This window comes from Haemorhous mexicanus, chromosome 3 (assembly GCF_027477595.1).
Source record: "Haemorhous mexicanus isolate bHaeMex1 chromosome 3, bHaeMex1.pri, whole genome shotgun sequence".
NCBI classification, from domain to species: domain Eukaryota; kingdom Metazoa; phylum Chordata; class Aves; order Passeriformes; family Fringillidae; genus Haemorhous; species Haemorhous mexicanus.
In genome coordinates this window covers 69,644,182-69,782,311 of record NC_082343.1, presented here as the reverse complement: position 1 = coordinate 69,782,311, position 138,130 = coordinate 69,644,182, and the positions used below count along the sequence as shown (strand labels likewise).

The following is a 138,130-nucleotide window of genomic DNA, read 5'->3' as shown; positions in this document are numbered from 1 at the left end:
TGGTCATTTATGCAAACATCTCATCAGTGTTAGTTTTTGTGTATCTGGTGTACCATGTGTAGTGTTATTAAATAAAGATATGTCTGCAAAAGGAAAATGCATCAATTTATTTTAAATCCAATTTTAAATCTAATTTATACTGTCATGAGGCTCTGTATAAGCACTATTTCAATTTGACAGTGGTGGTTATTTTCAGTATAAACTGACTCTAATCTTTGGAGACTAATTGATATAAAACAGCATCCACACAGTTATTTGTATCAATTAGAAAACAATTAAAAGTAAACGGGAAAATTTCTCTTAGAATTGGCATCAGTTTGAATTTCCTGTTTGACTGAGTCTTGGCAATAAAAAATTTGCCAATGCATAAAATCTGAAAAAATTAATGGAGATATGGAGTCTACAGACAGTTCATTGCTCAGAGGACAAGACCACTCACCACTACTTCAGCCACAACAATAAAAGTTTTGATAACAGAAAGAGTGATCTGAGGATGGATGCATCTGAGGAGATGTGCAGTTATCAGCATGGAGATGAGGTCCTTGGCAATTCTATTTGACTTTATTTCCTCTGTTCAGAAATTGCCAGCAGGTTGTGGATCAGCAATCTCATTATTGCAAAGTCATGAATGTTCCTGCTCTCCTCATCCATTGTTAGGGTGGATACGTCCCAGGTGCAATGTACCACAACATTTCTTTGCAGCACAACAAACCTGCATGTCAATAAACAGAAAAGAAGATGAACAAAGGTTTCTTGTTAGTTGTCTTAAATCTAGTCAAAAAAGGTCATAATTTAGAACTTTTTATGCATAGGTGATTTTTTCCCAGAAATACCACTCCAAAAGAAATAAAAAAAATAGTAATTGTCTCTCTCAAATACCAAAATATCCATTTTACAGCACTGCTTCAATATTACATTCTAGAAACCACATAAATTTACCATTTTAGGGCCTGTGCTTTATTGGTAGTTTGTAAGAATTTGTCATATTTTATCCAGGTGAAAATACTGCATTATATATACTGTGCATATTTTGTTCTTTTACATGCGACACTGCCTTCAGTAAAGGAAGCAAATCCTTCTGTACACCTTTCTGCCATCTTTTTTCTGGAGCCATCAATGTTGATGTGCTGGCTGAACACTCACATCTCTGTTAATATTCCTGTTTCCTTGCCTCATGCAGTAAGTAAGTAGATTTCTCCAGGAATATCGTATTCATGCAGATGGTGTCTGGTAGAGCAAAGCATTTGAAGGGCAAGTTGAAACATGTTTCTTGTCACTGGAGTGATTAAGGAGCAAGCTACAAAAAATAAAGGAGAAAGTTGCTGTTACATATTTATTCCCCATTAAATTGCCCGTGGCATTTTATATGCTTTTTAATCAGTTTTAGCCCATGATATATTCAATATCAGGGTTAAATAACAGACATCTTGGAAGACTGTCTGACAGCTGGCATGACCACAATCTATCTTACTTGACCTTACAACCCTTTTCTATTTTCATTGTTGACTATATGTCCTAAAAGCAGGCCACCTGTATCAAGAAAAAGGTCTACTTAAGGCACCACCCTCATCTCTTCAGTTCATTTCTGGGTTTCTGTACAGGTCCATGTGTTCCTAGACACATCCATCAGAGGGCCATTGTGGACTAAGATAAAAAGGCAGGTGTGTGTGGGAAGTGCCTCAGTGCTTCACCAGCGAGAAGACTCTTGGGACCCATGCTCTCCAAAGAGGAGCCACGAAGTGAGTCAGATCTGCTGAGTACTCTTAGGATATTACAGTAATGTCAATTAGGCTACAGCTAAGAAAAAGAGAGAGAGTAAATGTAATGGCATAAGCTAATAGAAGTGTTGCCCTCTAAAATGATCAGGAGTGACAAGGAATCGGTGTGCTTTAGCAGGATCATAGCTGAGAGGTTGTGACTAGCTGTGCTTTACATGTAGCCAGATTCTAAATCTCACCTGATTCTTTCATATCTCCAACCCCAAGTGTGGTGTCTCACTCTTTCCAGCGTCACAAATTCCAAAGTCTCCTGGTTGGCAGCCATATCTGTATTTTATGTTTTCCATGATACTTCCTGCCTGAGGAGAGAAGGCAAGTCAAAAAATGCATTGAGCTGATGAGAGAGGCAGAGGGAGAAAGCTGGTTCAGGGCCTAAGTATGACTGCTTTAATTCTAAGCTTTAGATTGCTTCCATCAAGGATCTTTTTTCTTCTTTTCTTCAAATGGTGGTTAGCTTAAGCCTAACTGTCTACACAAACAGCTGGTTTAGCACCTCAGCTAATGATACCAGCTAAAGAGCTGGACAAGCTTCATTCCAAATGATTCCCAAACAACTTAGTTTCATTGCAGTTTAATTAAATAGTCAAACCTATTTTGAGAGCATTGAGTAGTTATTTCTGCTACCATATTTATGTCAAAAGTTTTAACAGTTCCAAATATATATTGAGTTTCCCAAGAGACCTAGACTTCAATAGCAAAATATAGTAGAAACCAAAGACTTTAGTTCCAACATGAAGAGCAAATAACAGAACTAAATCTCATATCTTTTTTCAACTCAAGCATTTAATACTCTGTCATGGAGAAAATGAAAACTTGAGGTTACTCTGTCATACATAACCTGATAGCCTAGCTCTCCACTACTTTATTCTACATGGAGTCCTGAAGTAAAACAGAATTTAAGACGGTTTTTGAATGTTCCTTGATTCAGATTTTTAGGTGGCAATGATTAAACATATTAAGATGTTTGTGCATCATTCACAATCTTGTGAATTGCATTTTTGAACCATAAGATGGACACATGAAGCTGCATCTGCCTCCCTTCTGTTCCAGGTGTGAGAAAGAAGCTACAGGTGTCTTTAATAAAAAGCTAAGGAGACAAATATTTCCAGATTTGATGTTGAAAAGAAGGAATAATAAATTTGCCAGTTAGGAGAATCCACCCAATGAATTTGCTGCATTTTGGAAAACTGGCAGATTCTCTGCACTGAGAAATTCTCAGTAAGTAGAAAATACCCCCAAAATTAAAAAAAAAACCCAACGATGAACCAAACAAACAAAACAAAAAAACCTCCAACTTTGGTATTTTTTCTTCCATCCATAACAATAGTTGCAAAATATTTGCTTCCACAGATCTGCTTGAGAGAATTTATTGTTATGTGAGAAGTAACTATGTTAGTAATTAAAAGCATTTGCTATTTATAAAATAAATAACTCCTTTCATAAAAAAAAAAAAATTGTCCAGACCCAGTGCTGTCATATGATCACGTGAATGATAACATATGCATGATCCCATGAATATGTGCCCCACCATCCAAATTTTCATTGAGGTTCCTGAACTCAGACCTCCTTCTGACCTTCATGTGTCCTTGGCTCAGCCTCAGCTTGCTAAGGCAGAGTATCATTGGCAAAAAGCTTTTTCCAGCCTGGGGTTTGGAGAAATTTGATGGTATATTGTAGTCATTCCTCTTCTGTCTCTGATAAGCAGTGATAGAAGGATGTTGACATTTAAAACATTATCAATGGGTAGCTAAGTTGATGCTCACTGAGAAGGATGAGGAAAATTGTTCCTCAGAACATTTTTAGTTAAGGTTCCAAAAGTGCAAGCAGATGCCACTACATCTGTTACATCCTGTTCCCATGTTTGAGAGCATGTCTCCCACCACATTAGCTGGAAATTTCATTCTGAGGCAAATAGCAACAAACATAGCTATTTCCCCTCACCTCCCAAGTCCTAATGTTCTGGATAACAAAGAAATAACATTTAAAAGATAGCAATATAATTTATAGCTTACTTACCAAATGTAAACTCTGCATGCCTTTACTATTAATATTCATGCATATGATGCAGAAGAAACTTATTTTTATAAATTTTGGGTAACTAGCTAAAAATGTGTGTGCTAAAAACAATGTGAGACTAAAATCTAATGAAATATGTTTCTCCAATGTGAGAAACATATCCAGTGTGAGAAGCATATAGGACAAAAGGCATTATGTGGTCTATATGCCCATTTTCACAATGAGAATTGCCAAGGAAACAAGCTGTAAGTGACTAAGTAGGAACCAGCATATTTTCATGATATTGCTTGCAATTATGGAGTACCTTTAGGTCATTCATAATAAAGAAATGTCATGTTTTTTGTTAGTCCTTTTGTAAAAGTAATTCAATCATTTGCATGTATGTATTTTTTAGCTAGTTGAATTAGTTTTCCTGGCTATGAAATATTTCTATATGTCTATAAATAGCATTGTTCTAGACATCACATGCTAAGAACATTTAGAATTAGGATCTAAGGGCTGTGAATCATAATTTAAAATAATATTCAAGTCCTGTTGCTGATTTTGTTTTACCAAGGCAATAATTTTCAATGGCTGCACAAGTTACCTTTTTTTGACTTTTGAAGCATTTATACTGCAATAAATCCCTATGGAATTAACTGTTGAAGCCAAAGGAATAAAATGAGCACAGTGTTTATAGACAGTTATTTAAGAGTCAAATATCAGGGAATCTGTTATAAAAGTTGCCAACAAGCTCTGTTAGAAGTCAGTAGGACAGCCCCATGTTAAGGGAGAGCCAGAGGAAAGGAACACTTAGTTCATAGTTGCACACTGAAAAATTTACCTGTTAATCTACCATACAGATGGAGAAAGGCAGCTCCAGACGTGCCATAAAGGAAAGGTTCAGCAGAAATTACAGTCAACACCAGCTTTCAGGATCAGGCTGCAGGTTCCAACCAGACAGAGCACCTATCTTGGAGATCCTCCTGAGCTTTTTAATCAGCTGGCTGTAGGTGGCTTTCCATTAAACTGGGTTTCTGCAGATAGCCCCCACTTATCCTGCAACCTGATACATACCAAAAGTCACTGAAGAGGGTATCTGTCTCAAATCCTTATACATAAAAGTTTTCCTTAGCAAGACAGTTATAGAAGTTCCAAAAATGCAAACACATCCATGACTCAGATTTGAGTATGATTATGGATCTTTTCCAATAGGCAAATTGGATGTGGCCATCCAGTTTGGAAGGCTAAGGTAATTTTGTTATGAACATGAACTGTACTTTTCCAGGTGACTTTAATGCCACAGAGCTGTCCTGAGCTTGATTAAATTACTAATTTAAGACATAGAAAAAGAATATATTGTATTTAGGGCTTACTGTGTAAATGCACAATGTTTAGTATTAGTTCTTATTTTAGACAGAATCAAGCCTTAATAAAGATCTCTAGTGCATAAAGTCTCTCTTTGCAGGTTTCGCTTCAGAAAAGTCATACTAAGAGTTTATCATGTTGCTTTCCCCATCTATTATAAAGGACATTTTTAATTGACTTGGCAACACAATTAAGAAAAAAAAGTCATGCCAGTGGGGCACACAGAGATGTGCTTTGTTTGGCTGGGGTATTTTTTAAAGCAATTCAAAGCAGAAAGTACTAAAATTCTTCCTTTTTTATTAGGAAGAAGGAACATTTTAAAAAAATATTCTCTTTGTTTTCATTAGTGACAATTCTGACCTTGAAGTCAATGTCTTCCATAAGATTCTGCTAGTGATTTCTTTTCCCTAGACCATGCAATCACTTCGTTAGACTGTACTTCTTTTTAATTGACTTGCTAAGCCTTTCTCCAAAAGATTTTTTTCCCTTTTCTTCTCCATTTCTTTTGAAATTTAGAGAAGGCAATTTCAACTTACTTCAGTCTGTTATAGATTTTGGAAATATTCCAGAGGCAAATATAGGACTAAAGCAAATAGGCAAAATCAGTTATTTTAAAGTTTTAGTTTTTAGTTTAGACAATTTTGACAATATTGCTGAAAGGATGCTGCAAAATGTCACAGTCTGGTCAGGAAACTGCAGTATAATGTGTGGTGAATACATAACACATGAAGTGACGCTGATAAAAGAGTTCTGGGGAAAATAACACCCTCAAAATGTTTTCAAATTGTTATACCTCAATTTCTGATCCCACTTATATCAAACTAAGTCTGCAGCAATTTCACTGACAGCATCAAGACTGGATTCTTTATTCCCATAAAAAATTTTTTCATGAAAGGTGAGCCTCATTGGAGTTATTTCAGCAAGAAATAGAGATAGCCCAAGTTTTAAGTGAAGGAAAGAAGCACAGGGATCATTATGTCTGCATTTCACCTAAACAGTGGGTGCATGGCACAGATTATTGGCTCATTTTCCTTTGCAGCAACTGGCAGCATTCCCTGGTCTGGGGGTCTGGGCTTCTTCCCTGTGAGAACCATACGAAGAGGAATGAGGCTGAGGAAGTGGGCTGAGACATTTTGATGTCCTCTGATACTACTACATACATTTACTAGTGCTTTAGAATATGTAATTCATCAGCTCAGACTAAACACTTTTCGTACATCATGCATGAAAATAAATGGACTGATGGATGAGAAGCTCAACACAACCCTGCAAAATGCTCTTGCAGCCCAGAAAGTCAACTGTGTCTTGGGCTTCATCAGAAGAAATGTGGCCAGCAGGGCAAGGGAAGTGATTCTCCCCTTCTACTCTGCTCTCCTGGAGTAATGCATCCAGCCCTGGGGTCTGCAGCATAAGGATACAGAACTGCTGGAGAAGGTGCAAAAGGCCACAAAGACGATCAGAGGGCCGGAGCGCCTCTTCTATGAAGGCAGGCTGGGAGGGCTGGGGTTGTTCAGCCTGGAGAAAACTCCAGGGAGACCTTATAACATCATTCCAGTACCTAAAGGAAGCTGACAAGGGAGCTGGAGAGGGACTTTTTACCAGGGCATGTAGTGATAAGAGAAGAGTGAAAGACTTCAAGCTGAAAGGCATTATGTTTAGATTAGACATTGCAAAGAAATTCTTTACTACAAGAGTGGTGAGGCACTGTAACAGGTTGCCCAGAGAAGTGGTGGATGCCCCATCCCTGGAAGTGTTCAGAGCCAGGTTGGATGATGGGGCTTTGAGCAGCCTGGTCTAGTGGAAGATGTTACTGCCCATGCAGGGAGCTTGAAAATAGATGATCTTTAATATCCCTTCCAACCCAAAATGTTCTGTGATTCTATGACTGTGATTCATGTACAGTCCTTAATTCTGAGGATGTAGCACTGATCACTACGTTTTCTGCAACCTACATCATTGCAGTTTTCTGACAGATTAGTACTTTCCAGCTTCATGAGCTGATGTTTTGCAGCTGTAAAGCAGGTGCAATATTCTCCATCATCCAGCTGTTCACTGACGCAACAGGTGTGTACAGACAGTCCCATGTCTGTCCTTCCAGAAGGGAGACCGACTACCCTTCAAAGATAATATTCAAAGTCTGTCTTATGGAGTAGTATTTGAGATAATTACATAAAATGATATTTTAACAGACTTTCTGTGAAGGAAGTTAGGGTAGCATTCCAGTTTACCTGCATGTTTCCCAAAAGATATTTTTCTCCTTACCTGTGACTTTTCTGTGAATTTCTTCAAGCACCACCTTCAAATGAAACAAAGCCCTAGGCCTCTTAAGAATTCTCTGTTCCTTAAGGCATGAATGTGCTCAAATATATACCTGGACATTTGTAAAGACACGAAAATAGAAATAAACTGATTTGCACCAATCCCAGGTGGACTGTTGCTTGTCATGAGAACAGAGTTTTGTCAAAGGTAAACCTTGAACCCATCAAGATAAATTACTGAATATCCTTAACCAGTCAATTCCGTACCAGAACTATGTTGTTACTTTGTAATAAACTAATGTGATCATTCTTTAATCCCTTTCTTAAGGTGCACAGAAAATACTCAGTCTGAACTGGTAAGTTGCTTACTTGTGTTTTATAATAATAATAAATGCAGCTTCTTTTTTTTGTGTTTGTCTCCTAAAAGGTTCCCTATCACTACACACTTTCCTTTATTTTCAGAAGACGAAGCAAGTGTTTGACTTACCCTAGCTGAGGAAGAAATCCTAAGCCTAACACTTTTCAACATATAGGATAAACCTGCCTTTATATTACTAAGAAACAAAAAGCTCCAAGAGCACCAAGTGCAGATGGTAAGAAATGGTAGAGGAGAAAATTTCTGTCTTTGAGGAAGGCAGCAAATGCTGTTTTCTTGCCTTGTCTCATCATTGTTCACAATCTCTGAGTTTGTTGTCTGTTGTCTTTCACAGGGCATGAGCTTGGCAGAGTCCAAATGCCACACATCACTATTTTTGCCAGCAGAACTCTTGTGTCTCTGGGTGGATCTCTAGAAAAATTGCCTTTTATTATATTTTGATTCAGCTGGCTCTGTGATGGAGTTCTGCTGCAATTGTTTGAGCAGTTTTCAATGAAGATGGCATAAGGAATAAATGTTCACTGATTCCCTTGGGAATGAAAAGAATGCATCTGCCTGTTAAATGTCTTTGAGTTTAATTCAAAAGAGTCAAAGGATCTGCCCAAGAGTATGCATTTTATTCTCAGAATTTAAAATATATTGTCCGTTAGATTGCTCAGGTTATGTATTTGCTTTTGCTTGTTGTTCACTATTGACTCTCCACCATCCAAATGAACTCCTGAAGCTGGTGCAATATAAAAGCTCATTTTCTCTTTCTGGTGAGTGGTTTGAACAGCCTATGCATGGATTAGCCTTCGAACGCCATTGGGATTCAGCTTGAAATGACTGAACTCAGCTACATAGGGTTAAGGGATCCTGTTTATTATTATTTTGGGTGACCTCAGCTTTCACATGGGCAGCACCAATACTTTCCTATTTGATTTGTGGCTTGGCATTTTAATAGAACAATGAGGCAAATCCTTGACTCATCCTTAACTGGCACAGCCCCTTTGATTTTAGTAAAATAATTGTAGAGTGAAACGTTTTCCAACACTTGAAACTTTTCCTACCTTGAAACAGCCTGTGTAGCTCCAAATTGCATTTTCTCAGTCTAACAGTGTTCCAGTCTAATGGATTTGATAAAAGTAAGGACTATTCTAGTGCTAAGCATGGAACTAATTTTTCTAGCTGTTGTTCTGGTTTTTTGTTTCTTGGGGGTTTTTTTTGTGTGTGTGTGGGGGGGTTTGGTTTTTTTTTTAATGAATATCTATTTGTTTCTTAAGTGATACGACTACCTCTTCAACTTCTTGCTGGAATGGGCACAATTAAGAGGCTCGCCAGACATTTAGACCTAGAAAAAAATACCATTCTGTACTCAAAGTAAAACACTGTAACCAGTGGCAACCTCATTGCCTGTTTTAGCAGACAGACCAAGTGCTGAAGGAGCATTGGGACAAATCCACTCTCCTCAACATGGGAGAGGACTCTTCTTTGTCAGGACAATGTAGGAAGGATGCTTAAGCTATACTTGCTTTGTGTAAAATTTCAGAGCCACAGTTTCTAACATGGGTTATTCTGTAGTAAATTACTTTTAGAGCAAACCAGAAATAACCAGAACATAGCAGGATAATAGCTGCTGTCATCTGCTTTCATGTCTCCAATGGGAACTAAATTCACTAAAATGAACTGTAAGAAATAGCGGGGGTGGCTCTGTTCCTTTTCACCTGAGCCTGAATATCTGGCTTCATGCTTCAGCTGGGTTCAGGCCAATTAGCTCATTGAGGGCAACAGCCATCTTGTCGTCAGACTACTGAGGAAAAAAAATTAAATCTTTTTGTTTAGTGAAAACTGCAGAGGCTGTTCCCTACCAAAACAATTCTGTGGGGACTAAAGGACTGAGAAATAGCTAAGAATTACTAAGAGGTAGGCATTGTCCAGTAGAGATCTTTTTATCCCCAAAATGACTCTGACCTCTGACATCAACTCAGAAGAAGGAAATGCAGGATATCCTGAGTACAGCCCTTTGGGTTCACCCAGGTGTGAGCACAGGGGACAAAACACACTGGATGGAGATGCCTGTATTCATCCCATGTACGTTAGTGCAAGCAATGGAAATGTGGAAAACAGCCGGACTGTGAGCTGAGAGCCAGACTGAGACATCCCAAGGGATGGGACAGCAACACTAGGCTGGGGGTCCACAGTGCCAGCAGTACCCTCTGAACTGGCCAGTAGCCAAACACTTGAGCAGGAGGCTTTAGGTGTCAGGTGCTGAGCATCGCTTCAAGCCAAGGAGAAGCCAGGCACTGCAGCTACAGCAGGGATCATAGGGACAGGAGCTGGAACAGTGAGCAGAGGAGTCAGAGCAGTGAGTCCTGGGGAGTCAGAGAGTCACCATGGTCATCACACATCTGCCCAGCCTGTCATGGGCTTCGACTTTGCTGCCAGCACAGACTGCCATGGGAAATTGTGCTTGGGCTCAAGAGACCAACGGCTCCTGGAGACCTGAAACTGCTGGAGCTGCTTCTCCCTCAACACTCACTGCAGACACAGTAATCCTGAGTAGCCCGTGGTGTCCACAGGACTTCAGCACCTGTTTGTGCTACATGCATCCAGGCAGAATTGCGTGATGATTACTACCATTATGTCCTTCCATCTTGGTTTGACATGTGGGCCAAAATCTAGGCACACTTCTTGCAACACATCATTGCATATATATTTATTTTTCCTTTGTTCTTTGCCACTGGAAAGAATAGCAAGTTTATCTTCAACAGAATTTTGCATTATTGCACTCTCCTTACAATTGTCTGTATTTATTGTTTGTGTTTAATCTTTCCTCTGCTGAGTCTTAGAAACACATGCTTGAGAGGTCATCATTTACTCGAGACAGTGACAAAATATTTTATTATGTTTTATTTTAGAATTATAGTGAGGAAATGATACCTCAGTCCACAGGGTTTAGAAGCTCATAAACCAAGGATTATTTAGAGCATTAGTTGACATGGAAAATTATTTATCTCTGAAGGCTCCAGAATGGATAAGGGATTGCTTTTATCAGTTTAGAGTAGGATGGCATCAATCAATGGGAAAAACTCACTTCATTGATGAGCAATTACTTAGCAGCTCTTTTACTAAAAGACAAAAAGTTACAGGGTGAGTGAGAAAAAAAAAATAGATAATTTCTTCTCAGGAGAAGCTTATTTGCATTGTAAACATTTCAAGCAAAATAAAGCATAGATGAGATGCTGATGTAGACTCACCTGTCATGGGAATAGCTACCATTGTCAGAGACAGCTGACCATCAATTACTGAACCATAAAATAACCAAAGTCTTTTTGAAGTATTCTGTACTTTCTCCAAGCACAGGCTGTTCAGGATTGTATAAAAGAAGGACATTCACACAAAGGGTTTGCTAGTATTGTATATTCCTCTGCTTGCAGACATTGCTCAATCTGCAAACTTGATTTTGAATAAATTATTCTGAAGTAATCAGTTGCATGCAATCAAGAATAAATCACTGGTTGCATATTTAATTTTCCTGTCATAGTTTGTCTTGGATTATAGATAATCCAAAGATTGAGATACAGTCACATTTCCGCCTCAGCAGAAGTAAAGAGTACTTCACTTCATAACACAAGAGAGAAAAATCCTCTTGCTTTTGTGGAAATTTCATTAATAGTGTAAAAAGACTCACAACACTTCTCACCCTGTGCCTCTACTACAGGGGAAAAATTTTGAATCTAGGAGAAGATTATTTTAAAACAAATAAAAGAAGTAGTTTTTATGCAGCGGTTAGACAAAAAAAAAAAAAAAAAAGAGAAAGACTAACAAAATTAAATGAGGAAATAGAAGCAAGAGAAATTCTAATTTGTAAAATATTTTTCACAAAGAGCATGGTTAAATACAGGAACATATTGCCCAGAGATGTTGTAGAATCTCCATTCTTGGAGATTTCCAAAGATGAGGTGGACAAGGGCCCAAGAAACCTGGTCTAACACTGAAGTAAACCATAAAATGCACAGGAAGTTGGACTAGGTGACCTCTAGAAATCCAACCAACCGGCAATAATTGATGACACTACTGGATGTTGTTGCTGAAAGGGGCTGAGGAATACTGGCCATATCAGGAAATTCAAACAGGGATTAGACAAATCCATTGACAATGTGCCTATAAACAAATAGCAAAAAAAGAGGATGTGCTCTCCAACATCCCCAGTGATTATAGATGATAGGGACGAGCAAAAAAAGAAGTGGATAACAGTATGCTCATGATGTCTTTCTAAGCAGCATCTCCTGTTGACATAGCCAAGAGGAAAATACTTGACAAATGAACATTTGGTCTGACCCACAGGACATATCATTTTTTCATTAATTCTTCTTACTTATTGGTCAGATACAGCACTACTGCTTTTGTGTCTGTTACATTTCCTGGATCAAGGATTTGAATTACTAATTGTGTTCAGTGCAGAAGATGTGAGCATGGAGATACAGACTTTGGCATTCTGGAATTTACTGGGGGACAACTGAGCTCTGTATTTTGGGATTAAGCTAGTTTCTAATTTGCTAAGAGAATAGTTTTTGATCACACTTCAGAAAACATCTGGGCTATACCTCAGAAAACAAGATCAAACCTAGTGTATGTTTTAAACTTTTAAAAATATTTTTTGCTCTTTGATGGGTTGAGAAAAAATCAAATTAAAGTCTTAGGTAGCAAAGAAATGCCTAAAAGCATATCTCAGCATATATTTACTAAGAGAAGCCTGTAATCAAATGCTTGTATTTCAACTGGTAGTAATAGTCAAACTGACTGAACTATTCAGGAGGCCTGAAATGCCCTGAGAAATATTCTTGCTTGAGCTGGGACCTAAGATCTTCACTTTGTAAAACAGTTTGGTCATACCCAGGTTCCTCCCACCCTGCTGGAGACATTGTGGTTTTCCAAGCTATGAATGTCTCTGGAACTTCTGCTAGGCTAGCATGCAATCTCAGTCTCTCTGGAGTAGTCCCATCTGTCTATAGCATAATGACTCACACATTTCTCCTTAGTAAAGGGTAGAGAAAGTCAGCACTAGGAATCTGCAATCCCCTTTGGTCATCCACTACGCCAGAGCCTTGACAACAGCTTTCATTATTGTGCTCTAGCTTTAATGGATTATCCTTTTTATTGCTGGCTGCTGTAGCAGTTCACAGAAATAAACAAAAATTATTCATTATCTTAAAAAATTCCCTAATATTCATCAATGTTGATCTCTTTAGTATTATTTTTTGAATGATATAATTACCATTAGCAGATGGCAATTAAAGTATATAAAATGCAAATGGCTACAATATCAAGCAAGCATATTTTACCGAAAAAATTTAATATAAGTGCATATCATGATTGGTCTTTTTTTTGTGCAGAGAATGGAAGATAATGGAGATGCCTCTCTTAGATTAATTAATCCATTTATTCAACAAAACAAGCTGATGCCACTAGTTAAGTTAACAATATGGAAAGATAAATGATATTGGAGCATACGGGCCCCTGTTAAAATGAACTTTGTTGCTCTATTAATAGAACTTTTTCCTTGTGATTCTAAATTTTAATGGTACAACACCCAAAGCACAAGATATATTATAGAATAAGGTTGTAATTGTTTCCCAGTCTTATTCAGAAGCCTCAATACTATTTTACAAGTAAGATTCAGAGCACTGAGATACAGATTCTAAATACCTGAATAATATAGAAAATGGGTTTTTTTCTGGTCACCAGGGTCCTCCACATTCCCCTTGCCATTTGTTTGAACTTGTACACCGAATTCCCATTGATTTCAGTGGACTTAGACAAGTATCAAATATTCAGAGCTGTAGCCTTTGCAGACTATAATATAAAGTTATTGGGAATCATACAGAGTATCCCCATTGTCTCATTTCCTGATTCAGCAGGATTAGTTCTTCCTTAATGCATCTAATTCAGCAGAAGCCATCTGAAAAGTCCTGAAAACATCAGGGTAACTGCACAGTGGGGATCCCCCCAAGCACACATTCTTTCTTAATGTACCTGTGAGTGGAAAGGCTCCCTCATTACAGAGACAAATGAAAAGAGCCTTCTTTGGTGGGAGTAGCAGTAGCAAAACCAATTGCATTTGCTGCATTCTTTGTTTCCTTTCTAATCAGCCCACGATACTACAGCCTTTGCAAAACACAAAGCCAGCTGACATAGGGCACAGAATTATTCCTACTTGCATGAATAGAAATTTCTGATGCAGCCTGGATGTTACAAGCTTGAATTTGCTTAGTTGCACATTGTTTGTGACAAATGAGAGACCAATAATAATGAGATGGGGTATAAATGTTATGATAGAGTTACTGGACTCTTTGCTACATCTGCATATTTCATATCCATGGAAATGAAGGTGTAGGTGAGGAAGGAAAGGGTTAGGGAGCTAACAGGAAAGAAGAATCGAAACAAATGTTTTCTAGAAAAAAAAATAGAGTTTTGCTGTGTATGGGGAATTTCTACAGTTTTAATGTCAGAGAGGTTTAAGATCAGACATGGATCCCTCTACTTGTTGGATTTAATTTACATTTAAAAATTTAAAATCCTACTGCGATTGAACTGCTTTCAAAGTATAAACTATGGCTTCATGTGGCTGTGAGTAGACATGCCTGGCTGCTGACCATTTCCCTCCAGCTCTCAGCCAGTGTGGATTGAAACTTTTGAGTTCCAGGTCATAGCCTAGAGGCCACAGAATATAGAAAAGGCAGGCAACATTGATTTTTTTCTCAGTAAATGTATATGGGCAGAAAAGGACCATCAACTGTGGGAGCTGTATAATTTCTGCTTTCTCCTCAAAGTCATAAATTTGTGACTTGAGCTGCTGGAGGACCAGGGAAGGGTTTTTTGTGCTAGATAATTATAGAAAGGAGAGCTGAAAACTAGACTGAGGCTTGGTTCTTATGGAGAGTTATATTAACAATAAGGTAATTCTTGAGAGAGCAAGAAATGATAAGTATTTACTTACAGTTCTACAGATTTTGTTTTATAGCATAGAAGAGTAGCTTTGTTTGCACCAGTTAAACAATAATTAATTAAATTTGACATAAGTAAGTCAATTAAATCCTTTCTGTCCATTTAGCTGCAGCTTCTTTCACCTTAACCAGTTGCTGCTCATGTTATTTTTTTTTCAATTGAGCAAAAAATACTCTTCTCTCTCAGCAGATTTTACAGCTGTACCATATCTACAGGTAGGTAGGTACAGTAGGTTCCAGGAAACTCTCCGGTTTCACTGGTTTCACTGGCTGTGTCTGCCCTTCAGTTTCTGTTGAATAAATATGCATAATTTACAAAGATTTGCTATTAGATCCCTGGCAACCAGGCTCCTGAATGACTGAGCATTCAGTCTAGCTGCTTGGGAGGAATAAAGGGTGGTACCCAACTCCAAAGTTTCAGGATTGAGCAACAAGTGAGGGGCAAGGCTGTATGTGCACAGTCTACTGCAAAACTCTGGGGGCCTACAAAATACAAAATCTAAGTACTGTGCCAAGAAAAACAGCATGAAAATGTAGCTTTTAAGGGCTTTGGTGGCGTGACGTTACTGGGGCCAATTGTGTCATTTTGCTCTCTACCTACTGTACAACATTAAAAAGAAAACCAAGTGGTAGACACTGTGTCAGGTAAAGCTTTGTGAGATCATTCACTTCCTGAAAGAAGTGAAATTAAAACCAGTTTCTAACAGCTAATCATCATTCTGAACTGTACCATGGAGTCGTAAGAGTGGGACCAGGTCCCCAAAGAACTTCAAAAATGGTATTTCTGAAGTTGCTGTCAAAGATCTAGGGCATTATAACAATGCACAAGTCAGACATAAGCTTTATTAGCTATGATTATAGTGAGCAAACATTCAGCCAGTATCTCCCTCTCTGCCCCTTCTCTGCAAACTGATTGCAGAGACTCAGCCTATGTATTGTTTAAGAAAATATATTAAAAAAAATTACAAAAAAAAAGAAAAAGGAAAGGAAAGACAATAATTTCAATATTAACAAAACCAGGTACCCATCCTGGGGAGGGTTGGACTTGTTAAGTATCTTAGTAACAAATAGAAGAAGAAATCAAAGAGTAAATAATGTTAAAATATGGAGAGCGAAACCTGTAGGAGTGGTACAGCCACTATTGTCTTTATTCAATATGAGGAGGTGGAAATTGTCACAAACTGTTTAGTATTTAGTCAGCAGGAATTTTCTTTTAGGAAAAACTTCTTAGCCAAATCAAATTTATTATTATTATTATTATTATTATTATTATTATTATTATTATTATTATTATTATTAATAATAATAATAATAATAATAATAATAATAAAATAATAATAATTATTTTTATACCATCTCAGTGTGACTGAATGTGGACAGGCAGAGAAAGCTTTAATGCCACTGAAAGTATTGCAGAGGGCATCTTTGTCAAATCCTGAGAGTCACAGACATCTTTTCCTGTTTAGGATAATTTTATAGCTGTGTGACTTGTTCTATGACAAGTCAAGGTGAAGGGATACTGGGGATACTAGAGGCACAGAGAAGGGAACAAAGTCAAATCCAGTTCCTGATGACGATGTTCTCACTCATGCTCGCCTACCTAGTGACAACTCTTTGGTACTGGGTATTCACTCCTTTCCCTCACCCCTCGTTGTCTGGGTATTTTCACACTACTAATAATGCTCCAAAATTAATTCAAGCAGGTGACTGACTTTTGTCATATACTACTAATTTTTCTCCGCCCCAAAATAGTGACGTGCTGTGTTTTGTGTGATATACACTGCTATTTTGATTGGATTCAGGTTTCTTTATTTATTCTGAAAAATGCCTATATTGGAGAAGTAAGGCTGAAGAAATGCAAAATTTAAGGCTAAGGGTTGTCATGTGTTGGAAGAGTTCCTTCCACAGTTTTTGGACACCATGGCCTAGACCTCCATGACAGAGTGTGGGAGATTGTCCTTCTGTGTCCCCTTGTTTAGACACTGTGTATTTTCTAGCCCCTCATCTCTTCTGAATGTGGTGCTTGGCTGACAGTGGGCAGTGGGGATGCTGCAGAGGTGCTCTGCTAAGAGCTCCCTGAAATGACCCATCTAGCAGGTCTCATTTAAGATGTGATGAAGGGTGAGGGACAGGGCTGAGCCAAAACACAGGCTTTTTGTACTACTGCAGAGTGTGGGTATCAGATATTTTATGGTACAAGATTTGGAGATTGAATGAAATCATACTTAAATCCCCAAAGTCACTCAAATCAATTTTCTAGTCTTCTCTGGCCTATGTTTCTTTATTTAAGGATAGCCTCACTTCTACATGAAATTCGTTTGCAAACTATATATCAGCAGTAAGTGAGGGAATATTCTGAATAAAATCTCTAAGATTTTGAAGGCTAGGATATAACAATTCTTCTAGTCAAAATGAGAAATCTGTATTTTGTATTGCAAAACTGGTTTCCCATTATATTCCTTGAGGGGGAGCTCCAGTTAATGAAAATGATGCAAGATGAAATCCACTGAAAAAAAAACCCCAACTCTACAAAGTAAAGGAATATTTTCTAAAGATGCAAATAAATCAATCGAAGGAATTAATCTCTCACTCCTTTGTAACAGGTTTAATTTTCTAGCTGATACACTGCTTTTCCAGCTGTCCCCCTTCAATTAGTACACAGTAAAAATTTGTAACCAAGATTTCTGTGCCATCTTCAGGGGAACACAACATTCTCCTGTACTTGCAAGCTCATGCTCCTTGTGTGCACAGAATTTCTCAGCCTCTCCCAGCCCAGAGTGCATGTATTACTTTTCAGTGAGTTCTCAGGCACTTTCTGGGGAATAATAGTTTTCACTAGGTTAAATATATAAAAAAAATTGACTGATGACACAAAGAGAAACTAATAAAATCTTTTATACTTCAGGACGAGTTCTTCATTCCAACCTCTGAGAAAAAGGTAAAAAAGTGCTGCAAATTCTGTATGGAATACTAACCCCAGTCATTTTGAATGTAGAATGAACTGCATTTAAAACTTCAGGTTCAAAGGTTCTCATAGTAAGGTAGAATCTTCCAGCTGTAATTTTTTCTTCCTGGAACATGTTTTTCTTTTATTGAATCAGATTGTCTCCTTCCCGCTCTGGGCCACTTCCACCATACCCCCCCCCCACACTTCCCCCCCGTTAGGTTTGTTTTGTTTTTCTATTTAGAGATTCATTTTAACATGGAATTATAATTGCACTCTATGAGTGAACAGCTACATGATTAAAACCTTACTGCTTTTGAAATGCAAATAGATTGCCCTTGCAAGTGTGCCTGGGCATCAATTTTGCCTATTATGCTTAGGAACAGGCTAAGTCGCTAAACACTGAGACCTCAAGGATCCCTATTCTTGTTATCCTGTATTTCAAAATACCAAAAAATCATAGTATTTGGATAAAAAAGCCATGAACCAACATACCATTGTTTTGCCTCTATATCCTCTGCAATACAACAAAACAAGCAACTACTTAAATCATTTTATGGCCTTTGTTAGTCATGTAATTTCTGTAATGTTGTTTTAGTCAGGCCTTAGGCATCAATGACCTTCAGTACAGCTGGAAAGAAAGGAATCTTTACTTCTGTAAGATATAACTATTTCTACATGAATAAAAGCAAGAAGATTGACTTACTTTCTTAGAATCTCAATATGCTGTATTTTATCCGTTTTCGTTTGCTTTCCATATACAAACAGAAGGGAGTTGTGCAGTGATAAGGCAGCCATTAGTGTAAAGATGAACTTTGGCACCATTCTTCCATTGTGCAGCAGGTAGACAACACAGGCCCAGTTCCCTGTGATTGAGGGAAGCTTTCTCTCCAAGGGCAAAGAGAGGTTGTAAGGCTGGAACGAGCTAGGCTTTCAGGATGACTTGGCATTGTAAATCTCTCCTCTTAGGCAAGCGTGCACAAAATGAGGAGCAAAACAAAAGGAAGATGTACATTGGCTCGTTCACTGATCAAAAGTTTCTCACCACAGGTAGCTGGGCTGGTAGTTTCTAGCTCCTACTGGATTAGTGGAATTCATGGCTGACCAAGCTACTCCCTACTACAACAAGAATTTCATCTCTGGGCACTGCTGCAGTTCACTCCAAGGCACCACTTCCTGCCAACCACTGCTCGGCTGGAACAAGCTGAAGCTACTGCCTGAGGAAGTGCTTTTCATCTGCTACTGCAGAGGTGGCAGTGGTCAATGTTGAGGTTCTCAAGTGCTTTGAAAACAGACATTTCCTTTCAGAAAGTGACTCCTGATGACAGTCAATGCATTCAGCTGTACCTCTGTAGCTAAGGCATACGCTCTTAGTGTGGTGGATATTGGCAGGGTTAACAAGAAGAGGGGAAGCATGACATTAATTAAAATTAAGACCTTGGAGGCAGATTTCCGTAGATTTTATAGGTCCATCCTGTTCTGTAACTGTCTCAGCTTGGTGTTTTGTGTTGAGTATAAACAGAAGAATAGTTCTACGCCTTCTTTGTGACTCAGTAAAGCATTGATGCTCACGATCTAGTACAAATCTGGTACATATTCTGGTATGTACCAGAATATGCCTTGTGCTGAATGGAGGTAGCCTTATTGCTGTTTATGCCAGTTTTTAAGCACAGGATGGCTCCCCCAAGGGATTCTTGGTTTTTCATCTCCAAAGCATCTCCTTTCAATAGCTCTGCCATCTGTTTTATATTAAGCTAGTCTTAATTATGATGATGCCTCTGGTGCTACCTGTGATCATGGTCAAAAGACACTCTCATTCGTGGAATGTGGGAGAAGACTGATACCTCCCTGCTTCATCTCTTAGGGAACATAAAGGGGCCAAATTACAGCTAACAATAGTGAAGGAGGAATATATTTGGCTTAGACCTGAAAAAAAGGCTGAGTGTTTTTATTTGTTTATGTGACATACATTTTATCTTAAGCATATTGTAGCCATTCTGTATGATTTGTACCCTGGTATTATACATATTATACACATTATACATATACCAATATATGCCAATAGAGAAGGTATCTGGAGACTGTTGCCACAAATCACTTGCTTGCCATGAGGAGTTCTAGCAGCATGGACCATGGTGAGGCAGTGCTCTAGACTAAGACCTACCCCTCATTAGATTATTGATAGAGAAATATAATTTCATAGGTAGAGTAGCCATGGCACTAAACAGGTTTCTTTCCTTGTAACAAATTCTTGATACACTTATTATCATACCAATACCCTTATTTAAATAAAATATTCTAGAACCCCAGTCTTGCTCTTTGGACTTCTAGAATTGAAATAAAATTCAGTATAAATATATAATGTTTTATTATTTCTTTAAACTGCATTTAAAAGGTGCTTAGTCTGTGTTGGCTGCTTTTCACCTTTTTCTGATATGCCTTTTTGTGTTTTCTGCCCTCTATGTCCCACAAGGATGGGATGCTGCTTGTGAAAAGTATATTCTGCTAAAGCTGCTGCTCTTCTACATTCATCAATACTTCCTGGCATCCGTTGTTTCCCTGACAAACAACTCAGAAATGATGAATTACGTGGCCAGCTTCCTCTGTAACTAATGTCTTAAGAAGATGAGTGATGCATCTCTTGAAGACTTCATTATCAGTAACCTAAACTTTTTTGTGTTCCTCATCCATGAACAAATAAGACTCTTCATTTAATTACTGGGCTGTAAAAAACACCAAGTTAGTCTCCTCCAGCCTCAAAATTCTGAATGTGTTCTGTGCAGATTATTGGAAAATTAACCTGAGCTCCATTGGAAGTATTCAGTTTTGATGAAAGATCTTGACAACCATGCCCTTGGGAGAAGTTATACTGGGCCTGCTTAGGACATTTCTTTCCAACTATATCATAAGGAAAAAGTTTCCTGACAATGTTCCCTAAGTAAAAACATGAAATGATTCTGTGATGACAGCTTCACATACAGTTCTTGCAACACAAAGCTGGATCTAGTCTGGTGCTGGTGGTCCTCAGTGAAGGCTAGAGGATAGAATAGCATGTTAATGCTAAGTGCTCACACTGGTAGGGCTGGCTGCAGCATTCAGAAATCTGTGAGTTTTTGTCCTACAGTAAATATGCAGCATGGACAAGATTCTGACTTCATTTCCTTGGTTCTGTATAATTATACATTTATAACTCCACCACCAGTGAGACCTTTGAGCACCTTCAGTACCAAAGTGCTAAATGTACCTAGAATCTGGCCCTGCATCCTTGTATTTCACTGACTTTGATGCAAAATGTCCATGTGAACAATTCTCACTTTGCAGTTAGTAAAAATCTCTGGACCATGAATTCCTGTATTTATGTATAATGCAGTAATAATAAAAATTGATAAACAATAAACCTAGAAACTGGGAATCTAGAATAATTTGCAAACAAACATAAATTAAACAGAAACAAAAGGAAGTAAACACAGCTGAGTTTTTCTTTAACTCTGTAGATGTGTGGTTCATTAGGCATACTGTCCAAATAAATTTTAAATGTGTGAATATGAAAAATGTAAATATATCTTTTTACTTTAAATATAAATGTATATTGTTTCTGTGGATTAGTAGCTTCTTCATGAAAGTAGGCACTGGTCACATTGCAAAAGACTTCTACAAAATGTTTGGCTGTTTTTCTTTTTCTTATGAGTACTGCCAATCTTCAGATTTAGCTATTAGCACGATGCTCAAAGATAAGACAAACACCTAATAACTTCAATTGCAAAATACCACTGTGATAATCGAGTCAAATTTATGACTGAACACTACTATGTCAATTAGACCATGGCACCAAGTGCCACATCCAGTCTTTCCTTAAACACCTCCAGTGAATCCATCACCTCCCTGGCAGCCCATTCCAATGTCTACTCACTTTTTCTATGAAGAAAGTCTTCCTAATGTCCAGCTTAAACCTTTCCTGATGCAGGTCGGGGCAATGTCCTCTTGTCCTGTCCCTTGCCACCCGGGAGAAGACACCCACTTCCAACTGGCTACAACCTCCTTTCAGTTTTAGGAAGTAATAAGGTCACCCCTGAGCCTCCTTTTCTCCAGGCTAAACAACCCCAGCTCCCTCAGCTGCTCCTCACAGGACTTGTGCTCCAGACCCTTCACCAGCTTCACTGCCTGGATCTGGACTTGCTCCAGCCCCTCAATGTCCTTCTTGTAGTGAGGGACCCAGAACTGAACATAGGATTCAAGGTGTGGCCTCCCCAGTGATGAGTAGTGGCGTAAAATTTCTTCTCTAGTCCTGCTGGTGACATTATTCTTAACACAGGTCTGGATGCTATTGGCTTTCTTGGCCATCAGGGCACACTGATGGCTCACATTCAGCCAGCTGTTGACCAGCATTGCCAGGTCCTTTTCCACAGGGCAGCTTTCCAGCCACTCTTCCCTCAGCCTGTAGAACTGACTGGGGTTGTGTAAGACCCAGAACTTTGTCTTGTTGTGCCTCATGCTGTCGGCCTTGACCCATCAATCCAGCCTGTCCATTCCTCTCTGCACAGCCTTCCTACCATCCAACATCCCAACCCAAGTTGGTGTTCTCTGTGAATTTGCTAGTGGTAGACTCAATCTCCTCATGCAGATCATCAATAAAGATATTGAAGAGGATTGGGCTGATCTCTGGGAGACACCACTGGGATGAATGTGACTGGATGCCAAGTGGATGCGGCACCATTCATCATCCACATCAGAGATGGATCATTATCTCTTTCCTAGCCCTTTTGTTAAGTATAAATTCTCCTGTGTATTTCTTTTGTGGTGACATTTTCTGACCTAATGTGACATGCTGGCATTCCAACCATATGTCTGTTTGACCTTATGAACATTTCAGTTTATATTTCACCAGCTGGCTCCAATTAATTTACACAAACAAGCTTTCTGTTACTGCTTTATCAACCACTTTCTTGAAGAAAAAGAAAATTATCTATAGATTCACACAGGAATGAATGCACACAGTCTTGTGGACACGCACACACACACACACACACACACACCACACACACACATACAGTTTAATTGAGGAGGCAAAGCATACTTCACTTTGAATTCATTCAACACACTCTCACTGCTTCTATGAGTAGCTCAAGATTTTGATAGAGGCAACAGTTTGAATTTCAGGGCCTGCACATCTAAGTTGTTTTGCACGTAATTACCTAATGCAGTAAGGGTGCAAAATACGTGCCTTCTCTTATTTGGCATCTGCTACCTTATCAGACTGAAGTTCAGCTACTAAAGCTGGAAGACATTTTGGATTTTGGTAAAAGTCCAGCAACTCTAAATGTCAAGGGAAAAAAATATAAAACGCATTTATGAAATTGTTTTTCTGTAACAATAACACAGATTTTTGTAGCCACCAACTTCTCTGATTATGTGTCTAATTTATTAGCTCCTCACTGCTGTTCATTGTCAGGCTCAGATGTTAATGAATTTACCTGGTATAACCTCTACACAGCATAGAAACTTGATTCCCACTTTGTTGAGAAGAAACTGAGACATAAGTGACCTGCCAAAGGTCATACAGGGAGAGTGAGGCTCAGCCAGAAATTCAACCCATAGTGCCTGACTTTTCAGAGAGAGCTTTAATAGTAGAGATGAGCTTTTCCTTTTTTCCGATCATGTATCTTTTTTAAAAGTCAGTAATTTCTAGCTGGAATATCTAAAGTTTGAAACATAAATCTGTATTTGTGAGTTCTTTCATAAATATTTGCTTTCCAGCTACTTCTTCATCTGCTGACTTGATGCTTCTTTTGAGACTTTTGTTGATGTCTTCTTTGCATTGTAAAATACATTCCTGAAAGTGGCAATACCACTTGTAAAAATAATCTTATGTTTTACTTTGCAATTTATAAACTGGCATGAATATCAGTTTCTTGGAACAGTTAGTTTTTTAACCTTAAATAGGCAAACACATATGGATATTCATAAAAGTATTGTTGTTGTAAAAATCTTATAGTATATAAATACCAGAAAAATTTCTTCCACTTCCAACTCATTACTCTTTACAACCATTGTGAAACTCTGTTATGCAGTCACTGAAATTTTATTATGCTATCTATGTCCTTTTGATCTACTGAAGATTAATGGAAGTCAACTCTCTTATTACCTTTCTAAGTGATACATGATTATGCTTCATTCAGGAAGGTTGACTACTTTTAAATCAAGACATTTGCCTTTTTTTAAAGGGTTCCCATCTGATCTCTAAAAAATGGTACTAATGCTTTACTTAAAAATAAGTTAGGCTATTTGTTCTATAATGTCTGTAATACTCATGGGATTTTGTCTAAATTATGACATTAAACTAGTCCATTCTCAGTCATCAGAAGTCTCTGTTGAACATTGGTTCAGTGATCTCTTTTAAAAAACTACCACTAAAACTTTCATCAGATAGTTACTACAGCTGCCTCTAGAAACCTTGTCTGTGACAGAACATGACCTTATTCCTGGCTCATTTTGCTGCAATGGAATGTTTCAGGTTTTAAAGTGTTATTCTCAATGAACAGGAGAGCCTGTCACATGAATCAGCTGAAAAGCAAAGGATTTGAAAGGGATATTAAGACTAGATCAGCCTCTCTCCTCTTGTCCTGCTTTGTCCTGCAGTTATTGTAACTTAATGTAGAGAAATTCCCTCTACTCTTGGCCATTTGGTGCTATTCACAGCAGTCAACAGAGCTGTCAAAAAAAGCACTTTGTTGTGCTCTGTGTGATATGTTCTGAGGCTTCTTCATGAAATAGAAGCATGTGCGCTTATTTTTTTTCTCTAGAAATTTCAATCAAGTACAAAAAATTTTGACTCATCCATGATATAAGGATCTTGGCTGTTGGGTTGGGGGTTCCTGATATTCAGCATCTCAAGTGAAGCTGTTGAGCCCAAGCCGGCTGAGCTGCCAGAAGTTTGGAAATCCTAGCCTTGCCAGCCTAACTGCTGTGCGTAACGGAATAGCTCATATGCTGAAGACATTTGCAAAAGAACAGAAATATAGTAACCCCCAGACAGCTATGAAAACTACCCTGCATCCTTATAACTCATCCTGCAGATGATACAGAAGGGACTTGCTCAGTATCATATAACAAAGTTGGAAGGAGGGATGCTGAAACTGAAGGAGACATAATCTAAATAGTCTTGACACTGATGGAGAAATTCTGCATAGAAGCTGATCCTGATCTTTTTTTTTTGTGTGTCAAGTTCAATAAACCAGTGATGTATTTTTGGTCAAAATGACAATAAAATAAAATCATTGGGTAGCAGTAGCTGACTTTCTGATTATGAATTCTCTCACCAATTTTTCTGCTATCTGGAAATCGCTGGGGAAAGACTTTTATGATCATCAGTGTTGATAAAATATTAAATATCTTTGAGCCATTGCACCTTCTGTGTTTAAAAATGAAATTAATTATTAAATAATTATGTATTTAAGATATCATATTAAAAAGATGCACCACAGGAGTTATGTTCAATTTGATGAGCTTTACAGCAGAAATGCCCTTGGACAAAATTATGAGCTGCAGTGCTACTCATAATATATACGTATAGATTGTCATTTTAGTTATGACTCTGGCCTTTGAATAGAAAACTGACACCTCTGCTTCTGAGTGATGAGCAGAGAGGTCTCCCACCATCTCTGTTGGATAATCCAGCTCTGACATTCTCATTTTAACCACTATTATTGTTTTTGTTGCTTTTATTATTAGAATTATAGTTGTATTAGTTCTTCAGAATGAGGACTACATGCCTTTGTAAGAACTTAGAGTGACCTAGCTCTGAACCCATCTTAGAAGCACTTTCAAAGCAGAGAAGCAAGAGGCAAAGGCTATTCCAGAGAGACCCGTGTTCAGCTTGGCCACAATTACCTTTTCTGTGAAACCCTGATCATGAGGTCTGCAGGTGGAGACCTGGAGTCTAGATTCCATAAGCTGAGGAAATTCAAACCTAAGTATCCGGCTGCTGTAGAAGGTGCTTTTTTGGTCTCTTTGTAAGAGGTAGGCTGAGGGCAGGACTGCTTGGAAATTGCTGGGAACAGGGTAGAAAGCCCAGCTCTCATATGTGGAGCAGATTCTTTGAAATTATCCTCTATGACTTATAGAGGGAAAATTGAAAAAAAAAAGTATCCAGTATTAAACTGAAAAAGTCCACTTCAGGTAAGTAATTCTTATTTACTTATTATTTTTTCCGCTTTTTCATTTCTGTCATATACCTGTAAATTCTTTTAGATTCCTCCTAAATATTTTGTCTGTCATTTATTAGTTTTGCTTATTTCCAGTTCATACATTGTACTCTCAAACATGGAAATTGATTTATTTTATTTTCCCTTCCTATAGTAAATATATTCTTTTCATTTTTGCAGCCATAGGATTTTATTCTTATTTCTTGCCAAGTTGCATCTGTGCTTGCTTCTATCTATTTTTTCTTCTCACAAATCTAGTGCCTTTTTTCTATTACTTTTATTTTTCTCCATTTTCTCCAAGTTTCCTCTTTTTTTTTTTTTTTTAAATATATTTTAAAGTGGCCTTATTCTGAGAGACAGAAGCAGTTTTTCCTTCCAAGACACAAGCTACAGGATTATAGCAAAGATTCATTTGGACAATTCAAGTTTGTTAGCTCCACACATAAAATTTCTCACCCATAACTTTTGCAGCCTCCCTAGCCTCCTGCAGTCTGACAAGTTCCCTATGTTGGAGAAATAACATAATCCTTGCCTGAAAGGCATGCATTAACTGTACCTGAGTAAAATTCATGTAGGTCAGGAATCACAGCTTGACCACTCCTGCTTTAAAATAGCTAAAATGCGTGGGGACATCTTCCTTCATTTGAAACCTTTAGCTGACAACTGGAACAAGTTCCTTTTTACGTGGTTAATTTCTCCTATGCTTTGATTAGGAGAATAATAAACTGTCAGTCATGCTCATAGTACCCTTGGCTTGACATACAGAGCTGCCTTTTCTGACCCTCCGGAAATTTGGTAACTCATCCAGTGAGAAATCGAGCAAAAAGGCAAGATTTCTCTCACGTGAGAAGTCTTAGCAAGTCCATAACTACTGCTTTACCCAGCATACAAAAGTCACAGAGTCCCTTCTGTACTGCAAACCCACAACAAAATATGTGAACAAACAATCTCTTATCAAAGCAAGAGATTTTTAAAACTGCCTTAAGGTGAGACAGCAAAAGACCCACACCAGTGTCTGTCTCCCAGGTGTATGTGAAAGACTTAGAATCAGGCTTGCTCTGCATGTACAGGTACAGAAAGGTTATGTAGCAAGGGAGAGACTTGCCTTATATCCTAAAAAGAAGACGAGAGCAGTCCCCCCAGGAATCACAGTTCTTTACTGAGCAATGGGACAAACGGCATCAGCAAACAAGCCTGCTTTGCCCTTGGTCTCCCACCATTGCAGATTTTGGTTCCTGCAGGAAAATCAAGCCTCTCTGCTAGCTGGAAAGTGCAGCCAGACTGCACCCACAGAGCTGCACTGAGGCTGCTTCTTAGCTCAGGATCTTGCCTGCCTTCATCTGCTTGGTACAAGTCAGTACCATCTACAATCACCCACACTGACACTGGATTTACCATTGTTCTGGATTTCTGCTTCCTTTCCATAGAGATTTTGGGGAACTTAATGGTGTGGGACCTAGAGTGGAAAGGTGATGGGATAGATTAGGCAGAGGAGGAAGAGAATGGCTCCACATATGTTCCTACAGGTGCTATATTGGTCCCCCAGGAAAGTTTCTGTCAAAACTCAGGCCATGGCAGTTCAACACGAAATTACTTTTCCCCATCTGGGTGCAAGCAGAAAATTTGCTGGTATACACTGGATATGCTAGGACCCAAATCAGTACAGAAAAAATATTTACTACACAGCCTTGGCCTGCCTTTCAGGACATGTTATTTTGAACAATGGCTCCAGCTGCTGTCATAGTCCCTTTTCCACACCTGGAACTTTCCTCAGGAAACAATCACAAAGTTTACTTTAACTACTTCCCAAATGACTTGGCTATACAGGCGGCAGATGTGGTCTCTTAAATTAGAGGCAGTGGAGTTTTATTTTTGTGAGGTCTGATTCTGTCCTGGGTTTGACTTTCATTTACGTGGGAGAAAATTAGCTCCTTCTAGGTTCTCAGAATGCACTTACAAAAGCTGCAGTAGAAAAACTGGAATTTATTGAATACCAAGTGCTACTAAACCTTCAGCTTGATTACACACAGAGCTGTACAAGTTAAAAGGACATCAGAGCTGTTGGATTGTAACTATTAACGTAACATAAGGGAAATGAAATGAGATCACCGGTGTTACTCAAATGAAATCTAATGCTGTTTTCATGATGCATTATCAGGTTGATCAATTGCTTGGTGGCTAATAGAGCAATTCCAGCACCCAAGCTCTTGACCAAACTAGTTAGAGTGCTTAGGTTTCCCTATGCCGTGTGAACACCTACAAAGTAATTGCACCCTGTAATTCTCTACTCAGAGATGAAACATTTCAGAGGACCTGGTCTCATCTCTGTGCAGGAAACAGTGGCAGCATTGGTTTCCCTGTGCAGGCTTAGAGGGTTTTAAGTTGGCTACTAACTTGGAGACCTAGAGCATGGTTTCACATGAGAGATTTGCAAGTTCAAGGGTGTCACTCCAAGACATTTAGGGTAAGTGGGGATCATTTGTGCAATGTCTAAACTTTTTAACAACCTCACAGATTTTGTAACACAGGAGTAGCTGCTAGGTTGTTTCTACATGAATAAGTATAATACCTTCTAAGGATTCAGCAACCAATCAATCATGCCAGATATATAAGTATATCCTCTTACCTCTCCAAGACTTTGTGGCATCCATCCATTAGGCTTCTGGAGGAGGCTGTACAAGATCAGCTAAGCAAGCCTCTTTGCTAAGAATCATAGCACACAACCTTGATTGTCACTGTTTTGTCTTTAAGTGCCTACCTTACTTTTGAATTTCCTCAACTTAGGGAAATTTGAGTGCTTGTCTCCTGTGCTCAAAGAATACCCTAAATATGGTGCAAGTAGCAACAGCCTTTAGGTGTAACTCAGTCCAGTTTTGGGGCTGAATAACTAAGCTGTTAAGAAGAGTCTTGTAGGCTTACACTTGGGAACAGAAAAAGAGAAAATCCAGGAAAAGAAGGTACCTATCATTTTAATCTACTCTTGTGATTATTTTTACTATTTCATGCAACATAAAAATGCATTGCCACTACTTTTCCTTATCAAGTTACTTAATATTTTGCAATTGTTATTTAAATCCACTAAAATGGACTAAAAATAGAAATCTGAATTGTTTAGGTAGCTCCAAGTCTTGAGAAGATGTCTGCATAGTTATATTCTGTATTTCTTTTAATATCTAGGTGTCAAAAGTCAAAATGAACATGACAGCTGTGAAATACTCAACTTCAATTGACAGCATTTTAAAATAAAGCCTCTGTGGCTTTGCAAAGGAAATTTTGCTGGATCTTGAATATAAATGAACTTGTATAACTAGCTCTGCTTGTTCCTCTTTTGTTATCAGTGGACAAAATGGCAGGCCACTGTGACAGGGAAGACTGCTTGCATAAAGGTGGAAGCTTTAGAGCCCAGGAAAGAAATATAGTCAGACTTTTTATCTCATCAGCACTGAGTGGAAGTTTCTTCTCCAGTTAATTCTCGGGGCACTTCAGAGCAAATTGATTGAAATGAGCCTGAAGGTGTAATAGGCTGTCCATTATATGGGATATGCATTGCTAATTACTACTGATGGAAATGATAATTACTTGTGGCTACCTCTTGGAAGAGTAGAGTTACCATTCACTTAAAAAAAAAAAAAAAGAAAAAAGGCACTGTTATTTCCTTCATCTCCTTGGAGCAGACTGGTTGTTTCAATGCATACCCAATGTGGAATTTTTAAGACAAATGATGATTTCACTTCACTAACCTTATAGGTTTGGGCTGCATCTTTCAAGACACGGTGCTGCTACACAGCCATCCAAAGTAAAAAGGCTTTTTCTCTGTTCCTATAAAGCTGTATAACTAGTGGAGCTTTACTGAGGAGCTTACAACAACTGGAGCAATTTTCTGAAGATGAAGTTAGTAACAGTGCTGCTTCTAGTTCTTATGAAATGCCTATAATTTTTTCCCATATAGTAGGGAATTGTAAATTAATTCTTATGTCTCCATGGGTTTGAAATGAAAACGAAGCCTTCACAGTTCAATGAAGTGGAAAGTCTTTCATCAGAAGAAAATCAGCCAAGGAATTGGATCACAAAGACCTCATACATTGCAAAACAGTTATTTGCAATTAAGGCCAGGGGTAAGATGTGCATGATTCTGTCAGGTTTCCTTTTGTCTATTTAATCAGCCTGAGGCATAACATCAGATGGCTTGAAGTAGCATTGTTTCCTTGTCATATGCTATGTTTTTCTGTATATTATGTGTACTGTATATGTACTGTATGAAAGGACTACAATCTGTTCAAAATACAGATGTTTCATATCCTGATCAATAATCAGGACACTTTCACAAAAGCATTAGCATTCTAAAGTAGTGAGCACTGCTGCTGAGGGGAAATTATTTTGGAGGTTGTTAGGGACTCATGTAGGAATCACAAGGATGTCAGCAGAGCTAAATTCCTTGTACCACAGCCCTTCTCTGTGGTCACAGTGGCAAAGGCAATGACAGCCTGTGCTCATATTTCTCTTTCTGTCTCACAAGATATACATTTCAGGTAGAGCTGTAGATCACTGTTCACCATGAGAAAAAAATTTGAAATGAATAAGAGGTTGAATGGAGTCAAAGCTGAACTGAAAGTAAGCTCAACATAAACCAAAAAGAGTCCAGTATTTTGGTCACCATCAGCTCCTAAAGTCATGGCACGCTGCTGCCAGTTTTACTAAAAATCTCAGAACAGCAGGTAATCTTATTTACCATATGCTAAGCACGGTGCAGCAGATGGACCGTGGCATTCTAGTCTTTTCTGTGCTTTCCTTGCACTTGTCAATTCAAGCCCAGGGAAAAAAGGCTGGTATCCAGATTGATAACACATGGATGTTCTCTAAGGGCTTGACTCTTTCATCAGTGCATTATTGCAGAAAGGACTGAAAATCCTTTCTCTATAAATATAAATGAAGTTAGGGATAGTTGGTGGTTTTGAAGATGGTTTATTATGTCTGTCTCAAAGTTGTCAGAAGTAAGTCAGTCTTTAAAGAACAGATTAGCCAGAGCTGATCAGCTGGTAGAAGAGTGCTATGGAATATCACATGTAAAGTATCTCCTCAAAGAAACTCATAAACAAAGGAAATATCAACTTAGAGGCACTGATGATGGTTAGTCTGGGCACATGCCTGCTTCACTAGCATGCATGAGCCTTCAGTAACAAAATTAAGTCTTTATAACGCAATCTGAGACTCACTGGATCTATATTATTGAGTTTTAAATTGTTTTTTTCTTTGTGAAGTAAATTTTTTGTGACAGACTCTAAATTAAATACAAAACTAATAGCAATGTAGCTAAGAACACAGTTGGTGTCCTCAGAATTGAGGAGTACAATAACAAAAATTGTCTGAGATTACTATTAAAATCACTTTAAAAAATTTGCCTGAAGTCCTTGTCTCTGTAAACAAGCTCTTTCAAAAGTGAAATTTATCATTATTTATTCTGCATCTAGTCTTTTACAAATTTGAGGACCAAGCCTGCTCAAGGACCTTCAATAAGTATAAAGTCATGAGGCCAGTATTTTTCCAAGAAACTAATTAGACAATCCATAGCATTTTCGAGGTGAGTTAGGAAGGAAGATAAAACTTCTGCTGCATTATCTTTATGCTTACTATCAGATTTTTAAGGTACTATTTAGAAATTTCTCTGATTCACTTTGCACATCTATTCTAGCAAAATGATAGCAAAAGAGAGCTTAGAGGCAGGCTGGGGAACACCTCATCAGTGGGTTCAAGGTGATTTTGGCTAAGTACAAAGAAGAGGAAGGCACTCAGTGCTGTTACCTCTGAAGTCTATCCTCTCCCACTGGAGACATCCAACAACTGCCAAGCACTCAAGCATGGAAATGTCTTTGTGTTTTCTTTGTTTCAATGTCCTGCACAAAGCATTAATTACTGTGGCCACTATTAGTGACAGATCCTGATTTGAAAGGATGTTTGCTCTAATAGAGAAGAGATTTAGTGACATTACTCATCTTTTTAAACAGATTAGTCTTCTGCCTGCCTAGTGAACTGAAGTAGCTCCACATGGAAGGGGCAGGTAATCATGAGAGTCAGTGCAAAGGAGTGGGAAGGAGCACATTGCATGAGGACAGAGACTGGGACCTTGGCAGGCATGAGCTGGGTTGACTTAAACTACCATGGGATTGTAGACTCCTTCTACACACCTAGTCTCTAAAGAAAGGTACCACTCCCTGTAACATTCAACTCCTGACTTCCCCTTCATGAAAAGGGTCCTTTGTGAACTCCCTGGTCTCTCAGTCTGTACTGAAACTAGCAGCTGTGATCTGTAGCACTGCCATTAATGAAAGATCTCTCCTATCACAGGGTTCCAGTAAGTTGAACAGGCTTCCAGCATGAGTTACATCAGCTATCCAGGGAGTAAATATGTGTTCTGTAGTGCTTCCATACCCTGGGTTTGAGCAGTGGCCGGACTGGCTTGTGACACTGTGGTCTCTACAACACTGAACCAATGGGCAGTACTTAATAGGAACTAAATAGTATAGAGAGATTTTTCACAGCATCACAGCATAGTTGAGGTTGGAAGGGAAATGGAACCTCCACTACTCAAGCAGAGACACCCAAAACCCGTTGCCCAGGACAGTGTGCAAATGGCTTTTGAATATCTCCAATGATGGAAAATCTCTGACTTCTCTGGGCAACCCATGCCAGCGCTTTACCTGCAGAGAATAAGTGTTTCCAGATGTTCAGATGGTGGTCCGGTGTTTTTAGCTTGTGGCCATTGCCTTTTAAAAATCTTGGATTATTATAATGAAACATGTTGTTTAAAATAGTGCATCTTTTTTATTCTTGGAGATTGTGGCAAAAAAAAAAAAAAAAGAAAAAAAATCCATTTACATAGGGTATATGAATTTCCCTCATATCTATTCCACTTTCCTGAAGAAAATGCTGTATAGTTGGTTAATGGTAAATGAATCTCTGATCTCCAATTATCAGCCCTTTATTTATCTCTGTACTAATTTCTGAAAATACAATTTCAAATTAATCTCTGATAATCCGTTATACTGCAAATTGTTGTCCTATGTATTTTAAATAGCCGCTGGGACAATCTGATAAAAATACACAGAAATATTAGCTGTTTTAATCCAAACATTCACCAGAGCTGTGAACCTGTAATTTTAGAGTACAGAAAATAGGAAAGATGCAATGTCTTAGAGAACTTAAATGCCACAAGTTAACAGCTGCAACTTCATGTAGCTGTGCCTCACTCTGAAATCATAATCTCAAGCTAAGAATGCTCTTCCCAGACTGAACACTCATGATCAATTTGAATAGAAATTATTCACTCAGAATTTGGGAAGCAAAGCAAAGAGGTTGAAGTGAATTATTCAGAAATTGCTCCTGAACAGGAAAGTACGATAAGGTCAGGACTTCACAAACTGGTTATGAGCCCTGAGGCAAAATCCCCATTAACCTAGGAGAATGCTTTGGGTGATGTGTTGTATCTATATATTATGAAACAGTTTTGAAATTTTCTCTTCACTGGGTTCTGTCAAATAGACTTGACAACATTACATTGAAGGCTATGTGAAAGTGAATCAGTCTCCTGCTCTTTTCGTCTTCTTAATATACATTATAATGCCTTTGAACCCTCTTTCCTCCCCTGCCATTCCTGACTATTCTTCTGTGCATTTTTGAACCAGATTTGTCTATGATACAGCCTAAATTTATCCACGTCTCTCCAAAATTGCAAATGACAAGCTGGAGTTAAGCCAGTTGACTTTAACAGGAATGTGCGTAGTCGTGCCTGGTAGATCAGAGTCTCTGTGGCTCTTCTGATCAATGCAGAGAGATATTAATTTCAAATGCATATTCTGTGCTTGGAGGTAGCTTTGACCTAATTAATTTGTCCCTTTCATTGAAAATACCTCTCAGCCTTCAGTCAGTTTGTAGCCAGGACCATATGAAGTATCATCCAAGGTATCACCCAAAGCCTCCTGGAATCTGTCTGCTCACCTGAAGACCATGAAAATGTTAAACTGGATAAAAACTCCCTGTTCGATACTATTAGAGAAGTTAAATATCTGTCTCTTTTGTCTGGAAGCAGGCAAGATAAATGGCTCTTACACAGGGAAACAGTGAGTTGTATTGTAGCTACTGCAGAGAATTTCACATATGCTCTGCCGTGTTGTGCTGGCATGGCTCCGATGCAGCATGAAGAAAGGGCACATTGCTCACAGTGTTCGCACATATGATTAAAGATACAGCAAGACAAGAAGCAGTCTCTCAGAACAGTTTTAAAAACCACTTATTTAGAAAAACCAATGCTTCCAAATGGCTGAACAAAATAAACAGCCCATGGGGAACACTTGATCTTCTTACAATCTGAACTACCAGCCACTCTGCTGCCATAGCCCAGAATATTCAGATGTTCTGGATACCTTCCAAAATTTTTGTCTCCATCAATCTCTAGATAGTGGTTTTAAAGTGGTTAGGGTTTTTTTTCTTCACTTCTTTCGTTTTATTTTTTTCCCTTCTTGTTTTAAAATACTTTTAAATTTGCTTTCATTGGTTTTTTCTTATGAATCTCTAAGAGCCATAAAACATATAATGCATGAAAATATTAATTTCCTGAACTAATTTCTTGCCACTTATTGAATAGAAACATGAGCTACATGTTTATCCCATTAATAACAATACTCTGGTTGCTTTCTTCAGAGCAGATGCATGTGTTACCAGATGAAAGCGAAAGTGTCACAACTGTTTTCTATGAAATCTGAAGCATCACCACCTTTTGGTAATGAAATCACCAAAACCTTTCTTCCGATTTTGTAATACATCTGTCTGGTTTTTTGGTTTTAATGAGGACTATGCTTTTTTGATATACCTGGTTACAGTAGGCTTTTGCAGTCATGCTTTAACCTCACGTGTAACTGCATTAATTTTTGCAAAGTGCCACAACAAACAGTAACAATGTTCTTTGACGTGTGCATTACACCAGATTCCTAGAAGAATGAGCTTTTTAATAAACCCTGCCTCACCACATCACTTTTCTCAGCTGTCTATAAACCAAGCTTACCTGAGCAAATCTCTCTCACACATACTTATGACCTGCATAAGCTAAGGGACCACACTGACATACATGAAGCAAAAGTGAAAATCGATTGCACATATAGGTAATTTTAATCCATTCCATTTTTAAATACCACAATAAATTTAATTTTCACAATAAATTAAATAGCCATATTCAGTTTACAAAATAGAATTACTTAGTGTGAAACCAGTATTTACAAACATTGTACACTATGTACACCATGTTTAGCTTTGTCGACACACAAGTATAGAAGAAAAAATTATTTGACCTTTTCTTGACACATGATTGACATGCTACAAGTGACACTATGGTCCGTACAATAAAACAATAGTGCAAACTCACCACAGGAACTCTAAAACAATGTAGTTTGTATGAGATAAGATATTCATTTAAAATAATAAGAAAATAGTATTATTCACTCTCATTGTAAAAATTCAGCACTGTGTTTAAAGTGTCAGTATTCCTTTAGCAATACACATACCAAATATAGCCTCAGGATTATGCTTTCTCACAGCTTTACAGACTTTTGACAAGAATTTTTATGGCATAAACTAATGTTCTGCTTAGATCAATAAGTATGTCACAAAAACACTTCACTAAGCGAGAGGAACACTGACCCTTTTAACAATGTCTGACTATGTTTCCCTAAATACTTCCTTTCCCTTTATTATTATATCTTAAAAGATGCAACTATATTGACGGTAAATTTATGTTAGTTACTACTCTGTAGAAAAAATCGATCCAACCGTATATTTGGTCACACACTGCATTATGTACACGTATGCTTGAAAAAAGTTACTTTGCTAGTTGTATCTATGAAAAGTGCATATTTCAGCAGAGACATCCTATTGCATGCCTCAGGTGCAACAAAAGTGTTGTATGAAGTTTAGTTTAGGGCCAGTTAAATGTCCTGCCCGTGATCTGGTAAAATTTTTGATTAAAAGGATGGAAGAACTTGCGCAATTTGGTAATGACAGAGGTGTCCACCTCTGGATGGATGCGTCCCTTGCTACCCGCCAGGCACTTGTTAAAGACAATGTTAAATCGCAAGCAGTAAAACCCTCTGGTGGCATTGAAGTATAAATTGTACTGACTAATCCTCGGAGGAAGATTTAGGAACTTCTCAACCAGCTGGAGTTCTGGCAGTGGCTCTGTGATGAGCCGGTCTCCGTCCACAATATGAAACTGCTCGATTGGGAAGTATTTTAACCACCTCTCCAGATGTTTTGTGTAGATGCTGGTTCTCACTGCCTTGTACTTAGTGTTCACTTCGCAGGTATTAGGATCAATTGCCAGCTTCTCAAATTTGTAGTAAGTTTTGTTCTTTCTTTCCTTGCCTTCCAGCACCTGAGTGTAATCAGAAATAGCTCTTGTGGTAGGTTCCCTGACAATGATCAATAATTTGATAGATGAGTTCATTTTGTAAATCCTTTCAGGTACTTCCTCGGTGATAAAATACGCGGGGCTTTTCTCAATTGTTATTTGATGAGGGTAAGAAAAAGGCATTTTTTTCCGGTACCACTCAATTCCCTTGGCATAGTTTTCATCATTGTCAAAGAAGTGAATCTCTTGAGAAGCTTTGACCACTGCAGGGTGAAGGTTCAGCATCTCCAGTAGTGCTCGGGTGCCTCCTTTCCGCACCCCAATGATAATGGCCTTGGGAAGCTGCTGAACCAGATTGTGCAGTCGAATTTGTTCCTTGGTGGCATTGCCCTTTCGAAATTCATGGAGCAGACCTCGCTTGAACTGCAGGGCTCGCAAGGGGATTTCGTCCTGGCCGCGGGGTCCAAAACGACCATCAATGGGGCAGAGGGGCTGCAGTCTGCAAGGAAAATAAGAGGTTCTTGTAAAAAGAGGATATCCCTCAAGACAAGTTTTATGTGCAAGGGAATCATGCTATTGGGAACATACTCAAATGTAATGTGATATGTCCATCTTATAACACTTATTTAATTCTGCCAGTGGTTAAATAATTTCCATATTTTTTTTATTATTTAATCTGGTTTTTTTTTGCTCTGATTTAACTGGGAAATTCCTAACTTGACCCATCTACCCTTTGCCAGCATAGGAACTATGATTACAGTTCCTGGGTCTTCTTGAACCTTGCCTAAACTTCCACACTCCTCATTATTTTGTGATGGGTTTGGCAGTTTTTAAAGCACTCTAAGATGAATTATATTTGGACATTTTGATCTGAAAATCCAGTTGATTTAAGTAATCTCTTCCCTACACTTTTCTCATTCTAGCCTGAAGTCTTTCCATTGTGTTGATCCAGAGATGGCTTTTTTAGTGGAGAGGAGAAAAGGGATGGAAACCAGATTTCTAAGCATCACCTTTCAATATTTCTCATCCTCTTTACAATATGCCCAGTGTTTCTCTGCCCGTCAAAACCAGAAAGTTCAAGGTTCTGATTCAGATAAGATTAGCAAGGTACAAAAAGAATGGCCTAAAGAGTTTTTAAAAATGCATTTATTGCTTTGTTACATCAATGATCTTCTTATCATCAGTCTTGTATCCTCTCACTGAGGGGACTCCTCCCACTTATTTTTTATTGTTTCTTCTTTTGCAACTGCATTTTTGTACTATTATTTCATATTCAGCTACAATTATTTCCCCTCTTTTCTACTTTCTAATTCTTTGTTCTTGTATCTGATACCACTGGATCCAAGAAGTGGTTCAGTAAGATAAATGTTAAAACTTTACTTCTACAGAACCTTGAATAAACTCTCGTGTCCACTCTCAAATCAGCACTTTGGACATTATACAGGCCAATGTTTCACTGAAGATTAACTTGGAGTGTACAGAGAGCTTCCAAGGTCCTACAAAAAATATTTTTACTAATTTTTTGGAGCCATGCTCTCCAAATTTAAGGATATATAAGAACAAAGGTTGCCTAGGCAATTTTAGTGTAAGCTTGCTGTGCACATATATTATGATACAGTTCTTAAATTACACAGCCACATGCTATTATTTTTCACAGGACCCCTGCCTTAGCCAGTATACCAGATGGGCAATGCTCATTAATAGCTGTTTAGGTATTCAGAATTTATTCTAGTTTCTCAGCATGTGGTCCCTCACTCATTTACTATATATTATTCAAACCCTGCTTTCAGGACATAATTATTTATTTCTTTGTGGATTTTCCATCCATCACTCCTTGTTGGGGTCTCTAATTTGACACTGATTCTAGGACAATGGATGGTTGGGACAAAGTAAGTTTGATCCCCCTGGCTGACCTGTTAGCTGCTTCCTTGATTATCCAGATGCTGAGAGATATAGCCTGTTCAGACAGAGCCAGGGAAACAATCCATATGACTTTGCTGGGTTCACATGAGCTCTAGCTAAGTTCCTGCAGACTAATTAGAAATTGTGATGAAAAACTGAGTTCCTGTTATTTCTTTTCTCAAGTGTCTATCTTCTTCTATCCCTTTGCTCTCTGCCATCTACTCAAAATGCCTGACTTGGTGGTAAAGACTGAATCATTGAAATGCTAATGCAAACCAGCCCATATTGGGAAAAAAAAAAAATGGAAGAAATGTCTCAACAATCCTACAACTTGGTCAGACTGTGGTGTGACTGGTGAGAGCCTTAATGCATCAGCAAGGTGGCAGTTAAAAACACTAGAAACAGAAGCTGCAATTGCTGTCTCTGTTCTCTTCCCTCTCCTTCTGCGTATTTGTTATTTGTTTTCAAGCAAAGAGGATTCCACAACAGCAGTTCCAGACCCATCTCAACTAATTTTATCTCTTGCTCAAAAAGACAGCTAGCACTGCCTTCAGTGTAACACAACAGCTTGTCAAACAGGGTGGTTTCCTTTGAAAATAAATAAATACTCAAGATATCCTCTAGCCTAAGGGAAAAGATTGGATGTTGTTAGAAGTCCTTCCTCAGCCTTTATATTTCAGTTTTTTTTACTCTTTCCCCCTGATTCTACTCCCTCTAAACAATGAAAGAGTAACTTTGAAAAGATCTTGGCAGTGGTAAGTAAAGGGCAGATCCTCATTGTTTAATCCAAGATGTAACTATTTACTCCTACATTGCAACATGCTAATATTCTTAATTGTCTGAGTAATTTTCCAATTAAATAACAGTTCTTTGTTAAGAAAGAGTATATGGCACTTATTACATCACTGAGTTGCTCTCCCAAAACAGGTAATTTCTCAAGCTGCTACAGTAAAACTCCACAATTATTCTTTCTGAGAGAACCCACCATAAACCAATTAATCTCCAGGAACTGTATTTCTGAAAAGTTTCAAAACAGTTGAAGTAGGTCTGGGCAATCTTAATGAGCTGTCTCACCTGATCCAGAATACTTGCTAATTTTTTTCCAATGGAGGTGTCACAGCAGCAAAAGATTATAAGCCTGGTTCCATCAGGAGTATTTTGTAGCATGGAAATCAGATGTGGAGGCTCCCGGTACTGCCAATCAGTTCTTATCCAGACATGCTCAAAATTGCCACAGAATCTATTTGAGCTTCCACATGTGAAGCAGATCTATGCTCTCAGGAGCTTAAGGAAGGTGGCCTCCCCTGGAGGGAAGTGCTCATCTTATCAGATTTTATGACTCAATGAATCACATAAAGTAGTGGTAATTTCCCTTTGGGCCTAAGGAAACTCAAGACACTGACACTGGAGAGCCTAATCTGAGACTATTAAACATGAGCCACCCCCAGCTCACTTGTTCAAATTAGATCAACATAAATTAAGCATAAATGAATCTGCATTTCTTCCTGAACAATTAGTTATTCCAAAGTCTGTTGAAGCCACTTAGCATCCTTTTACTGAGAGATTCAACAACTATGAGGCAGAAGAATATTTCTAGTTAATTCATATGTGTCTTGTCCTTTCTAGAACATCTTTCTCTCTCTATTTCATTACAAGTCCATACACAGGACTGCTTTTTAACAGTGTGGTATGCTTCACACTGGGTAAAGCAAGAGAACAAAACTGAATTTTACTGCCATTGGCAAGACTATGTATGAAACCAGTGGAATTCATTGCTGCAGGAGGTCAGCGAGTCAAATACTGTGGCAAGATAATTTTATAGCCATCAGTAAATTCTGTAGATATGCAAGCAGAGATAATAGGAGAAGGTTAATTAGACTTCATGCCTCTGAGCATAAAATATACTTTTGCAGGGACCAGTACAGATTTCTGCCTCCATTTACAGAATCACATTAGTCTCAGTGAAGTTTCTACTTCTGAAGATGGTTTGACCATCAAGGGAAAGAAGATATAAATTCCAGGGCTTAATTTGCAATGCACTTGGTCCAAGCTGAGTACATGGTCTCCTTTGTCTGGAGTGGATTTGAGGAATGGAAGAAGGCACCCAGTGACTGCCAATGGAGCCCACTGTTACCTAGCAGTGGACAGTAGGTAGGTGTTTACACTTTCCAAGCACCTGATATTCACACAGCATTGTGGGACAATTTTGAAACCAACTTATATGTTGCATCATTTAAAAGAAGGAGAAGAATTCAGCATTGGCACTTGCAAACTGTCTACCTGCTTCTGGAAATTGTGTATGTTTTTATTCAGTCATGCTTTCTAAACAGCCTTCTTTTTTTTTCTTTTCTTTGTTGTTTTTGTTGTTGTTGTTTTTTTTCCTTTTTTTAAATCTGTTGTGACCTTGTGTAGCACCTACCACAGCAATCCCAGGCCATTTCAAAGCTGACAGGAACAGCAGTGTCAGTGCAGGTAGCACTACTGTTACACTGTCAAAAACCAGTCAAAACTCAGCCTGGTCAGAAGTGCCAAACACTCTTTGAATTTCTCTGCTGTGCTTTCCACTACTCTCCAGGAAATCATTTGCAGAGAAAACTCACTTATTTAGCACATTCAGCTACAGAAAATACCAGCTAATTAAAATAGTTAAAATTCTCAAACCCTGAAGCAATCTTTCAAATGAAATAGTATTCAAAATCTGACGAGCTGCTCTGCAGGCTCATACTTAATTTTAACTACCACTGTAGCACATTAATTGCTTTCTCACAAATTTAGAAAAGGAGATGTATAAATACATCATAACTGTTTTGCTGAAACTAGAGGTCAACACACAGATGTACACAGGCAAAATGAGCTACTGTAATGACATTTTTACTGGATGCTAGTTTATTTCTTCTCTTAAAACAAGTGTCAGTGTGTTCAGAATACAAATGGAAAAACAAAAAAACTTTGACAGGGATGACTGTGACTGTTTTCCTACTCTCTTCTCCAAAGGGTAGGAATAAATAATGAAAACCACATTAAAATATCCAGTCTTTCTGTCCTATTGTACAAATAGACTCTAAGAAAAAATAAAAAAGCAAACCAAAAAACAGAACATGAAAGCAATCAGACCCTTGAAGCAAAAACTCAGACAATCTTAGCCCATTCTACACAAGAGAGCAGCTACTTAATGACTTACCTATCCAAACTCCCAACTCTGGCAACTAGATATAGGAGACTTCCAATAGCAAGGCTGCCTAGCACAAAGAGCTTCTGTCTCAGCAACGCCTGCTGTTTGAATAGCATGGCCCTCCATCAATCTTCAGGACTTCTTCAGTCTGCAGAGACAAGAACACATAAAACACTCCTAAGAAAGCAGAGTATGTGCAGCTAGTGTTTAATCAGATGTTGCAGCTGATTAAGCCACACTTTCAAAATCTTTGCAAAACTGCAAAATAAGTAGTTGAACTTCTTTTTTTTTTTTTTCTTTTTTTTTTTCCCTGCTGTTTTTCAGTTCCACATGGCAATGTATCTGGGGTAGGATGGTAATTCTGGACGGGATAGTTCAGCTGCACCCACCATTATTAGGGCCATTGGATAGCCACAATGTAGGTCTTTACTGTAGAAGCTCATACTATAATAAGACATCTTGTTAGATAAATATGTATAGATTTTAAGCCTTTTGGAATCAGAAGAGTTAGAGTTCAACAGAGATTTAAATGCCCTGATGTCAAGTAAAGCTGCAGTAACCAGGAGTTAGGTTTGCAGGTACTGTGTACAGTTTATGGAGGCACATTTACTCTGTTTTTACAATTATTAGAGTGTATGCTGGAGAGAAATCCAAAAAAGATATCCTGATCCATGCCAGCAAGACAACTATGACAGAACTGAGAAGCAGGTAGCTGGAGTGGGCACAATAATGTTTTTTCAGCATCAATGTATTCTATCAGCTGTGTCTGTGCTGGGCATCAGTCTGGTCTGTTCTGTGGAAAGCCATTTAAGCTCCTCACCTGCATGACACCAGCCTTGACTATCACCTCAAGACCTGCTGGGACACAAACTGTCAGCTTTGAAACAAGCATGCCTACATCCCCAGTTTCTAGCAATACCAAAGCATATATTTAAATTTCTTTTTCTGATGTGTTTCAGAGACCATCTAAATCCCATAGTTGAGCATTGCTTCAAATACTATAGCTATCAAGGCAGTCAGGAATAAAAAGACATGACCTTATGCCAAGAGGATTTACCCAGGAGGTTCCCAGCCAAGGTAAGAAGAAGTGCTGAGTTAAACTGTCTTTAGTTTGACTCTTCCTCAAACATTACATTTATGTTCTGAGAAGGATTACATGTGTGATCTGTGAAGATCTCTTTAGGAGACTGAGACCTGATTCCTAACACGTTCTTACGTGAACTAAGGAGAAAGATCAGCTCCTCCTTTCAGAGCACAGTCAAAGATGACATGGTTCTTCATTCTGTACCAGTTCTGAGTTTTCTTGCAGATTTGCAGGAGAATTAACTTTCAATCCTCTCACTGATTCAGAAGGGGTAAAGCCATACCATCTACCTACCAACCTAAAAGAATGCTTTCATCACCAAATGGTACCAAAATCATAAATATAAATTGTAATCACCTGAAATACTGATCCAAAGTCTCATTCCCTTTATCAGGGAATATTTACTACATTATGTAGTAGATTGAACAAAAACTTTCTTTTCAATTTTTGGCTGGACTTATTATGGAAAATTTTTGATGTCAAATTTCTTAAGTTTTACTAGAGCAAAGTTTCTTTTGCAGCACATTTTCTTCTTTTCCAGCCTTAGGATTTATATAAAGCAAGACTGGGATACATTATAATAAGCATGAAACTATATACAGAGGCAGAATTTTTGGTGAGATTGCAAGGTTTGACTGGCCACTGCTAAACACAGACTGAAAACATTTCTTTCCATTTCTGGAAACATTTTTTTCCATTTCTGCTCATGATGCTAAATTTTTGGCCCAGAAAGCTCTCTTAAAAATCCAGGGTACAGTCAGGGAGATAACACAAGCTGGAAACCCTTCCCAGCAGGCAGCACTCATGTATCCTGCCTGCCCCTGGGCTGGCTGGGTTTAAAGGTGCAGATGCAGGTCATTCCAAACTGGTTTTCTTCAAGCGTGTTTGAAGAGCCATTCTGAAGCACATTTATTTTACTGCTACAGGGAGAGACTTCTAATTTCAACCCACCATCTCTTGATAAAAGAGCCATGCAATACTGAAGTTCTGAGTCTGGCTTGGTCTCTAAGGCACTTCTGGAGCAATAAAAAAACTCCTTTTACAGCCAGGTCACAGCTAAGGATAACCTATCATACAGGAATACTAATCATAGAGAATATATTGCTTTTACATTGATAAAAGTAACTCTATAATAATAATTCTTAGATAAGATCTTTATTGCAGTAAGAATAATATAAGACACAGAGTAAAAGGAGTTTGCAATGTAAATAGAGAGACAGAAGAAGTAGTACCATCCTTTAAGAAATAAATGAGGAGCAGAGGTACAGAGAGATTAAGTGATTTGCTCAAGGTCACAGAGAAAACCTGTAGCACCAGTGAGATTCAGTCTGAAATAATTCCTTTCTAGTGCTTTAACTACATGGTAAACTTTTGCCTTTTTGTAATATACTTTTTTTTCCATAAAAATCATGCATAAATGAGGAATCCTATACACTGAGCAAGGCAGAAAATATATAGCCAAAGTTGAACTATTAAGAAAAATGCACAGATGCTGCACCTCGGTGTCAATATGTTAATGCTAATTACTCTTTTAACTGTTTAACTTAAAAAGATGAAAGAGAAAGACATGAAGAAGGGAATGAATTTTCATAGGTACCAAGTTTTAAATATTTCAGAGCTGCTCCCTCTAAATGAAGGTTTCACTTCAATGCTACATCAATGAACTTTGTCTCAGAAAACATATATATATTCAGCCCTCTATACATTAAACTGAAGTGCTTTCCATGTGTTCTGCTTTATACAGGCTCTTGGACCCCACTTGGGTCATGCCTGCAAGCCTTAGTGAGGCTGTGGAGGTCATCAGGCCACAACAAAATCAAATTAATGACAAGCTCCTTCCTGAAATATATTCCACAAGGCCTTATGACCTCAATATTAATGTTTGAAATTAGAGTCAATACAAAAAATCAACTAACCAACCAAACCACAAAACAAACACAAACAAAGCAAATTAAGCAAATCAACCAACCAAAAAAAGCCCAAACCAGTTCCAGTTTTATATTTGCATGTATCTAAGTATAGCAAACTTATCCACAGAATAACAAGTATTAAGCACACAACAGAAATGTAAAGATTACATTATTTATTTGTTTGTTTCATTTTTGTTTTCATTTTTAGCATCTAATTTAAAGGCCATGCAAGGAGTTTTATTCCAGAGAGATAGTCTCAATAAAACTTTCCCTAGATGTTATTTTTTTCTTGAAAAAAAACATAGAAAAATTATATCTTGACTCCAGAAAAGTCTACACCTTGCAATGGATGTAAAGAGACAGCTCTGTGTGCCAGAGGAGAGGACTGAAAAAACATTTCTATTTAAGACACTGAGTTAATACAACCAGAATGTGATTAAGGTGAAGCTCCCTAAGGCGAAAATGTTGCTGGAGACAAACACAGCAACACTTAAATGAAATGGAAAGAAGAAATGAAAAGGAAGAAATTAAAATTCTGGGAAGTATTATCAGGTGTACAAAGTTTTCAGTTAGGAATGTATACTTTTAAAGTTTACAAGAAGCTGGAAGGCAAGATAAAGTGTAATCCAAAGTGCCAAGATTTTTAGCAGTTCTTTGAGGCAAATAAGGGTGTTTTAAAAAAATTTTGCTCTCCTTTAGGGACAAGAACTGAACTGTCACAAAAGCTGCTGACCAGTGGGAAGAGGGTTGGGAGAAAGCTGCAGACAGAACTTTCCCAGTAGCTGAATGCTGAATATGGAGCCTTCCACACAAAGAGATGACAGCACACTGTTGCACAGCCCCAGCGGGCTTACATTAGAAATATCTGTCTTGGAAAATTTAGTTAAATATGCATACAAGAGAGTTTGTTCCTGGCTATCTGAGAGAGTCATAATGCACAAAGAGCAACAAAAATTACTGAATGCATGATTTCTAGAAATGTGTGAAGCATCACATACATTTAAAAAAGTGGTTTGTAAATTCTGTGTAAATTAAAAGTAAAATGTGATTTGTGATTTCAATTGTAAATCTGATCTGAATTGTTGGACTGTCATGGTACAGTTCAATAAAGAAACATGAGATAGTAGCCTTACCAGTGTATTGATGTGAATGCCTCATTTAACCCCTTCCCCTACATTCCCATTTTGCTGGTGAGAGGACCAGGGTTATTGAGTGAATTGACAAGAGAAGACGGTACAGCTATGTAGAACTCTGATGATAATACCAGATGATAAATAGATGGACTGTTCCTGACAAGATTAAGGGATCATGTATAAAGGGAGATAGTGGGTATGCAGGACAACTTATGTAAATTTTTCGTGACCTATTGTAAAAGTTAGTTTTTGGTGCAAGTTAGGGGAAAGTCAAATGAATGGGAGAAAATAGGAGAAGCATACTAGTAATGATGGCATTACTGATAAAAATCTGAATTGTGCAGAAGCACAGAAAAGAGAGTCTGCTGCTATAATCACTTATTCCAAATAAACAGGCAATGAAACAAGAAATCGCCAGGAACTTGTTTGCAAATGATCAAAGGGAAATTTTTGGACACATGGAGCAGACATGAGAAGATGTTATAGATAAATGAATAGCATGTGGTTGATTATGGATGGAAATATAAGAAACAACAACAACAGCATCCTTTCTTTTTGCAAACAGGCTGAAGAGATACAGTCCTGATAGAGTTATGTGATTAATCAAAATGAAGTACAAACTAAAGGCAAATATGCACAAAGGAGGCTGGAAAAATAATAATTAGTGGTTTTTATAGGTAGTTATTGTTTGGTGTGTTTCTTTCTCTTTTTATTTTTCACACCAGCAGGGGTCAGCTGTTGACCAACAAATATTTGTTGTTGTACACTGCAGAGAGATCTTTTGAGTTTATAGGAGATTTAAGTACAGTGATAGGAAATAAGTCAGGGAACTTATCACTGGGAATGTTTGCATTAGGTCTCTTGAATGTTAACTACAGTTTCTTTCATTTCTCACTGTCACTAAAATTCATACAAATCAAGCACCTAAACTTTTTCTGGGGTGTGAAATCAAATGGCGATTGGGAAAGGAGGGAATTTATGCCTCAAACTGTGTGCATTCTCACGAGCTCATGGTCTTAGTCATGGTCTGCCTGGAAGAGCAAGTTCATGATACAGCTCTTGCTTCTCCTCCAGGTCTTCTCCACTCCCTTTTCTCTGTCTCACTGCTGAGGTCTGGGCTAGCAGCAAGGAAAAGATAGAGTGCTGCTGTGCTTTTTCCCCAGTAACTTGTGCTTCGATGGCTTCCTTAATTGCAACTGAACTATTGCACCATGTGAACAGTATTAAAGAACTAGAATGATCATGATAAAACAGAACATGATTTTTCATTAGAGAGAGGATTTTTCATTCCTAATAGCATTGAATGGTCTAAGAAGAGAAAAAATACTTCCCTTTTTTGACATAGTAAAATGAAATGGATAATGGGAACAGAAAGAATTGAAAATACCATATATTTTAGGGAATGATGAAGAGCTGACCCTGCAGAAAAGGAACTTGAATTTTTTTTTTTTAATTCCTTAATGGTTCATATTTTAATATAAAAAAGAAATTTAATTCTCATGAGGAATTAGTTTTCAATTTTTTCTCTATAGAATAAGACTGAGACGGGATGAAGTAAGATTAATGCACACTTGCTCAGCTCAGGTTTCAAATAAAGAAAAGAAGGAAATATAACATGGAAGAAGTTCATAGATTCATATAAGAGTCCCTGTGTACGAGACCTGTCCTTTTCTCCTCATGACTCATATTGACTGAAAGAGTGGAAAAGAAATGTCAGCAAAGCTGTCGGAAAACAATAAATAATGCAGATAAACTCCAACATAAAGATTTCCTATACTGTTATGCCACAGCTATGACAATAACCTAAAAATACCTTTTTTTTTTTTGTCAGCTATTGTAGATTTTGAGATTTAGGACTGTCTTTAAGCTGCCCTTGAAGCCAGTTTTTGTGTAAAGAAGTGGTGAAAGCCTTTCTCCAGAAAAGCTCCTAGACTCTGAGACCACCCACAAAATCAGCATCTGTATATGGATACTAGATAAGAAAACATATGTTCATTTCTCAGAAGTTAGCACACTATCAGTGCTGAAAGAGTATTTGTAACTCATAATCCCCCATTGGGGCTGGCTTGGGTAGACAGATATCTGAGTCTATATAATGACTATTTATTTAATCCACTGCCCACAGGACATTTCACTCCAGACACATTGAAGACTCATCTACCATAATTGTGCCATCTCCAGGAGGCTGCTGTGTCAAGTGACAACAGTACAGAAGGCCATAACCGGCTCTTTATCACATTCCTTTCTCAGCCTGACCCTTCCCTTTTTTTTTTCTTTTTGCATCTCACTGAAAGACATTGAGCAATATGGTGTTGGGAAGAGAGAAACAACTCAAAAGCTTGCTATTGACTTTGTGGTGCCCTGTGCCAAACAGATCTGCTGCCAGATTGTCAGAGCAGCTAGGAATCTCAGGCGCTTTGATGCCCTTGAGGTCTCAGGCACATCTGCTCAGGAAAGCTGCCTTATTGCATCCGAGCCGGCGAGGCGGGCGGCCGCGTTCTGCTCAACGATGGCTGGGTTGCCGTGATCCACGCTTAGCTACAGTGCTCCAGGAACATTTCCAAGCACATAGATCTTAAAAGGACTTCATTAGTCCAAAATACAGATGCCTGTCTCTTTGCCAGCATCCTGAGTATACTACCTAATACTGCTCTTCATAGAGCGTGAGATTAATCTGATAGGGTTGGCCCTTTCCTGCGGATTAATGGTACTTCCCCAGCTATTTCCCTCCTTTTCTTCTGAAATGATCACCTTCCTTGTCCGCTCCATTTCTCAGGAATGGTGAAGCTGATGACACTAAGGTAGAAAACCTGTAGAAATGCAGTTATGGTTATATAGAGGTTATAATAGATAATAATTTCACAGTTTTTAAAAGACAATACCAGCCTTGTTTTGTCAAGATAGCACTAAAACTGCAACCAAAACTAACAATAATACAGGAAAAAGGAAGTTGAGGAAAAAATTCAGTGACACGGAAGAGGGAAACAATGACTGCAAAAGTTATAAAAGCAATCATAAAGGGATGCCAATAGTAGTGTCATGTTAGGAATAAGCAGTTTGCTTTTCAGCTCTGGGAAAGACTTAGAGAAGAAGATTTCGAGTCCTCTGAGAAAAAGGTAAGCAGGTAGATATCCAGAGCTTTCTTATTTTGTCCTTCATTTAGGGTCCAGTCCTCATCATGAACAGTTTCACTGCACTGAGCAGGATAAGGCAGAGAGTTATTGCTTAATATGATTTAGTATGAAATAAAATTACCTTTTGTCACATACTGGTAATTTTGAAATGTTCTTTTCCACTACTTAAAATCATGCCCACAGACTATTGCTCCTATTTTTTTTCTAGGAAAAAATTCCCTTTCCCAAATAATATCACATCTGAAATAAGACATATGAAAGACTGTTTGAACGTTCCCTAATTAACTGAAACTGGCAGATAATTTAAACTCCTCTTAGATATAGGGCAAAATCTATGTGGCCTTCTGCAACTTTTTGCAGCTCTATTTTCTGGTGACTTCCTTTTGGAAAAGTAGCAAAACTGAATTAAATTCGGAACATTACTAGGAGTCAAAAGCACTGATGGGAAAACTAACAGAAAAAACTTAACTGAGCTGCAAATATATTTTGACAGTACACTGCATTTACAGTAAATTCATCTCAGTAGATTTTTGCTCCTGGCTTTTAACCCCCAATGAGAAAAAAATATCATTGCATGAGTGTAGCCTCTGTCTGCGGCCGCAGGAACTGGACGGGAGCCCGGCTAGGAGCTCCCAGATCTGGCCGAAGATGGCCACGCGAAGTGCCACTCCCGGATCCCCTCCGGAACCCTGGTAGTGGTGACTGTCTGCGGCGTGGGTGGCGCAGGCGGGATCGTCGCTACGAAGTCCCAAGGTAAAGGAAGGAGAAGTGGACACCTGTATAGAAACCAAAGATCTTTTAATCTCCCCCGGCGGTGCTAGGGACGGGCGACAAGGAGGGGGTTTCGGGGAGGGTGGGGTGGGTGGTAAAGGGAGTGGGTGTGATGGGAGGAGATGCAAAGCTAACCAATAACGAGGACCCAAGGAGGAGCGTGGGTTACAGCTAAGCCACTGAGGATCACACAGGGGAGGGGAAAATCCCCAGGGGCAAATCATACATCGAATAAGGGATGACTGACACAGAGAATTCTCGAGATAAGGGGGGGGTGGTTACCATGACAGGCAGGGGAGGGGGGCAGCTCCAAAAGGGAGGAAATAGGGAGAAACCATTGTGAGGGAAGTACATGGGGGGAACCGAGGACCAAACCATTATTGACTTACAAAAGGAATAACCAATACTAAAAACACACAATGCCACATCTCCCCCTTCTTTGTTTAAAAAAGAAGGAGAAGGGCACTGTGGAAAAGAACAGAGTCTCTTTTTCATCCTGGTGCTCTCTGTTTTCTGGATTTCCCATCTTGGATGCTGAAGAAGGCTTTTGGGGGAGGAGGTGATGACCTGTCCAAGGTTCTTGAAGGATAAGGCAGAGAAGAAGGAAATGGGGTAGCATTTGGAGTCTCTTTTCCCCCGGAGAGAGGCCACACATGAGAGTACCCCCTATGCCTCTGTGCAGCTCATATCTTAATATAGTACACTTATTCATCTATTTTCTCCTATTCAAACTCATATTCTGAACTATCCCGTTGCTGATGAATAAACATCACACTCTCTAATATGGAGAACCTACATTTGTTCTGATCAGTAGCATCTCTGTTTTTTGCTCAGACCCTTAATCGGAGACATGATCAGCTCAGACTGCTCTCTGTAATCTCATAGGTAGGCTGAATTTCATAACTTTGTCATAATTGTCCCAAAGATTCAGTCCATTACCCACCTATATAAGTATAAGTTTTTCCTGTGTGCTCCCTTCACCATTTTATCCCAACTACTGCAGTGGTCTTTTCTCTGCCCTTGAACAATGTAATTGTGCTTTGTTCATATCCATTCTGAGCAGAGCTGCTAAAGGCATTCTTCCATTCCAACTCTCTCAATACACCACTTCTGTCTAGGCACACTTTTACCACCTTCCCTTTATCTCTGTCATATCTTTCTGTCTATTTCTGTGTCTTGATATCCCATGGGGCTTCTGCCAGAAGAACAGGGACAAACAGAATTTAAAAACTTGACCCTGGAGATCGTTATTTTTCAGAATGCAAAGTCTTGGTGCTTCCCCTGTAAGTCCTGACCACAACACTTCCCTCAGAAATGCTGCCAATTTTAATGTGGAAATCTAAGTGAAAACATTAATGACAGTTTAGACAAGAACTTGTTAGTGTGTCTCAGTGAGAGAGGCAGACCTATTAACAGCTTTCTCTGAAAATGAAAGAGCTGGGATTTTCTGCTGTGCACGTGTTCTAAGGGCCAACCTTCCACTGCTGTATTGCCCTGAGTGACAGATCGCAGATCATTTGGGTGGAAAAGAAAGGGGAAACAAAAACGGACAGCTTGTACAGTGTTTTGCTGTTACAGTACTGCCCAATGCTGGAGAGCTCCCCATAAATGAGGTCTCTGGTCAGTAGGCAGTCGTCTTGCTCTGGCACAGCCTTTCATTCATTTTCCTCCCCTTGGGCAGCCTGAGCTGTAGCTTCGGTCTCTGTTCACTCTTACATGTACTCAGACTGGCAAATATGCTTGCTTCATGGTTTTAAATTCTAAAAAAGAACATAAAAAGTCAACTGAAACATCTTTGCACATACTTTGCTGATAGGTTTCGGACTCAAGCAAATGCCAGCGGAGAGGTGTGTGATTCTGATCTTTGCTGGCACTCACACCAGGAAAATTATTGAAGGGCTGCTCCTCTCCTGGCGTGAGATGCCTCCTCTCTCTGTCTCTTTCTGAGCAACTTCTTAGAGAGAGAATACTTTTCAGCCTACTATTCATGATCCTTATACTGATTTCATGTTAATGAAGCTTGATTTTTTTTATGAACTTAATTTAACTTGTGCTTCATGGAATAGAGAGGACACAATCCTTTCTTTGTGAGCACTTGTGGCTTAGTATCACTTTCCTAGAGATGCATTTTTTAAAATTTCTTTTGATTCTTTTCCCTGACCCATCATAACCACATGGACTGTTCATATTTTTGGATATAGACATATTTTGCCTGCATGGTAAAATATGCTAGAAATGCTGCCACTAGAAGAGGCTGTCACTTGTTTGCCACATAGTTACTGGTGAATCAGTGAAAGAGACAGAAGGCATGGATCTAACTCGATGGAAAAGTCATGTAGTTTATCCAGGAACTTGAAATAACAGACCTATGCAGTTCACATTTGTAATGGCAATTAGTTAAGGTATCTCTGGTTTGGCTTTGCTCCTGATGCTCCTTTACAGAACCTACAGCCTGATATCTTTCGGGATCAAGGGAAGGCTGGAGCTTCAACCCTGACTATTAAGTCCAAATATGGAAAACTGTAAAATTACAGTACAAAATGTAACAAATGTAAAATTACAGTACAGTACTGCACAATTCAAAAATGTCTTGGTTGGGTGAGAATTAACTCCAGAATATCTCAGCATGTTGTCTTCTTGGCTGTGAAACATACAAAACACTTCCTCATGCTCTAAAGGACCTTATATTTGAAGAAACTGGACGTTATATATAAAGAAAGGACGTTATATATAAAGAAACTGCTATGCAAGTATACAGTAAAGTTAAACCAGTTCTGTTTGTCTATGAAAGCATAGTTCCTAAAGGGCCCTGCTTACAAATTGTACAGCTATCAGTGTGAATGACATCTTATGAATGTCTCAACAGATGGAAGAGTTGATCTAATAATGAAGAAAACAATACTCACAAATAATTTATTTGTCATTTGGTGGGGTAAAAGAAGAGTGAATAATTTATATGGTCAATATTATTCAATCATCAATAGAACTGGTAGAATAATTTATAAATTTACTTATGAATAATTCATTCATCAATTGATGGCCGGAGGAAATTAATGAAGTAAACAACATTCACATAACACTCAACAGGCTCTCAGAGGCAGACAGGACAGGCAGGGAGGTGTCACTGTAATACTTTCTGAAAAATCTCTTTGCCCAGGATTTCTCTCCTGGGAAGCTGAGAAGCCTCAGAGAAAAAGGGAAACCAATATGATCTCATTTGCTTCTCCAGTGTTTTGCTGCTTTGGAATGTGGCTGGAGATTGTTTATCCAACATGTGAATTGTTTTTACTTAATGACCAATCATGGTCAGGCTGTGTCAGGACTCTGGAAGGAGTCATGAGTTTTCATTAGTATCTTGTTAGCCTCCTGTAAGTATCCTTTCTCTATTCTTTAGTATAGTATTAGTATAGCATTCTTTTATCTAATATGATATGATACCATAAAATAATAAATTAGCCTTCTAAGAACATGGAGTCAGATTAATCTTTTCAGGGGACCCCAGAAAATACCACAGGGAGGAACTGGCAGAATGGATCCGTTTTGTTGGGCTCCGAGCACAGGAGATCACCAAAGGGCAGCTGCCCCTCAGTCACCTCTGCAGCTTGCTGGTAGCAATGACCTTCTTTCTCATTTACCCACCCCCAGAACAACAGATCTGCAGGGGTGTCCTGAGAGCGCCGTGTGGGTTCTTTACGCGTTTGGCGATGCTGGGAAGCCACGTGGAAATTCCTGCGCTGGTGTTCCACTGTGCCTGCTGTGATGGCTCGGGGCAGACACTGCTTGCTCTGACATATGGCAGCAGAGGCTGGGGGCCCTCTCAGCCTCCTCAGCTTGAAACTTGTCATGCAGCTGAGAAATGTGATGGGCTCTGCTGGTGTACTCGGAGGAGGAGGCAGAGGGTTTCCCTTAGGAAGCCACAGGACACTATCTTCTGGTTTTTGTTAAAAAATTAAAACTCCAAGGAATCTTACAGAAAGCAGTATTGGTTGTGTAACTGAATTGTGCTGTGCCATAAAATCTGCTACAAATTGCTGACATGCTCAGTTGAAAACAACCCTTTTGCCTGCCATTTCTTTTCAGAATGTGACTTCACATGAATGTGACCATCAAAATCATTTCAAGGCAAATCTTATCTGAACGTAACTTTTAGATTTCTTTAACTTTCCACATTGGAAAGAAACATCTTTCCAATGTGGCTGTGGGTGGGGGGGGTTTCATTCTGTGTAATTCAACCAGAAACACTCCACTGCCCTCTGAGAGCATTCACTAGTTTGCTCTGAGTTTGCTCTGCTGTCATTGAATGAATCCCTGAGAAATCCAGCCTGAACATTAACCAACAGCCACAACAGAATAAATTTAAAACAAATCACCTGGAAATGGATTTTTGTGTTATAATCTCACATTGCAATAGCTGTCATAAAAATATAAATATAAAGTAGACATAAGGATGTGAGTAGAAAGGTTTTTTTCTGTTCTCAATGTACTAAGTTTAATGGCAAATATATGTGCGGTTTGGGATGAGAACAGATGCCCTTTATGAATAGACTAAGTGGAGGAATCAGCTGGTTTATGTTCTCCTCTCAACTCTCACCAGGATTTTTCCACTCTGTTCCTTTGTTAGCTATAAACTGTAACTACTGAAAATCAAAAAAATGAGGGAAAGTTTATGAATTATACACAGTCACAGTGTATTAGTCCTCCATGCTCATCCTCTTGGGAGACACTGGAGGAAAAGCTTTGAGCCATTTCCAAATTTTCAAATGTGTTTTCTATGTCTTTATCTCATTCAGTTTTTGATATGGTGCATAAATTATTTATTTAGACGACCATTATTTTGTTAGCTTGTGTTGTTCTCTGGCATCATATCTGCAGAATGATATTCATTTTGCATTTTCAATGACTAAACTTAAAAGAAATCAGTTCATTCTTCCTCTATTCAGCTCTCATTCTTCAAAATGATGTGAGGACTGAGGTGTGGACAGAATTCTTTTTGACCTTGAATCCTCATTACTGTTTTCATCCTGTCATTTCACAAGAGGATGTAAATAAAGCTAATATAAGAAATATTTCTATTTTCTTCTCTGTCTCTCTTTCTCTCTCTCATGGAAGAAGGAATAAGAAACAAATTCTTTAACACCATTAGAGCTCAGTGAATTATGTGCTTTGCTAATTAAATTCAGAGGAGGATGTCTTTTTATATATTATAAGTCTGTTACCTTCAAGCTAATTTTTGAAGCTGTCTCATAACTTCCCAGTTGCAATAACATCTGAATGGAACACCTTCTCAATTACTTTCCCTTACCATGTATAAAACAGAAATTAGTCCTTTTTCACACCCAAATGTACAATATGTTCTTAAGCAAATGTTTGTTATGATTGACTTCCTCCTTTGTTATTCCCATAACACACTTATATTCTTTCCTGCCATCTCTCACCCTGCTCTGCTGATATAATTACCAGGCAGCAGGCTACCAGGAAAATTTCCTTTTAACAATTTATATAGGTAGCTTTACAGGTAAAAGAATGTGATATGCACTGGAGCCAGATCATAACTTAGCCTCATGGAAAACTTTGTCCTCACTGTTTGATACAAGAGCAGACACAATTACACCAGACCAAAATAATTTTGCCTGTGCTGGAAAGCACCACTGCAGTGCATCCCTTTCTTGCCCCTCCTCAGGGCTCCTTGGCTGAAGCCCTCTTTCAAAAAAGGAGGATGATCTAGTGGGAGTGGGCTGATGGTCATTTCTGTCCAGTCTGGTTCACCTTTTGCAAAGAGGACCTGGTGATATCTGGTCAATATCCCACTCTGTGAGGAGGCAACCACACGGAACAGCTGGCTGGGAGACACTGTGATGGAGCTGCCTGTGCTTCAGGGCAGTGGCACATCCCCACCTGGGGCCCCTGTCAGGATGGAGGATGGATGGCAGTGCCACAACTCCTTCCCCTGTGCTGACAGCCGCTCAGGCAAACAATCTGCCTCTTGGCATCTCTGCAACAAGCCCCATTTTCTGCAAATACAAGATCACAGCCTAGAATAAGGAAACAGCATTGCAGCATTACCTAACTCTATTTTGCTAATGTCAGCTATGGATTAATTCACTGATGTCTTTCAAATTTCTGTCCTCTCTGCAGGTTCACTTAAATCTTTCAGTCTTTGAAGATGCTTCTCTCATGACTCTATGAACATTCCTGCTGCTAGCTAACCACTTTACTTGTTTCTAACTATATTTGTGGGGTTTGCATACATTAATATACTGGTGTCCTGTATTACTTTCTTGAGCAATTTTCATTCTTGAGAATGGCAGGCACTTTTACTCTTCTGTGTTTGATTAAATTTAATGTATTTAGTAGTTCTGTGGTACAGATCACAACTAAGAATCCAAGCAGGTGTGATGATGTCAGTGTCCATGTTGTTATTATCAACAGAACCAGACTTTTGGAGAGTGCACAATGAGATAAAACACCTCTTACTTCTGAGTAAATGGTCCTCGTGCTGTCTATTTAATTTTTCCCAAGCAGACTGTGCTTATAGATGTCTTTGTGTTGTATTAGGTGAAGGAAGGAAGTCACTAAATTCTGTTTTATAAAGCACATGTATGTAGTAACTAAAAAAAGTACTGTGGAGTTGAAGTTTAATATATGCAGAGAATTTTGTTTTCCATTTTGTCCTTCCTCTTTGTGTTTGTAGAAGTATTTTTTTCTTTTTTTTGTCTCTGACAGGTGCTGTTTCAGTTAAACCTGCAGAAAACAAGCCAAAATAGTACCAGCAGCAGCAGATTATTAAACTATCCCATATCAGAGGAACCATTCCCACAGTCTTGCTGTGACTTCTGGAGCAAGGCATCCAGGCAAGTACAGGTGTCCTGCTGATTCCCTGCTATGGGGTGACTGCTCCCTGCTGCTCTCTGCTTCTCCCCAGTTTCCTGCTGATAGGAAGCCAGTCCTTTGGAGAAGGTGTGAGACTCCTGCCCAACCCACCCACACTCCTGGGCCACCAGGGACAAGTCATACAGCTGGTAAGACCCAGAGAGAGGGGGCTTCCCTGCACCTGCCCACCTTGAGATCCCTAGGGGCTCCCTGTGCTATTTATATCCACAGGTCATGGATTTCTACATGGACTCTTAGGCTAGAACTACATAAAACTGACACTAAGTCTCATTCTGCCTGATTTACCCCAAAAGGTGCCATTCCACACCAGTTTCCACAGTGCCCAACTTCAGGCTTTATTCACACTGCTGCATGAAGAGCAGAGCTGACTAAAAAGATACCAGCACACCATGTACATTCACACACCTTATCCTAAACACTCACAGCTCTAGCAAGGTCTGTTGGGAAAAACAGATTTACGAATGTGTTTGTACCCTTTGATGCACCAGGTTAAAAAAAAAAAGAAAATAGTCTTTTTTATCTCTAGCAATGCTAACAGTTTTTGTCTATCTATGAAAATATCAAATAATTACTTTGAAACTAAGTCTGTAAGCTGAATATTATTGAAATACTAAAAACCGACTAGCATTTATTCTGCAGTGTAAATGTAAAAGAAAGAAAAATTAAGCCATCACTGTAGTCGTCTCTGGCCAGTGAGAGATGGCTCTGCACAGGGCTGAGCATCCTGCTCCTTCCAAGGTCACTGAAGGGGCCAGCCCTGGCACACAGAGCCTCTGCAAATGTTATATCTGTTATTGCAGCCTCTGTAAAGATATAAATGTTACACAACAAGAACAGCTGCTGGGCTTATCCCTTGAACAAACAGAAGATAATGCAATTGAATTTGCTTTTGGCCAAGAAAGGTCTGGCTTAATGCTTTAGACAGAAATGTGGATCAGATATTTCACACCAGTTTAACACCTGGAATGCTACAGCAGGCTCTAGCCACTGTGTTGCTGCACTCCTACACGTTTCCCTGTAGTGCCCCAGTGTCCAAGCCTTGAGAGCTGCAATGTTGTGAGAATGCTGCAACCTCTCCTGCTTGGAAATGTCTCTCTGGTTGCAACTTTGAAAAGACAAACTCGTTCCACTGACAACTTCTTCCTTTGTTCAGGATAACCATTTTCTTCCACCAAAGCCTTCCCTTGCCAGCTAATAGGAGTAATGGAGCTGAGACCTCTGCTGTGACTCAGAGTGCTCTGAGCTGTACCAACCATCTGCCTTATAGGAGGGCAGATCTGTTTCAAATTCCCATAGAAGAACAATACTATTATTACTGCTAATTAATAGTAGGCAAGGACACAAACCCATTCCAGATCAAATTAAGTTCCAATCAAAAAAGTCAGCTGTGATTTCTAATTGATTGCATTTTAAAATCAATCAGTTGGGTTGTGTGTGTTTTCTTCACAAGATTCAAGAGCTTACTGATGCTTGTCTTTTTAGGGGGGCTGAGATTCAAGTGGAACTGAGAAGATTTCTTTTTTTTTAAAGTGGAATTGACTTTTTAAATGGAAGATCTATTTTAATTAAAATTTTACAGTGAGATTTGTCAAGCTCACTTTCGTCTGGAAGTTTATTATGAAGCTATGTGGAAAGAAAGATGCTCTATGTATTTATTCTCTCCCAAAAGGCCAGCTGAAGTTAAAATGAACCTCTGTGCCTGCTGGCACATACAGACCCCATGGGCCTTCTAAATTCCTGCTCAGCCAAGGCTGCTTCACACCGAGAAAAGAAAATTTCATCACCTCTCTTCATGATGGCAGATTAAGTTTTCCCTGGTTCCCTCTCTTTGAGAATCAGGCTCCAACATAACATTTATGGGTGCTAAAGAGCTGAGAGGGTTGGTCAAGTTTTAAACCAATAACATCATCACTCCAGCCAAATGGGGCATGATACAGTTGAGTTGGTTCACTCCCATCCCTTCTGTGTGTTATATTAAGAGTTTAATTTAGTGCTTCTGGCTTTTCTCTCGCCCAGCTTTCAGGGAACAGTCATTGAATAGCAGTTACCTGAAATTGGCCATGAACATTCAGAATTAGGAGGAGGGGCATTCTATGGAGCACCTTGATCCAGACTGTGACATGGACAATCTTGAGAAGTTACAATAGTGTAACTAATGGTATTGGAGTTAAGTCTTTGATGCTACATGGAAAGCTATTAGAAAAATCTAAGTCCCCAAATATCTGGACTCTGGGTAGCTTATGGCTGTATTTCAGAAGGGTTAGTAAAGAAAGAATATAATGTGAACTAAGCACTCTGTATTATTAAGGGTGAAGGAATGAATCCCAGATGATAATGACCATGGATCAGAGGAAGTCAATACCATATGACATACAACAACAATGCAGGTAAACATGTTGCTGAGTGAGCCTTTGGAAAAACGGGTCAATATTGAGCCAATCATTCATCAATATGGAATAACCATAAAAATTATGGGGTTCAGTATTATAACACAAAGATTTTGGTTAAAGATACATTATATTAGTAAAGAAGCCCCAAACAAACAAATCTACATTTCACTGAGATTGAAAAATCAAATTTATGTCTTGGGCAGAACCAATATCAAACCCTTTGGGACTTTAATGGAAAAAGTATCTTACACTGCTATGTACAATAATGGAAGAGGTCACATTACCTGGGACCCTGGACAGATGTCTCTGTCTACAATGTACATTTTATTTTCTTATCATTATTCTTCATGTTGCCAAAGCACAGTTAGAGTTGCTGGAGAATCAATGTATATCTCCTTGCTATTTCCTTCTAAATAGGAGGAAGGACAGAAACTGGCTTTGGTGTGCTGTGTTCCAGTGTTCCTAACCAGGTGAACACTGTGAGTTGAAGGCCATGCTCCTGAGAGACACTACAGTGCAGACATTTTCTAAGTTCAGTGCAGCTCCAAGACTCGCCCTCTAGAATGTGATTTTCCTCTCTGAAGAGCATACCTGTCAGTCAATAACTGCTCTTCTCAACCCGTGCTTTTAGGAGAAGTGGAAAAGTCATTATATTCTTCTTGCATTGTCTCTGTTTTCTTTAACTTAATCATATTTGCCACTGTAAAAGACCTATTGATTAATTTAATAGATCTTTTGCTCTTTCTGCAGATTAACATCTTTTTATCTTACTTTTTTGGTGCAATCTTCACTTCAGTCTATTTAAGCACTCTGAAAGCTTTATAGCATTTTTAAACTCTTCATTCTTTTGTCCCTTAGGTTTCACCCTGGACAGGGGTGAAATCACACAAGCACTCAGCAACCACCAGCTACAAACAGGGCCCTTCCCCTCTAGGGTGGTGTCTGGTGCAAAGATGACAAGTGCCAAAAGCACTTGTCACTCAGAAAGCTGACATCAGGACTGCTGGGCTAAAAGTTGACTCCAAACCCCAATGGGGATGAATATGAATACATAAAATTTACTTCTTTTTATACCAGAAAAAAAAAAAAATCTGACTTCTCTTCTCAGCTCTCATCTCTTCTTTGTTTAGAGCCTTTGGAAGTCAGTCTGGGTGTGAAGCTGCAATAAAACCTGAGGACTTCAGCAGAGGCAGGGAGGAGACAGCTAATATACCAGTGTGATAATGTGGTGTCTACAGCGTCAGGGTAGAAAAAGCAAGATGCAATGCTTAATCTTACAAGTGTCTCCTCAGTCAGTGCTCTAAATGTCAAAAGCCTCACCAAATAATTTTATAGAGACAGAAATATTGCTTCAGAGCCACATTCTAAAAAGTTACTTTCTTCCAGATATTAGTCTTAAGTCATGACCTTGCAGTGTGCACTGTTCCCATTGAACTGAATATTTAATCTTTCTCACAAATTTCCCATCTGCATAGAGCAATTTGTTTGTTGATGTTTAGACATGATTGACATAATTCGACAATCTGGCTTATTAGCTTGCTTTGTAACTATGTAAAATGCTGACAATGATTATCCCAGTTGACTGAGGACATGCTTCCTGTGACAGAGTAAACAAATGCAGCAAAGGAGGCTTTTTTCCAAATGACTGCTCCAACCCCCTAATGAGACTGCTAACTTATTTCATCAGGGTTGCACTACACCAAGCGTCTTAATGAATCCTCAAGTCACAAAGCTCCGTTTCCTGAGCCTGAGGTACAGCAGCTAGAATTGTGTGCCTGTGGACTTTTCTCCTGTCTTTAGCTGCATGCTGCATTGTAATGAACCTATCTGTTATACAACCTGCAAAAAAAGACATTTCTTTTTTTAAAAAAAAAGTATTTCAGAGACTTAGTTTCAAAACCTACCAAACTCCTTAGAGGAGTACTTCCTCCTATAAATCAGTGCCTCTTAATGAAAAGAACGTGATGAAAGAATGAGTAATGGTTGGTAAAAAAATAAGGATAAATCAACCTGATCATTAACCTGCTTGCACAGTAAATTCTCTGTGCTCTGAAGACCAGGATTTAGGACAGTTCCTCTAAATCAAAAGATTCTTATGAATCCTGTTCTGCAGCTCCCTTCTATAAGTTGTGTTTGGGTAGTCAATGACCATGTGTAGGGGATGTTTCTCAGGTGTTCATAAATATCAGCACTGACTTATTTAAATAAAATAACACATGGTGTTCCCAGGGGAAAAAATCATTACTTTAGTTTTGGTGCATCTAATTACAGTAAGTCTATCATCCTCACCATCTCTTCTGACTATCCAGGGAATTGGCAGAGTTTAACAATGAAGAAGAGAGTGCTCCAGTGTCCAATTAAGGTTTTCTTTGAGGATTAATAAATCGTGTCTCATCAGCCCCACTGACCCAGAGGTGTTAATCTTCACCTTATCACTCTAATCTTAAAGCAAAATTCTGCAGATCAAGACCAGCAGAATGGTTAATTGTTCCATTAGGCTGATGAAGTCTTTATATCAGTATCCAATAATGCACTATTCCCTAAGCGTGTTTTGATGCTCTGTTACAGACCAGAAAACAAACAGCAAAAACAACTGCCACAGCTATTTGGCAGGGATGACCAGTAGCTTGAGCTCCATACTCAGCTCTTCTGCTATAATTGAGCTGCAATCACATACTAGAGCAAGGCACTAAGAAGATGAAAAACAGCCAAGAGAGGTTTTAGCACATCTAAATGCAGTTTCAAAAGGAAACAAATCATATAGTCAATAATGGAAAGAAGACGTAACAGTTATCTGCCCTGTAAACAATATCCTTGATTAGAAGACATAAAAATCCTGTTTTATTTAAGGGCAAGGATCCAAGTAGTTCACTGCAAAGAGTTTTTTCTCACTGACAAGTCAACAGTAATCATGGAGAGTGTGGCAAATTGAGTTAAAATATGCTCCTAAGCACTACAATAAATTAGAAATCACATTTTCACTTGTTTCCAGCCTACATTTATTTGCTTTTTTCTAAGTAATCAGGCAGGTTAAATTCTTTTGTCACGAACATTCACAAAAAGTACCGAGCTTACATTAAAAATCCATTTAATAACCATTGCTTTTCAAACAGTTCCTTCTCCTGATCTGAGTTAGGCAGGAAAGGAAATGTCAATTGATACCTTTCAGGGTCACATAAATCTGTGCCACTGAACAAAAAAGGGAGAGGGACGGGATTAAAGCCAGAATAATTTCATGGGGTGGGTAGAGGGAAAAGGAAGAAGGGCTGGATTTCTAAAGGCTTTTGAATGCGTGATCTATATTCCTATTCACACCATATTTGCTTCCATGTATCTGTCTCCTTTTCTTCTAAAGAAAACACAAGACTTTCCATTCCGTCTCCCCACTCTGTCACACTCCTGAAGCAATGGGACCCAGGCTATTCCCTTTTCCAGGTACATGACTAAGGACTTTGTGTTGAATTCAAGATCTCCCTGAAAGTGCTAAAGAAGGTTAAACTGTTGGGTTAGAGAGAGGAAAATGAGTAATTTTTTCCCCCTCTTTCTTGTTATGTGAGTCACATACTACACTATTTTCTGAAACTCATGGAAAAACTCTTCTTTTACCCTCTGAATTTACCCCTGAATGTATCACCTGAAGAAACAAAGAAAACATTAAACAACAGGTTCATTTACATTGTTTGTCACAGAGATTTCTCAGAGAAAATGAAAAGTTACTATTTCAACTATATTATTATTTCATCTTTTTTTTGCATATTGGAGACATTTCAAAAAGATTAATCCAAAAATAAAAACAGATAAGCTATTATCATGTCTTTCCTCTGTGTCCTATGCTGAGAAATGGAACATATCATTATACTGACTTCAAAGCATTTAATCTGTAAAAAAGACAAGTGGCTTACACATAAAAGTGTGCATCTTATAAAGCCCCTAGATGGGATCATTTAAATGATTAATTTAACCAAAATAGTTTTGAGATAAATTGATTTGCTTCTTTTCGTCTACTTATCATCCTCAATCCTGTTAAACAATTTAGCATTTAACAAAATACTAGCAGACATAGAGCATTCCCAAGGTCAGTCTACTAACCCTCCTTCAAGACCCCCATTGAACTCCTCCTCTAGTATAAGACTATGAATAAAACAAAATTAATCCTTCCTTGCCCTTCAGCCTAAGAGGATTCAAACTCACATATCTCACCTCCCAAGAGAATTGCAACCTCTTCATCTGTGTGCTTGTGTCTTTATGTATGCACATGCATATGCCAGTACCCAGAGACAGAGAGATGGACAGAGCACTTTGTGCAGCTCCTGAGAAAGCTCTTTTGTTTTACATTAAATAATTAAGGATTCCTTGGACCAGAGAGCAGGACAGAGCATGACCATAGGGCAGCAATTAGGGCACTCAGCTGGGGAAGAGGACTGTTTTCTGCTCTCTGCTTCAAAAACTACTCGCCGTTTAAACCAGTGACTGCTCTGAGTTCTTCCCTCTGCCCTGCCTGGTGAAGCATGCAAGCCCTCACCTTCCAGGTGACTGGTTAGCTGAACCAGCAAGACTCCCAGAAAAAGAGATCTTCCCTTGTTTGCTGCAGCTTGCGTCTGCATTGGGGCAGCTTCTGATACCGAGTGGGTGTTAGGCCATCATGTGGTCAGGTCGCTGTCTTGACAAATACCTCAAAAAGCCAAACAGGATCTCAGAAAACTCAGGTAGAACTCAGCTACAACTGCTGCTTTTATACTGTTTTGGTGTTAGACTGACTTCTCTTCCCATGGGTTGGAGGAGATGCCAGAAGTGTGACAGTGCTTGTCTTTGGGTAAGCTTAAAGAAAAGTGGTGGTGCCTCAGGTGAGTCTTAGCACAAACCAAATATTACTAGTTCCTAAAGGTGAAGTCTCTAAAAAGACAACTCTCTACCCATTTTTCTAGTCATGCTGGTTCAGAGAAATGCCTTCAGAACATGTCTCAGGCTGTGGTTAATTACTGCCAACAAGTAGGTCACTCAGCTAAGCTTATCAAGATTCGAGTCCTTGCTCCAGAACAAATAATTATTCACAAGCCTCTATTCACACCAGGTGAAGGAATGAATGGATGAATGAAGGAAATATCAAGGAAAAATGTGAAATAACACTGTGTCTGATCCATAAAATACAGAAAGAAAGCTTGACACCAATCTATAAACCAGAGTTTACAGTCAAGGATGTCAAGAGAAAGAAGATGTTTGTCTGGCCAGAGGCAGATGCTTCTTTTCCATTCATTTAATTCCTTATTAGTTCTGGTGGTTCCTGCACAATTCTAAGGTGGAACACCACCCAGGGAGCTGGGAATCTGGGAGATGATCGCTAAATCCTCTCAGCACCTATCTTCCAAATGCCAGAGCACCTAAGAGGGTCTAACATACAGCCCCTCTCCTGTTTAATTCTTAAAATATACAGAAGAAGTAGGTGTCTGCAAAGTTGGCTGAAGACACTCGTATTCAGTTGTTGTTCCCAGAATAGAAAAGTGTGAGACAGCACTGGAAATTGTGGTGTCGACAAAATAAAATAATTTTCACAGAGAACATTATTGTGAGACAAGTAAAGTGTTTGGAAAGGAGTTAAGGCCAGATTGCTCCCATTCATACATTTTTAAAACAGATTGATAAAATACTTCCATTTTGTGAGTCTTTTGCCTTTCATATTTCTTGTTAGTTTCTTCTGTTATGGAATTCCACTGAGTGACTATCTCTGAACATTATGTACAGAACATAGCAGAGCAGTGGAATAGTTTTATATCTTCTTCTGTCTCCCTCTGCCTGAATTTTAATAATAATAAATCTGAATGGTTATAACACAAAATTGAAAGCAAGCTGCCTGACAAAGCAGGCAGAATGGATGAACAACATCAGTATTGCCTTACTTTCCAGATTTGTGACAAATTGCAATTTAGTTTTTACAGAAGTTGTTATTACCCTTGTGGGTTTTCAAAAAACAAACAAAAAAATTACTACATTATAGTTATCATTCTGCTTGGCAACAAAATGTTAAAAAAAAAAAAGAAAAAAGCGAAGAAAAGGATCAAAAGCCTTCCTGAGTTGATGAAAAATAAAGTGTGAGCCATGTGTACGTCTCTCACTGAACAACTTTCAGTTCATCAGCCCAGGCATCCATTTATAACATTTATAGCAGTTACAGCCTTTAATAGAAGCCCAAATTCAATTTGCTGGAGCTTAAAAATGAACTTCTATTTTAATCAGCTGAACCTTAGCAACATGAAATTGATAGGAGCATTTCCACACGCTTAATATGTTTGGAGTTGCACTTTTGATTTGCCACCAGTTAGTCTGGGGCACCTTTTCCTGCCAGTAGCTGGAAGACTGCCATTTTGCCTCTGTGATACTTACTTTGGTTTCTTCTCCAAGTTAGAATTTAATGTCTCTGTTTATTTATTTTTAGTTTGAAATAGTTCTTTTGTCACCCCAGAGAGACTATAGTTGAGGTGATGATTTCTCGTGGGTAGATACAGAGACAGGAGAAATGTTTCTCTTACAGGGAAAGAGGCAAGCAGAGATGGGTGAATGAAGAGAAGAGAGCCACTGCCACAAATGAAGCACGTTTTTTCTGCCCAGGAAGAAAAGCTACAAGCTGTGGAAGTATCCAAAACCCTTAAAAGTGGCGATAAAGTAAAAAAACATCTCACAAGCCTTACTCCACACTAAATATGACCCTTCCTTGTTGATAGCTGCTCATTCTTAGAGGATCAGAGCTGCAATGGGCTGTCTGCCACATCCTCTTGTCGCCTCTAATTGAGGTGTAAGAAATTAGTTGCCAGATTCTGCGGCACAGATTGAAAAAAGATTATCTTGGCTACAGAGAAGGAGCTTTTTTCAAAGGCCTGGAAGAATATTACTTGCGAAGAGTTAACAAGGCAGAAATTTTATTTAAAAGGGCCTGGTTGCAGTTTATAATCTAATAGAAAAAGCTATAGCATTGATTTTGAGCACAGCAGTTATTACTGTTTGCATCTGATTCTTCAGGGGAGAAAACATAGGCAACTGCTGGCTCTATTTTCTTAAACTGCTTTGGATATCCCTCACGAAGCATGGTGGGAAGTCAACAAATAATGTATTTGGACTACCCTTCAGGGACCACCCATTTCTCTTCTGCTAGTCTTCATGTGAAAGAGAGACTCTTGCAGGTCTTCTACCTGCAATTGCCGTCTTTCTGAAGGGAGCTCTTTCCAGGTTTCCTCCAGCTGATGCACACCCCTCTAGGGACAGCAGGATTCCCTATCTACCCTTTCCTTGTCCTTGGCTCTTGCTGAACATAATTTATATTGCTACACAAATCTATTGCAAGCAAAGATTTAAAAACAAAAAAATTGGTCTACTATGCAAGTATTAGACTGCAAGCTCAGCCCAGCAAATTTATCTTCTCTAAGATTTGACTTCTTCTCTGTCATTTCTTTTTCTTCACCTAACAATTTTCTCAAAAAAACAAGTTTTGTGAGCATAGCTGCTCTCAGCATGCTGTCCATATTACCTCAGTAAAAGAAGTAAATTTGATTTCTGGACATATGTAGTCTTGTGGAAAAGAATCTTACTGCACTTACTGACAAACCTAGTGGTATAGCTAACAGCATTTCCCAAGTGGGGTGGCCTTGCTTTAAAAAAAGAGAAGAAGAAAAAGAAAAAAAAAATCAATATTGACTCTTGACACATTTTCATTTACATCACTGCATGGCTTTCAGACTGGGCACAAATCAATAAGCAGCTTTTAACACTGCTCAACCAGTTTGTTCTATGTAAAAGAAGAGAGATTTTCCTCAAGTGGCTTGTTTTTCCCCTTTGGGCTCCAGGCAGACTCTCCACCATTAAGAGTGTGTGATTCTCTGAAATGAAGTTGAGTTTATTTGACTGCTCTTTCTGTGACTGATCAGAGGAGCTTGAACTGTAATATTAATCACACAACATTTTCTTCATCGCTACTTACAGTCAATTGACTTTGTACTTAGTGAAAGCGTCTCAGGCAGCCAACTCAATGTACCAGAGGGCAAGAAGTCAATAGGAGGAAGAAAGATTTAGTTTCAAAAAACACAGAACACAGCCTGTGGAGCCACTGACACACAAATATTAGGCACTTCATCACAGCGCAGGTGTGGTGCTGTCGCATGTTTTTATTTGCGTGATGAAGGCACCCTCATCACCTTTTGCTCAGTAGGCCCCCTCAGCTAACTGCAGCTTTTCCTTCAGTCTCAGGGTTACGTGGAAAGTGTAGGGACAAAGTAATTTCTCCAAATTGCACTGGCTTCAGCAATTATTTAAATTCAATTTACCTCTCATATTTCACCAGAGAACTGACCCATGAAGTAGGCACCTTCTGCCTGAGATATACTGGTGACTCTTACTCAGATGCCAGGCATATGTCATGCTAATAATACTATCCATATGCTTAACAAATACCAATTTGCCTAAGGCACTATTAATGCCATTTTAATAGCCACTTGCTTACAGTGGGCCTTCTAAAACCACATCATCACATATTGATTTTTGAATGTAGACGAGAGGGAGTGCAGATGCCCAGGAGGTACAACATTATCAGTTTTGTTTCCTGGAGTCTCAGCACACCACCTCAGAGGATTTTTAGCTCATGAAGCCTCCACAGAAGTTTTCACACCAAAGAAGTGCACACAACATTGAGAACAAGAGCCTGGAGGATTCATTTATTGGATGTGATTCCTTAGAAATGTTCTTTGCTAGAAGCAGACTCTGTGTGAAGTCCAACATGCCATAAAAAGGGCAATTATGTCTTTTCTATGGCACATTTTAGACACGCATGATCAGAGTCCTCCCACTTGAGTAAAGCATCTCGTTGACTGCCTTCATTACTTTCATGGGGATTCTCCCTAAATAAAATGGATTCCTCAGTAGTGTGGAACTGATGTAACACTAAGCAAAATGTTGTCTCATCTTCTCTGGGCTTTTCTGGATTAGATTTCTAATTTTCTACACACATAGATACAAATAATATTAAAATAATGTACAGTAAATGAGTACATGATCATGTTAAACATGTTTGCTATCACTTTGTAAGCAAAAACATTGGTTTCTTTTCTATGACTAAACTAAAGTTTATTCAAGATTGTTTTAAGTGGATAGCATTAGTATCATTTAGATGAAACACACTAAGAATATTTTAGGCAGATTTTTCTGGTTATTAATTTTTCAAAATTTCCATAGGCTGGCCCACACCAGTATGTAATAGCTGTTGCTTTAGACAGGCAAATCAATTTTGATTTAAACATCCAAGTTTTCTTGACACTTGTCTCCTAGTAGTTTAGAGTTACAGGAAAATATGCATTTCCCAGAGGAAAAGAGTATAGTCATAGTCAGAATAAAGAAGGACTTTCAAGGACACTCACAGAGATCAGTCAAAGAAGACAAGACTTTAAATCTGTATTCTTATTCTGTTGGGAGGGCATTCAAATGAAATCAGTAAGTGAAAAAGTAAAATTAACTCTCTATTCAAATCCATCCAAACATTAATATATATTGGTAGTATACAATTCTGTGTACTACCAGTTTTGCACAACTCTTTAGCCCTCAATTCCTGATGCAGATACAGCAACCACTTGTTCTAAACTTTATCCCCTGACATTTGTGAAATAGTAGGCAAAACTAAATTAATTGCTCAATTAGGAAGCATAAAATTGTATTTCTCGTGGAACGGATCCATTTTATTACGGTTCGTACTCCATGTACCAGTACCAGATACATAAGGCTTATATCACTACTCACCAAAAAGCCCATTAAATGCCAAGTCCACAAGCATGCTCCAGCTGATCTCTACTGCTCCACCAGTGGGAACTGAGGGAAATTACCCAGTATGGTGTCATGGGCTACCAGAAGCTATGAACGTAGGCGGTGCACAGGCACAGCAGCCAGGAGGGTGAAGGATGAGGGCAGGACTGCTGGGAAGTCAGCTCTGTCGCTATCAGATGACAAACAGTGGGCACATCAGAAAAGCTGCAGTCAGCCTGACCAGCTGCCCCTACATCCCATCTAAAATTCACCGGCTACTTAGGTGCAAAATGTGAGCAGTATCTTCATCCTCAAACTTGTAGCAGATATAAAATTTCACACCCACCGTAAGAATACTTGCAGCTCCTGATTTCTTTTGTAGATCTCTGATACTGTGAACTTTCAAACTTTATTCTGAATACCTACTACACCAAGTAAAAACAGGGACTATACAGTAGTTGATATAATCACAAGAAAATCTGAGGTCTAAGAGGAAAGGTCACTTGAATAATCTTAAATCTGATTTTCCTGTCAATAAATAGGCTTATCCTAATTACTGAGGCTGCTACTGAAGATCTTTCACCAGGATAGAGGATCTCACCTTTATAATTTCCCCACTGTATAGGGGCACAGGCAGAAGGGAAATGGAGTTGAAGCATCTTGTCTGGGTTCCTCCATCAGCCCAATAACTAAGAGATCACAGAGCCAACCATGTCTCATTTTCCACTAGATCTGTGAGAAAATCTGTAACTCTGGACCTGAAAAGTCACTGGGGAGAGCTGAGGGAAGTGATGGATACATGGAGCTGGGTGTAGAGGGTTGGGAGAAACCTGACTTGCCTTTGTGAATCTTGCATCTCTGTTGGATTAAGAACAGTATAACAGACTGTGTTTCAGCTCTGACTGTTCCAGTTTAGCAGCACAGTCTAGCAGAGATAATGCTAGGCAGGGTTTCAGTGGCCTTGGGGTGAAAATAAATTGTCCTAAACCTCCTGTAACAGAGCCTAGCACTCCCTCCCAGAGACCACACCACTGAAGTGCAGCATACGTTTAAGTGGACAGTCAGAGTTCAAACATATGCAATCACGCTGTTATTTCACAAAGGACTCCATTTGGAATGAAAAAGAACATGAGTATAAGGCCATGGGAATTTTTCACCATCTGTGATAATAACTCAGAAAAAGCTTGGCACGCAATCTGCAAAAGATAATTCTCTTTTGGGGATGCAATTCAAGGAATTACTTCCAGGATTCAAGTATTAAATTTTTTTAACACCTTATGATCATTCATGGAGGCAAATGATTTCTGTGCATGGCACAACTCTTTAGACGAGTTGCTAATTGGTGTAAAACATTTGGCACAATGTATTCAGTCCAATATTTGCAAAAGACCAGACTCAATACCATGCTTAAGCTGGTTTCCAGTACGATACTCCACTATAAGTTGTCCTGTTTTTTCATATAATGTTTTTTGAAATCAGAGGGTAAAGGCTGATGTGACACCAAATAAAAATCATCAAGTGGTTTTCTGAGTATTTTTTTTACACCTGTTTACAAGCATAAAAGTTTTTTACTGTTAAGCAAAAAATCTCTGCATGCGTACATGAATTAGGATTCTCAAAATTACATTGTTAAAAATCATAGAGACCACCATTAGGAACAGGGATATTACCAGTCTAAGCCAAGCAGCTTGCCTAGGTAGTGGTTACCTATCTGTGGTCAGGGTAGAGCTGTCCTTTGGGCAGGTTGGAAAGCTCAGCCCAAGTTTGGGCCAGCATCCAAGTGCTCAATGAATAGTATGTCCCTTCATAAAGTGTGCCTGACCCAGTGCTAACTCTGCTGCCTCTGGGCACTCAGTCTCAGACCCCTTTTCTCAGGACTGTTCTTTCCCCTGAGAGAATCTGAGCAATTTATTCCTGGCAGTTTCCACGGGAGACCAAAGTATGCTGGCCCCTTCCTTCTCCCTACTTCTCCCTCTCCCTTTACTGAAGGGCACAAAATGACTAAGAAACAACATGGTGAAATATTATCAAAATGTTCATTTGTTGATGAACTTGCTTAATGGGGAAATTAGTTCCTGACCCTCTCAGTCAGTGATTGGGTTGTGCTCAGGATATGGTACTTTTCTGCTTTCATTATTTAAAAATCTGGTGTCAAATTTAATCCTATTCAGTTTGTGTCCTCAATCATTTCTTTTGACAGCAAGATCCATTGCTAATCATTTATTCCTGAGTCGGCTGGGGCTTGCAACACACTGGTTATTAATCAGATCGGCTTTTGTATTCATTAATGGTGAAATGCAACAGAAAAAGCATTCCCCTGCCTCAACCAGACTAATTCCAGAAAAAATGTGGATGTGGATTGAAATGAAACCCCCACAGAGATGAGAAATTCTGGCCTCAGCAGGAACATCAGAGAACCCAGGATAAAATCCTGCTCATGACTCATTCTCTGCTTTGGCTTTTTGTGAAGTTCAGAATTGCAACAATTCTGATCCTGAGACCACAGAATGCAAGGGCAATCAAGACACAGCTAGAATAAAAGTATCTGGGGAACATCTTCTTTTCCATTCATTGAACAAATCTCATCTTTCAAATTTTTATGTTGCATTGGTGTTAGAAACTGGAACGCTTTGTGTGACGACATTGGACGTTCAACAGTTTTGCTGGCCTGGGTGTCCAGTTCTCATCACTGGTGTCTGCCACTTGTTCCTCCCCAGGCAGGCTGGCGCAGCACCAGTGTGCAAGTGCCTGCCTATTTATATTTATAATCCTGGCCCAGGCACACAGTGGCAAGCAGGACTACGTGAGTGTTACAGGCAGGGACATAAATAGGTAAGGACATGCAAAGGTACCAATGAATGTTCCACATCCTGGGCCTCCTGATATCTAAACTCTTTGATCTCAAGTAAAACTTACAAAGCAAAATAAGGATAACAAACTTCCCAGCATACATACGCATCAATGTAAACATCTATAAGGGAAACATATTGGGGTAATATTTAAACCTACTTTTATGCAGAAAGAGAGTTTTTAAAAGACACAATTAACTGAATTCTGAATTGGTTTGCAACAATTAAAAGTCTAATGATGATGAACAAGTCTCTGTAGTGTAGTGACAAAATTGCAATGGCATCTCTTCAGAGTCCACGAGCTAATATCAATAGCTTTATTTCTTTTATGCTTCTCAGGAGTACAAGATTAGGAGAACAATTTTCCTGCCACAAAGAGTACTAAGAATTACTGAGCACAATATTGCATCTTTTTGCTGCTAAAATCCATTTTAAATAGCCCTCTGGAGATATAATTTATGGGAGATGGATTTTCCACTAAAAGGTGCACATGCTTGCTTGTTTTACATAAACATTTCTCCCAGTGACTGCCCATAGGAGTCACACACACAACCACATGGAATCACTGGAAACACAATTTCTTCATGCTAAAGGCTGATATTCCACCATTTGGTAACACTACGAGGCAGAATGCACATGATGCCAAGAGGTGTTAAAGCCTTGAAGTGTCATTGCTGTTGCAGGATCCAACACAACATTGGGACTGGCAAATTAAGAAGTCTGTAGCCTGCTCTCTAGCCTGCTCTCTGATCTTAAAAGAAGTTTGCAACCTGAAGGCTAAATAACTTTTAAAACAGGGTGACCACAGCTATTTTACTTACAACTTCCTGAACAGTTCTGGAACATTGGCTTAGGGAATTCTAGGTGGCATGAATACAAGTGTACATCAGGGAGAATGCTCTCTGTTGCTGAAGAACCATAGAACAGTGTTGTGGCCTCTGTCCTGCCACTGTCTTACCAGTGTGGGTGCGGCCCTTGGTACCTGTGATCCAGAGGGATATAAAATGAGAGGATATAGTAACCTTGGACCTGTACTGAGATCAAATTATCTAGGGCTTGAGACAGGTGGAAGTAAGAAAAAGAAATGGGCTCTTTGTCAAAATCTCCACTCAGTTCTTGCCTGGAGAAGTTACATAATGATTATCATGTAACTTCTTATGATTATCATGTAATCATCATAATGATTATCACTTTTTGAAATTGATTTAGTGAAAGATAAATATTGTGTTGCCTGACACTAACTTATGCAGATGGTTCTTGGTTTATGAGCATCAGGTATTTATATTCATTATATAAACATAAATATACATAAAAAAGATCCTTTTGAAAAAAACAAGGTTATGATTTCGCAATACTTCTGCAAAACAAATAAAATTTCTCCTCTGTTTAGCAGGCCTAGAAACAAACTTGTTGAGGACCATCAAATGTATTCCTGTAGAAAATAGATTTGCAAAAGCCAAGGATAATTTTAATTCAATGGAGTCATACTCTAGGAGGGAAAGATTAAAGTGACATGTTATCTTGTGGTTTTTCCATGCAGGCTTTCTGCTAACAATCACTTTTTGATGAAGCGTCCAATTTAGTTTCAAAAATCTCTAATCAGATTTGCCCAGATGTTCAAAAGGAAGGTGCATTTGTGTAAGAATTACCTGTTGCCTTTCAGTTCTTGCTGCTGTCTCCATCCAGAGATGGATAATTTTAAAAAGTAAGATGCGTGTAAAACAGTTGTTTTACTAGGTGTACCTTAGTTCTTGTACAATTTCTGTTGTATCTGCCATTGTCATTGTTCATGTAAATACTGATCATCTCAGGCAAAGATTTTTTGTCATCAATATTATGATTAGCTATTTAAAGAGTTGTGTGAAGATAACCTGGTTGCAGAAAATATAGAATCAAGGAATTACAGAGTTATTGAACAATTTATGTTGGAAGAGACTTAAGATCATGGAGTCCAGCTGTCAGTGCAGCACTGCCAAGTCCACAACTAAGCCACATCCCTAAGTGCCATCTCTACACTTCTTTCAGATACTGACTCTGCCAGTTCTCTGGGAGGCCTGTTCCATGGTTTGACAGCACTTTTCACAAAGGATTTCCCCAAATATCCAGTCTAAACCTCCCCTGGCACAACTTAAGGTCATTTTCTCTTGTCCTAACAAGAGATGATCCTTGTCTGTGGAATGGTATAAGTGAGGGATCATTCCCTCCACACTGACAGTAGACCTTGCAAAACTGATCTTATTGTGCTCAAGTTACCAGACTGCCAGAGATATGGGGGCTGTGGGGCTGTCAGGACCAGATGCTGCAGAGGCTGCTGAGGGAAGGCTGCTTGCATGGGTGCCCAGAAGTGTTCCAGTGGCAGGGCCAGGGCACTGACAGCACTGCCACAGCAGGAATCCCCCTTTTTCTCAAGCAGAGTGTGGGTACTGGAGGCAGCAAAAGCAGCTCCACCAGCAGCACTGTGTGCTCTCCACTTTCTTTGTTTTTCCCTTGGTACACAAGGATGCTCCTTTCTTTTACCTGCCACAAGGACAACTAGTCCTCCAAGCAGGCTAACCATGCTATTTTTCTACAACAGGGTCTGAAATTTCTGTTTTCCCACCAAGCTCCTGAAACCAGGGTCAGAACTTGGAAACTTGCTCTGAAGAAATCAGGTATCCAGTTCCTGCTGTCCTTTTTTAAGGTGCTGTCACTCTCCATGACAGCGAATGATCCCCCATCCTGCTATTGCTAGGAACTCAGTGAGTCCCATGCTTGCCTTGCAGCCCACCTTAAAGGAAACTGAAATACAGAGGCAGAATGTATTCGAATTTTTGGAAGACAGCCATTTTTCTAGGAAAAATATTTTGATAAATTAGTGTGTGGTGGGAGAGTGATATTAGGATTCTGTAATGCATCAAATTCCCAGATTTTTCTCTGTGAAAAGTAGGGAGGTCACAGAGGACATCATATACGTACATATAAACACAGGTATATGAAGAAAAATATGTATATATTTTAAAAATATTTGCCTGAAAAATTATATCTGTTTCTTTTAAATTCTGGAGACACCTTATTCCTATTTACTATCAAGATTTGTTTCAAAAGTATCATTCTATGTGGATATATAACATTTTATGCTGTACTTAAAAGCATAAGAAAAACTCCTATATTTGAGTTTATGTGAAACTTTCTGCTGAATTCCTGCTCAAATATTTTAACATGTACTATTTTCCTCTTAATCTCTCATGTCATTTAAAATGGCAAACCATTTATATATATATTTATAAAATAAAGTCACAGAGTTAGCTTCTGCTAACACAATTAAAAGGTATTTTTTATTCTACCCTCCCCCAATAATTGTTTTGCCCTGAACTTCCTGATACAGCATGTGCTTACACTAATTACATAGCTGAATCACAGTAAAAAAGTTGTATTCTGTAGGCTCTACCATCCAAAAATGTCAAATGCCACCATGTGAAATGAAAATTGATGTGCACCACAAGAGAGAAAAGAGGTGTTTTAATTACAGGACAAGGAAATCTTGTTCTGATCTGGTAGATCAAAAGAATCAGTAGAACTGTGAACATTTGTGTGGAACAAAGTATCTGAATAAAACATAGATAGGAAATAAGGTCCTTCTCTCAAAAATTTAGCATAAAAGTATTTTTCAAATTTCGGCTCCACCTGAATTATACCTGCTGGCCATACAAGCATAAAATTTCTGTTTGTCTCAGCAAGAGCTGATTTTTCTCTCTCTATCTTACCTTCATCTTTTTACAGTGCATATTCAGTGACTAATTTCTTTTATAAATCCTAATTTCCTAGATCCATGTGATTAAAGAGGAGAAACGGAATGAAAAAACCCACCCTACTCCATGTATCAGCAGCTGATTGACCAGCTGTAATGGCCATGGAGAACAGCTTGCAAACAGTATTGATGTGTTGTCCAAAAGATAAGCTCAAATCTGATAGAAAGCCAATTTTTTTTCAATATTTTTTAGCAAATCATGATTTTTGTGACCTGACTGGATATTCTGCCTGACCATGCTGAGTCCAAGCAAATCCAGTGTCAGAAGGCTGCTATTGAGCTGAGGAGGACTGTCAAAGGCTTGTGGTGGTGCTTTAAATCTTCTTCCTCAGTGCTGGTGCCCAAGGTTACCTCTCCAGTGCACATCTGAGAGACTGCAGGATGGGAGATAGAGCAGATCATTGGAAGGCATCCCACAAATTTCAAACGTGCAGAGCACTGGGGTCATTACAATGCTGAGCAACAGCACTTTAGCCTTCATATAACATCAGCCAGCTTGATGCCCTGAGCTTGTTGTTACATCTTTTGAGCATGAATCTGGGAAATATAAGTTCTCTCTTAGTTTTTTGCTGCCAGATCTGCAGTCTTAAGTAAATAAATTGGTAACAGCACCCGACATCATCAGCTTGTTAATGGAAGTTCTATCCTCTGGCACTTCTGGTAAACCTTTCACCATTATATACTCTGGCTGAAAAAATAAAAAAGAAGTATAGAGGAGCATAAAATGAGATAAAAAGAGGAATAACAGAATAAGGTGGACATTAGCAGAGAAGGATGGTCACTGAATTTAGGATACTTCATTAGGACTCAGAATGTCCAAATGAGTTTCCCTTTCATTTAATGACTATTTGCTGACAGCAAAGTGTTTAAGAATATCTGTGCCCGAGCTCCGTGTCTTAAAATATGTTCATTCTTAATTTCATCTAATTTCATCTAATCTGTTCAAGTTTCTTTCTCTAGCTATGTACAGTGATTAACATGAAAAGATATGTTGTACTCTGTGCATTGGCTACATATGCTCTAGTAAATTCAATAGTGACATCTACATCTTTAATAATATTATCTTCACAGAATCACAGAAGTTTGGAAGAGACTTTCAAGATCATCAAGTCCAACCCATGCCCCAACACCTCAACTAAACCATGGCACTGAGTGACACATCCAGTCTTTAAAACACATCCAGGGATGGTGACTCCACCACCTCCTGGGCAGACAATTCCAGTACTTTATCACTCTGCAAAAAACTTCTTCCTGATATCCAGCCCGTATTTCCATTGATGCAGCTTGAGACCTCTGGTGTCCTCTGTTTCTGTCAGTTGCTGCCTGGAGAAAGAGGCCAAACCCCACCTGACTACAACACCTTTCAGGGAGCTGTAGAGAATGATAAGGTCACCCCTGAGTCCCGTTTACTCCAGGCTAAACAACCCCAGCTTCCTCAGTCTTCCTCACAGGGCTTGTGTTCTTCTAATAGTGGTTCACATGTGCAGACTTTATTCAAGCCTTTGAAAAATGCTTAACATAAAACTATATTGTCCCAATCTACAGAAATCATATAAAAGATGAAGTATTGTTTTAAGGCTGTATAGTATATTTATATTTTTGTTCACGACTGCTATACTTTTGTTACACTTTTCTTATAATTTTTGGTATATAAGTACCTATTTTTTTATGTACATCTATGTGTAAGGAATTGTGTATTAAAATAAGAATATGAAACAACATGCCTTATATACAACCTCTTTTTTCCTGTCTCGAGATGCAAAACTAGCTGTTTAGCCCTTATGCTTTTAAGATTTATAAGACAGTGCCCGTTAATCTCACTCCAGACTCTAAACCAGAATAGTTAGCTGCAAATTATAAATTCTACATATGGTACTTTCATATGTATTGTTTGATTGGAATTGTGTTTTGCTGTTTAATATTTATTAACCTAGTGAAAAATTTTCTGTCAATAAGATAGTGCTGGAAACAAAAGGAATATGTTTCTCCTTTTTGTTACATAAGTCTTTGACTTACACACAATTACGAGAATTCTCTCTCTCTGATGTAAATAAACCCAGAGAGGTTTCAAGAAAGGTATGGTAAGGATTCCACATTGAACTTTGTGCAGTCATCTGGGGAACGAATTGAGATGATTTCTGCCCCCTAAAAGCAGCTTCTGGTACTTCTATCTACTTCTGGAAAAGACTGTGTAGTGGTAGGGATTTGATTAGCTCATCTCTTTTCTTTTGAGTCAGGGACAGGGGAAATAATGACTAATCACTGCAGGTTACTGTTTTTTACACTGAGGCTATTAAAAAAACAATTTTAAAAGTCATACAGAAAGCTATAGAGATGTGATTAGGTTATAATGCTAATGCAGGGAATTGTGTATAGATAATTATTCTGCATTACAGATAATTCCAACAAAGACTAATCAGAAGATGTATCAAACACCTAACAATCACAATTTTGTCTGAATTCCTTTTAAATGTTCATTTTAAAAGCTGCAGATATATTGTGACTTTTTAAACAAATACGCTGGGCTCTTTCCTTCCTTGCCTTGCACAACATTGCCATGCAGTTTTCACAGGAGCTCAGTTCCCACTACATTCCTACATTCATCACAGCTGGGGTGTAATTCAAAGCAGCTTTGGACTTTCTTTAAATTCCACCAGCTGGTAACGGTTTTCTAGGGGCTAACCCAGAACTGCAGAGCAGCAGAGCGCAGGCCAGAGCTCAGCTGCTGATGGGGGATCATAACTGCATCCAGGGCTGCTCAGTGAGGGGCTGGCAGTAATAATACAATTGCAACAGCCTAGGTGCAAAAGGGAAATGACAGACTGTAAATTGATAGTGCTGTGCCACCCTTTTTGTCTGATTTCTAGGAATGGAGAGAGGGCTGGAACAAACTTGTTTATGCTGTTATTATCAAACATGGCTACTGTGCTTACATCATATTTTGAAATGCAGAAGACAAGTGCCTGTCATGTGTGCATGACTCTTCCTGACCTCCTGCACTATATCTCCTTCTCTCCTCCTGTGTCACCTCTCTTCTGAGTCCTCTTCTCTGCAGCTGTGCTCAGAATAGGTCCTGCATCTCCCTGCCAGCAACTCATATCTTCTCTCAAAACATATGACTCAGTACGATGTCTCCTTCTCTTTTTAATTATTTATACTGTGTGCCCTACACAAAATCGTGCTACTCAGTTCTGAAAACCTCAGTGCAATTCAATTCACATCAAATCAGTCAGTTTGTCAGCTTCTCCATCACCTAAAAGCTCTATATTCACTGACTGACCTCCCTGAGCATATCTGCTACCTTCCTGCCTTCTGTCACATAAAAACCCCCAACATTGCTGCTGTGATACTTTCAAGGAATTGACTGATTTGATATATAAATTGTCTGTTCCCTTTCTTCAGCATCTGCTCATTATTTAACTGTTTCTTTTTAACATGATTGTTCCTCAGGGAAGAAATACTGCTCAGAAAGTGGTGCACATACATGGTGAAGTGTTTAAGTCACGACTACTACATTGTGTGGCTGCACAAAGCCAACATTTATAATTCCTGTTTTATTCCAAAATATGTTTTTAGATCAGTCCTTCAAAGGTTTCAAATAATGACCTTTTCCCAGCAAACAATGCTCTGTGAAAATCTTTCAAATTAAACCTTTTAAGAACTGTTCTTTAGGATTCATTAATCAGAAGACAGGTCCTATGTAAAGACAATTTGAAAAGCTTGGCACCAGCCAAGCCCCTGTGAGTTCTACAAGGCTGCCACATTGTGCTTCTTGAAGTGTCCAACTGGAAATCCTTTTCTGGCTGAGCAGGAGTTGTAGTCTGAACAGCTTCTGAGGGTGACATGAGTTGTAGCATGAAGTACAGTAACAACTTCACAAACACATAGAAAATCGCATCTTCTATCTTTCTGAGGTCATCTAAAAGATAAATTCTAAATACAATTAAGCCTTCATTCGACCTGTTTTATGGACTTTATCTTTCAGTAATTTTTTCAATCTTAATTAGTATTTAGCATTTATGCAACTATGTTTGATTTAAGAGGCTGTGTGATATATGAGTTCAACAGAGTCCTTAGCTGAAGGACAAGTATTTTAGTGAATGCGAGACCTGACCCAAAGGCTATTTGCAGCAGTTTGTCATTTAGTACAGGGAAGGTTAGGTAGGTTACAGTGATATATGATCTCTCATGCTCTGGACCTAACAGCACAGTTGAGCTGCTCCTGTGACTTTTATTAACTCTGTGCAGCTCTTTTCATGTACCGAGTAAACTGAAGATGTGACAACCCTTCTTCCCGTGACTGAAATAAAAGGGAAAACTTCTGATAAGTTTGGTCAGTCCGTCAAAACTCCGTGCTCAGTCCATGTAAGCCTGATTGCAAACTTCTGCTGAGTTTATTTTGCACTCATTCATACTCCAAGGGGGAGAGAGAGGAAACCTTGGCGAGTGCTCCACGTGGAGCACTGCCAACAAGCTGCATTAAACACTCACCCTGGTGCAGGAGCAGTCCAGGGAATGCCAGGGAAAAACAGCACCTGCAAGTGCTCTGCAAATGGCATGGGGATGTAGAAGGGGTGGAGAAAGGATGTAAATGGGAAAAATATGGTGGAAAACTGCTAGAAGCCATGGGCAGGCAAGATATATGGGCAAGTTTTTCTGCTCAAGGGGACAAGTTAGTGGAACAATTCTTCTCTTCCTTTCATGTATAGATAAGCAGTAGAGCTTTCAAAATTTTAAGGAGTGAGAAAAGAACATTTTTTCTAAAAAACAGTATTTTGAAAAATGCTGCTTTTTTTCACCTTGTTGCCATTTTCCCCCTCAATATTTTCCATCAGAAGACTGACTAAAAAAACATAGAAAGAAAAGCTGGAAGACAATTATTTTTCTCTAGCCAGCTGGACAGGTACCAGCAAAACTAAATAAACAATCATATCAAGAGGCAGTTCATAATGTAGTTTGTAATCACATTTTCATCAATAATGCTCCTGGTTTATATTGAAAATCTTTTCATTTGAAAAATTTCCAGCTAACTAAATATAATGTTCAGTGCCTCATTCTCCCTGTAGGCTGGAGAAATTTTTTCTGCGGAAATCAAGTTGCCTTGTGTAAAACTAAGCTGGATGTCTGTTGTGTGCTACTACATCAGCTTTGGGGTAAATATGTGAAATTCCTCATTAGTGGCAGGCTTTTAAAAATTATTCCGATGCATGGCAACAAGAGAAATAAATGTTCAGGTATGAATATGAGCAAAAAAGGAAGCAAAGGCATAGTAATCTTTCTTTAATGGCAATTTTATAATTCCTCCTCACTCCCAAACCCCCAGGTAATAGCTGAAGAGGGAGATCAGTTCTCAGGAAAAAACAAACTCAGTCCCAAAGGCAGAAAAGTTCCAAGAGCTATAAATTAAGAAAATCATCAACTGGTTTACAGAAAGTCGAGATGTGTGCAAACAAAATTCGTGTCCTTGCTTTCCATTAAGTCCATAGCAGGAACAGGCTACCCCTATCTGACCCTTGCCTAGCTAAGGTCCCCTTCCACAGCAGGATTGGGAGGAATTAAGGAGGAAAGCCATAAGGCTTCTCCCATCCACATCATAACATCCTCACCAAGGCAAAATCGAGAGTAGCATGCTGGCAACAAACAGTGAGAGATCCCTTTCTCTCCTACATTTACACACAGGCAGCTGATGCCATCTGATATTAGCCCCGATGTGGATCTGTCTGGTGAAGCTCTGGATGGCATCCACAGGACAGCATTGATTGTTTCATTCAAGCAAGTCATGTCAGTGAGAGCATGAGTCAGGCACAATGTGGAGGGGCACGTGCCAGCTTTCAGCCTCTTCCTGCTGCATGGCATCAATTTCCTTATGGAGCAGTGTTTAGAATCCCTTTAGTCCTGGGTAACCATTTTCTATAAGGATTTTGCTAAAGTGACTGAAATAAGCTGCTCTTGCTTCTTATTCCTGTAAGGCTGATTGTCACTAGCTGTGTGTGACCTTGCAGCATGCAATCCCTCCTTTGCTCTAAGATGCTGACTCAATGCCAAGCAAAGGATGAGTCAAATGCATTATTGCAGTTGCCTAAACTTCTGTAGCTTTGGAAAGCAGCTATTCCACAGTGCCTTCCACCCCCTCACAGCAGACATCTGCATTTCTTCTATTTATAGACCAGAAAGAAAGCTTTAGAGGGAAGGAAGAGCACTGGCATAGTGAGCAGCTGGAGAAACTCATGCTGAGAAGCTCCCCTTTACATCATTGGCTACTCCCAATCTCTGCAGGGAGTCCTTGGCTGCACTTCTCTGATGTCAGAGGGGTCTCTAGCAGCACTGGTTGCACCTCTGTTTTTTCAAGATGTTGATATTTGTGGCCAGCAGTGTGGCCTGAGGGGTAGGTACTGACTTTCACTTGTCTTGCATCAAGTTAAAATTTTTATGCCTTTTTATTTTTTTTTTTATTTTAAAAAATTGTTAAACCCTGAGGTTGAAGTACATTAGGCAGCATGATTTCTAGACTCCTTCCCTGGCTCTGGCAATTCTGTAATTGTAACTTAGGGTACATGATGCCCTGCTTATGAAGGGAGAACATATTGTTTTCATTCACACAAGGCAAGCCTAGCTCCTTTAAACACTCTAGCATGGGACTTTCCATGAAACAAATTCCCTGTATACTGGACTGGAATCTCAGGCAAGAAGCAACATTGGGCAGAGCCACCTGTAGCTGTGGTTATCTGCATCACTTCATGCAGTGTGCCACTCATCGTGGTCAGGGACTGCCTTGGTGCTGCAGTGAAGTGTGGGAGTCCTCCCACAGAATGCTGTGGTGCTGCAAGACCAAGGGGATCCTCCTCCACTTCCACAGCATTCTTCTGGGGAGTCCAATATTCTTCGTTAGCAGAAAAGAAATTGCAGCAGTGGAAATCTGGACTATAACTGGGGTGTTTCTTATTAGATTCCTTGCAAAAAGAGGTTGTGTGGAGATTTAAAGCACTGATTTACCAGTCTACCTAAGGAAGATTAAAAAAAACCCACTTGATAGACAAGACACTCATTTAAGAATGTTCCCAGTAACCCAAACCAGTGAAAACCACTTTTGAAATCTCTGAAAATTAAAATGTCTCTGCTTTATAGCACCAGTCCTTTACATTGCTTTTAAAATTCAAAAATTCTCAGAATTTTCCTTTCAAATTTGTGACATTTTTACTATTTTCATGATATATTTGTTATTTCTAACTTAAATCTTCAAAACATCTTTGCTGAGAAAATTGTAGCACACAGAACCACTTCATGAAATTAGAATGGCCGTCAGGAACTAACAAATCTACAAGGCTTTAAATAATATATGAAACACTGTTTCAAACTGCCTTTTACAGTGGAGTGATAAGACAGATCATTTTGAGGATTTAAGCCTCTAAATATTTTTTAAAATTTCTGCTTATGGAAAACACACAAATCCAAAGTACATCATCTGAGGGATTTTTTGTTCACCAAAAGAAAGTGACTTGGTGTTTGCCAGAACAAAAATTACCTTGTCTTCAGATATTTACCAGGAAAAAAAAAAGTAAATTAATCCAACAAATTTTATTGGCACAAAATGTCACACCTGTGAAACTGCTCCCTCTCATGACACCCAGGAATGAAGCCCGGGGTCTCAGTCCAGTGCTGTGTCACACAAAGCTGCAGAGCACCACCCCAGATGTCACCTAGGAGTTGTGTGACAGGTGGCTGTGCTGAGTGCTGTGGAAGGGGATGAGGTGATGGTGCTCTAGCACGGACCAGGAATGTCTTCTGAGGAAACACTGCCCAGCTCAGGACAAGGGACCTGGTCTATTCCCCACCTGCCTGCTGATGTCAGTTTTCACAGCAAGTGGTCTAAGGTGGTGCTGGGGTTAAGAGCCTGGATTGGTTTTGTCCTTTCTGCTTTGGGAACTGGAGTGCTGTGCAGCAGGATCCAAAGGACTGAAGACAGCCCTCAGCAGCTGGGACGACTGCTGGTGAGGGTAAAGCTACCTCAAGCTGCACAGCCAGCCTGTTGCCAAATGTGCCGACAAAGGAAATTTCAGCTTTCCCAGCAGCTGCTTTCCTGGGTGCCAACCCTGAGACAAACCTTTTATCTCCAGGGAGCCAGACCTCTAGGTCCATAGGGTTTTCTCCCTTTGGTCCTATCTCTGCCTGGCCATCTTGTTTGTTAATGTTCACTTGTAGAAGGGGCTGGGAGTCATTAGCTCCCTTTGAACTCTCTATGAATAAAAATAATTTAGCATCACAAGCCTGAGATGATTTTGAGTGAAATCCTGGCATATTTCAGGCAATTAAATGAATGGGTTGTTATCGGGTCTTTCGTCCAATTGATGCATAATTTTACCACCTGAACAGGAACCTTCTCTGTTCTTGCCTCTTTAAGAGCATCCCCTGTTCCACTAGAACGGAAGGACTCAGAGGTGGGGTAGAAATTGCTGATCCAACTGAAAATTTCCAAATGTTTCCTAACAGCAGAGGATGCTTTTTATGTCTTCAAACTCTCCTAGATTTCGGAGAAGCAGGCTTGAGATTTCTGCCTGGTGTCTTAGGCTCACTTTTGGACATGGAAATTTCATAGTCAAAATAATTCATCAGTTTCAGAAAATGAGAACCACTATTGAACTGAGCCTCAAAATAGAATAAAATTGGAAAAAGCCTGGGGAAGATATGATACAGAGAAATGGGCTGAAGTATAGGAGCCAGCAAGGAGAGTAAGTAGAAAAGTGAGTATGAAAGAAATATGCATGCCCAGATATAGAGCAGAGGATCTGAATTGAGTGCTAGCATGCTCATAAAGTGAAAATAAATTGTGTTGCCAGTTTTCTAGTATATGTCTAGGAGTTATTTCATGCAGTCTTTTTTTTAGACTCATGCAAGGTGACTTGCAGACAAAAAGGGGTAGGCAATAAAGGAGTATTGTCTCATCATCATCTCTTCCTGATTGCATTTGAGGGAATATTAAATAATTGTTTCTTTTGCTAGCAAAACACATCTCTGCTCTAAATATATTCATTTTTTAAGTCTGTTTAAGTGACAATGGCTACTTGCTTTTTGAAAGCAAGAATCATAAATAGGTGTGCGAACTATTAATTTTGTTTTAGCATGATTTCAGACATCTTGGGGACAACTCAAATATGCAGACAAGCTACAAGATTTCAAAAGAGGGAACAATCACATGCAAGATTGAAAAATTCTGTTGAAAAACCACAGAAAAGAGATTGATTTATTTTTTTCTGACTGAAAAAACCTTATGCCAGTTTTTTAATTGTTTGCCATTTTCTCAAATATTAAGCTCGAAATTTTAATCTGGAGGCTTGTACCAGTTTTTACTCTGCAATATATTCTTGACAACTGTCAATAGCAGTTTTTAGATTAGTATTTTCTCTTAAAATCTCTTTCCTCCCCTTTACTACTATATTTTATGTGTGCTCTACATATTAATCTATCTTTGTACTTGTATGGGTAGAAAAAGTTGCGTCCCTTCCCTCATTACAGAGGAAATTCCTCTTCTTTATGTTCATCATACTTTACTTACATAGGAGTATTTTCATAACTTCACCTTAGCACAAAGTCCTTTCTCTTAGCATGAATCACACTCTTTTTTTTTTTTTTTTAAGCCCTCGTGGCATTGAACAAAGTCATTTCACTCAATGGTGGATTTCTGAGAAAGAAAATTATCTAAATATTTGCTTTCAAAGAAAAGCTTTTTATAAGAACTAAGGTTATCTGAAAGGATATGAGGAAGGATTGCTGTGAAAGCACCTGTAAAAACACCTGTGAAAGCAGAGTAATCAAGTGATGATTGTTAACTATGCTGTTAATGTGCTCTCTCATTGTGGGCAGCACATTGACATATCTAAAATAGGAAACCCTTTTCCTTCATCTTTCATTGTTTTTATGTTAGCTAGACATACTGCAAATATAAATTTGCTTTTCTTGACACCACTCTCAGGATTTCTATTGATATGAAGGTACATTGAAGAGATTAGAAGAAACACAGGGTCATAGAAATTGCCAAGGTAGATAAAATCAGAGGTCTATGTAATTCATTGCCAGCAAAAGGTATTAGATAATCCACGATCTTTAGGTAACTTTTCTTCCATGGAAAGTTTATGTCTAACAAATTGGATGAGAACTGTGACCTCTTTCTTTGAAATGAAAGTCACTATGAGAACAACCAATATTTTTTGGGAGGATATCTTAATATACACATTTTTAAATATAAAAGTCTCTTGAAAGAAAGAAACCATTACTTTTTTAAACACAAACTCACACATATCGTGGTTCATGCTATCAAGAAAATGACAGCTCTTTTCATTGGCATCTAGTGCTAGTTGTGTTTCATATTGTACATGAAAAATTATATGAAAAAATACAGTTGTCAGTTCTTAGCAATCCAGTCTTTCTAGCAAGAAAAAGGATGTGGAAGCCTTTAATAAAGGCTGTTCCTAAATGTAAGGTCCATTACATTTTCAACAGCTTGAAACATTTTTACTTTCATTATTTTTGCAGATGTTGCTTCTTGCACGTACAAGGTGAAGTATGCAGTACAATCTTGTGATTTGTTGGAGAGAAGGATAAACTGACCCAGAGGATATGATACAAAACACCCGGAACAAAAAGCTGTTCTTTAGATATAACAATTTCACAGAAATTGAATCAGTGCAGTCTGCACCTTGCTGTCCATGTTCATCTCCAGATACAGACAGATTTGTTTGAAGATAAATTAAACATTTTGTTTTCCACATTCGTGGTTTTGGGTTTTTTTAATACTTCACTCTAAGTATCTTTGTAAAGAAGGCAACAAAATTCAATAAAATGTTGATGTTTAAGCCTAAATATGACTTCTAATACTTTCCATTTTGATTCAGGCACACAACCTTTCCATATAGTAAAAGCAAATATTCTAATAACAACAATAGTCACTTTCTATACCCAAATTATTTTCCCTCTGTAGTTATTACTGACTCCTATACCTTCTGTCAAGTTTGGTTAAGGGTTCAAAAATATATCAGAAGGCATAAGAGCCTGACAGTCAAAAATGGACAGCATATTTAAGTAAATCACCTGGTCTTCAGAAAGAAAGGGATTAAAAAGCAGATTTCATTTATCTTAAGGAGTAACTCACATAGCCTGTTGTATTTGGTGTCAGTTCCTGTTCAGGAGATGTATTCACATGCAGGAAGATGTGAATTCACATACTGAAGATGCATACCTCCCAAATTTCACACGTCAAATAAACTGAAAAATGCCTCACAAGTTTTTGACTTTGGTGGACCCCTGAGAAAGAGGTGTTTCTCATCTGCTGGCAAGGCATATTTGTCACATTTCAGGCAAGAGTATCTGACCATGTTTTAGTTATCTATTTGCTTGCCAGAAAGAACAGATGATGTTAATCAAAGCAATGATGGAAGACAGCATCCAAAAAGTCCACATGGCTTTTGATTAAAGTGTGTTAGATAGTGTTTTAACTTCAAGGCTTTGGTTGTTGTCACAGATCCCCACAGGGATGCCCCTAATACAGCTGTGCTTTTTCACCAAGTATTGTATACGGTGCACTAACTCTCTTGCTGTTGTTTTTTTTAATATATTTTTTTCTATTTTTCTTCAAATGGTTACTAGAAACAGCTTTGCACAAACCCCCAAAATGTGCCACCCTGTCCAGAATGTGTTAAATGCATGCTCAGACAAGCTTTGCTGGCAGTACTAATAGGGTCTCAGAGGCATGAAGATTTTCATGGTGAGTGCAGGAAACAGAGTCTAGCTTCACTGGAGAGTAGGACTATGGCCACTTGGATTGGCAGAAGGCTAGCTGGAGTGACTGAAGGGCATCACCCCTGAATGCCCACAATTGCCTTTGAAAGAAATTAACACTGGTTTAATCCTAAATTAATAATGTGAAGAATATCACCTACCTTGGGTGAGCGAACAGGTGAAGATGTGTCAGAGAAAGGAAACTTTGAGGATTTGCAATTCACAGAGTAACCCATCACAAACAGTGGGAAGAAAGAGCACTGTAAAACTACAGCTCAATTACTACATCAAAATTCTAGTTCTTTCTTAAGAAGAGGTTTAATAAACAATCAATCTCTCTGAGGAATCTTTATTCTAATTTATCATTACATACAGAAAAAACTGACTTAGAAACTGTGTTGAATTGTGAGGCTGAAGAGTGAAACTGTTGGTTTCAAAAATTTCTGGAACTGTTGGAAACAAAAATTTCATGTTAGTCTAAAAAAACCCCTGATTGAGAAGAGTTGCAGAAAGAATTTTTGGTCAAGTCAGTCTGGTGGAAGTTGTACATGCCTATGACAGGGATGTCAGAACCAGGTAATCTTTAAGGTCCCTTCCAATCCTTTCTATGATTCTATGTATTTCATGGTACCAAATGACAGGAAAATGAGATGACAGGAAAAACTCAGTGGTTAAAAAGGCAAACTACTATGTTTGTATTATACTTGTAGTTTATGCTAAGGAATAGTCATGAAAATCAGCTCTTCTCAACAAGGGAAATGGATGCACATAGCCGTGTACCAAATGTTGGCATCATCTTAGTGCTCAGGGCAGTTGAAATAGCAAAGAAATTGTAGGGAAAAAGGGATAACAGAGGAAACCGTGTGCCACTCTGTGTATTCCTGGTGCACCTACATTTTAATTCTGCAAATAGTTCTTGCTGTGTCACTTCAAACGAGACCAAGAAGAATTACAAGTTTTTCAAAGAAGCTGGGCAATGCCCTTCCTGTGAGAGGTAATTACATAAACTGGAACTCTTCAGGTAGAAAAAGGAATGTTGATAGAAGGAAAATATAATTTAAGTCTATAAAATTGTGAATTGCTTGTAGATGCTGAACATGACACTGATTATTCATTATTTTTCAGGACGTAAGAACTAGGAATAAGCAAATGAGATTATTATTATTAGGCTGTTTAAAATAAACAAAAGGAAGTACTGTTTCAAATAAGGCATAATTCAGTTGTGGACCCTCCCTTTGCAAATGTCAAAAGTATAAGTGGATTCAAAAGCAGATTGAAGACTTTCAATGAGAAATCTATCAAAAGCTATTAAACACAGTGAAGTGATTATCATATACAGCTTGCAAAATCTCTGAAATGCAAATTGCTGGGAGTAGCAAGAGTACAAGTTAAAGTATCCTTCTGTATTTGCCCTGTTTCCATAAGCACACTTTATTTATTATTGTCAGAAATGGGATGCTGGAGTAAATGCACTTTTGAGCTGATCCTGCACAGCTGTTCTGGGTGTAGTATATAACTCAGATTTCACTTAAGCCAACAGGGTAATTTCATTGATTTTAATGGGAGCTGAATTCGGCCATCTGAGAGAATGAGCCTTTCAGTCCCATGTTTTGCTAAGGATGTGAAAACTAAACTTGTTAAATTGGTAAATACAAATTCAAAGGAACTGACAGCTGCCCAAACCATGGAGCATGTGGAGTTCAGCTGCAAAGAGAGACCACTGTAGGGACTTATTTCAGAACCGTACACAAAATCTCCAAGTTTATGATTGATCTTTCCTTGAATTTAAGTGACTGGTCAGCTGACTGCTTTTGCTCTCTTGAGTGGTAGCCAGCCTGTTTGCATGACTGTTCATCTGAGCATGCACAGTCAATTCAAGGTCAGCCTATAGTTTTATGGAATTAAGATGATAATAGGTATGGCCAGACTACAAACATGTTACCTCCTTTTCCCCAAATTATTTGCTTTCCTGAGACACTCATTAGTAAATGTACAATTAGATCAATATTATTTGGTTTTCTTTACTTTTAGAGAAAGAACTCTTTTAGAATACAAGTCATGTATCTGCAGACAGAATGTGTCCTTAACAAATAAAGAAAATAAAGCCAGACCAGAATTTTTAAGAGTGGAACCCACAAAGTTATTGCTTCAGCCATACTACCATGAATAAGTTTGTTACTTAAGACAAATTAAATACCAGTGATGTACTAGCATATATAAACGTATAATTGTCTGATAAAAAAAATATTATTTGAAAGAACAATATTTTAAATTTCTGGGACATGTCTCTTTGCATATGCAAGCACGTTCTCAAGACATCTCTCATTTGAGGGCTGTAACATTGCGCTTCTTCATGAGATCCACTTTGTGCTAAGTGGGGAGGAGGAAAAAAATTCCTTCCACTGCAGTGCCCTAAAATGTGAAGAGCAACGCAGGTACCTAGCATAGGCATTTAACACCAGTTGAGATGCTCTATGGTAATTCAGGATACATGCATGATGTTAACAGCTTTGACACAGGGTTGATGGAGGACTCTCACCTTGCAGAGCTGCAATACTCTGGGCCACCACAAAATGCACTAAGGATATGTATTTAGTATATGATTACTCCCTTAGGTTTCAAGTGTAGTTTCAAGGGTAAGAGCTCTCTCAAAGGAGAGTAACAGGTATGTTCCAAAGGCAGTTGATCTCAGCCTGTGGCATCATTTTCACACAGGTCACACCTGCCACTTGTGGAAGGTTGCTTTTCTCTGTAGAGAGAAGATTTTAATGGGTAACTGACTAATTCAGGCTTGACTCTCAGTTCTTCTTCAGCCAGTTCCAAGAGAGGTCAGTCCTGTAGGGGGACCATTACACTATTACAAAGCAAATGCTAGTGATGTAATGAGGTTTTGTTCCCTGACTAACAATACGGTCTAAGGACTTATTGTGAAATATTTCTCTTTTTTGATGTGGGAATAGAGTAAGGGGACTGAAGTGACTTAACCTCGCCTCCTTGATAGGTTACCAGCAGAACTATCAATTCAGTCTTTGCTTGAGAACAACTAAATAGGGAGTATAAAAGCTACTTTATCCTAATAGTGACTGGTTAGTTACTTGGTTCAAAACAGAGATGAAGATAATTAGATTTGTTTCATGTTTCATTAGATAAATATTAACTATAGAGGATATAGGTGAATGAATTAAGATTCACAAAGACGTTTATTGTAGACAAATTCAGGAAATTGAATGGGAAATAAGAGCAGGGGATTTTACCTTTATTGTCTGGACTTACTGGGGAGGTGTCAATACAAGACACGTCAACCATATATCACAATGAAGAAAGAAAATTCATTATTGTTAGAAGAGATTTTATTAACTTTACTGCACTCTTCCACCACTCAGTAGAATATCTTTATAAAGAGGTATGGAAAGATTTCTGCACTCCGGGATTACTTTGATGGCCCAAGTACAAAGGAAACTGTTTTGGGTTGTTTGTTGTTTTTTTGTTTGTTTTTTGTTTTTTTTTTTCATTACATCCTATTATAATGAGTGAGATAAGTAGAAGTGAGAAGAGTATTTCTACATTTCTCTGAGTTAAAAAATATATTATTCAGTTTTACATTGATTAATGGTGTCTTTGTTTTGAACTTTTGTATTTTAGTACATAATAAGAAATGTTTTAAAAAAAAGCTCTTCATTTTTTAAAAGAAAAGAAAGAGAAGGATGTGTTGGAAAATGTAATTTCTTAAACAGTGGATGCACATAAAAACCCATACTGTGTCTGTAACAGAAAAAAATTATTCACTATGCATAGAAGTTTCAATATGAATATGCATGGAGGTGATATGTACATGACAAAAGTGTTAATACTTCCATCTGAAGTTCCAAGAGGTGTCAATATGATATCTAAATGCAGTATGTGCCATATTTTTACCAATTTGGCATTTACTAAATGTATTCTTTGAATAGATTCATACATTGCACAAAAAAGGACAGTAATCTCATTTCTCATATGCCTATGTATGTTTTTATTTACCTGTACTCAGAAGTGCAAACTTATATATCATTGAAGAAAATCATGTAGCAAAATTAAAACTCATGAAAAGGAAAACATGTAGCTTTTATTTTCCTATTCCTTTTTCTCTTCAGGAAAAAAAAAAAATCCTTTCTATAAACTTAATCATTTTGAATAAAATAGCCATTCGATACAAAATAGTTTAGATTCAAAAAAAAATTGAAAAACTTCTGGAGAAACCAAACTATGTCCTATATTCTGTAAGCTTAATAACTAAAACCAACAACAATTTCTCCAGTTCAAAAAGCTGTGTTGAAATATGATCTGACATAGTCCTTTTGAGTTTAAGACTTGAAGGCTAGAATCACTCCAGAGTTCCCAATAGGCTGGGAAAATCTGAAGAGAAAAATTGTTGGCTGTCCTTTACTTCTTGAGTTTTCCAGCTGTTGAGCTCTTCTGGATCCATCTGTCCTTCTTGGCAAATGTTTGGCATTTAGATGCCTCCCTGGGTGATAGATCAGACACGGTTTCTTATGCATCTGGAGTCTCCCCGAGATGGTGATGCCCTGTCTCTATATTTTAAAAGTCATTTTATGTTTATACATTTGCATTTGTACAAACACACGGCTCTTAAACTCAGTTTTTCTGCAAGCCCAGAAGCCCATAGGGCTGCACACCAATAATGGGCTTTCCCAGCTCTGAAGACAGAGTGGAGCTCCTGTGCTGTTCTGATGCATCAATATGTAAGTACTCCATTGACAGCTGGATTAGTGCGCAGCATGCATTTTCTTCTTTCTGAGTATTTTTTTTTAAATTCAAGGGTAAATGTCAAAACAATGCTGTAAAACCAATTAAGGAGAAAGAAAACAAGATTAGAGGTGCTACTTGAATTATTTATTGTTGTTCACTGTTGCCAAGTCTTTAAATAAGTACTTAATAGACCTTACTGTAACTCTCTGAGCAATACAGTAATTTATTTAATGCACAGTTCAGCAGTTTCTTAACATTCAACTGAAATAGTCCATCCAGTATGTTGTGAGCCTTTGTGAAGCCTCCTAAACTTGGACTGTTCTCCATTTATGAGAGTCTTCATGCAGAGCTACATTTATTAATCTCATTCAATAACCTGATATATTAAACCATTATTGATCTCTGTGGGGGGAAATATCAAGATTTATTGACCAGAGAGACTAATTCTGATCAATTTAAAGCCAACTTCAATATTTAATATGATGGGAGATAAATCTTGTCATTCGGGGAAACAAGAAGCTGCTGTGTATATACTGTTATTTATTATTGGTGTTTTAACCAGAAATATCTGGAGATCACTCCTCCATGGATTTGAATTTCAAGTATATGACCTTTTCATTGATATTAATGTGATAAACTGGTAAAAAGTATTGATAGGGCTGGGGAAAAACATCTTTCCTAACCATTACCCACTAACACTTCTAGGGAATAGTCAGAAAGAATTTACTTTTGAGAATGAGCAGGCTAGTCAACATAGCTACGGATTTACTGATTTGTGTTCTGCTAAATCTTGAAGTGCAGGCACAGCTCTGCACTGTTCAGCAGCCTCCCGGGAGTATCCACAAGAGCTGCAGGTGAATCCTGTGGGGGTGAAGAGGGCAGCACACCCATGAGTTCCTGGACAAAGCTGGGCCACAAGCCTCCCTATGAGGCACACAGGATCCATAATTTCACACAAACAGTGCCACCAAGATGTCCCAGCTACAACAGAAGCCATGCCTGTTCTCCTGCAATAGAACGTGCTTCTTATCCATGAAACCATTCCATTTGTAAACTATTGCTTATATTGGACCTGGGCTAAGATGTGATTCAAGGATCTAAATATTACATATTATGGACTTGAACTATTTTTCCACATCACACATTATGAAGATAAATTCATCAGGGCTTTATCCTCAACACTGTCATGGAAATCAGCCTGTGGAAATGAGAATGCAATATCTGTGAGGTGCTCAGGTTTTATGGTGGGTGTCCCTACTCACAGCCAACAGAAATTTCTGGTTGCAAAGGGGAAGAAGTTCTGGGTTTGAGGGAAGATATTTCTGATGCCATTATCTGACTGTTTGAGCTGTAGGTGTCTTACTCTCTAAACATTTGGGCTGAAATCCAAATCTTTATCTGTACATGTGCCTGCTTGAAAAATAGTGTCAGACACTCATTAGCAGTAACCTACTACTTTTGAAATTGACACCATTTACCTACAGGAAATTGTCTTTTTGAAATAGTACTTTGTACTGAACCATTCTGAGATAATTGTTCCAATTAAAAAATACATGGGGCATTGCTGTGCACCTCAGGATGGAAACTTTATTGTGCTGTGAAAGAAGTCAATAGGAGTTCAAAGTATTCAGCCACCTGCAGAATTGATGATAGAGAGCCAAAAAATTTGTAATTCATGCTGGAAAAAGAAACTGTTCTACAAGCAGATACAGTGCTGAAAATGATGAGGGTTTTAGCTTAGTTTCTTCTCCTCCCCCACCCCATCTCCTCCTCTCTCAGCTTCCAAAACAAAAAAAAAAAAGAAAAAAAAGAAAAAAAGAAAAAAAGGAAAAAAAAAGAGACGATGAATTTCTTATGTCTTTGAGTATTGCTGAGCTCTACATAAATAGGAATATGCTCACTGTAGGGAAACAGTGAGATTCAACTATTCCCATTAAAATGCTAATTACAGTCCTTTTATAGATCTGTTGGAGAGGATTTGGGGAACAAAAATAGTACCCAGAGATTATCACCGAAAGAAAAAAAAAATCAAAGAAAAAAACATGACATTAAAAAAGCTTGCTTCTAAATTTAGACGCCCACTAAAGTGAGCCTAACCATTTATTCTCCCTGGAGCTGCTCCATATATTAAACTGATACTGAGAAATCATGAATTCTTATACTTAAAAGCACAGCTTGCAATTTGGATTATTGTACTTCCATAGATTTTGTGTCCCATCCAAGCTGTCACTGGCAACTGGAGAGAAAGTCCTCCAGTCCTTACTACATAGAAATAAATATTGTGGGGAAACAGCATTAAGCAGGACAATCATAAAATTACCTGTTATTAAAAACAGAGCAAATTTTTTTTTAGAGGGAATATATTACTCAGCTGTAAAATAATATGTTTGCCATTCACTCTAACATTTCAACATTATGATTCAATTTTCTAAAAAGCTGACATTGAAAATAACGGTGTAATAAACCAATTTATCATAATGTGTAAAAGAAACTACTGGAATAAATTGGAATAACCTTTCAAAAACTAGCAGCTTTTAAAAGTATTAATTTCTACTCCAGATAATTGGAAAAGACACCTGGGTGGCCAAGCAATATTTTTTATGGGATTGCCCTGTCAGGGACTCAGATTGTCTTCAGAGTCAGGAGCGATCGTTTAGCACTAAGTGACAGTGAATCTTGCAAATGGGTCTTCCTGGATGCTGTTTGCCATAAATTACCAAACTGAACTCCCCTTCAAGGTCAGCCATAAAAGGAGGCAGATATCAAATGGCCCTCACAGAAACCCAAAGTATCTTCAGGCTTCATGTAAGCAGGTGCTGGGTGTGTTGGATCCTATAAAAGTGACTTAAGAGACCCACAACATAAATTATTATCAAACTTTGAAGATGTTCTTGGGAACTAAATAGCAGAAGAACATAACTGCAAGTTGTAGTTCACAGGAGTAAGGGCTAACACAAGTTTCTCCCCATTACAGAGCAGTAAGTGCAATGAAAGTAAATTAATAACATAAGAACAGAAGACATCAATATGTTTCAAGGCACACATGAAAAACAGCTTCTTAAATGAAAGTAAGACATCTTAAGTCTGTCAACTTCCTTTACCTTTTGCCTCTCACAAAATCTCTTGTCATTTTTTTCTCAAAACCATCTGTGTTTATATAAGCATTGCTAGTTCCAGTGTTTCATCTTTTAAGTCATAGTTTTCCATTCAGTAAAGTTTAGTCAGGTTTATAAAAGCAGCCACTAGTGGCATAAAACTGTGCTACAAAAGTGATTTTAGTGCTTTTTTTTTCTCTGAGAGAGAAGGAATAGTTATAAACAATCTGATATCTTGAAATGACAGGAATCTTTATTGTCTTTATTGTCATCTCTTTGGATGACAATATGAAAACAGTGTTCCAACAGTAACAAACATTAATTCACATTAAAAAAAAAAAGTATAGGCAAGGTTTATGACCTGGCCTCTCTTGTGCTATCTGCATTTAAGCAGAACTGCCTGTCACTTACCACTGGAAAGTCTGGACTGATGGTGTGTTACAGAGCACTGTCTTCAATGCTACTTACTTGAACTACTATTGCCATAAAGGCAGAGAAGTCATGCTCAATACTCTGTGTTTTTAGAAAGGCAGGGAAAGCAGGAGGGTGTGAGGAGGCTCAATGAGTGGCACAGGGCAGACAGCACCTGCTGCAGGGACACCAGCAAGCCCATGCATGCCATGGTGCCAGAGGGAGCACCAAGGATCGGAGAATTGCAAAATTGTTTAGGTTGGAAAACACCTCTAGGATTGCTGAGTCCAGCTATTAATGCAGCTCTTCCATGTTTACCACTACACTGTACATCCAAATGCCACATTGACACAACATTTGAACATTTCCAGGGATGGTTATTCCACCACTTCCCTAGAAAGCCTGTTTCAATGACTGACCACCATTTTGGTAAAGTAGTGGTTCCTAAAATCCAGACTAAACCTTCCCTGGTTCAACTTGAAGGAAGGTAGGTCTCCCCTGAGCCTCCTTTTCTCCAGGCTGGACAATCCTTTTTCCCTCAGCTGCTCCTCATAAGACCTGTGCTCACAACTTCACCAGCTTCATTGCCCGTCTCCAGACATGCTCCAGCACATGAAGCTTCAGCCCTTGATGTGTTTTGCTTCATGTCATGCACAGGGATGTCACAATCCCATTATACCCTTCCCACTGTCCCCTTTCTACTTCACTAAAGTGTATTTTTATGCTAATATGCTTTTAAACAATTCTGTATTGGTGTGCCACAGCCTATCAGAAAACTTTCAGGAGCTACTGCAGTGCACAAAGCAAAGCTTCAGCTGATGCAAACTTCTGACATGTTTTTCTCTCAAAATGAGAAATTTCTCTTTGCATAAGTTATACTCTTTAACCTTAAAGCAGCAACGGGCCTTATGTTAAAAATAATTTGAAATAAAGGTTTGAGGATTTACAGAGTGAACTCCACCTTAACTATGCCAGCTCAGCCAAGTATTCCCAACAGCATTCCTGTCATAACGGTGTCATATTGTGTAGTATGAACACAGCACTTCTTTAAATTAAACTTTTGATAGTTTTACAATAGTTCTGTAAGAGCCCATGAAAGGATAGAAACTTTAGTGGCCAAAGCAAAGGCTTTTGAACTCCTGTGGTTACCCATATGAATTAGATTACTTAGAAGATTTCATGCCGTGTATGTACCTTTCTTTGCTCTGCAGTGCTGCTTTCCTCCTTCCCTCCCTGTACAGTGAGCCAGTACTCCTTGCGGCTATGATAATACTTTTGTGTCTGCTCTGACCTCTGGAACTGAATAGCTGTTTCATATAATTGCAAAGCTACCCCACTCTTTCCCACTAGCTTCACCTCAATCCTGAGAAATGAAACAAAGAGAGATTCTCCTCACAGCCGCTCTTCAGTGAGCTCAGATGTCTGAGCCAGAGCCAAAACTAGGTCAAACAGCCTGTTTCCACATCACATACTGACCTCTTAACAATTTTGCTCTGTGATATTCCTAGTGGGTCTTAGCACAGACGTTTACAAGAATTGAGAGGAATAAAATCCTCTCCAACACTTTCTCTAATTTTAAAATAAATTGGTGACATAGTTTGAAGTTCAGTCTAAAGATGTGCTAATTATACAGGGAAAGATCTAATTAACTGAACCAGGAAACCCATAGCAACTATTGTCACATTCTTGTATGACAGAAGCATCAATCTGGCAGTCACTGGAGCATACGCTCAATAACTGCCTGAACTCAGATCCTTTTTCATCAAGACCTGCAAAGTTAAAATGAGAAACCAGCTATGACAACAGTTCAGCTTCACAGGCCATATTGCATGAAGCAGCATTTCCTTCTCTCCTCTTTTTTTTTTCCTAATCTAAAAAATAAATAAATATATAAGAAACCTCCCAAACAAAATACACTTAGCATACTTGTAGGTTGAAAGTGTTGAAATGTTACGAAAATGACATTCCCCGAGAGTGAAATGGGATGAATTTGTAATAGAATGGAATATATCTTTTTTTCTTTCTGCAGCACTTAATATATTGCACTGAAAAAAACATGGAATTCTTGGTAGAAGATAATGGGACATTAAAAGACAGAGTGAGAAAATGCCAGGAAAACAAAATCCAATGTATGTAGGAGAGATGAAATTGTACCACTGATAAAAATGATCACTTCTGCTGCAATTTATCTCTCTCAGCACTCATTACTCTGACTAGAAGAAGAAGTTAAAATATTATGGACATTTTGAAGGCTCTTCCTTCTCCAAAATTATTGCTAAAAATAGGACAAAAAATGCTAATCTCAGAGGGAGGGAAAGACACACAACTTGTAAACTATAAAAATGTAGGACCTATTTCAATAAGTTTGGTGTATTAAAAAATTACAGTTTTTAAATTTAAAAGTTTCAAACAATCCCTGGCATAGTTAGCATTGCTGATTAAAGACTAGAGGAGGCTTTATGGGGCATAAGGTTTTTTTTTTTTTTTTTTAACCAGCTGATATAGCTAGAAGGAACTTTCAGGCTTAAAAGAAATTCAGCACACTTAATGGTGGGAGAAGAATGATACAGGGCAACACAGTGTTTAGGAGAAGCCAAAACTTCCTGCAAGGCTGGTGTATGTGTTTCTGATACCCATGAATTAGTGAGCTAATGTGCAAGATACATGTAAAGAAGAGACTATCACTGAAACAGTAAATTCTCAGTGTTGTTTGGCCCAAGAACTAACAAAAATATGAGTCTGGAACACTGTAGCATCCCCAGTGAAAAGGCAAGATCTGAAATAAAGGTCAGTCTGTGGCAAGGAGCACACAAGGTGCTAGGTAGGATATGGCATGCAAATGAAGATTGGGCAGAATTTTGAAATAAAATCAATGAAAATGAGACTAGCTAGACAAGATTTTTCAGGACTGATACAATGGTAAGGGGAAAAACTTGCTGCAAAAGGAAGTGAATTATGTTAAGCTTTGACTGATCAACCACATCCTTCCACAGAAAATGGCACTCTGGTTGGCGTTACTCTTCAAAAGACTCACCCACACTTTCTATGAAGAAGCTGAAGTGATATATCCTAGTTACTCATCTATGAGGGTTCACTTAAGGAAAATAAGGATTATAAATCCGTTTCTGAGCGTGTCTAGATGATAAACTCATTAAACAAGTAATGTCAGAGTTGGATTTATGTATTCTATTTCTACTAAGACATAGTAAGCAAAACAGCACAATAAAAGAACACAAGTATACATTCCATAGATTAGGGCAGTTTTTTGGATAATGTATTACAGAAGATACTATCACATACTTGGTAGAAGACACTATCACTGTCACAGACTATCACTACAAATTAAGCAGCACTTGCTGCACTTTAAATACCTTATGTATTACTCACTTAGCTAAAAAATTTTTAAATGAAGAGATACTAACTTACATGTGCTGGCAGAAAGTAAGGTTGCTGGTATGCCATGAAAAATACTTTGCTTGCCACAGCAATGGGATCTGACTTATTTGTAAGGAACAAATATATTTTACTTAATTTTATTGGGGAAAGAAGGTACCATGATCTCTAGAACTGTAAATCATTATTGCCATCCTTTCCTTCAATATTTTGGCTTGGTCTGTATGAAAAAAAAAAAAAAAATCAAAATGAGTATATAGGTTGTCTTTGTTGATCCCCACATTCTCTTCTTTGTAATTTTTGTCAAGCCTACACTTTTATGTAACAAAAGACAGCATCAGTTTCTTTGGGTTTTATATTACAGATGAACAACACCCTTTGGACTGTGTTGGATTATCAGTTATTCTCTAGAACCCGGGTTCTGAGAAGCATGGAGCCCTCTTACAGTAATTTTTAAGACAAATGACGACTTTGCTGCTGACTCCCTGGTGCACAGAGTAGCAACCACTCAGTACCCAAGAAATTGCTATCAGGAGGTGCTTCTCCTGAAAGCAAGACACTGCTTTCAGGAGAAGCACCTCCTGAAAGCAACGAACTCCTGGACACCAGTTCCTCTTATTTACAACCCAATGAGTAAATAAATGCATATTCCTGAACTATGAACTCCAGGACACCAGTTCCTCTTATTTACAACCCAATGAGTAAATAAATGGATATTAATGAAATGTTTGCTTTAAAACAGTGACTTCTGTAGCAATCTAGAAAGAAAAAGAAACCCATTAAATCATTCCTTAATTAGATAAAAGAAACCTGATCCTTGATGTATGGGCTTGAGCCGAACATACCAATGGAGGGCAGAATCAAGTAACTTAATAATTGTACCCTACTCCCTGATTTCAGGGCAGGTTCTTGCCAGTCATCAGCAAACCTACAAGTTATCATTAGAGTCATCAGCTAGAAAAAAGTTTATGTCCAAGCAAGTCCATTCCCCCACTTGCAGTGATTTCAATATTATTTTCTTCAAGGTAACAAGGACATTATTCAATGTAGGGAGGATTCCTCAGCCCTTAATGAAGACTTAACACTTAATATCTTGTATAAGGGCTGTTAGGTTTCTCTCGTAATGCTTAATGTTGTATCACATCTCTCAGGATCGTTTTCTTTCACAGGGAATCTCCCAGGAGATAATTTTTGTAGTGCTTTATGCAACACATTAAATTCATTCAGCATTTACCATATTTACTTGTGATTTTTTTTTCAATAGTAAGACATAATTGTGAATCTCAACATAACATTGGAACATATGCAGCAGGTTTCTTTCAAAGGAATTAGTCATTAGAAGACTAGAAGCAAAGACCAGCTGCAGTAATGCTTGTTTTCTTCTAACCCATGCAGGGGAGAGAGGGGAAGGTGACAGACAACTTGTCTGGTTGACTAGCAAGTGGCAGTAGAAGGTATTGTTGTGGGTCTTAGGCATACACAGAGCTGGAAGCTTGCAGCAATATCTATTATCAGAGACTTTAAGGACTTGAGTATTTAAGTAGCTAAGTTGTCCTTTTAAAGGTTTCCTCACATGTATGCAGCTTTACTGTGTTTTGTGAGGCACCTTCTTTTCTTGTTGCCCTGGTATGTTTTGAGAACAAATTTTAGAATGTGTCCTGTAGAGAAAGGTCTCCTGTTTGTGACATTTCTCAGTGCCTTGGCATTTTCACATTGGTTAGAACTGTTCTTCCCTGTGCTGATGAAATAGAGGGTAATGGATCACAGGAGACAAGAGCTGTTGGGTTTTGAAAGAAATATGCATGTCTGTGTACAGGAAAATCAGTGATGGCAGAAATACAAAGCCAGTTCCATATCTTCCCCATATTGCCACTGTACAGGTAAAAAGGACCAGCCACCTTTTTTCATCCTCTTGTCAGACAGATCCAGCATGTTCCCACACATGAGGTGGAAGAGACAGGACAGGCCCCTTACCTCAAGAGGGGCCCACATTTCCATGCATCTTTAAATATCCATAAATATCTCAGAGGCTGTGATGTGTGGTTTCTTTTCAATCACCATTTTCCAGGAGGTGAAGACAGGCTGGGTGCTATCCTTCAGTGGTTCTCATAAAAAAAGTAACATTTTAAACCTAAGGAGCTAAATGACAGGAATGAAGGAAGTAGTTTTATTCAAGGTATGGACACATCTGTTCTGGAGTCACTCCCAGGGCACACTGAAGTCAGAAATTGATATAAAGGGTCACTGGGAGTAATATTAGGGTACTCTGTGAACCACTATGAGAAATTCCCCACAGATCTTCTAAAGCATCAGAGAGTTATGGAGGTGCATTTCCACAGCACCAACCACTCCCACAATGGAAAAATCTTCAAACCTTCACAGTGAAAAATTTGTCGCATCCTAATTAAGCAATATTCTTGTTTCTGTTCTGATTTTTGTTGAGAGAGATTGAGATTCAATTTGGGTTTGTAGAAAAGATTTCTGTTGAATCCTTCCGTTCAGGATAGACATTACTATTACAAGTATTTTAGTAAAAAGTGTGTAGTCAATTTAAAGCAGCTGCTGCCCAGAGGGCTTGTTTTAGACTCTATCCTCAGAGTGCTGACAAGAAAATGTTCATAACTTTCTTGGCCCCAAGGGAACAGCCTGGGGTCAACCAACAACATGTTTTTGCTTTGTTGTAATGAACATCTGGAAATTAAACCCCTGTTTTCTGTCGCTGATCTGCTACAGATTTTTCTCTGGTATCCGTAATAGGCTGGGTACTCTTTGAGCAATACCTGACTTGCCTTATGGGGCATTCCTGCTGAGAAAGCAGGAGACAAAAGCCTTCAAGCAGTAGTGGGATGCTTGGGCAGACATTTGGTAGACCTTTAACCTGTGCTTCATTGACCTGGGTTTCACTGAGAGTACACACTGCAGTTTTAGATGTAGGTAGCTGAAGTGCCCTGTGTGAGTGTATCAGACCACTGCCTGACTATTCCCTAACACCCCACCGTGATAAACCAAGATGTGATCTACACACAAAGGTAATCTTGTTTGGCAAAGGCCTGACATAAAACTGCAAGGACATATTTAATGAAGAGGTAAAATTACACAGTGCAAACAATGAGCAGAACACCAGGTTTCTTTCACTTTTCTGCAAGGACTGAGAGAAGGAATACCAAGCGTAAGAGTTTTCATGGGGTAAATTTGAATGGAATGATGCAGATATTGGACTGCTTGTGATAGGTAGGTTACAGTATCCTAAAAAAGGAAACAACTGGGAAGGGAACAATAGTTCCAACCATAAAAATAGAAAGAAAATTGTAGTGGATTTTTAAATAACACTTAAACCAGTTTTCTTAAATATTTCAAAGTTTACACAGGTAAGCTGTTCCTTAATTTTCTGTAACAAAAGCCTGTAAATGTTTTGTATTAAAACCCAACTGAGCTACAAGGAAAATTAATTGGGAATATTTTTTTTTTTTTTTCAATTTTGGAAGGAGGACCTGTCTTGTACAGTTTCTAACACCATCAATACTTCTCATATTAAATATACATATAAAGTAATTGACACTGTCATTGAGTTGTAGCCATTAGATCAATATTAGCTTGAGAGGTCCCATAATTCTTGCAGTTTTAACATTTAAATGACATTGCTGAATATAAAGTGTATCAAATGTAGATGATTTGAGTATTAATTCCTCATTATTGTGGAAAGGATGATTAACTTCATTGAACCTTTGCCTGAATTTCTTTGGCAGGGCATTAAAAATTGATCTCTATTTTTCTTTATTTTTCTTTAGAAAGCCAGGTACAGATAATGAGTGTTCAAACCTTGATGGTTTTTTTACTTATTTGTAGAGACAAAGATGCCTATTTTGTGATAATGTGAAATAATAAGCAATTATATGTGTTCTAATTTGAACTGCTGGTATCATTGTTGCTAATGAGGTCTCTTCAGTTCACAGAAAATGGTACGCTATTTCAACAAGACCAGCAAAATATTTAAATCAGCATGTGTGAAGCAAAAAGGGAAAAATAAATCCTGGTGCTGTCATATTTCCTTCTGAAGTTCTGCAACAAATTAGAAGTAATTCCAAAGAAAGGGTTATCTTTTACTATATGACACTTTTATGAAATTGTTTTAGCTTTTCTCTTTAGTGCAGGAAAGAAATCATTACAAATAGGATACAAGTGACCTACAGATGATAAATCTCCTCCTAGATATTTCTTTGTGTTTGGCTCATTGGGCATTATATATAATAAATACATTAATTTTAAATATGTTTACTTATATTTAATTTTGAAATAATTACTACAACAATATGTAAGCCTTGATCTTATTGCCACAACCATTTCACATTCATAATTTATGAAAAAGCTTATAAAGCATATTAAAGCTTTGATGATCAAAAGGCCTAGATGTAATCTGGCCTCTTTGTTGTTTTTGGCTGGTGATTGCCCACAGTAATCTGTTTATATTTGATACTATCACGATCCTCTAAGATACTAACACACAGCAATATTAGACAACTACAATGACTGTGGGATGGAAATTTCCATTTGCTCCAGAAAATATTAATCAACTCTGCAATGACAAAAGCCATAATCACTATAATTAGGTTGTTCAATACACAACAAATTTTGATTCATCATTCTTAGCTGTATTTTCTCCAGTTCCCCCTACTCTAACACAAAAACATTTTTTTGTGTCCTCCAGACATTTTTGTTGTTTCCGTGATTCTGTGAGATGCTTTGGAAGAAACTGTGGTCCTACTGAACCAGCTAGATATTTTAATATCAAAAGCTCTCCAATTCCTGATTCATTATAGCTACTTCACTTTTGTGACCTGAATATCTATATGGTTTCATGGGTTTGGTCACTTCAAAAATGATTATTCTGCTTGCCTCATATGCCATTCAGAGAGTTTTCTCTAGAAGAACCTTCCTTGATGTTAATAATCTTTAGATGAGGAGTTTTGGACTGTTAGTTGGTTGTCTTTATGAATAGCATGAGGATATCTGGACTGTTGGTAATGTCTACACTTGGGAAATCTACTTATGGGACAATGAAAGATAGAAATGGAGAATTTTTTTATGGGATTGATTTGAAAAAAATTAGTTCTCAAATGCCACAGTCAGAAGGTTGGGGTAATGGCAGTGGCACAAGGAGTCAGACAGAACAGAAGTTTTACTCTCAGGGAAGCAAAAAGTGCCCAGAGGAGGGCAGGAGGAGTGCCCTGGGCAGCAGGAGCTCCTGGCTCTTCCATCATCACCTGCTCTTAGGCTGGCTGGCATATTTTCAAATGTGTAGCATTAAAAAAGCCCCAACAATATGAACAAAACAATCCACCCTAAACCCAAGAGGAAAACATCCTCCCTTGGATTAAATGACCCGAGAACCTCAGCATACATTTTAACTCTCTATTTCTTCTTTAGCACATTGAAATGCAGTTAACAGTAGCAAGTGTTCATATTAGATAAGGGGAGTTGTTGCTACTCATATAATTACGCTGTTTCTGTAGCTGAGTCTGGCAGTGAGAGGGAGCAAGACATCACATCACTCTGTCAGGACAGTTGGTGCCTTTGACTAGAATCCATTTTCCGGTGATCAGAGATGCAGTTTTTAAAACTACTTCTGTGCAAACTCAAACATCAATGAAACAAACATCTTTCAGAAGACAAGTTCCTTTTAAACCTTTTTTGCAATGCTGATGTTTTTAATGTGTTTTTTAAAAACTGCAACAAAGACAAGTGTGCAGATCAAAAAGTGCATACAAATAGAATCCTTAATCTGTATCTGAGCTTTCTGAGAATTGCAGAGATATATTTTTTTAATGACTCAGACAAATCCTTTTCTAAGTATATTCATTAGTTTTGGGTCTTTTACTTTTTCCTTACCTAGCATAACCTCTTCAGAAATCTTGATATTTAGAATCATGTTCAAAAGCTGTTCACAGTAAGTCATCTGGGGCACTCAAGTTTTGTTGTTTCAAAACTCTTCTCCCCCCTCCACGCAAACCCCGTTGCTGGGGACTCATGCATGCCATCTGCTGGCACTTTCTAAACCTCTTATGAGCACATTCCTGTTTCATGGCCTCTCCCTTGTTCCTCCAAGTGACACAAAGCACCCCCAGTACCACTGAGGTCACAAGTTACCGGTGTCCCTAAAAGGCATCATCTCCCCAGTGGGGTGCCCAGATGCTGAAATAATCACATTTACTGGGCACTTTGCCTGAATTTTTTTTCTCTTTGAAGCATATTTTTCAGTAATGTTGGAATAACTACTTCTTTTTTAACTAGGAAAATCATTTTAATACTAGTTAGCATTTATGACAAATATTTTATTTCCCTGTGATTCAGTGGGCTTTTGATATGAAAATGTTTAGGATTCATGCCAGCGTCCTATGCTCATGGCAGGGCCCTTGGACCTAGTTGGTATTTAAGGGTTCCTCCAACACAACCAAAACCATTCCATGATTTTATGATTTATAAAATCTTCTGATAGTAAAGAAACATTGAAAAAGGCATGCCCACATAATGTAAAACCGCATGTGGTTCCTTTCAAGACTACATATTAAGTCCTTTCAATCACTTTATTAATATGGCAGTTATTTGCAATCTTAACCACATGCACTTGCAGTTGCACTTTTTTGTGAATATGTTAAAAAATACATGTCTGTGCATGAATATGGAAATGCATGTAATTATATAAAGATAGATGTGAATGTTTGCAAGTCCATGTGTTTCTGTAAAGCAAGCAAACCAGCTATGACTGAAAAATTTTGAGCACCACTGGAACTTCCTTGGCTTTAAAGGGATGAGCATACATGCATGCATGGACATTCACTCATATAATATCCCTTCTTGTGTGTCTTGCAGAAGAGCAGGTAATCTGAACTGCTTTCTTTGTTTCACATTACCAAACCAGTATTCTTCAGGAAAAGATTGAAGCCCACCAGAGTTCTTGTTCTGTAATCATAGTAATCACTGGTAGGGAAATTGTTAAGTGGCTGAAGTGGTAATTCAAAAGAAGCACTGCATAGCAAACTTTCATTTAGCTGAGGAAAATGTAATGTGATAAGACCAGCAAAATAAACGGGGTCTTCCATCCTGTTTGCACAAAATGACTGCTAAGTCCCGGGGGTGGAGATGAGGACTTGTGCTCTCAGCTCCTACCCACAAAAGTGCCAATCTTATATGAACCATTTAACACATATTAATTTCTGGTTCATCAGCAATGCTATCAAAACAGGGATGAAGAAAGGCCATGGCTAACTTGAGGTGTGTTAAAGTGGTAAAACCTCTGAATATTCTTACTAACTTTTTTGATCCAACCCTCCTTTGTGTCTCTTTGAAGGAGAAAATATGCTTATTTGCTTTTTTGCATGATGTTGATGAAGTAGCTAGTTCTAAGGAAGGAGAAAATAAAAAGGCAAACTAATATGTAAGAGCAATTTTGTGTAAAGAAAACATTGCAACACTCAGACCAATGCAAGGATGCCTGAATCACATTTCCTGAAATGCAGGAAGACATAGCTTCCCTGAATCAGCCAGTCAATCTACCCTTAAGGATGCCAGTCTGTGGAAAACCAAAGCTTAATGACAAGCATTACAATCTAGAAAATGTAATAGAGGTTAAAAAGAGTTTTAAAAAGTCTCTTAAAAGACTAGCATATGACAAATAAATGATAAATCCTATAACACACATATTGAAAAAATACAGGAAAAGCATAAATCTTCTAATCTCTGCCCTCACTCTTCCTCCCACACTATTGCAACAATGAAAGCCTTACTTTTGGATTTTCTTGTTTTATATAGGTTATCTCTTCAATGGAAAAACAACACACATTGAACTTACATTGGTTTCTGAAAATGAATGTATTATATGTTTTTAGGAATTGGTCGGATAATCTTATGAAACATTAAAGTTAAGCCTCTTATTAAGATCATATTTAGAAAAATGTCACAGTGACACATTTTTGGGAATCTTAATTATGAGAAAAGACACTGGTAGAAGACATTATTCTACAGAGAGAAATAGAAGAAGTAAAATAAAATAATTTTTCTGTTATTTATATAAATCATTTGGTGCAATTATAACGGTGTTCAAGGATTAATATTGGAATGTTAGAATAATAACATTTAAAATAATTGCTTTTGTTCCTTTAATCTCCTAGCTTCATTGTTCTTTCATCTTCTGCTTAAATCCAAATGGCTGCATTTGAAAACTTTTAAAAACATTTCACCAGAAAAGCTTATAGAGATATATTATCTCACTTTCATTTCTGTCCTGAGGCTATCATGTTTGACAGTGACAGAAAATAGTTTCAAGGACAATATAATGACAGAGATGGAATAAATTAAAGGAAACTATAAACTACTTAGTTGCAGAAATAATTTGCTCTTGTTCCAAAACTGAAATCTGGAATAAATATTTTAGACTGGAAAAAAAAAAAAAGCCTTTAAACAGGAGCAACCTTGAAAAAAAGCTGCTTCTATTTAATTCGTGATAGCAGTGTTTTGAAGAATTCCTAACTTTATCCATTTGCCACTTTCTCTGCAAAGTATAAAATTTGGGTGAAAAGTTGATTACATATATATTCTGAAAGCATTTAATCATCAGCAATGTCTTGCTAATCAGGCATAAATCTGAGGGGTTAATTAAAATAGGGTGATTGTTTTCTCAGTGCTGAAACGCAGCCGATGACCCTCCAGTCCCTACTTTTACAGGGCCCAAAGCTACTCCCACATGCCGATGGGGAGCTGAGAGCAGCACACTTTTGCCTTGATACCTGCAGGTCTTTTCACACCCTTTCCCTCTCACACCCTTTTCCTCTCACACCCTTTTCCTCTCCCCTTCATGCCACACACTTTGGTGTCACTTTTACTTAAGCAAAACAGAAGGAAACACCAAGCTTACAGGGTAGGTGAAAAATCTCAGCCACAGCCCTGGATTAGGGCTCTGGCTCATGGGATGGAGAGGTGCCTCCATGACCCTGAGACTGAGAAACCAAAGCTAAGAAAATGATTCAGAGTTAATGAGGCCCATACCTATAACCACTGTGTATTCATTAGGCCTGATCTTACTAATAAGTTTGAAAGATAGTGATTTATTTCAGATCTAAAGGTAGACTTTTCTAACTTTAATGTTTATAAGAGTCTGCTGACTGTATTGTGGCTACAGCAAAGTAACAGTAGTGTTTGGTGGTTCTTCCTGATTAGAGGAAATTTTTAAATTCCCTCAGGCCAAAATCCTTTGGTGCCTCTGCAGAAACATAAAAAAATGGATAACGAATTTTAAAAACTGAAACAAACGACAAGTGACTAGAGGCCTTCAGCACCTCAGACGTGGCAAAATGAATGTGGAATAATGTTAAAAAAACATGTTTTTTAAAACATGTTTTAAAAAAACATGTTTTTTAAAACATGTTTTTTAACATGTTTTAAAAAAAATGTTGATGTCGAAGTCTCCATGACTACTTCTGAAATCCATTCAAAATCCTTCATTGTTTCTAGCTTTCATAACTAGGTTGATTGAACCCAAGGTGTCCATTTTCCTTTTCTTATTTTGAAAGTCTCTACTATAATTAATGGTTTGTAGAGTAACAGTGGCTGTTTATTACTTTAAAAAGAAATGTAAATATTTATGACTTAATATACCAAATTTGATTAATGATGTCAGGTATCTAAGTTTACATACTTAAAGAAATCTGATATTAAATGCTGATTTAATACTTTGTGTTTTCTTTCTATGCATATCAAATGGACCACTCAGTGTGAGTTACTGACTGCTTTCTAAAGTGTAAAGCTATATGTCTTTCAGTTTTGATTAATATACATAATGGTGGCAGTATGCAATTCTGTTCAGAGTGGCTATGCTTGCAATGCTTAGATTAAATCATTTTGAAGACGTTATGAATTAAAAAAAAAAGAAATTACAACAAACACAAGACATAACGAACCCAGCATTTTAGAAATAGATATTAATTTCTTTATATGTTTAGATTTATTGTGAGTTCAATAAAAACACCAATTGAAAATATAAAGACTTGCCTTCATGAAGAGAGGTTTATTTTGGGGAATTGTGGCATAATTTTTAACTACTGTATGACTACAGTGTCTCTGTAATAATTACATAAATGAATCCTGCTTTATATCACACTGAATTCCCACAATGCCTTGCCTTCTCCTCAAGTGCCATACCCTTTCTAGTTTTCTTAATACTTTCCCAGTCACAGCTTCCTAAAAAGCTTTTAAATAACTTATGCAAACCTTTCTTTTCTTTTGTCCTTTTTTTAAATTAATTACCTATAGATCTGCGTATTCTCTAGATACTATGAGATGAAGATTGCCCCCATTTTGCATAAATTGCTTTTTTTTTACTATTACAAGACTTATAGGCTCAGCTCCTTGTTAACATGGCTCACAATAAAACTGAGTTTGCTCAGGTCACACTAGAGACTAACACTTGCCCAAGGATATTTCTGCCTTATTGCCTTTTTTCCCTGAGAAATCCTCCTCAATGAGCAGTAATAACACTGTTAAATTTGCATCCAGTTCACCTGGGTTTGCAGTTGGGGGCTTTTCTAATGTACTGCCTTCTCTTGGCTTCACATGGGCCATAACTTTCACTTTCTAATTTGTTTTGGCTGACTGACAGCGCGGAAGTAGAGGAAAGAGAGGAAGCCTTTCTCCCTTCACCCATCCATGAATTCATCATTGCCTTCAACCTTAATTCATTCTATGTCCTTCTGTAATTTTGGTTATGATTGTTCTTCCTGAGCAGTGACAAAGTTGAAAAGAAGTCACTGGCAGGGGTAAGGCCAGGTCAGACACTGCTCTGGTGGGTACCTGCCTCCTTGGCTGCTTGTTGGAAGGTGGCAGCAGGATCTAGGAGGCTGATATTTCCTTTCCTAAGCCTGAGGTATCTCTGTGGTTTGCCCACCAATATCAGAAGCAAAGATACAGAATGTCACCTAAAATGAAGCATAAATACTCATTCCTCCACATACAACCACATACAAAAGCATGTTTCCTAATTTGTTCTTGTTTCTATTCACACAAAAGGGGCTGCAATCCTTGTAGAAATCAGGCCTTTTGATTTTACTGACTTGTTACTCTGCTTTCTGATCAGTGTCCTGAAGTTTCTAAGCAGTATCCTTCAATTCTGGAACAATTCCATTACAATGACAAATCAGTTGCGCTTAACTTGAAGTGTATGCTCTTCTCTAACTTCCCCCTCATTTGCCAAATGGATTACAGATAAAAAATTAAAATTCCTAATTTTAATACACTGAACACTGAAATTTTAACACTGAAATTCCCACCTCTCACCCTCTTTGATACATGAGGTAAGCTTTAATCTCTTTCTGAACCGATATATACTGCAAGCAGAAAACACAGTCAAGTGAGAAAAAAATCTCATTGCTCAAATAAGCAAGATATGTATATTCATGTATTCACAAAGAAATTCATCAATGTTTTCAAAATGAGAGAGTTTTGGAGATTTTCCAGCTTTCTTCTGGCACTATCAGTAGGCGATATTTCAAACTGCTGTTTCTTCATCACAAATGCAGTGTCACTATTAAGCAGCATGCAAAAACATAACTGAGCTGGTGGGTCTTGCCTTGTTCATTGTTTGATGATGGCATCATAGGAATGCAAGCAATTCTTACATCTAGTGATGATGTAAGGCAAATTTCCAAAAAATAAATCAGCCATGCATTTTATTACACTAACAGCTTTCTATTGGTACTTAAACAGTACCAAGAAAACTTGTCTTGTGGACTGAAATCAACACATTCGATACAGCTTGTTAGCAACCATATCAGCTTCCTAATCAACACTAATTTGAGTTGACAGAGTAAAGCTAACCAATGCAGACAACAGGGCACAGGCAGAAAGGCTCTGGGTAATATTGGGAGAGGAGGCATACATGCTCGAATGAAGATAAAGAAAAGGAAAGAAAAGGCAGACAACTCTCTTCATACATCTTTTTGCTCACACATTGAAAGTGTGAAAAGGATATCCAAGAATCATTTGCCACATGCTCTGAAGAGCAACTTTAAAAAAAATTGTCATATTTTTTGTCACATTCAAGAGTTTTACAAGTATGAAAGAAAAAGCTGAAATCGGACAGCGGTACACAACAGATGGGCTGAATTTCACTTTCTACCTCTAATAGAAATGACAGCTTCCATAAATGAAGATTTTTCTCTAGTGATGTTTTTTTCAAAGCCCAAAAAATGTATCTTAACAATGCCTGTGTGAGATGAGAGTATTGCTAGTGTGCCCCCACAAGACAGGGAATTGACCACAGGTGTTCAAGATGAATTGTAAAATATAACAGTGAACTTGAAAGTCAGTCTGAGAAGCCTGACCCTGAACCTGACCTTTTTCCAATGGCATGACTGGGGGGAGCCTACCCAGGGCCTTCAACTGCATTTGAGGCTTGTTCACTATCTCTGCCAATAGGCCCCAAATATTTCCTTTTGCTTAGCCAAATTGAATGAATTGGGAGTAAAATACACTTAGGGGAAAACTGTGAAAAAATTTTAGTCATCTGCCCACCATTGCCAGGAAGCCTGTGTCAGAGGCCAGAGAGTTTTCTCTCTAGGCATGTCTTCTTTGGGATAGAGTTGATGTAATCTGAGTCACCCCCTCTTGCTGTTACAACAGCCATAGCCACCTAATGCCCTCACCAAGAGATTGAGTCAACTTCAGCAAAAAGCCAGTGGGCTTGTTTTAAGCTGTTCACCATGAGTACAACTCAATTGTGAAGGCAGAAACCTTCAGCTAAAGCACAGTAATGAACAGCTGGTGGGCAGTGACTGCTAAAATTGCGATATCCACTTTTGAAGTCTCAGGTGTTTTAATTTTTTCCTTCTGCATTTTTCTGCCTTAACTGACATGATTTCCATTTCTACTACACAAGACAAGCATCTTACAGTGATTAGCATATTTCTTCTGTGTATTGCTGGTTTGTTCTCAGTGCCTAAGACCCTCCTTGTGCAGTGAGCAAAGCAGAAGTCTGAAAAAACTATATGTAATCATTAACTAAATAGTGTGACATAACACATGCTAATAAGACAAGTGAATGCTTAAATAGGCTACCCTAGTCCCTGGGTGCTTACCTTGGCTGCATTTCAGGGCAAAACCCTGCTATTTCTCTATGCACTCTTGCTTTTCATGGCAGAGAGCTCAGGCTTGCATGTAAAAAAGCATGCTGTAGTGTTCTCCCCTGTGTGGGAGTGCTGAGAGTGCATGGGAGCACACAACAGCATCTCTAGGCCACTGCAGACAAGGACCAGGTTTCTGTGTGGCCTCAGTCTTTTCTCCTTGCTCTATGCATGCAGTTGAAACCAGATTGTTCACCAGACCTTTGTGAAGGTGCCACCAGGGAAGAAGAGGAAAATATTTCAGTAGGTGGAATGAATGATTCAAGTACAGAGAAATACTGAAATAAAAAACACCAGTTTTAGTTCTTGCTGATTGTCTTTCTGTAACTGACCCATACACCTGCCTCCAGGAAGTCCTTGTCTCACTGACAATTCTCATGGGCCTTACTACTTTTTCAGTTTTTAAAATATACCCCTTTCATTTTCCCCAGCCCCAGATTTTCATTTTCATGCCCCAGATTTTAGTCCTTGTAAAAGCTTGTTTGTGTGCTCTCCAAATATTCATCTTTGTTCAAAATGATTCTTCACCATCTGCAGTAAACAATAGGAAGAATGACCTGCAAGCAGATGCCCACTGTATTTTTTCATATAATTTAATCACAGTCAATTTGTGCCTTGAAAAATCCACATTAATAGCACATCTGTAGAGTCACAGAAGTACATTTGAAAGTGCCATTTCACTTTTATTTGCACACTATAGTGGAAAACCAAAAGACCAGAGGCAATAGAATGAGGAATACTGAAATGTTGTTTGCAATGAAATGTTGTTGTTGTCTGTCCTTGTCTTTCCAAAAGGCTGAAATTATTATTATTATTCTTTTAGACAGTAACCCTATGGATTTGCTTGTATCTTGAATTGTGAGCTTCCTATTTACGGCTTTTCCCAAGTTCTGTCATTTGCCTTGCTTGCAGTGTTTGACTGTGGAAGCTGGAAAAAGCTTCCTCTGTGGAGCAATTGCAAGAGTTGCTAAATATTATGAACACCATCCCACAACACATCTGGCAGTGCATTTATTAGCATAAGCTTGATACCCTTTTGTATGAGGTAAGGTCCTGAGGAGATCATCTTAAAAATGCTGAAAGAATATCCACTGATGATGTCTGGAGAGATAATATCCTCTAATGAAACTGGGAGAATGGAGAAATGCTGAGTGGAAGAATAGTTCTTCATGCATGAAGCAATTCCAGAAGCTGAGGTGTTGGGAAACCCACCAAGTATCATGGGACTGTAGATAAGGTTGCAGGGATGGCAGAAGTGAGCAATGAGTGAGTGGGAATGACTTGTGTTTGCAAGCCTTGCTGGCTGTTAGTGGTGTACTTACTCATACAGAGCTTGTCTTAGGTATTTGCTACCTTCATTCATTTTAACCTGCGGCTGTAAACACATTTGTTATGAAAGGCATAAACAAAACAAAACAAAACAAATAAAGAATTCACACAAACCCTGTATGAAGCCTCTGAAATCTGACTACTGGACTATTCATCACCTTCCTATCCTCATCACAAAGGCACTGCACTATTTGTTATTAGTAGAGAACATGAGGATGAGAGGAAACAAACAAAAACAAAAAAAGGAGCAAAAGTCAACACAGAAAGGAATTGGGAAATGAACAAAGGCAGAAGAACGATGCTGACGGTGTTGGAGGGAAAAAAGTGGAGACATGGTCATGACAGAGAAATGAGATTCAATTCAATAACAGACTCCTTTATGAAGGAATGCATTTATGTTTTCTCTTGCCTCGGTACTTTTCCTATTGTGAAAAGGTGAGGCTTTTGAGTAAATTTGAATGCAGTAGTGCCGTAGCAGTGATTATCAGAACAGTCTCATGTGTACTTTTAGCCAAATAGTCTTCAGAAGTTCTTAAGTCCATTTTGTCAATTCAATGGGAATTTTAATTGACTATTAAAATACAACATTATGGAATAAAGACATTGCTGAACTGCTGCAGAAATACCAGAAAATGTGTTGTCAACAGAAAAGTGATTCTCTTCTGTAGGCTTATCAGAACTGCTACAACAGCAGAAATAGCCCAGAGCAGCAGTAATTGAGGATACAGAAGAGCTTTCCACACATGCTTTTCCCCCAAACATAAGCAAAGCAAAGCGAAAGTCCAATCATTAAAACATTAATTTTGCATGATTCTCCCTTCTCATTACTTCATATGCAGTAGGTTATATTTCACTGTGTGATAGAGAATGATGGGAGGCGCACATGTACAACAAAGGGTAAAAATTACATGACTAAATGAAATTGCCTTGAAGGCAATGTGCAGAACCCAGATCTTTGAGTACATTTGTCCTCTTTTTGTTTTCCAGAGCAAATCTGCCAGTGACTGCACTGATTTAAGACATGAGGATTTTTGTGTCCTTGGCTTCATGAGTTCATAGGGGAGGGCTGAACACAGATTTCACCACAGTCCCGTCCCAGCTGATGGCTTCATCCATAGCAAGTTCCTCTGAACAGCACTACGGGTGGAAACGTGCCTCACTATTGCCCATGAGCTCTCCCACATGCACGGCTCAGGTGATGTGACATTGCACCAGGCATCAATGTCAGTGGCAGTGTGTACCAAAGTCAGCTCATGGGAGAAGCCAGTGAAGTTTGTCACTGCTCTGCTGTCCTCACAGAGGGGTGAATGCTGCAGTGTGAACCAGTGCAAGTTATAAACAGACACCTTGTGCTCTGAAGAAATGATGTGCTCACAGGAATGGCAATACCACCACATCACAACAATCTTCTGAAATTGCATTTCTGGAAATCAAATAAATGAAACTGAGCTTGTACTGAATCTGTGTAAAGAAGTGGGTGACCTTCCATCTAATCCTGAGTTTCTCATTAAACAGCAGTTGAGAAGAAATTGTGGTGGATTGACAATGAGCAGCATGAAGACCATACACAGACCAAAAGCAGTATGAATATTATACCACTGCTGGTCTCAAAGGGCTTTATTAAAAACAAAAGCATATAAAGTAGTTCCTGAATAGGATGATTTTTAATTGTGTCCTCCTGGGAAATCTGTACAATACAGACTTTCTTGTTTCCCTTGTATTCTAGAGGGACCTGACAAGCTCTCAAGAGCTTCCCTTTGGCCCAAAAGGAGTTACTGCTAGGTTTCTGGACTCTAGTTAGTCTTAGTGGTGAATAATGTTTATCTGGTTCTAAAACAAATGAAATTTTATTGGCATCTTTTTTATATTTAAAGAAAGAGTAACCAAATACATAAAGGGTTCAATGTGACATCTCCTAGCTCCACTTTCTTATTACCACAAATCTCTGAGCATACACAAACAGCAGTGTAAAAGCAGCAAATAGCAGCCATTAAGATGATACATGCGACATGCCCAAGTGCCATGGTATTGTTGAGCAGCCTGCATTGCCCTACACTTCTCAGAAAGGCAGATTACCTGTTTTCTTTGGCCTTTAGGCAGTGCAAAGTTTCCTGAGCTGGATCTAGATCAAACAGCTGCTGGGCATAGCACTACAGCACTGCACTTAACACCCCTCCATCATCTACCTGTGGTCTGTATGTAGCATAGGCACTGCATTAGGAAGGCTGGGAAGAGGAAAATCTGTAATAACTACAGTGGCTGAATAATGTGGGGGGAAAAACTCACAACCTGAAAGAGAAACCCTCTGCACTTAACCATGCTAAATATTAGGAAGCACCAATGGACAGGACGTGACTTTAATTTTGATCTTGCCTCTGTGTCATTTTAGAATTTTTTCCTGGGCTAGCAGGGGTGCTTCCTTCCCATTGGGATTTACAGGCTAACATCTCTAGCAGGATCAATTATTTATCACAAAAGATAACTAGAGGAGAAAGAGCAGAGCTCTATTCTACTACCCCTGGCTTATTTCACAGCTTTATAGCTAGTGCCAGACAAAAACCATGCACCAGACAGGCAGGACTCTTTCTCTGATGATGAGGCACCCACTTGGAAAGAGACAAACCAGGCTCCAGTGTCTACTTGGCAGAAAAGGGAACAAAGCACTCCAGCAGGGAAGCCTGGCACTCTTCAGTTTATGTTACTGAAACCTCCATGCAAAGAGGTCTCTGAATGACAGCCTGTAACTGGACAGCTTCTACCAAAATTGGGTCAGCTCCGTTCACAGGCACCAGCTGAGGATCTGCCCTCCCAATTATTTATGTTTGCTGTGATATGGTAACGATATGGTACATTCCCCAACCATCCCATTGCCTTAGATTGATCTCTCAGATGTTGTGAAAGATGATGAAAGTAGCAAGATGAAAGAAAAAGGAAAAGCGCGAAACAAGCTCACATTAAATATTCATAACTGGTAGTAATTACAAACAGAAAGTAGGAAATAAAGCAGTAGTGATTATGCAGTGTCCAAATCATCTACCTACAACTCCCTCCAGGAATTTTTTCTCCTTAGATTTCTGTTGTTGAAGTTGGAAAGTGACCCGATATTTTTGGCCTGTTTCTTTGGTCATACTTTTCCACCTTGTTTATCTGATTCATAAACAAAGGCCCGGGTTAGTTGAGAGTAAAATTAAGGCTCTACACCTTATTTCTGCTCTCCAGTAAAAGCTATGATGAACCTCTGTCTTCAGTAAAAACAAAACAGCTTTTCTACTGTGCAAAACTTTGGATTTCAACAGCTAAACTGTTGTGATGTCACTTCAGATGTTAAGTATTGTGGTTTTGTAAAAGGAACTGACCTCTAATTCATAATATTTCTTACTTTTTAAGATTTTCTAATATGACTCCTGCTTATTTTTAAAACTCAGGCAATTCTTATTGGTCATTATTAAGTCTGTTAACCAAAATATTTTTTAAAAACTACATGTACAAAAGGTTCCTTTTCAAATGTAAGGTGAGAGAAAACTAGGAGCTTTATCTGATGGCTTCTCTTTCATGTAAAAATTGATGAACATGCTGACTTTCTTGGAATGACCATTTCTTTCAACTACATTAAATCATAAGTTTATTCCATTCTGTCTGTATTTCTATGGTCTAAAAGCTGGTGTTGCTTAATCAATGTTAAATATCAGCACATATAGAAGAACCAAGAAACATGTCCTAGGATGTTGCTATTGGTTAAGGCATGTTGGATTTGAATCTCACGTCAGTGCTAGACAACAAGGTGTTCTGTCAGATGAAGGGTGGAAAAGTTTGTAGAACTGCAAACTTTTAGTTTCCTGAGCCATACCAACCATCTCAAACCACAGAAGTGACAGATAATTCAACCTGTTCCTACTTTGCTTAATTTCAATGTTCCCATGAAGTAGCCTTTCCCTGTGATATGGAACTTCAGTTTATTGAAATAAGAAAGAATTCTACTTCTGTGGTGAACTTGTCAGTTTTTGCCATCTGGGCACTCTGCTCAGCTTTGGAGACCACAGTAGCCTTGTTAGGTTTCTAAGGCACCCTAATTACACACACCTGAGATTGCAGAATGCTTCAATTTAAGCCAGCACCCAATCAAGTGCTGCGCTTTCACAAGTATTCAGAAACATCATCTGCCAGGATCAAGAGAAATTGAAAGGATATCTACTGGGTTTTATCTGCAGCTTTGATGCATAATTTTTCATTTTCTTTAGAGGGGTTTAATACAAAGAGAGAACATGCCTAGAGTCCCACAGAGGTGTTTTGACATTAGGCTTAATAAAGCATGAAGAAGTCATTAATAAATAATGTTTTGCTGGTTAACAAGTAAAGCTGAATGCATTCACGAGACCAGAAGTAGATCACATCATGCATGCAGCCAAATAACTTGCTAAAATGACTGCAATGGTTCCATTTTCTCCATTGTGTTTGGCACAGCCCAGCACAACATGGCACAAATAAACAAGCACTGCACCATATACACATGCACCTTCAATTACAGTGTTACTTGTCAATTTTTATTTGCACTCAGTGGGATTGAGGGGTTTGTAAACAAGCATTCATGAAAGTGACAAAGAGGTATTTATATATTGTAAAGCTTTGCAAAGATCGAGCATTGCTGTCTGGAGTTTCAAAGGAAAAAATCTCTTGTATTCATTGAGTTATGCATCATCCCTTTCCTGTGTCAAAGCTACAAGCTTAATACATTTTACTGCAGACACATTTGAGCTACAGCTTTCAAGGCTGTGTCAATATTTTCATATGTCCTTATTTTCCAAGGTTAAACATTCTGGCAAGTTTTGACAAAGATTCTGAGGAGAGTATCTATGTGCTTGGGGTCAAATACACAGCTCCTATCCCCTTTGGCTACAGCCAGGTTTCATGTGGAATCTGGATTGGGAATGTGGCAGCATTAGGGTCTGTATTCACTCTCCATCATGATGATTTCTCAGCAAAATGCCTAAGTTGGGAGCTGAAGTCACCCTAAACTCTCCCTGTGATCAGAGCCAAGAGACAAATGTTTCCAGAATGTGATTCAGATCTGGGCTTCTGATTACAAAATCAGCTTAAAATGAGCAAGTTCTCAATTTAGAGACTTCTGCTACATGCTTATGCTTGTAGGCAGGAAAACTCCTCGGTCCCTCCAATGAGGCCAAGGAACAGATTGTACAATTCAAGTTTGGGCCTGTGAGATCTATGCAGTTTGTGAGGGGGAAAAAAAAAAGATAGGAAAATGTTTCCTTATTTTATTTTTAGTTTGAGATATAGTCATATTCTAAATAAAGAGTCATGATATTCAGAAACAGGGACAAAGATTCCAAATGCATGTCTTCAAGTCTCCAGTACAGTTTGTATAAGCACAAAAATGCTCCAGTCCTCTATGTTAGTTCACTGCCATTTGTAGGTAGTGCAACTATCTTGGAATGAACATTGATTAAAAAAAAATATATTAAAAAAAAATATATATTTGATGTCATCTATTTACTGAAAACCCAACTTCCAATATATTTAGTGTGCTTATGAAAATTAGATTATTTTTCACACCTGATTGAGCTGCCAGGTTCCAAGAGTTACTGAGAATAAGAGGATTGGAGGAAGCTATAATAACTTCTGAAAATGACTTAAAATCTCTGATATATGTGAGGAAAGGAATAGCTATTTAGGTTGGGCAATTTTTCCAGTTGTTTGGAAGGTTTTTTCAAGAGAAGATATGAAGAAAATGAACTTCAGATCCATGCCATTTTGGAACATGAAATTGAAAAGTACCAAATCTTTTAATCTGAATCACAAATGGGGTGATTTTCCTGTGACATTTTGAATTCTGCCAAGGTAGAAAAGCCTTTTTTCTAAACATCCACAGATTTAAGATGTTCAGGGAGCTGAAATATTAAATAAGCATTTTTGATATGGAACAGTAAGTAGGAATGGATAAAATGCATGGCCCATTTATTTTCCATGTTTTTCTTCCATTTACCACTGAACATCATTTCTATCCATGATAACATAAGAATGCAAATGCATGAGCACAAGTCAGTGAAAACTGAAGTATTTTAGTGAATAAACTTTCTACATATTATCTTATGGCTTCACAATTCCTGCTGACTTGGTGTTGGGAAGCAGACTTGGGTGTGGATTATCTCTGAAACTGAGACATAAATTTTACAATTCAGTCTCCATTCCACTTTTTTCCTAATTGAAGTCCAAATACTCTAACCAAGAAAAACTTGCCTGTTCTCTCAGGTGAGAATCACAAGATTACTAGGAAACTCTCACTATCCAAACAATGCAGAACACAAGTTTTTGGAGACACCTGTCTTGTGAAATCTGAACTGTGGAGGGCAAGAATTAGCTGGATATACAACACAGCCAGTACAGCAATGCTTCTGGGTTGGGTGATGACAGAATTTGAAGTGACAAGCTTCCTTGCAAGCTAAGCTGCTTGTGAATCTTCAAATGGTGGTTTTCTCTATTCAGATTCTGCTTGCATTATACTTCAGGTATTTGCATCCTTCTAGGACCAATAATCCTGAAGCATATATGAGAACATTGACTTTTGTTCTTAGGGAGATAATTTAGGAATAACTTAGTCTTACAAAACATCGGACAAAAAAAAAAATCAGAAAATTGTATGAATTTGCATAGTTTTAGAATGCTACATCCACAAGATGTTAAAATAGCAAACATCCAAACTTTGTTTATGGCAAGCCTTTTGACTTCATGAAGGTGTAGCTGATACTCTCAAAGTTCCAACAGAAATCCACTTAGAAATATGTATATATCACCATGTGATGGAATCACACAATGTATACAGCTGTAAAAGGAAGGGCTTTATGGAAGGAAAATGCCATTACTACCTCATTTCGATGCACATTAACCTTCAAGGAGGAAAAATCAGAGACTAGTATTTGTTCTACAAAACATAAAAGTTAGCTAGAACAGTAAATCAAAAACAATAAGGAAAGGAAAGCTATTTAGTTTTTTTTTTTTCCCTTTTGCATTGATAAGTAAAAAGAAACTTCCGATTGAATTTTCGTACATATAGTTGTAGTATATTTTAAATATTAAGAGGTATTTCACTTTGTCAAGCCCATTAAGAGAGTCGTTTTCTTGATCTTCATCAAGATACCAACAAACTAAAAAAGGAGAGAAAGTGCCACCCTCTACCAGAACAATGAGAAAGGACACAGAAGGCATTTGGCAACCCATCTTGCAATTGGGTTGGTAACTCTCTTTTAGGGAAGGAAGAATGATTTAAGCTTTCAAGTAGCAGTTCAAAATATAGAAAAAAGCACCAACCAAATCAACAAGCATAGTGTCCCCAGGGAACCCAGTATTTTTATGGCAGTATTTCCTGTGAGTCTCCTAGCAGATCAAAGCATGTCAGCTTTCATTTTATCCCCTCAAGAACAAAATGTTCACACTGCAGCTTCTGATTTGCAAAGGCTCCAGGAGGCAGAGGCTGATCAGGAAAGTGTTTTGGAGTGTTCACGGCCCTGTCTCTGCTGGGACACCTTGCAGTGACAGGGCATTTTGGGAGGGACAACACCACTAGACCGTGACATAGCTTAGCTGGCTTTTCATTCCTTAGAGGAGCTGGGTTATACAAGTAGTCATGGAAAAGAAATTCCCAGATTTCCAGTAGAGCCCCGTGTGCCCTTTTAGCTGGTCAGACTGCTGTCAGGATTTATGATTACACCTCCTGATTTGAACACTAAAACAGGAGAAATTCTGCATTTACATGACTTCTCTAACAAGCTCTGTCTTTTAAGTACCCCTCTAGGAATACACGTACAATTTAGCAAAACAAATGCTTTATTCATGATGGCAATAAGTACAGAATGGCTGTGCACATATCAATTGAATAGTAGCTTTGCATTTTTTATTTTATTCCTCCCAATAACTACATGTTCCTACAAGTGTTTCACAGGCATGCTCTGAGTTTTCTACAGAGCTTTTAATGGAGAACATTTGAAAGAGTTTTCAAAAAGTGAATGAAACTGTGATAAGTAGCACAGCTGGTGAGCCAACAAGAGACTACAAGGAAGGCATTACCAGGAGGAAAATGTTCTAGGAATGTATTTTCCTTGTGAGGCCCAAAGATTAAACAATCAAGATCAATGCTCCAGTTCATATATGAAAAACTTACATGGAAAATTAACAGGATGACTTGAACACTCTCTGATTACATCTTTGCTTTTGAGACAGAAATTTCTGACAAGTATCCCCCAAAACCCAAAACTGTGCAGTCATCAGTAAGAAAGGCAAAAAGCTGAAGATCTGTATTGTTATTTTATTCTTTTTTACTCCTGAATGTGAACTGGAAGAAATACAAAGGAAATATTTAGACGAGCGCATCTTACTTGGTCATATTGTGACCTCAGAAAATCTAGGGGACTAAACTGTAGGTGACTGCTTACACCAACAAACTCCTCAAGAAAAAGAACCCAGGATGCCTTTTTCTGCTCCCTGTTGAGAAAACTGAGTAAAAAAGAAGATAATGCTTTCAGGTAGAAGGTTCAAGGTTTTTATAGTGACTACCTATTGTAAATCAACGGCAACTCTGACGAAGGGGAGAGAGAATGATGCATCTGACTCCATCATCAGAAGGCCAATGAATTGCTTTATTGTACTACACTATGTACATTGTATCTAAACTGAATCTGCTAAGCACTCGCTCTTGCTCACCACTGCGCAGAACTGCACTCATCTCTGATTCTCTCCTGACTGTCCCGTGACAGTCCCACACACACACACTTCTTGGCCCTGATAGGCCAAGGGAGCAAAACATCCTCACTTTGGGTAAACAATCTCCACATTGCATTCTACTTTAGCACAACACAGGCACAGCAAGCAAAATAAGAATTGTGTTTTCCTTCAGCTCTGCTTGTCTCACAGTTTCTCTCTGTTCAGAGGGCATGTGAATACCACAACTACCAAGACTTTTACAGTTACTTCTCCTCCATAATGATATTAATAATTTTTCATCAAGGCTTGGGACCTGGTTCAAAGGCCTGCTCCATCCTGAAACTGGATGCCAGCTTCCCCAGAAGTATTGTGTGTGGCTTCTCCAGTTGTGTGTTTTCATGGGACATTACTTGTTTATTGTTTTCATGTATGCTTTCATCTCTACTTGCCATTTATTTGTTACTGTAGGAGCTGTTGTATCCTGAAACATCCCTGATGAAGGATGTTTGCGTGACTTCCCAGAGTTTAAATCACCCATCTTTAACCTTTTTGCCACCAAGAGCAGAAGTTGTAATTTAAGCAGACATACAGGACCTCTGGAAGTAAATTCTTTGCTGAAGGGTTTCTGCAGTATGCATAGACCCTAAAAGCTCACTGCAGAACCAGAAGAGAATCGTTAAACTTCCCTCAGGAATTCTCTTTGCTCAGAAGGTTTCAGATTGTTTCTTGCAGACGCTGTCCATTTGCAGAAAATGAAAAAGCAATTGTGGATATCGAGAGACCCAAAATGGCTGTACCTTTGAGAACAGGATTAGTGCTTACTGTCCTGATGCAAACAGGAGCCTTGGAGAAACTGCACTGCAGGAGCAATGTTCTCTTACTGTGAAGAGCCAAACAGCCCTGGATACAGTGAGTTGTAGAAATGAAGCAGAGAGATCTTTGTGGCTAGGCCATCTTCTTGGAGCTGTGTGAACATTTTCTAGATTTTGTTGGTTTTGCTGCCTCATATTATAGGCGAAATGAAAACTAACACAGACTGCAAAAAAAAACCCAATAAAAAATGTGTTGCAGATGCTTTGAACTGGACTGTGAAGAGTTCTTGGTTCATTCTCTGGGGCCACAGCTGAGCAATGTGCTTATCCTGCCTTTTTCCAAGGATATGAACAGCCTCATTGCAAACTAATGCTTAAGGCATGAACATAGGAATCTTGCTCAACTGGCTGTCTGGATCATTTCTGTCTTTCAACCAGTATTGTCTGGATCTCACCCAAATTTATTCTCAGCCAGATGCTCTTCTCCAGGAGCCATTTTCCTCTAGGCAGTGCAACATCTTTATGATGGCTCTGGTTACATCTGCAGAAAGTGAGATATACACTTGGGTGTCATCTGCAAAGCCTGCAGCAGCTTAGCACCTCTCTGGAGTTTTCTGAAAGTATTGGAAAGGGATGTACGAAAAGGATTTACAGTCCTATGGTCAGACTGCAGGTGCAGGATATTGGGAAAAAAAAAAAAAACAAATGACGTTACCAGTTTTTCTGGGGTCCTATTAAAGCCAGATTTTGTGTCTGCAAGGTGCACAAGATTGCTCTATATTCACTCAGCATTTAAAGGAGGAAGAGAGATTAGTAATTCTTTGGGTCTGTCTGAAATTAAAAGGTCCTTGCAAATTAATACAGCCACACCAAGCTGGATATTGCTGTAATACTAGCAAATGGAAACATGGTGCGCAATATAAAACTCCCTGCATTAAATAGACAGAATGAAGAATATTGTTTCTTACTGCAATAGATTTTGTACACTGTGTATTTTACATTTAATTTTACAGTGCAAAGGATATTACTGAAAGAACCGCTTTAGTTGATAATTTTCTTGTTTGGTAGAGCTGATATATTAAAAGGTTAATGTGCTAAATTTGCATTTTTCTAGAGTGATTATTTTTTACTCCAATCTGTCTTTCCTCGTTCTGAACCTCTTTAAAAAGAAATGATATAAAATAGGACTTCTTTTTGACAATTTTAGCCAGAAAACCTTACTTTCCCTGCCGATTTTCATGCTCTACAAGCTTTGCCATCATAAACCACTTTGCATGTATTAAGGAGTATTATATTAGATGAGGCAATTTAAGTGTATCCCATTTCACTTGGTGAAACTAAGCAGCTTTGCATTATAACTAAGTTGAGCTAATGAGAATACGTTTAAGCGTGTGTTACCTGAAACTGAAGTTAGCTAGTCATTCAATACTGCAACCTGTGGGTTTGCAAAACGATGGCAGGAATCCTGCTGTGAGGGAGATAGGAAAATTATTATAATCTGCATTCCTAAATTGAATGAGTATTTTGCTCAGCAGAGGCCTCTTGACTGCAAATAGTCTGAAATTACATCCTGCTGTTTAAAATGCCTTTTTTCCAAGTAAGTAAAAATGCCCACATTTTCTTAAATAAAATATTTTTTAAATCTTACGCGAATTAAATTATTGAGAGAGGGGAAGCCATAAATCCTTTGCTACCTCTTGTAAAAACTGTTTGATATTCACATTTTTACTAGAAGACACAAAGTGTCTAGAATTTATGGATTTATGCTTTAATTATTTAATTATTACATTGTAAAAGCTTATCATCATATCTTTCTCATAATTTTTCTTTTGCTGAAAATATCCATGTTTACAAGTTTTTTAATTTGTATGGGAGGAAATTGTATGACAGACATCAGAATCAGCTAATAGATGTGATGTCTAACATGCTACTACGGTAAAATCGTATTGGAAGTTTCCAGAAAAGACTATATACAAAAGAGAGCAAAAGACCATGAGTTTACAAGACACAGGGGATAAACTTCTGCCACAAGAGTAGCACGGTAAACACAACTTCATTCATGTGAGTTCTTTATCTTATCAAAGCCAAAAATGACATAAAAGAAAAAAAAAAAAGGAAAAGGCCCTGGGGGAAAGGATTAAAGGCCACTGTAGTTGTTTGAGCAATCGTTTTCTACTGTGTGAAAGCAATACATACTGCAAATACTTTTCATTACATTCTCTTTAAGAGTTCAAAATGGAAGAGGAGGTGTCTCAGCTTATTCTCCTCAAATTCTCTGTCCTTTAAGCAATGACCAGTGAAAACATTTACAATGAAAGGTGTCTGTGCTCCCACTGGAGGCAGTGGGGGCCTGGGCTTTGCGACATTTTCTAAGTTGAACAAACCAGCACTACTTCTCTTGCCCAGAGTGTGGGTGTCCCTCTCTCTCTACCCCAAAAAAAGGTGTTTGCATTCTCAGCTGCTTCTTGGAAACTGTCCCTTCCCTACCTGCTCCCTGAAATCTACCATGCATTGAATGGGACTGTGGGGCAAAACCAAGGAAATAAGTGAATAGATGGGATGGATGAGCAGGAGCCAGGGATCAAACTCATGCCCAAGCCTTGTTTTGCTGTTACAGATAGATGTATGCAGCTTTATGCTTTCTGATAAGAAGTAGTGGCTGAGAGGAAGATGAGGTCACTCTCCTGTGAGAGGTGGTTCTCAGGGAGACTAAGTCAGGCAAAGGTGATGACAAGGGTACAGACATATCTTAAACACAACCTGTTTTTCTGGATCTTAAGGGACCTTATGCTGAGTTTCAGTCTTGTTGCTTTAGATTAGGATTCACAGCTCTGACCTACTTCTGAAATGGTAGATAGATCACTTCTGGGGTTTTTTTGTCACAAAATATATTTGACAGAAGACATTTTTGTTTCGACACATTAATTGAACCTCCCAGGACATGGAAGGGCAGAATTCAGTCTTTCCTGTGTCAGGGGACTTTCCTCCCAACCTCTGGGAAGAGGTTGTAGCATCCAGGATATAGTCTGTATGCTGTAGGCTTAACACAAAATCTACAGGATCAGTTTTAAATCTCAGGTTATGCCAAATGTTCCCAGTTCACAAGCCTTCCCCCCCCGCCCTCCATTAAATTCACACTATAGGTACTCAATTCAGTATAATCCTCATTTATTCACTTACATCAGGGTAATTTTTTACTTTTGCTACCTAAGCTTTTGCAGGCCTTGTGCAAAACTCTAGCTGTAACTCTATCTTTGATAAAATTCAGCCAGTAACAAAAATTAACCATGGAAAATTTAGATCCACTGGTCTTACAGCCAGTCAGATAATTTAGCTTATTCATTTTGATTTGCACTGTTTAAACGAACATGTCTATTACCTGTCAAAGACAGTTTGTTCTCCAATCTATCACATAATGTTTGTAACATTTTTTGTGGCATTAGCCATGAAATCCACAAAAGTTAAAAATAAAAAAAATTTTTACACCATTTTATAGCCAAATTTATTTGTTGGTATTAATGAACGTATGCTTTAGTAGCAATACTGTAAGCAAAGTGAAAGACATGGAGGATGCTTAACTTCACGAAGTACAACAAGTCCAAGTGCAAGTTGCACCTAAGTTGGGGCAATTCTGGGTATGAGTGCTGGGAGACAAGCTTATTGAGAGCAGCCCAGTGGAGAAGGACTTGGGGGCTCTCATGGAGGAAAAACTGGACGTGAGCCAACAGTGTGCTCTCACTGCCCAGAAGGCCAAACACATCCTGTGACTGCTTCAAAAGAGAAAGGTCAGCAGCAGGTTGAGGGAGGTGGTTCTCCTCCTCAGCTCTACCCTTTGAAGGCCCTGCCTGGGTGCTGCATCCAGGTCCAGAGTCCTCAGCACAGGAAAGATGGACCTGCTGGAGCAGGTCCAGAGGAGAGCCACAAAGGTGATTACAGGGATGGAGCACGTCCTCTGTGAAGACAGGCTAAGAGAACTTAGTGTTGTTCAGCCTGGAGAAGAGAAGGCTTCTGGGAGACCTCATAGCAGCTTTCCAGTACCTTAAGAAGGTTTATAAAAAGTAAGAAGAGGGACTTTTTATATTGGCAGATAGTGACAGGACAAGGAGCAATGGCTTTAACCTGAAAGAGGGCAGGTTTTGACTAGATGTTGGAAAGAAATTCTTTATTCACAGTGGTAGTGGCAGAGGCTGCCCAGAGAAGTTGTGGATGCCCTGGCTATATTCAAGGCCAGGCTGGATGAGGCTTTGGCAGCCTGGTCTAGTGAAGGTATCCTGGCCCATGGCAGGGGGGTTATAACTGATGGTCTATAAGATCCCTTCCATCCTAAACCATTCTTTGATCCTATCTTCCAGCCCTGTCTGTCCTAGAACAGCAAGGCTCTATCAACAACTATGCTGAGCTAGCCAAACCCATAATCCTATCCTTTATGTTTATTTATCAGTCACACACAGATATATTACACAAACCTCCCAAGCCCAAACATACAGTGCAGGAAGATGAAGTTCACAACACATTTTAACTCTGCAACTGAGATATTCATTCACCTCACAGTATACACGCACACAGGTATAAAAGATGCAATATTATCTAAAAAGTCCACATATTAAAGTTACAACTTATGCTTTTATATCAATTTTACTTTCTTGGAAAATATTAAGGTATCACATTGAGGGCACCTCACAGAACTAACACAGCTTTCCTCCACGCAGCAAACTTTGTACAATCTTGCAATTCCTCTAACCTTCTGCTTTTAAATGGAGTTTGTATTTTTATATTAATCTTCTCATTCCTACTGAAGTCTGTTACAAAGATTCTCTGTAACTTCAATAGAACTTAGATAAAATAAAACTGTATTGGGTTTTTTGTTTGTTTTTTTTCTCCTCCTATCTGGAGTAGATGTTTGGTGTCAATGGGCAAACTTCTTTTTGATGAGGGATGATATTTTTATCTTTTGTTTATTTTATATGGGAGATGGTGTTTAGAATACAAACTCAAATGCTAGCTAGGGTAGCAGACAAAAGAAGGCTGATTTGAAAGCTATTATTCAGGTGATAGCACTAGAATCTCTACACAAAAAAGAAAAAGCAGAACTCAATTTATATAGTTTAATTGCATCAAGTTTGAGTTCTGTCTGCTTTAGCCAATAGGTTTCCTGAAATTATTTTAATATATTTAATAGGAGATGCTTAAGAAGAAAAAGTAGTATCTGTAAAACTAGGGTGTTTTTTTTCAATGTCCATATGAAATAAGATTAAGTTGGCAGAATGAAACTGAAAAGAACTTTCCCCCTCTTCTCCCAAACCCAGATAGAGCATTAATCCTGAAGAATATTCTGCAAAAAATGAAAAGCAGATGGCAATCATAGAATAAAATCAAGGTTATGATTGTTCACTTTTCTTCTCTACTGCTCATAGCATGATCCACATCATTATAAACATAGTGCTTTTTTATAGTGTTATGATTAGTGCTGAAAATCCTGATGTATCTTTATGATCCTGCTACTTTCCTTGTCAGTTATGTGTCTGAGACATGACTTGATGAACACACATGCCCACACACATTCTACCACCTTTCTGAGCATGTATCTGCTTACAAAATTATTTCTTCTATGTTTTCAATCATACCATAGAAAAATCATGTCAGTGAATTGTTCTGGTCAAGGCTGATTTCCTGAGGTGGCAAAGTAGTATCAGAATAATATCAGCAGATTATATAATATTTTAGGAGAAACCAAAGGGTAGATGAAGCATATTATCAAAATCTCACAGTTTCCAGAATATGAATAGCTGCCATTAAGAAAAAATTAATTTTTTCCAACATGCTATGAATGCCTTTGGCATTCCCCTGAAGCCTACGTGCCATCTAGAGCAATCAAGCACACAGTTGAACAAACACTCTGACCGCCACTAACTGTAAAGAAGAACCATCTCATGAACAAAATAAAATATTGTCCCCTTTTTACAGGTTGTTGATCTAGTGAGAGTGGTTGAAATGCACAAAACACAAGTATAGAAGAAATGCCACAAAAATGGTTAATGGCAATCAAGCTCAGAGCATGGGCACATCTTTCTCTTGGTGGCCAGCTAGTCATTTAGAAGCCTTTAGGTTCCCTGAGCTCACTAAGCACATTTATTATGAGACAGTTAAAAGCATGATCTCAGCTATATAGACGTTGCATTAATTACCATTTTACTCATCTGTGTCCCTGTTCAAGCAACAAATTGAAACATAGTCCCTGGTGCTAAAGATGAAATTAAACAGTCCTGAAACCTGAGGCTTTTAAGGAAGACACTAACCTTTGTGTCCTTAGGCACATCCAGAAAGTCCAGTACGTCTGTGTCTGATGAAGAACATTCCAGAAGGATTTAACTCATCTGTTCCAGTGTTCAGTCCCAAGAACTCTTTAGTGGTTACTGAAAAGACCATTCAGGGAATAAAGAACCTCCAGGTATGCAGATGGAAAGATCAGACATCTCTGCCGAAATGGTGTACAACTCACTGAGCCTGTACAAAAAGAGAAGACACTTGCTGCATACTTGAAAATAATAATAAAAAACCCAACCCAACAAGCCAAACTAAAAAACTGAAAGAACTCAAAACCTCAGTTTCCCTGTTTAAGAATGAAAAGAAATTTTTTGCAGTAGGGCCCCAGAGGTAGTGCATGTCAGGTCATGTTTCTGGAAGTACTGTGTCAGTATCTTGTAAACATTGACAGCCTGGAATCTGGAGCACAGGTTACAAAGGAAGGGGAAGGGGGAAGGAAAATTACAACAAATGCATTTCACAATTCAAAGTCCCAAACAAAAGTTATACCTAATGACAGAAAATGGCTAATTGTGCTTACTTTGAATGAGTTACAAGAAAAGGAATGTTAGATATTTACTGGAAAGAGGTAATATATTGCTCGTGCTACTGCTACTCTGCTACATTTCGCCCTTGACATTGACCAGACATGTATTTTGCAGCCATTTTGTAAATCACTGGAAAAACTACTTTTATACTAAGAACAATGCCAAACACATCTGGAGAAAACAGTAACAGCATTTAGTGAGAATTGTTTAGATGATCTTGTCTTTTTTCTATTTTCTGTGGTTTTTTAGGGTATTTTAAAATAATCTAACTATGCCTCCATATTGAAGACGTGGGTCACAGAGACAAACGTGAATATGGTATTTAATTGCAAACCCCGTACTACAATTTCTAGCTTCGGGCATGAACATATCTACCTTCATTCAAAGTAAATCAAGTCCCAAGGAATTTGGAATACAGTTAAGCCCTCAAAATCATCAATGTCAATGTGACCTGCCAAAAGACATTAACTCTGCAATTATTCTGTTAGCTGGGAAAAAATACTTGTGAGTAGAGGATCAACATTAAATCAAAAGGTTTCTACCAAAATATTGCAAAGAACTACCAGTCTGAGCACCTTTGCAGTATGGTTAGGGTCTAAAAAGTGCTTTGCATACTTGAAACTAAATTTTGTAGCTATGAAAGAACGTAGAAAAGCACAAGAATCTTGTAAAAGTCTAGGAGAATAGCAGCCATCCTTTCTTTGCAATGAAGTGTTTATTTCAACATATAATTTCCATCAACATTACATAAACCACTTACTTGGCTCAAGAGCAGTTTACTTCTGACTGCTGTTGCAGTATCATGTAGGATACATGATTTGCAACGCTGAGTATTTTGTTTTTCCATCACAAACATTTATTCATTAATAATTTATCAGATAAATGGCTTCTGATTGAGCAATTTAAAAAAAATGTAGGGAAATCAATGGCAAAAGACACCAAGCAGCATATTATAATGATACAATAATTCAAGCTCATACATTAGACTGAATAGATAGAGTCCCAAAAGCCCTCTTTGGATAGCTCAGTTTCAGAGAGTAAATGTTCAGCTGAAATACCTAATAAAACATCTCAACTACTGCTCTGAGAAATCGTGCCAGTATCATGTACAGTATCTTTGAGAGCTAATAAGTTGGCTCTGGAAAGCAAACAAACAAACAAACCCTAGAAAACGCCTCTGTGAACCTATAAGCTCTCCCTGGGGGGATGTTAATAGTCACATGAAGAAGACAATGAACTTGTCTCTCAGTTGTGTGAATGAGACTTTGAAAATCATAATGGTCTGATTCTTTGCTGCCAGTGATATTTAGAGATATAGATTGTAGCATTAGATCCAAACAGTGCTTGTTATCACTCCTATGTGCCACAGAGACAGTGAGGGAAACAAATGTGATAAATCCCTTAAGAGGGAGCTCTCGAGGGTTCCTAATGTATCATGAATAAGACCTGCTCTGAGTTACAGGATTTTCAGCTGAGTTGTTCACAAAGAAAATGAAATGCATTCTAAGGGCTGTGCCATGGCAATCGTCACCACCTTTGAGATTTCAGAGAAAAGAAGGGAGATTTGAAAACACTTTTGGAGAAAAGCTGCATATAAATATTTTCCCTCTTTCCAAGGTGTATTGCGTGAATTAAATGACTTAAATTTTTCCAGGGCAGTAGTCAAGCTCCCTGAGAATAATGTTGTTAAAAGTCCTATCATTTTACAGGCATTCTGTGTCTGGACTGGTTTCCCATCAGGCTTGAGGAGACTAGTCAATAATGTGCTGACAGTATGTAGATTTATTTATAAAATGGATACTGTTCATATTCTACAAGGAATAGATTGTTTTCAAACTTAGATGGAATTTATCTTCCATTATTTGATGAAGACTCATTAATTATATACAATAAATTTCAGGAATGACAGATTTACCAATAAAAGCCACAATTCAATGAGGAATATGTGTGAACATCAATACATGTAATTTTATATAAATGATCACAATATAATCAGTTTATTTATTGTAAACACTTTAAATGAATACATATTAAGTGAAAAATCAAATTAAGTGGGGTAATAATTATTTTTTTTCTGATTTGATTTCTAATTTACTGTTTCTGTTTGTGCTAATGTGAACACTAGAGCATCTTGTTTAATGACTATCTATTTTCAAAGTGTGTTTATCCATCTACCTAAGACTAGAGTCTTTGTCCACGCCAAAATAAGACTTGCTGAAGATTATGTTTGCTTATTTTAAATAATGGACTTGAGTTGATTTGCAGGTTCCCTTTTCTGAATCTGTTAGCTGCAGGGGATTTTTGAAAAAGAAGCATCGTGCAGGAAATATGATAAAAACAGATGACAAGACAAGAGTCTCATGACACTGTAAAGGAAGAATTGAAAAATAAATTTTCAATTATTTTGTTTTTGTTTTTGTTTTTAATTTTTTTTTTCTAGTCTAGAAAATAGCAAACAGCTAAACACTTGGACATCATAAGTGACCTTCTCTTTATACACATGAAAGTTACTTTTCCTCAAACCATATGCAAAATCTGGTCACCTGTCCACATCACGTCCATTTCAATAAAAAATAAAAAAAGTGAGATTAAACCATGAGAGCAGAATTACACTTAACACTTCTACAGAGTTAGACAGAAGGCATTAACTCTCCAAGTGTCAAGGCTACTCTGGAATGTTCAAATCACCACCAGAGTTAGTCCCTACAAAAATAATGAATTTGCCATAATGTCATGAAAATAGATACAGAGAGCCATAATTGTGTGACTGCGGACAAAGAAAAAGAAAATAAAATCAATGATCAGTCACTTATGCATATTTTCATTTTTGGGCTTCCCCTGACTTCCCTCTGCTCCATATAAATAATTTTTAGAAAACCGCCAAATTTCTGAGCCTATGGCATCTCTTCAGCCTTGATGATCAGGCTGCCCCAACTTCTAAGAAGCCAGAGCTTCTAGTGATGGTATCTCTGGGATAAATCTTTCTGACAGACAGTCTTGGGGCAGTAGCGTTGGGAAGCCCTCCAGCACAGTCCTTCAGAGATGACTGCACATAGTCCAGGAGTTCCTGATGGAATTTGGGAGGAAGTTTTACAGATTGCTTTTTCCACCTGCTGCATAAATATGAAGCATGCTTACCCTCAGGGAAACAACCCTCCATTCTTGCAAATTTTGTCATGCCACATATTGCCTTTTCAGCTGTTTTTCAAAATGTTTTAAAGGTGTGTGAAGCCATGGCAAGTCACAATGGCCACCACACCACTGTGCTCATCATCAGCTTTTCAGGTCCAAACTAGTTCCAGTTTTGGTTGCATGATAGAATGAATTTCAAGAAGCAAAATGATTTGCCACCAAAAAGGTGAATACTAGCAACCTGCATTTTTAAAATATGTATTTTTCCTTTTGAACCCAAATTTCAGTGTGATAAAACATGTCTGAAAAAATTTGCATCAGAGTAATAAAAGTTGGTAAACACTGTGCTAGTGCATCCACACTTCAAAATAAACAAAAATCTCCTCTTTTTCCTCTAAATAATTGTCAGGAAAAAGGTGAGATCAGCATTCCACACTGAGTAATGTGTTACTATGGTGTAAACCTAGTGCAGTGAGTCTACGCTGAGAAATTTATAATGAGTCAAAAAATTATCAGACAAAAATTACATTAAAAAATGTGTGAAACATGCAGTAAGTCTCCTGAGATAGCCTTAAATAACAAGGCTGTGCTGCAATAAATTTTTAATAAGAAAAACAAGAATAAAATAATAATGAACAAATATTCTCCAAATAACCTAGAACAGGGGTATGCATAGCACAGAAAATCTCATTTATACCTGAGTACTGTTCAAAGTACCACAAAAGTGCATGTATTTTCCTATAACCCACTATATTTCATATGTACAATAAATATGTACAATATACACTTTACATGGGTTCTTGTGCACAAGCTCTGCTACAATTATTCAGTACAAATTGCCCCCTGTGACAAGAGTGGCTGCTTTACTGATGTAAATCCAGCACATTAGCACAACTGTACAGACAGCTACAGCAGCGGAAACCGTCGCATGATCTACAGAAATAGGTCAGCTTTATGAGGAAATCACTTGTTCTTGGAGGAAATAAATAATGAATTTCCACTTGGGGAGAGACCCCCTTGCAAAGGCGAGGCCAATGTGAATTTTCTTGGCAGGAAACCTGCTTTATCTGAGAGTCAGAAAAAGGAACAGCCAGTGGCCCAGCATCCCTGCCTGGGTGCAGAGAGATGCCTTTCATCACACTTACAGGAGGCACAGTGCAAAAGGGTACAAGGAGAGGATGGGGCTATGACAGCACTCACATCACAGCCCTGGCAGCAGGGATGCACTGTGCTCACTGGGAAGGGAAGGCTACAACACATAGTGACCCTCAACAGCTTTGTGTGACAGTGAGAAAATGACAAGGGCCAGTGGGACTCACACATGCTCATCAGCACATTACAAACTGACAACCCTGTCCAAAGATTTCATGAATGCAGTTAAGGTACCCATATCTAAAAAGAAGACATTTGTTATGAATTTATTTCTCATAATATATGTATTTTTTGTTGAAATATATTTAAATACATGTATTCAAACACAAATTATTTTTTGGGCAAAAGGAAGTGAGTAAAATCAGCATATATTATGATAACTGCTATGGATTTTTTTTTTTACCTTCCACATCTGTGTATGTACTATCAGATGCTTCATCTCTTCACAGCTGCTTACTACATTTTACCATGCCATGCCTGATACAATCTGTAAGTGAAAAGCTGAAAAACCATAAGAGATTCTTCTCCTATGTCATGGGTACTGTCTTTCCTATCCCACGAGTTCAAAGGCAAGCTTTTCTTTATTTTAGTGTTAGGCAGTGGGAGGATAGCTATATTTTTGGTCTTGTTTCCTGCCCTCTCAAATGCAGCTTCCAAATATTCCAGTTATCCATATTTTTAAACAGAGGCAAGAAAATCCACAGGAATAGCCATTACTGCATCCTATGAGATAAAAAGTAGGGGCATGAGGGAACTGGGTTTGCTCAGTCTAAGAAAGGAAGAGAGCTGGTCTGCAGCCACCTGAGAGGAGAGTGTGGAGTATCTGCAAACACTTCCAAAAAGACTCTCCTCAAGGGTCCACAGGGGGAGGATGAGAAGCACTGGGATGACATTGAGGTACTTGCTGTGAGAGGTTGGACCTGAGGCACCCTGAGGCCTCTTGCCCCCAGGTGACTCTGCTGAGCAGAAGTCCTGACTCCCCTGACAGATCAAACGCTGCTTCCCACAAAAATGCTAGGCATTGCTCAGAGGAAAGAGCTTATCTTTCTGAGTGAAATCTACACAGCAGTACTCTGAATCCCAAATCAGATTTTATGCACGAGACCCAAAGAGCCTCAGCCTCATCAGCTTTCCAGAGGAAGTACAGTCCCACGCAAACGTAACTTCACAGACCTGAGCTGACTTCCAAAGATGCACAGATTGTAGAGAGCAGTAAATATAATCTGAATGCAAATATCACTAAGACTTATCTTTTCAGTATGTTTGCCCATTAAAGTAAATTCTTCTTGGGAATGAAGTACAGGCCAATCTGTTAAATGTCTCCTCCTGATCACTTTCACTCCTGAAACTGATAAGTGTATAAATTAGATAAATTAATACTTTTCAGTTCTAATTTCTTTGACTAGACAGCTTATTTATTTAATCTATGTTTTTAGGAGCTTCACATCCTCTCAATGTGAAGGGTTTTAGTATGTTTTCAGGTAGGCAATATATCAATGTTATGCTGCACTGAACCTCCTGGTATCTGATTCAATGCCCTCCTGAAAGTCAGCATCCTTTGGTCTCAGTACTTTGCTTCTGGACCCCTTCTCTCTCCTGGCTGCAGCAGCAGCAGCCTGATGTGACACCTGCAGCTGGTGGGGAAATGGGAGTTTTCCACAGGCACGCAGAGGGACAGCTGCCAGGTGCACGAGGCAGCACTCTGGGTATGGATTCACTGTGTAGCAGTCTGTACACACTAAAAAAGCAGCCTATCGCTACCCAGGCAGTTGTTTAAGCAGAGTAAAGGCTGCTTTTTCAGAAATTGGTTCTGTACTTTGAGTGAAGACGCTGTCAGCCATGAAGAATCCAAAAACTTGCCTGTGCTAACAAAATTATCTTGCTGGTTTCCTGGTTTCTATCATAATCACACACAGAAAGAATTGCTCTGCAACTCTCATGCAACAGCCACATTTGAAACAGAGCAGCAGTCTTTATTTCCAATTTGCTTTTGTGTTAGTCCCCATCCTGCCCAAATCCTGTCAACCATTATCATATTAACAGCAGATTTGAAATACGTTTTCCCTTTACAGAGCAGAGATATTCAGTCCAGTCCCAGATGACATGGTTAAAGTTTCACAGTGTTCTCCTGTCACACGTCAGATTAATTAACTCACCCCGATTAATTTAAACTCGAAGTTTCTTTTATTCCACCTTCTAAAATACCAAATTCCACAGACTTCATGCAGAGATACACAGGCACAACAATTCCCATTGCAATCTTTCATTATTCTTTACAGAGATACTGTGCCATATTCCATATTCCCACTAGAATTGCACTGATGTGGCTGTACTGACATTGGTAAAATTATTCTTGATTTACTTTGGCACAAAAGAGATCAGCATCATGTCTACTGGGATAAGATAGTTCCTCCCCATGGTCATATTTACTTTACTTAAGACTACCAAAAAAAAAGTATTGCTCAGACAGTTTCAATATACCATCTTTTCTCATAGGGAAAAGAAAAGGAAAAATATAATTACAGGCTGCTCTAAGGTGAGCTGCTGCTTTTTGTGGTTACCTGGAAGAATGAGCGCAGTATCAATCCAGCAAAATATCTCTGATGTTCAGTTTTGCATGTAGTCACAATATTTTTTATCTAATACTGCTTAAGAAACAATCAGGCCTGGAAAAAAAAATCTTTCCTCACAAAAATAGAGGCAACTTTCATTAAAAATCGAGAAAGCATCTGAAATGAAAATAGTGTAAGATCATGTCATTTATTTCTACACCCAAGTGTTTTCCAGCTTTAGCACAACACCAGTAGATCCTTTAGAACAGATCACCAAGAATTGCTGTCTTTGGCTTGTGGAATTTCATCAGCTAGGCAAATAGGATGGCTGGGGAAAACAACTAAAAAAGAGGCATTTGATAAATGAAGATTGTCAAGGATAGGCAAGCAAGTGACAGAAGCTGCTTCATTGAGAAAGGAAGACGAATGCTTCAAAAACTTTCTTTTCACATTGGTGAATATCTCCCACTATTCTATTTAACATATCAAGATTAGTGCTATCTGAAAAATGAATTGGCTTTTTAGAAGCCAATTAGCATTAGTGAATAACCACTTTACTTCTCATGCATATCAGTTTTGGAAATTAAGTGTACATCCTTAGGGTGCTCAGACACCAGAGTGGTAAGAATAACACAAGACCTTAAAATGAGTAGAGACTGCTCAATATGTAGACATATTGACATAATGCTGCTTGTGATAATGTTTCAACAGACTGTGCAGAAGAGCGACAGAGCTTTTGTGGATGCACAGAAAGTTTGTTTAGCACAAATCTTGGCCAATACATCTTCTCTTTCAGCACTAGTTTGCAGCCCTAGCATCTCCTAATTAATCTGTGAACCTATGAGCTACATGATGCAGCCAAGTCTTAAAGGCAACCTCCTAGGCCTTCCTCAGTCTGGACTTCCACTAACATTAAAGTGCACAACTTGCATAGAGAGCTTGCAAATGGGATTCAAGAAGTTAAGCAGAGGCTCTGTTAGCTCTTCATCCTGACATAACAAGGTGGACATGCAGAGTATTGATTTAGCTACGTCTGTGTACTACTCAATCCGTGAGCTTCAAAGACATGCAGATTAAAAATTTTCTTCGGAGTTCCCACAGTGCTGTAGCACAAAAATCTTTTGCAGCAGAAAAACTTCTTTTGAATTAAAATATAAACAGAGGCTTTCCCCCCTCCTCTGATAACAGAGCCATTTATTCTGTTCTTTTATAGTGATATTCACTGTGCAATTAGTGCATGCATTCTAGGTTCTACTTTTCCTATAACTTGAGGTTTATTTTAATTCATTCCTCAATGAAAACTGAGGTTCTTGACTCTGGACTTTACAAAACTGCAACGAAATATCACTGTGCTTAAAGAACTCTGAAGTACTAAAAACCACTGAAAAATACTGAAATACTGAAAAAAAACCCACAAAACAAAATACTCATCAGCAAAACATCATCTTTTCAAAGCAGGTGCTTATGAAGAAGGAGCTCTCTTGCTCTCTTACAATCCCCTCTCAATTTTGCATAACAGCTATGGTTAAGTGGCAGATTGGGTGGATCTGGCACAGCATGTGACCCAAAAAGATCATCAGTGGCCATTCTCTGAAACCCAAGGTGCTCTCTCCATACAGCAGCAGAGACTGAAATGGATGTCAGAGGCAGCTGGATGGCAGAAAATGGAAATAGTTGTGTGGGTCTACCAGAATGCTGATGTCAGCTCAGCCCCTTACATCTCCTTGCACTCAGGCTGAAGTGACTTCTGATGTTCATAAATCCTCCACTTCTAGCTCTGGTTTTCTTAAGGGATCAACAGCAAGGCAATGGAAAAGACACCAGTAGAGTTGAATTAAACATGCAGACATATTTTCAGCAATTCTCTCTACCCCCTGCCCTAAGCAGGTGCAATTTCAGTACAGGTAGGGACTGATG

General features: G+C 38.4%; 1 protein-coding gene across 2 annotated transcripts; it reads right to left on the bottom strand.

The window, feature by feature from the left end:
* Nucleotides 1–35,055: 35,055 nt before the first annotated feature.
* HS3ST5 (heparan sulfate-glucosamine 3-sulfotransferase 5) lies at nt 35,056–129,026 on the bottom strand. 2 transcript variants are annotated; one of them, XM_059842255.1, is made up of 3 exons: nt 128,823–129,026; nt 41,383–41,521; nt 35,056–36,798 (listed from the first exon to the last, which is right to left on the bottom strand). In XM_059842255.1, the coding sequence occupies exons 2-3, from the start codon at nt 41,487–41,489 to the stop codon at nt 35,868–35,870; spliced, it is 1,038 nt and encodes a 345-aa protein (XP_059698238.1). In that variant the 5' UTR covers nt 41,490–41,521; nt 128,823–129,026; the 3' UTR covers nt 35,056–35,867. The 2 variants fall into 2 exon arrangements, with proteins under 2 accessions (XP_059698238.1, XP_059698239.1); XM_059842256.1 differs by lacking the exon at nt 128,823–129,026 and adding an exon at nt 68,458–68,583.
* Nucleotides 129,027–138,130: the final 9,104 nt, after the last annotated feature.

What these genes read in the sequence shown, in the direction of transcription:
- HS3ST5 (XM_059842255.1), bottom strand. Translation starts at nt 41,489, where the DNA reads ATGCTATTCAAACAGCAGGCGTTGCTGAGACAGAAGCTCTTTGTGCTA. An exon ending in AGAGTTGGGAGTTTGGATAG is followed by an intron (nt 36,799 to 41,382) that starts GTAAGTCATTAA and finishes TTTTCCTTGCAG; the next exon opens with ACTGCAGCCCCTCTGCCCCA.